At 51.0% G+C, this 141049-nt stretch overlaps 4 protein-coding genes across 6 annotated transcripts; 1 reads left to right on the plus strand and 3 right to left on the minus strand.

Annotated features, from left to right (window-relative positions):
* Positions 1-6252: 6252 nt before the first annotated feature.
* On the minus strand, positions 6253-17049 carry LOC121433447 (aminopeptidase RNPEPL1). Its single transcript, XM_041631870.1, has 11 exons — positions 16129-17049; positions 12633-12773; positions 11884-12035; positions 11392-11508; positions 10939-11174; positions 10618-10731; positions 10137-10249; positions 9775-9883; positions 8741-8971; positions 8519-8661; positions 6253-8025 (listed from the first exon to the last, which is right to left on the minus strand). The coding sequence occupies exons 1-11, from the start codon at positions 16639-16641 to the stop codon at positions 7732-7734; spliced, it is 2163 nt and encodes a 720-aa protein (XP_041487804.1). The 5' UTR covers positions 16642-17049; the 3' UTR covers positions 6253-7731.
* A 2191-nt stretch (positions 17050-19240) lies between these two features.
* Positions 19241-20954, minus strand: LOC121433459 (dual specificity phosphatase 28). Its single transcript, XM_041631885.1, has 2 exons — positions 20245-20954; positions 19241-20088 (listed from the first exon to the last, which is right to left on the minus strand). The coding sequence occupies exons 1-2, from the start codon at positions 20611-20613 to the stop codon at positions 19966-19968; spliced, it is 492 nt and encodes a 163-aa protein (XP_041487819.1). The 5' UTR covers positions 20614-20954; the 3' UTR covers positions 19241-19965.
* Positions 20955-26712: 5758 nt separating this feature from the next.
* On the plus strand, positions 26713-59410 carry LOC121433448 (ankyrin repeat and MYND domain-containing protein 1-like). The gene is made up of 17 exons (XM_041631871.1): positions 26713-26855; positions 29382-29571; positions 31981-32124; positions 40882-41354; positions 43143-43359; positions 43680-43838; positions 44630-45093; positions 46056-46227; positions 48102-48242; positions 48871-49011; positions 50018-50125; positions 50973-51104; positions 52251-52364; positions 52696-52861; positions 57300-57375; positions 58131-58291; positions 59364-59410. Exons 1-17 carry the CDS (start codon positions 26713-26715, stop codon positions 59408-59410), a joined length of 3048 nt encoding a protein of 1015 aa, XP_041487805.1.
* Positions 59411-72414: 13004 nt separating this feature from the next.
* LOC121433452 (glypican-1) lies at positions 72415-102502 on the minus strand. Of its 3 annotated transcripts, none has more exons than XM_041631874.1 (9): positions 101793-102502; positions 79447-79605; positions 77323-77714; positions 76527-76692; positions 75515-75645; positions 75300-75407; positions 75068-75201; positions 74574-74749; positions 72415-74290 (listed from the first exon to the last, which is right to left on the minus strand). In XM_041631874.1, the coding sequence occupies exons 1-9, from the start codon at positions 101956-101958 to the stop codon at positions 74058-74060; spliced, it is 1665 nt and encodes a 554-aa protein (XP_041487808.1). In that variant the 5' UTR covers positions 101959-102502; the 3' UTR covers positions 72415-74057. The 3 variants fall into 3 exon arrangements, with proteins under 3 accessions (XP_041487808.1, XP_041487809.1, XP_041487810.1); XM_041631875.1 differs by lacking the exon at positions 101793-102502 and adding an exon at positions 84127-84404; XM_041631876.1 differs by lacking the exon at positions 101793-102502 and adding an exon at positions 83343-83569.
* Between the last annotated feature and the right edge of the window lie 38547 nt (positions 102503-141049).

Below are 141049 nucleotides of genomic sequence, written 5' to 3' on the forward strand. Positions count from 1 at the left end.
TCCCAAGGGCTTCAAGGGTCAAACCAGGTTGACGTGTTGAGATTCTGATCCGTATGAGCCCCAGAGGTAGTTATTCTCCCATTTTATGAATGAAGAAGCTGCAGTTCAGACAGAGCAGTCAATGACTTGGGAGTATAGAGGGCAGGAAGGCCATGGCAGCTTTGGGAAAGGCAGAAAACCAGGCAAGCTATCTTAGTTAGACCTTTGTTGTTATGATAAACACCACGACCAAAAACAACTTGAGGAAGGGTTTTATTTCATCTTACACTTCCAGGTAACTGGTCAGAAGTAGCCACATATCTGCTGTGCACCTCAGGCAGGGGATATCACCTCTCTGAGCAAGTCTTCACATCCTTAAAATGAATATTCTGACTACCCTATTTCTTTCACTGAAGGAAGTTGGGGCAGGAACTCAGGCACGGCAGGGACTGATGCAGAAGCCACAAAAGGTTGCTTCTTGCTAGCTTGTTGTTTGCTAAATATACAACCAAAGCCCACATACCTAGTGAGCTAGACTCTTCAACATCGATTGATCAAGAAAATACCCCTCTGGACTCTCCTACAGGAAAATTTTATGAAGGTATTTTCTCAAGATTCCTCTTCTGCCGGGTGGTGGTGGCTCACGCCTTTAATCCCAGCACTTGGGAGGCAGAGGCAGGTGGATCTCGGTGAGTTTGAGGCCAGCCTGGTCTATAAGAGCTAGTTCCAGGACAGGCTCCAAAAGCTACAGAGAAACCCTGGCTTGAAAAAAAAAAAACTAAAAAAAAAAAAAAAAGATTCCTCTTCTCAGGTGACTAACTTGTATCAAGCTGAGGAAAAAACCAACCAGGACGATTGACCCTTGTCAACGTGGTACACAAACACATTAGTATTCAACTGTAACCTTTCCTTTTTTGTTCAGTCCCAAGATCAAGATCTTGTATTAATAACACCATATAAAACAAAAATAACTTTAAAAAAAAAGCAGGCTTTAAAACTTTCCATCACTTATAAACCTAATGTCTCTTTAAAATATTCATAGTTTCTCTAAAATACCCAAAGTCTCATAACTGGAGGCTCCCGTAAGAATCAAAAAACAAAATCTGTTTTGCTCCCACAGGGAAGAAGCAGGCACAGTTACAAATCATAGCAAAAGCAAAGGGTAAAGCTCAGTATCTGACTTCTGGGACTCAAGGGCTCCACCTCTCTGCCTCTGTGATCCGTAGCACACAGAACATGTCTCAGACTCAGGCCAGCTCCACTCTACAGCCCCTGCTGTCCCTGGGGCTCATCCCATGGTGTGGGGATCTAGGTATCTTCAATATGCGGGGGTTTCCACTGTAACTGGGCTGCACCTTCACCAATAACCTCTCCTGGGCTGTCTTCTAGGATTCTGACCCTGCTACACAGTGCCAAGCCTCAGCTGCCTTCCATGACCCCCTCATGCCTTCAAAACAAGCATCACTTGGCTGACTTGTACACATTACCGAGTTCAGCTGCCAGCATGAGACAATACCCTCAGGCCCCTCTGGACCACATCATCATCATCATCATCATCATCATCATCATCATCATCATCATCATTATTATTTGGTTTTTCGACATAGGGCTTCTCTGTGTAGCTTTGAAGCCTGTCCAGGAACTTGCTCTGTAGACCAGGCTGGCCTCATACTCACAGAAGTCCACCTGCCTCTGACTCCCATGTGCTGGGATTAAAGGCATACGCCACCACTGCCCGGGTGGAAAGGGTTAATTTCACCTTACACTCCCAGGTCTTAGGGTTTTTATTGTTGAACATACCCTATGGCCATAAGCAACTTGGAGAAGAAAGGATTTATTTTGCTTATACTTCCACATCATAGCTTATCATTGAAGGAAGTCAGGGCAGGAACCTAGAGACCTAAAGCAGAGGCAATGGAGGAGTACTGGTTACTGGCTTGCTCCCTGTGGCTTGCTCAGCCTGCTTTCTTATAGAACCTAGAACCACCTGCCCAGGGTGGCACTGCCCACAGTGCAATGGATCCTCCCACATGAATCTTTAATCAAGACATTACACCACATAGTTGCCTTCAGGTCCATCATATGGAGGGATTTTTCTTTTCTTTTTTAAAGATTGATTTATTATGTACACAGTGTTCTGCCTGGATGTATGCCTGCATGCCAGAAGAGGGCACCAGATCTCATTATAAATGGTTGGGAACCACCATGTGGTTGCTGGGAATTAGGCATAGGACTCCTGGAAGAGCAGCCAGTGCTCTTAACTTTTGAGCCATCTCTCCAGTCCCTCCAGAGGGATTTTTCTTAATTAAGATTCCCTCTTCCCAGATTTGTCTAGGTCTGTATCAAAGTTGACAAAACCCAGTCAGGATACTATCTATCACAGAGAATTCAGGACGGGAACTCAAACACAGGGAGGGAAACTAAAAACAAGAACCAAAGCAGACACCACTGAGGAATGCTAGTCTTGCTAGTCCAGCCCATGAGTTTCGTCACGTCACTGTGAGTATTCCAACAAATTTTCAGTTTAAAATTTTTAACATGGTTCTAGGCAGATTTATTGTAATTCCCATCAAAATTCCAAGTACATTCTTCACAAAATAGAGAAAATATATCTTAAAATTCACATGATAGCATAAAAGATCCTGAGCAGAAACAGCAAAGTTACCAGTGTCACTGATTTTAAATTTTACCGCAGAGCCATAGTGGTAATAGAGGCCAGTATGTTAGTGGCAAAAACAGACTCGTAGACAAGTAGAATACAATAGAGGGTCCAAAAATAAACCCCTTTAGCCATGTGATTAATCGATTAATCTCTCTCCCTCCCTCCCCGTGTGTGTGTGTGTGCTATGATATACAAATAGGAAGGCCAGAAGACAACTTTGTGAAGTTGGTTTTCTCCTTCTACCTGTAGAAGGGTTCTGGGGATTGAACCTAGGTCACCTAGTTTGTATGGCAAAGCACTTTTACCTGCTGAGTCATCTTGCCTGCTCGGACACCTGATTTTTGACAAAGGTGCTCAGAACACATACTAGAAAAGACAGCCTCTTCAACAAATGGTGCTGGGAAGGGGACATCCACATGTAAGAAAATGAAAGTAGATCACTCTCTTGTCTTCAACAAAAATCAGCACAAAACCGATCAAAGAGTTCAATATAAAACCTGGAAGTGTTATACTGCTAGAGAAAAACCCTTCAAGATCTAGGCACAGACAAAAACTTTCTGAAAGACTCCCATTGCCCGTGAAATGGCAAGAATGACAGATGAACTTGCACAAAAATCAAAAGCTCCTGCACAGCAATAAAACAAAGTGAAGAGACAGCCTAGAGTGGGAAAAACTTTACCAACCGTACATCTGAGAGGATGTCAGCATGGTACCTAGCATCTATAAAGAATCCAAATAAATAGATATCAGAAACCCCCACCCCACACAAGTAATTCAGTCATTAAATGAGCAAGTTGTCAGAAGAATAAATACAGGGGAGGCGAGATGGCTTGGCAGGTAAAGATGTTTTCATCAAGTCTGAAGACTGGAGTTCAATCTGTGGAGAGAGCCTACACCCACAGGCTATTCTGGCCTCCACATGCTCACCAACGCCACAAATGCATCCACAGACAAAACAAATAAATACATGTAATAAAAAATACAAATAATAAATACATGAAAAATCTCAACATCCCTAGCTATCAAGGAAATTTAAATTTAAAATTACATTGATGTCTGTAGCTATCTAAACACACACACACACACCATACATTGAGATTCTATCAGCCAGAATAGTTACTATAATCAACAACCAAACAAAAATTGCTGGAGGTAATGTAAACTAGTGCAGCTACAATTGAAACCAGTGTGGAAGTTCTTAAAAACTTAAAAATATAATGACCGATAAGATGATGAAACTAAGCCACCACTGGGTTTGTATCTGAAGGAATATCGTCAGCCTACAACAGAGAACCCTGTGCATCTGTGTTTACTGTAGCACTGTTCACTACAGTCAAGATATGGTATTAGTCTAGATGTCCATCAACAGATGAATGGATAAAGGAAACATGAATAAATATAGCTGCAGTACTATTCAGCCACAGAGAAGCATGAAACTATGTCCTTGGCAGGAGATTGGATAAAACTGGAGGTTATCCTCTTAACAGGAAAAGGCTGAGGGGTTGTTGGAGCGATGGATGGCCCATGTACATGTAGGCACTCACATATACAGAATATAAAGAAGGACTCAGAAACCTTTTTTCTCTAATATATAGAATAAAGAAGGGAGGGAAGAAGGGAATGAGTGAGGAAGGGGTTGGGAGGAAATTTGTTTAGTGGAGAAGAGGGGCATGAGAAGGTAATAAGAGGATAATATATACGCTATGGAAACACCATCATGAACCCCAGTGTTTCATAAATAAAATCTTTTAGAAATATCCGTGGTTTCTGGCGTTTTTGTCACCATTGTTACTGTTTCACAGGGCGTATTCCTTCCTATCTGTGTAGTCTGTTTTACACCCTCTCTTGTTTATGTGGGCCGCGTGCTCTAAAGTTCTCTGCCAGTGTTCCCCAGCTGTCTCGAGTGCAAGCTTGACTTGTTCCATGCTGTCCTTTGCATTGCTGGCACTAACCAGTGGGTGATCTCAGTCATGCTTTGTCCTTATGCCAGAACTTCTCCAGAAGACTTTCCAAGTCTCTGTGGAGGAGAGCGCTAATGGACATTCCAGACTGCACAGGATATGGCCCGATGAAAGGCCTCAGAAAACCTGATCTGGGCCCTAAGGACCTGGGCAAAGGGTCTAGGTACTCACTATCTCTTCATACCACTGCCTCAGGCAGGCTTCAGGTCTCTGTGGATTTCAGTCTCTTCCATCAGGAGCCTGGCCTCTAAAATGTTTTTAAATTTATTTTACGTGTATGAGTGTTTGGTTTACATAAACATCTGCACACCATGTGTGTGTCTGATATCTACAGAGGTCAGAAGAGGGTGTCAGATCTCCTGGGACTGGAGTTACAGTTGCAAGTAGCTATGCTGAGTGTAGGGATGGAACCTGGGTCCTCAGGAAAACCAAGTCTGTGCTCTAAACCACTAAGCCATCTCTCCAGGCCCTGGTCCATTTTTTTTTATCCTTACCCACAGCTTCATTATCCATGCTCCTACATGCCTCGCTCATCCCTACTCTTTTGAAATGTACATATCCCCCAACCTTTCAACCTCCACTCCTTAACTGGTATTATCTGCTAAATACTCCTAGGCAGTCAGGGTGGGCTATGGGGGTAGAAATGGCACATGACCCTCTATAGCTTTTATTCTCTGGCACATTGCTTGGAAATACTTGAAATCCCCTCCACCAGCACAGGTCCCTGGGTAGCCCCAGAGGGAGAAAAAGACAATATACCCCCACCATCCCTGTGTGGCTCTCACCATTGTCTGTGTTGGGTATAAGTTAGCCTCTAATGCAGAGACCTCCCAGAGGAGAGATGCTGACCAACAGGACACTGGGCATGTGGTACTGACTGAGGTACGCTGTGGATGGCAGCAAACACTGGGGTTTGAAATGTTGGTTTGCCATGGGAACTTGAGGACAAAACATCTGACGCCCACCTGTGATGGATGATGACTTGCAAGGCAGAGAGAGTATGGCAGAGTCGGGTAGGCACAGTAGAGGAAGCTGGAAACACTGGCTGTGAGTGACAGCTACAGGCTGCCCTAGCAAGATATTACAGGGAAGAGATCCAAGGCAGTCCAGCTTTGCCAGCTGGAGAAAGGGCACAGATGAAGACCGGAAATGCAAGGATGCGGTTGAAAGTGTGCTCCTCTGTACCTCTAACGGCATGCAGAGCCATGGCGGATCAACATTAAGGATGGCATTTTAGGTAGTCACCCCTCCATGGCTGTAACTTCTGGGAGTAATTTGACTTTGTACAGATCTAAGGAGCGTCTGGAGGACACTGTGGGTACAGTGGGGGTACCCAGAAACTGGAATCCATGCTCTGGGAGACCACACAGGTGTCAACTTGTATTGTCAATGAGAAGCCCAGATGAGTTTGTGGTGGCAGGCTTGAAAGCAGTTCTGCCATTGAAGAGGGCTGTGTGGACATCTTCAGGTTGGCCCTCTGGATGGTGGCACCTCAGCCAGAGGGCAAAGCTGAGTGGAATATCCAGGACTCTTGGTTATGCCACCTAGTGGTGCTTAAAATCAGATACCCCCCCCCCAAGCCTCCCATTATGTTTTACATCTAAGAGCGCCTCCTGCCCCCAACCCAGGCTCAGATCTGGAACACCAGACCATCCGTTTATGGCGCCACTTTGAAGGCTATGGAACCTTTAGGAGATGGGGCCTGGCTGGTGGAAATAGGTCCCTAGGGGCTGGTTTTTGAGTTATATTTGCCTGAACTGTGTCTCCGCTGTGTAGAACTGAGGAATCCCAACAAGCCCCCACTGCCAAGCTTCTCTCGCTGCCATTCCTTCCCTGCCACTAAGGCCTAAAAAACAGCCAAAGCAAATTATTGTTTCTGCCACTGTTCCAGCAGTGAAAACAGTAGCACCTTTCTTCTGTAAGGTGTCACTGCTGTTGTCCCCTCTGCCCTCTGCTGGTTGTGAGGGATGGGTCTCATTCTTGAATGGGATAGAGCCTTAGTCAGTAGCGACGGCTAACCCCATAGCTTGCCAGGCTAGAGTTCAGTCTCAGCATTCCCAACCAATCCCTGTCACTCACACCTCCCTTGCACTCTGGTTGTGGAGGTCTGGGTGCCCCAGTGCCAGAAGGCAGGGGTGTGGTCAGAGTCACAGAGGTGAAAGTCCAGAATGAAGGAGACAAACAGCCTCTTTAGGGTCTTGAAGAGGCCATGTTCAGTCAAGGTCTGATTGAGGAGCAGAGAACAAGGGGCCACCTACTGTTCCCCATTTCGGTCTCTAGGGTAGGTTCTCACCTCTCTCTCTCTCTCTCTACATCTGTCTATGGGGACAGGCTATGACCATGACTCCTGTGACCAGTTCTCATCTCTTTCGGCCCTACCATGGCAGCTGGGCAGGTACAAAAGACAGGGTAGTGACAAACAGGAAGGAAGGTCGGGTCTGCAAAGTGGAGATTCAATGGGACAGTCACCGTGGTTCCTGCTGCAGTGGTCCCAGGCTGAAGCCCACAGCCTAGTGCCTCTCCGAGCAGGCAAGCACAGAGAGCACCAATGGTACCCAGGTAGCCACATGGACAGGCCTGGACTCCAGGTGCAGAGACGGAGACCTGCTTGAGAGGTCCATCCTCTCCTTCTGTTCCCTGCCCCTGCACTGATGGAATGCCTGTGTCCTTGCTCCTCTGTCCACTGTCCCTCAAGCAAGTCGAGCCCTGGGGCCAGACACAGGGCTCTGCAGGAAAGCACGCTTCCAGGGCCATGCATCCTGGGTCTCTGGCATGTGTAAGGCACATTGTGGTTGTTGCTGTGGGACTGCTGGGGTCACTGTCCCCAGGGCAGTGTTCAGAAGATGCTGGCTCCAGGGTGAGGCATGGCTGTCAGTGTTGAGACAGGAGGCATGGTGGGTATGGGCCAGCCCTGGGCCCCGCGGTGCAAGAGAGTAGGGACAGGGTGGGCCCTGGTCCATAGGCCTCAATGGACACAAGATCCTTTTCCCAAGCCTCTGGCCTGGAGCCAGTAGGAGGGGATTATGGTCCTGGGCAGAGCTCGTGGCCAGAGCCAAGGCGCAGTCATGGCGCCCGGACCACAGAAGGCACAATCGTGGTGTCTGGGAGGTTGAGGATCAGTCACCAAGGTTAGGCAGACACATTGACGTCCCTGAGAGAGATGGTGCTACCGGGGGCCTCGTCCCCGAGTAGCAGGGCTGGCGAGTCTGGGTTCGTGTCTGCCTCAGCACTGCCCAACTCTGTGCTGGTCTCTGCACTGGGCTCAGCACTGGGGCCTAGTCCCTGGGACAGGATCTGCTGGATGGTTCTGCGTAAGTTGGGATGTAGCCGTCCCTGTGTCTGGTAGAAGACCTCCAGTGCGAAGGACTTGAGGGCACCGGTGCAGAGGTCCTCATATAGGGGGATGGTGTACATGCGCGACATCTGTGGAAAGCATCAGGTCACACTAGCAGGCTCCCTGTGCGCCTTCTGCCACCCAGATCCAGATGTGCCCCAGCTGCTCAACGCCCTCATCAGTCTCACCCTCGCCTCTCCCTCTGACTGTCAGAGAGTTTGGGGTGGAAGGACTGGGCAAGGAATAGGGATGCCTGAGAAGCTTGGCTGGCCCCTGTATCCAGACATGGAAAGTGATGCCTACAGGCCTTAAGTCCAACTAGCTCAAGGCTGATGCCAGTGGAGACCCAAATTTTCCCCGTGCTGGAGTTCAGGCCACTCTGAACTAGTTTTGCATTCTTCTCCCGTCTCACCTGGGCTGTGGCCTCTCTAACTTTTGGGTCTGTTGGCTTCCAGTCCCCTCTCCAGGACATGCCTGGTCTGCCTGAGTGGCCTGAACTCCTCTCTGATGGGGTGAGATGGGCCTCTGAGGAGAGGCTGTCCCCTCCCCCCTCCCCGTCATGTCCCGGGCATGTAGCTGCACCTGGTTCTCCAGAAAACGGCGGACCCTGTGGAGATCAGGATAGTAGTCATTGCGGACAACGATCTGCAACCACCGGATGCGGATCTCAGCATTCATGGAGTCCAGCAGGGATGAGTAGCATTTGGACAGGCTCATCACCACCTCTGTGGGGTGGTGGGCAGGTCAGGGCTGGGCCGGAGCCACATCCCTTCCCCAGGCTACCCTGTTGACTGGGGCACCCACCCTGGGGCAACGGGGATCCATCTAGCAGTCGGTCCAGGAAGAGCGCTGTCTGGAAGGTCCTCCACTTGGAGATGTCAATGGCACTGGCTGAAGCTGTTGCTTGCTCCAGAGGCTCCGCAGTCCACAGCTGGAAGAGGGCCTCTACAGGCCGGGTGAGGCTGGACCCCTGAGACAGGTCTGGCTCAGCCAGTGGTGGGCCTGTGGCATTGAGCCAGCGCTCGAACTCCAACCCTGCAGGAAGACCAGGCCTGCGGTCCCTGCCTGGGCTGGGGAAGGGGCCACTGGAGCAGCCTGCCAGGGAGACTCCAAGCCCAGAGGGTACCCCGGGCAGGTGGTCTCTTCTAGGACCCAGAGCCCTCAAAGAATATAAGAGTTTCCCAGAAGTTTGTGCTTTCCCCTTGGAGCCCGTAGGGGGCTCCTATGCAGGACACAGGGAAGTCAGGAAGCTCGGGCTGGTCACCAGAGGATTCTCTACCTGCTACAAGCCTGTCCTGAATCCAGCACTGAGGCCAAGGAGGCTCTGCTCTGCTCTGCACCATTCAGAAAAGCACACGGACTCGGAGGACCCCTACCAATCCCACTGTGCACGTATATACCTTCCAAACTTGGGGTCACCATTCCTAGACCTTGAAATCCTCTAGTAAACTTTGATTTCTCTCTGGATATCCAGTTCCTCCAGTGTCTCCTTTGGTCCCCAGGCCCCCGAGGAGACCCCTACTATGCATAGACAGGGTCCCAGAGCCAATCCCACCACCTTGCTGATCCTCCTCTAAGAAATTTGCATATTCTTTCCATAGCTCTTCCCTAGCATAGCTTGGCCTGCTTAGCCTAGGGGCCGCCTCTTCCAGGAAGCCCCTGTCACCCCATCTCCTTGCCATGGTCCTTTAGATCAGGAGGTACAGACTCCCCTTTACTCTCAGGGCATCCTGACCTAGAGCCTAACACAGTGCAGTTGGGGTTGACAAACTTTCCTCCAGTCACGGCTACCATCTTGTTCCCCGCCCTTGTGCCTGTAGCAGGGTAGGTGGCCTCACCTGCCCGGCAGTCCACGCTCTGCTCCTTCAGTTCAGGAAAGAAGCTCAAGAAGGAGTCCAGCAGGTCCTGGGCCACCACGCTGGTGAATTTGTATTTCTCCACATAGGCCTGTGAGATGAGGGGCAGGGCCTTAGCAGGTATGGAAGGCTGGGGTGTTTAGCTCTGGCAGAGCGGGGCTGGCACACTGGGACATCTTCTAAAGATGCGCATCACAGTCCAGGTGGCCCACAGGCCCTGCTGAAAGGGTAGGAGAAGGAGGGGACAGTGCCTCAGAAGGCCAAGTCCCTTCTTCCTAGAGAAGGGGCAAGTCTGCCAGCTGGAAGCTGTTTTGGACAGGAGGTGGTAGGGCCCATGCGCTTACTCGGAGAAAGTCATCAAAGCGCTGGGGATCTCCACAGAGCTGGGACAGGTAGTATACGAAACAGTAGCCCTTCTCATAGGTGAACAGGTTCATCAGGTGGCTGGGGTTCACTCCTGCAGGGAAACACCTTGTCTGGGATGCCACTTGACTATGTCCTTCATTTGGGGCTGGGGCGGTAGTGTGGAGCTGAGGAGTGGGCAAGGGGGAGGGCCACAGTCCCTTATATGAGTACCAGCATCCTGGGTATACAGTGGTTTGCGCTTGCTCTGCCCCATGGCAATCAGTGCTCAGACCCTGTGGGGTTATGGCAAGCCAAGGGCACCTGAGAGGTTTTCCCTGGGGCTAAGGACACCCAGCCTGACCTTGGAAGGAATTCAGGTATGGTGATGTAGAGGGACCCCAGCAGGGCAAGTGGACAGCAGGAAAGGAGGGCCTGTGGATGCCATGCATGGGTTCCCAGTGAGCCTGGAGTAGAGAGTACCTGGTTCTAGCTTGACCTGCAACTTGCTAACTGGACTATCCTCCCCAAGAAGCCGCATCTGCCTATGCAGGGCGTCCAGGCGGAAGGCTGTCTCTAGGCAGGTGAAAGCAGCCCCTGAGTGAAGTCAGAGTAGAGAGAAGATGGAGGTCAGGGAGGTGGGAGCATCTACAGCAGGGTTGTCACACTCTACCCACCATCCAGTCCCAGAGACCGTTAGACCCTGTCAAGCTGGAGGCTAGGCAGGGCTCTGTGCCCCTTACAATTGGTACCTAAGAGGGCCCAAGGCTACTCCACCCTTGCCATGGCTGCCCCAGATAATACCATAGGTCTCTGTGGTGATGCGGCGCTGTGCATAGGTGGCCAGGCCCTCACTCAGCCACATCTCCTCCCAAGTGGCATTGGTGACAGCATTGCCGAACCAGCTGTGGGCCACCTCATGGATGACATCAATCACCAGGAACTCATCACTCTCAAGGATGGAGGAGATGATAAAGGTGAGGCACGGATTCTCCATGGCAACGATGGGGAAGGAGGGTGGCAGGAAAACGATGTCATATCTGTGTCCATGGTTGCAGGGTGAGGAAAGGAAGGGCTCTGATCACAACTCACCAAGCCCACAACTATATTCTCCACCTGGGATGGCAGCCCAGCCCCGCAGTACCACTTCCTTCCCAGGAGACAGAGGACAGGGAACCCGGGGTTAGACAAGGAGTTTCCAGTCTTTCTCTGAGGGAAAGAGTAAAACCAGTGGCAAAGCCAGGGGACAGGACATACCTGCCCCACATGTACGGCCCGTACAGTCGCTCCGCGGCACTCAGCCACTGTTCCACAACACCGGATAGCTTGCTGGTGGCTGTGGGCAGGAGGCATGGCTCAGCCCACACACGGCTCCTGTCACAAGGCAGAGAAGGTAGGCTGAGGCAGACAAGCCTGGACCTTAGTTACCCCACTGGATCCTCCCTTTGCCTTGTCTGGATGTAACCCTTGCTACAATAGTAGGGGAACCTCATAATAAACCCAATATCTACTCAGATCCTTTTGTCAACGAACTGAAGGAACTAGTACGGACAGGAGGGTGCAGCTGGTTGTGTGGTAGCCCTGGGAGTGATGGCAGACCGCGAGGCAGGGCACTGGATGCATCATTTAATTGTATGTCTGAATGCAGTGTGTTCTCAAAGAGGTATGGTAGTCATGTGCGTGGGTTCTGGGCTCTTCCTGAGGTCCAGCTGCCCAGGACAGTGCAGCAGGATGCCGAGGGGGCTTTACCTGGGCCCAATGTCCGCTGGCTTGAGGTCTCCGGCCACAAGAGCCACGAGGTAGGCAGGTACAGGATGCTCCATGTGGAAGTGGTAGACGCCTTCCTCCTCCACGTACACGCTCCGCGTCGCACTCATCAGCACCTGCACCCCTAGTGGGGCCTGCAAGGGGCTAGGCTGAGGACTGGCAGCCTACAGGATGCAACCACCTCCCAGGAAAGGGAACCACACTTCGGAAGGATGACTCATCAGACAACTCAAGTCAGAGGACCCCGTGTCTGTGACAGGGAACCTTATGGTCCCATCAGGGAGCTCTCCATCATCCAGAAGGCACCACCACAATCCAGGTTGAGGAACCCCATATCCATAAGGAAGCCCTCACAACCTCACAGAAACTGTGTCCCCTTCAGAAGACCACACATTGGAACCCCAAATCTTCTCAGTTCAAAGTTGCCATGCTTTGGCTCTAACTCAAGAAACCCCATCAGGTTCCTGTGGATCCAGAGGTCCCGGAACCCAACTGTCAAGTATGTCCTCATTGGTGCTGTACCATGGTCCCTGCACCCGACCTCCATAAGGCCTGTCTCTGGCTTCTCTGCATGACTGTCCCGCTAAGACAATGGCCTTTAGCAGCTGGGGTCCTAGTCTAGGCAGAAGAATGCAAGGAGGTGGGCCAGAACTCATCTGCAGGCTTGCTGTAAGCGCCAGCCTCTTACAATGCCCACAGGAGGCAGAAACAACCCCAGCCGCGATTCTGACCTTGACAACGGCTGAGTAGGTGCACTTGACGGCGGGCGTATCGAAGCACGGGAAGAAGGAGCGGTTGCACACAGAGTGGCCCTGGGTGAAGACGAAAGGCTTGGCATTGCCATAGGTCAGCTCTGGGTCCAGCCACCAGATCTGCGGGCAAGGTGAAACATAAGCACACGCTGTCACCTGGTCCAGGGCTCTCGCTGTTTTCGCTACAGGTCCACAGCTGCTCCTGCAGGCTTCACCTGCCCGCCTGGCACACTCACTCCCCTCCCCTCGCAGGAACTGTCAACCCAGTTTGTGTGTGCCAGACACACCAAACAACCTTGTTCCAGACAGGAGGCCACATGTCTGGAGCTGGCCCACGGTATCTCCCAGCACTGCCTAAGAAAAGAGGAAAATGCCCACCATGGTATTAGCTGAACTTCCAAAGGGGAACTGAGGAACAGTCAGAGTGCCTGGGTTCAAATTCCCACAGGTTGGTAGCTAATCTGAACTTAGGAACAGGGAAACATGGGAAACAAGTGCTTCCTTACATGGGCATAGAGGGGTGTAGAGGGGCATAGAGGGGTCAGTCCCAGTGCTGGCCAGAGCGGAGGCTAGATATGGAGCTCTGATATGACAGGAGTGTTAAGGGGAAGGCATCCGAGATCAGTGCACAGGGAGAGGGCTGTGGCAAAGAGCAATCCCAGTAACTGCTGCCACCCGCTCTGCCTGCCCTCTAGGTCCCTGGCCTAGCCAACCTCCTTCCCAGCCATGGCTGTTGAGACATTCTGAATCTTCAGATGTCCAGACCAGGTCCCGCCCCACTGAGGAGTTCCAGCTACAAAGCAGTGTCTGCCCCACGCTACCCCTGCTAGGACAGCAGGAATGTTGAAACAAAGTGAATGCTTCGTTCTGGTGATCAAGGGCAAATGGGTCCTCTCAGGAATCACAGATAGGAAACACCCCCGACATTTCTTCACGAGTGGACAAGTGTTCTGCTAAGGCTGCCTGTCATTATGAGGAACAGAGCCAAGAGTAAGCGGGGCAGACCCCTGATGAGGGATGGTGGTGGGGCTGCTTGTTCCACAGACCTCGTGTGTGTGAGGAGTCATCCATCTCAGACCCAGAAAGAAATGCCTGCTTTCAGACCCCAGAGCTGTGTGGAATGCCTGTCCCCACAGACCCCAGGCCCCTTGACTCCCTACTCTAGAGCTGGGGACGAAGGTAAGTGCTTGCCCACAGACCCCAGACTGGGGGTGGTGGCAGTGGAAACTGCCACAGACCCTAGGATCTTGGGTACTGTCTTCATATTGACCCTAGATGTGTCTTTCCCAAAGACCCAAGAATTGGGGAGTAATGCCCTGCCCCGCAGACCCGGGAGTATGCCTAATTCACAGATCCTAGACCTGGGAGAGATCCCTGTCCCAACAGATCTAGAGACGGATGCTGCCCCACAGACTCAACACCCAGGAGGCTTCCTGTCAGAGTGGGTTGCTTGCCATGTAGTCAGGTCTCTGCCAGCATTTATGGACTTCTTCCAAAGTCTGTCTGCCCCATCACTGTCTTCTCCCCACAGCAAATTTCCAGATGTGTCTTCCTTTTCTGCTGGGGATCTAGTTCCAAAATGTAGCCTCCAGGGCCTAGGACCCAGGGACCTGAATGCAGGATTGTCCCTGCAGTGGATCCTGTTGAGAGCGGGTTCTTGATCCACTTTTGGAGAACATACTCCCAAATGATCTTCAGTCTCTACCTCCTCCCCTTATACCAGCTACACTTCAGGGGCAGTACAACCCGCTTCTCTTCCACTGAACCCCCAGGCTCTGCCTACCTCTCACCCTATGTAGTGGGCAGGCTGCCTTTCCCAGACATCAGAGGAATGGAATGGACTGAGCCCTGCCCCAAAGGTGGAAGGCTCCTGTCCCAGAGCACAGCAGCTGATTGATGGATAAGGAATGGGTCAACCAACTCAGATACTGAAGGGCAGGAAAAAAGCTGTTCTTGTAGGGGTGGGAAAGAAGGGCTGGGGTGCAGAGGAGCCCTAGAATCTGTAGCACCTCCAATCTGCCGCCCCTGGAGTAGGGTCTCCTGCTACATCCTCACTAAGCACGGGGCAGACACGGATGTAAGCCCTGAGCCGCTCAATGCTCAGGTGCAACAAACAGTAGGTGCCTGAGGTTAGGGGCCAATCTGCTTCCACGGGTGTGGGTGAGCTTTGTCCCTCTGGAGGCCCTGTCCATGAGGACCCTGCAGCGCGTCCCTGTCCGGAACAACCACAGCCCCACACATCAGGGCCACCCTTGCCCACTAGCCTTGTCTACTGCAGTCCAACGAGGGCTCTGCTCCCACCTCTTTGCTGTCAACGAGCAGAGCAAGCACATATGGTACATATTCGCAGGTAGAAGCCAGGAAGCAGCCTGCCCCTCAGTTTTCATCGGACATGCTAAGAAGCAGTCCCAGTACCTGCAGAGGCCCCACAGGACCACGGCAGACAGAGGGCGAAGCCCTGCAGACCAGGTGGCAGCACGTGGCAGGGACTCTGGGAAGAGGTGGCACGTGCCAATCAAAACTCCCGAGAAGTGTGCAGGAAGCCCGCAGATGTGAATCCCATCTGGTCTTTTGCTGCCCAGAGGTCACCTTGTTCCTTTGCAGCCACTGGCCTGTTTATTCGTGCTCCCCAGGTAGTGGCAGATGGACTTTCCAAGGGCCCTGCAGAGCTGCCTGTGTGCTATGTAGCCATGGCAGATGTCACATGAGCGCTCTACTGCCTGGGGAGCTGGAGGGAGGCATCGTGCCTCTGGAGTCAAAGGTCCTGCTCCAGTCTGCAAACCCACTGGTTGTGCTGCCACGGCCTTTGCCCGACACTTTGCTTTCCCATCAGGGCCTGCGGGATGGTGGGCACCCTGTACAGAAAGCCTCGGTAGAGCGCTGTGTGTCTTCTGGGAGGTGGGGCGCACCTGCCCCAGCATGTCACAACCCAGCTCGGGGAGCAAAAAGCCCAAGCATCACAGGCTACAATGGAAGGCCTCTGTGCCACCTACTGTCTCTCATTCCACCTGTAGAGAACAGAGCCGGGTGTCCTCAAGTCATCTGAATGGCCAGGTCATAGGCTGACCCTTCTGTAGCAGACACTCCCAGAAGATCCCTCAGTACTGGAATCTTACAGCTGGCTTAGCAAGGGGCCACCAGAAGCTGCTCTTGTACCCAGATAGGGGCGTAACCCCTGATGGGAAGTCCCCCCCCCCCCACACACACACAAGAAACATGCTATTGAGTAGCTCTACTGTCCACCGGGGCTGGCCCTGGGGCTCCACTCAAAGGTCCCAAGAACTTGCAGGCAACATCTGGGAATTACCGTGGGTACCTGGGGAGGACTCCAGGGCCAGGCTGCCCCTCGCTCCCCTGCAGGTGTTCCAGAGCAGGGAGCGGATTAACATCACCTGACCCGGCAGTAAAGCGAGGGGTGCCTGCAGAGCCCCGCCGACCACCCACCGGCCTGGACGCCCACCCGGGCGGGACTCACTGCGGGGGCGTCCGTGGAGGTGTAGCGCAGGATGACCTGGAAGGGCTGGTGTGCCTGCAATTCGGGTGGCAGTGTGACGGTCAGCGAGGAGCCATAATCGGTGAATGGGTCCAACCTGAAGGCCAGAGGGCAGCCGGCGGACTCCGCGTCAGACGAATTTGCGAAAGCGGGCAGCGGGGGCCCCAACCCGGGGACAGGAAAGGCGAAGGTGCAGGGCAACTCGGAGGCGGCAGGGGCGCGGCGGAACGAGACCGAATGCAGGCGCAGGGCCGGGTGCGCGTCGAGCACGAGCGCGCGGGGCGCGGGCCGCAGCGCGCACAGCTCCAGCACGAGGCAGCCGGCCAGCTCGCGCGCCTCGGGCCGCAGCTCCAGGCCGAGCTGCAGGTGGCGGAGGCGGAAGAGCTGCGCGCTGGAGGCCGAGGCCACGTCCAGGGCGGGCGGCGGCTCGGGCGGCGGGCGGGCGGGTGCCGCTTCGGCACCGGGCGCCTTGCGGCAGCAGCACTGTGCCGCCATGGCCACCGGCGCTAGGTGAAATCCATGGGCGGCGGCCGCTGCAGGCCGCGGGCAGTGGGCGAGGGACCCCGGGCGGCGGCGGCGGCCTTGGCGGTGGCGGCTGCGGCGGGGCGCGGGCACAACAGGAAGTCGCGCCGGGAGCCGCCCGGCCCGGCCCCGCGCCGTGCGCCGCCCCGCTCGGGCTGGGCTCGGCCGCCGCCGGGGGCGCTGTGTATGGCCCCGGGGCCTGTGCGCCGGAGCGGTGCGAGCCGTGCAGCGGAGAGCGAGGCTGGAACACCCGGGGCGGCTGCGCGTCCTCAGTTTGTGCTCTGCGCTCGCTCGTTATGCTCGGAGGACAGCCTTGGAGGCGGGACCGTCGCTTTCCCAGGGACGCCGGCGGCACCTTGGCAGTCGGTCCTCTTACTTCGGGAACGATTCTTGTGGTTCCGCTGACGCGATTCCTTCGTGAGTCCTCCGGTTGGTTTGTACCGTGGCCAGGTGGTGCCGAGCGGCTCGGGAAGACGCGAGGCTGTCAAGTACAGAGCCCATGCAGGTGTGGCTATTTAGATCCAAATTAAGCTTAAAGAGACGCTGCCAGTTGCAATGGCCATGTTTTAGGGTCGACTTTATTGCTGTAGAGGTGTCTGTGTGTGTGTGTGTAGTAGAGATAACACTGCTGAACGCAGTTCTGTCTCAGCTCCAATCTAAGGGGGCTGCAGGAACATGTTAGGCTAGCGCAGCAAGGCTACACAAAGGTTGAGCCGTCCAGTACAGGACCAAGGTGGACAGAGGTGTCCTGCCATCCACGGCAGGAGGCAGGCATAGATTCTGAGGGAGAGGGGCTTCCAGTCTCCCCAGACGTAAATCAAGCGGCCCTGCCCACCTTCCACGGGTGAGAGGCACAGGTCAGTGGCGAATAAGCCACAGGTGCAGCCTAAACACTGAAACGTGGCTTCCTTTAGCAGTAGCCCCTCACGTCTTCGTGTGCACTCTTAGCTGGCAATCCATGGGGCCCCCATTTCAGACTCTGGAAGAACTCCAAGGCTCATGCTGTGACCCAGAGGCAAGGATGAGAGGGAGAAAGACTGGACTTGGTGGAAAGCACTTGGCATTCCAACAATCGGGAGACAAAGGCATCGGATGTTCACAGTCATCCTTGGCTCTATGTGGAGTGTGTGAGGCCAGCATGGGGTACTGACATCCTGTCTAAAAGATAAAGAGTGAAGAGACCTGGCGTTAAGGTTACTGCCACTTTCTGGTGTCCAGTGGCCTGTCCACCAGACTATCCTAGAAGACATTCTCAAACCTGATGGCCTGGGTTCCTTTTGTCCTTGATGTAGACTGTAGGGTTCTCCCATCTTAGTCTCTCAAATTGGACCCCCAGGGTTTGGGGTTATATCTGTCTGGTTCTGGTGATACTCCATTCCACAAACAGAAGGGGTGATGTGGGGGCAGCCTTGACCCAGCTATTCCACTTCTAAGAGTGGGGCTGGATGTGCCTCCACCCCTTATTTACATAAGGAGCCAACACACTTCTTTCGAGACCAAGAGGACAATTTGCTTGGTGGAGTCAGGAGACTGACTGCAAACTCCAAGCCCTCAAATGGTGTTCAGTCAAAGGCCCTGTCCCCCTAACACTGATAAGCTACCTTGAGTGTCCCCTTGTGGTTTCAGTCAGTGTTATACCCCAAGCCCCAAAAGAAAAGTGTTTGGCAGGGGTGGGGGTGGGGTGGGTGTCCTGTCCTCCCTGGGGCAGAGGTTTGAAAGTGGGGTCATGCCAAAACTACAGTTGACTAGCTCCCAGAACCAGGCTGGTGGAATAAAAAGCACCCGGTATACTCCACAGATATCCTTCCAGCTGACCTGGGCAGTATGTCCCTTGCATGTTTGTCACCTTTAGGTGACCTGACTCTAGTCATCAGGTTAGGAAGTATGCCCTGTCCTGGTGGGAGGGCAGTGGCCTCTTGGAAGGTGTTGTGAACCAGGGGTTGTGGGCCTCTCGGAAGGTGCTATGCACACTGGGGGTGGGGGGACCTGGGCCTGGAGCCTTGTTCTCTGCAAGTCACTGTAGCCTCAATGGCTGAGTGTGTGTGTGGGTGGGGGGGAGTAGCAGTGGCTCCTTTAAGGGATGAACATATGGGACCTGGTGGAGGAAGCTTGGTGGTCAGATGAGCCAGCTTGTGCAGCAGTCTTGGCATGGACAATGCCAGCTGATCACACCTTTTGGGCTAGGTATTCCCTACAAAGTGTAGCGAACACTTTGAACCAGTGACTGCTGAAGGATTTGTTCATTACAGTCAGAAACCAGAAGTGCGGGGTCAGATGGGGAAGGCAGTGCTCACTAGCACCCCAGTGCCTTGATCATGAACTGTGTGCCTCACGTCCCCTCAACCTTGGGTTCAGCTAAGTGAGACGGTTTCATTCTTCATTCTAAGGGAGAACCCTCCATCTGGGGACCCAAGTATGTCTCACTGCATAGAGGCAGACATGACAAAACCTTTTTAGTCTCTTTAGGGGCAAAACCGGGAGACAGACCACGACCTTCAAGAAGCTGATGCAAATGGACTACTCCGGCCCCAGAGACCATAAGCAGGGAGAAGTAGAAAAGGGAAACCATAAATATAAACTCTGGGATTTTATTCACAGATTTATATTTGTTGGCAAATTTACCAGTGGCCACACATCTGTAATTCACACACCTAGCCCGGGTTTTTCTTTGCTCTTCCCTCACTACTTCTTTAAATGGTAACAAAGTTTCCAGGGCTCTTAAGGAAACAATGTCTAAGAGGCTGTGTCTGAACACAAGGTGACAACTGACGGGCCTGCCTGCCAGCTGGGGAGAATAGTACACAGTGTATAAGGGCAGCTTGACAATGCTAGGCATTGATACAGGTTAAGTAAGGCGGTGGGGAGGTGGACAGATGCTCTCCTCCCACCGCACAGCAGCTGTAAGATTAAAGATGGTGGGCTCCGGACCTCCTGCTGGGAGACTCTAAGCCCCTACCTAAGAAGGAACAAGAAAGAAGTCCAGGGGGCACGAAGTTCTGCTTGCAAGGCCAGGCAATCCCTGGGAGGAGGCAGCAAGCTAGGACTCTGGTCTGTCACTCCCTATCAACTCTCGTAGGCGCCCCAGACTCATCGATCCCTAACGCGAGTTCTCTACCTAAAACTTCGCTGGTTTGTATTTGACCCAAACCTGATGAATAAACGAAGCCCCCCTCTTCAGTAGACACTCCTGGACTGCCACCAAGAGGGGGCAAAACCCGATGCCATTGCCTATTGAAAAGAGGGAAGAAACGCCTTGCAGTGTAGACACCTGGCCACCCAGCCGCTGAAGGGGGCGGCTTACTCGGGATCAGCGGGTTCCCGGGGCAGGAGGGCCTGGACCTGGAGGTTCTGTTCAAACTTCTGCAGCTGAGCCCAGAAACCCATATTGGGCTCGGCTACCGGGCGAGCGCTCTTCACCATCTGCGATCAAGAAAGCTACGGTAAGCGAGAGGGAGAGTACCCGGAGCAGAGGCTCCGCCCCGAGGGAGGGTGAAGGGTGGGCTGGGCCCGCCCGCCCCGGAAGAACCTCTTTATGTGGGGGCCCGCCCCGGAAGACCCGCCCCTGGACGCTGGCACCTGGAAGGCGCGCTCCAGGCTGTGGCCGCGGTGGCGCATGAGATAGGCGGTGCAGACGGCGGCAGAGCGGCTGCGGCCGTTCTTGCAGTACACGAGGCAGGCGCCGCCGTCGCGCACCGCGGCCTCCATGGCGGCACAGGTGGGCTCCAGGTGCGTCAGCAGGTCTTCCGCCGGGTCGTCGAACACGGGCACGCGCAGCTCGGCCACTCCGGGCGCGCGCGGCCCGGGCTGCTGGCGGGAGACGTTGACGCACAGAGTGATGCCCGCGCGCACCAGCAGCTCCGTCGCGCCCGCGGCTCGCGCGTTCCCGATGAAGAGCGCCGGGGCGACGCGCGCGAACGGCGGCGGTGCGGTCTCGGAGGTGCCCATGACCCCGACGACACGAGGGTCAGCCGAGGGCTGCGCTTGCGGACTCCCTGCTGTGGCCGCTAGGAGGCGACCTCACCGCGTCGTGGGGCGGAGCCTCTCCTGGCCTCGGCTCGGCGTTGGCTAAAATGACAGCGGGCGGGGCCAGGAAGAGGTGGTGTGGATGTGTGTGTGTGTGTGGGGGGGGGGGAACAACAGGTGACATGCGTGTTTAGTAAGTGCTATAGGCTGGCCCAGCCCAGGACAGCAGGCTGCAAGTCAGTTGCAACATTATTTCCTTTCGTTAAGGAAATTGCTCCGTGACACACCCAACTTTTCCTTTGTAAAACATGGTTCATATGCAATAAAACTACCACAATGTATTCGTGTCTTCCTAGACCAGATTTTTTTTTTACTTAATCATATGGTAAAATCTTAAGTCGGTGCTGCGACTTCCCAAAGCTTATTTAGAGTTATTTAGTGAGGCCATGGAGATGGCACAGGGGGTGAAGGTACCTGTTGTCGAGCTTGATCTGAGTTCTATTCCCGGGACCCACACAGTTGGATGGAGAGAACTAACTCTTGCAAGTTTTTCTCTGCCCTGCACATGAGTGCTCATACAAGCAATCACAAAACCGTTTTTAAAATTAGAAATAGAGGTACTTAGTGTCTATGAGAGCCAATTATTTTCTGATGCTCAGAATTTTAGAGGAGTAATTTTCCTATGGCACCAAAGCCATGAACAGATAGATCATCTCAGCTTCAATTTTGTTATAGCAGTGAAAACATTTGGTTTTATTTCCGTGCACCCTGAAGTCAGTTTCCATTACCCCATACACCCCAGTAATAATATTTCTTCAAAAATCTTGGCAACAAGGAGAAAGATGGGCCTACTCTCTCCCCTCCTGCTACTAGATGTTGGTGACTCCCAGCTCATGACTGTAGCCTGGTCCTCCTCTTGTGCTAAATCCTCAAAATATCTGCAGCCAGATGAGCCTTGCTGCCAGCCCTTACAGAGGCAGGCCTTACCAGCAGCTGCCTCAGCTTTTTGACCCCCCAAGGAAGGCGCTGACTTGGCTTTATTGGGACAGGAAAACAATGTGTGACCAGAAAACAGTTCTAACCTCAAAGGAAATGAGTTAAATATGAAGGCCATGGCTGGCAACGAGGACGCAAGTTGCCTGAAATGGCTTGTTCCTGTGTAGAAAGTTTCACTAGCGTTTGTAGCTACAGAACAAAAGGAAAGCACTTCTCAGATACATTAGTGGAAATATCAGGTAAGTGGCGTAGAGAAAAATGGGGAGATCTGGTATAGGTTTCAGACACTTCTTACCTTTTGGGTTGGAGGCAGCTAGTGTATTAATACAGTCCAAACACTTACCTAATAGTCACAGACCATTAGTGTATAAATTGAGGGCGTGACGCTCTGAGGTATGGTTAAGCAGAAGGTTTTAATTTTTATTTGTTTTTGTTTTTTGAGGCAGGGTTTCCTTGTGTAACCTTGGCTGTCCTGGAATTTGCTCTGTAGACCAGATTGACTTTGAAATCACCTGTGCTGTGGGATAATGTTCTTGTACCCTGTAAAAATTTGTCACTTAATAATTGGTTTAATAAAATGCTGATTGGAGAGTAGCCAGGCAGGAAGTATAGGCAGGGTGACCAGACTAGGAGAACTCTGGGAAGAGGAAAGGCTCAGTCTGCAGTCACCACCCAGATGCAGAATAAGCAAGATGAGAAGGCTGCACTGAGAAAAGGTACAAAGTCACATGACTAAACATAGGCCAGAATTACGGGTTAATTTAAGTTGTAAGAGCTAGTTAATAAGTCTGAGCTAATAGGCCAAACAGTTTATAATTAATATAAGCCTCTGAATGTTTCTTTGGGACTGAACGGCTGCTGGACCAGGCGGGACAGAAACATCCGCCTACATGCCTGCCTGAGATTAAAGGCATGCACCACCACGGCCCAGCTGAAGGTTTTTGTTGTAGATGTGAGGGAGAGTACAGCCAGAGGCATCTGGAAGAATCCAAGACAGAGAGAGAAAGTAGTAGAAAGTAGTAGACAACATAGGGCCAGTAGGTTGGACTTGGCCACGAGAGGAGAGCAAGAGGAAAACAGAAGAAGACCAAGAAAGGGGTAAAAGACAGAGCATAGCTGAAATAGCAGGATTATAAGGACAATGAGAAGCTGGAGGGAGGGAACCCCTGAGCTGGAGAAATTTGGGGTAAATGTGAGAAGAGTCAGGATGCCAGCATGGACTCTGAAGTGTGTAACAGGGATTAGTGTACTGAGGGAGCCTGGAGGCCAGCATGTACGTTGGTATACTACCAGGAACCACAGATCGTTAATTTGTCCCTTCTGACTGAGAGTAAAATGGTTTCTTTGGTGGAGGGGAACCGGCCTCACGAGTTCCAGAGGAGTGCTGGCTTTTATGAGACCAAGATGTGGGCAATGAATGGCTGTTAGGAGAATTAAAGACAGTCCACAATCATTTAACTGGATTAAATGATCTTTCCAGTTCTTTCCGGTCTCAGTGTTCTAACTGTCCAGTCAGCCTTTAGCTAAGTGTCAGTCTTTTGTTTGTTTTTTTTTCTACTGACTCTACTTCCTCAGTTTATAGGAGCCACCCACTCAGGTGTACATTTCTCTATCCCCAGGTCTGGGAGCAAGCTCAGGACGCTCCCATGTGTCAGTGAAACCTCACACCCTGTGATGGTGTATCAGTTACTTTTCTATTGCTGTGCTCAGATACCATGACCAAGGCAACTTATAAAATAAACCATTTAATTTGGGGCTCAGGGTCACAGAGGATGGAGGAGTTCATGAGCATCACAGAGGAGAACACAGAGCAGGCAGGCAGACATAGCTCTGAAACAGTAGCTGAGAGCTTGCACTTTGAGAAAAAAATCACAGGCAGAGAGAGAGAGGAGTGGGGGGAGAAAACTAAGTGGATGTGAAGGGCTTTTGAAACAGCAGATCCCGTCCTCACTGACTCCTCCCCAACAAGGCCACACCTCTCCATTCTTCCCAAACAGTCCCGTCAACTGACTATCAAACATTCAACTTTCTTATTCAAACCAGCACTGTTCTAGAATAATCTTTTTGTGTGCTGTGAAGATGTGCCTCTGCCAAGGTGCGTTCTGTTTGGTTTAATAAAAGTCTAAATGGCCAATCACTAGGCAGGTAGAGGATAGGCAAGACTTGTGGACAAAATAGAGCACCAAAAAGAGAGCTCCAGGATGAAGAAGATGTCTTCCTGCCAGCCTGATGCAGAGGAAGCAGGAGATTCTCAAGCTGTGCTGAAGAAAGGCACTGCCATGTGGTAGAGCATAGATAAGAAATATGGGTTGATTTAAGTTGTAAGAGCAAGTTAGTAACAAGCTCTAGCTATTGGCCGAGCATTTATAATTCATAAGTCTGTGTGTGGTTATTTGGGGAACTGGCTGGTGGGACAGAACTGAGCGGCAGGACAGAGAAGGTCTGCCTACACACCAGAGATGGCCTTAGGAGTGGGACTGGACTAATGGGAATGATGCGGGGGAAGGGTTGGAAGGTTTTTCTGTCCTGTCCAGTGGTCAGCATCAAGACAACTTTGGGTAAAGGCAGGGCGGCTGGGAGAAACTGAGTCATTGGAGTTTGGAACCACTGAATCAAACCAAACTTGGAGTCCTACTCTGGGATTGCTTCATGTGCCTCCCTAGAGGGTATTGGAGGTGGGTGTGGCTCCAGAGCCTCTGAGCTGGTATCTCATGCTCAACTCTACTGAGCTCATGAGTTCCTTACCAAGTCTGTCTTCCTCTGGGCTGCTCTCTCCTCTGGGTAGCTGGAATATACTTTCTGAAGTTGGGCTTTCCTGGAGGTGAGCCCTGACTCTGGCACATTGTGCTGATTGACCATTAGTGTGAGTTAACAAATCAGTTCCCTAGGTCATGACCAGCATGGTTTTTCTTTTCATTAAAGATAGAGAGAAGAATGGACTACACGAACAACTTGGTGTATGCATGCAGTGGGTGAACTCTTTACGAATCTTTCTGAGCTTTGTTTTGCCATAGTATAAAAGGGCATAGTGTGTTGCTGTCTTAAACGTTCTTACTGTAGATTGAAGGCGAAAAGTTTAAGCCCCTGAGAGGACACACAAAACAGCATGCGTTTAGAACTGTTCCGCTGCTCTGCCTTGAGCCTGGATTTTGAGACCCCTCCTGCCCTTTATAGGTAACTCACTAGTACTGAGTATGGACCACATTCCAGCATCCGCTTCAGTGTAGGGGAACTAACTGCCTGGGTGCTGGTTCCCAGGCCTGCTGAAGATCTGTGGAATCAGAAACACTGGGGTGGACCCAGAAAGCCTGCTTTGGTATGATTTCATATGTGCTGACATTTTACCCATCATTTAGGGAATCTTAAGTTATTTAAAGTCACAGAGCTAAAGTAAGGGAACACGCACACACAGACACACACACAGACACACACACACACACCACCTTAATGGAATTTTTTACTTAGTACATGCCACATATATTCACGACAGTTTTGAGCTAGGGCTAGGTGATGGGTAAACATCTTTAGTGGGACCCAGTACTGTCTGCCTTCCAGTTTTGTGAGAACCTAAAACCGTGCTATAGACGATAAAAGGAGAGTCCTTTTGGAATTCCACTTTTCCCACCATTGCTTCCAAATATCAAACTTGGGTCTAATATGTGATTTGAAGTGGTTTCCTTTGCTAATTTTTCAGTCTTTCCTAGATTTAGTAGAAAAAGCCTCATTTCCAGCCAGTGATCCACGGAATTCTATAGCAACAGCAGTGGCTTGGTAGGCACCTCATGTTTGCAGATACCCATTTTGGCAACGCAAGCCGCTAATTTGCTGAAAGCAAGTTGGCCTGAGATCAGTCTCCAACTGTCGAATCTGCTAAATTTACCAATCCACCAACATTCAAAAAGCGAATGTAACTAGGTTTTCTAAATGAGTGTTAACATTTTATGAAAACATTACTTTTGAATAACTTGGGAAGCGTGGGGGGTTGAGTGGATGCGGGGTCTCACTCTGTGATCCCGGCTAACTTCTAACTTGCAGCGATTTTCCTGCCTCAGTCTTCGAAGTGCTGGGATGAGGGGTTTGTGCCACTGTGCCTGGTGAACATTTATATGACAAACTATAGAAATATAGCTTCTTGATCTTTGTATGCCAAGTGTCCATGCATTTATTTATAAATAAAAACAAAATTTCAGAACGTTATGTGTTTTGGTCTAGCCTCATCATCTGCAGCTCCTCCCACCATTCAAGACACATTGGCACCCGGTTTCTCAATGTGACTCCCGATGTGCTCTCCAGTGCTTCCTCTCTGCAACCCTGTTCTAGAAGCCCTCTTCTAGAGGTCTTTCTCTCTGCCAGGATCAGGCTGCCGCCTAGGGCTTTGCGAGCGACTACTGCATACAATTGAGTTTAGCAGTCAGATGGCCTTAATCAAGCCATGGCCCCAGGGTCTTTCGCCGAGCATCCTTGGGAATGCTGGCAGTTTCTGGTTTGAGGCTAACTGGCTGTGTGGGGTCGACACCCCGCGTTTACTGAAGGACTCGAGCATTGGCGGTAGCCGAACCAACGTGGCCTGTTCGGGGATTGGCGGTGGCTGGGAGGAGGCGTGGTAATCTCAGATCCGCTCGTGCATTGGCCGAGGTTTGTTCAGGGGCGGGTCTGGGGCGGAGGAGTTGGGGGAGGGTCAGTGCAACCTGGCTGGCTCCGATTGGCTGGGGCTGGGTGCACACCGTGGGCGTGACCGTCTCCAGGGCAACGTGACGCTCTAGTAGTGGGTCTACACGGCTTGCTGTGCTCTGAGGTGCTTGATCCCCTCTAAGCCAGCGTCTCCCGAGTGCGTCTGGAGGTCAGCAGGCGAGGCTAGATCCCATGTGGTCCTGACGTCCCTTTGCGGTGAAGGGAAGGCCAGGGAACCCCCCCCCCCCAGGAAAGCCAGTGAGCCTTCAGGAGCTAGGGGTGTCTACTTGGAGACTCCGAAGAGGGTCGCCCAAGTTAGGTGGGACTGCGGGCGGGTCCCCCAGCTGCCACTGTCCTCGGTCATGAGGGCGAATTGTGAACACAGATTTGCTTCTAGGTTTGAAGAGGACAGACATGGACGACGTTCGTTCCATTGCCACTCTGGACTCCCAAGTCTCGAAAACTTTCAGTTCCAGAGGTCTGGAGGGACGGAGTGGTCAGTCTCCTGACATCGAGAGTCAGGAGTCTGTGAAGAGCTACACCTTCTTCACCAGAAGGTGCAGGGGACCTGCTGGCAGGAAGGTGCAATCAGCACCAGAGGGCTATGCATCAGCTGGAATTCAGTATTGGGGCAGGCCTTAAAAATCGCTAAAGGAAGGCTCATGTGGTAGCGCCCTACTTTAATCCCAGCATTGGGGAGACAGTGACATGCAGATCTCTGCCAGTTAAAGGACAGCTTGGCCTACACAAGGCAATTCAGGCCAGCTAGTGCTACATAGTGAGACCCTGCCTCCAACATTACTACTACCCTCCTATTACACCCTTAAAGGTTCCTTTACCCTCCCCAGCCTAGTCTCTGGAGAGAGAAAACTCTCAATTATACCAAACCGAGAGGAAAAAGGATGGGCAAGTAGTAGCGGGAATCCCATGCCTGTTCTTGGGACTGTTGGCATAGTCTCATTCGCTTCTAGGCAGCTGAAGGAAGCCCTGCTCCATCCTGCTACCCGCATAGCTCCTTCACTACTCAGTGGATAATAGTAGGGGCTGCTTGGGCCAGGAGCCTCGGCAGAGCCTTGTCCATAATAAAACCCCCACCTGCTCTGCACTCATTGTACTTGCCCTGCTATGGGCTAGGGTTGGATGCTCGTGTACCTCAAAATCCATGTTGACACTCTAATCAAAGTGATGAGACTTGGAGGCTAGACTTGGGGAGGTCGTTAAATCCAGATGATGTCATGAAGGTGAAATCTCATGATAGGACTGGAGTTCTTACAATAAGAGAAAGAGGCGCCGGGCCAGAGCTCTGTTTTTCTCTCTTTCCGCTCTCTGCCAGTCTGAGCTCACATCCACAAGGTTCTAGGGAGTAAGTCCTTGTGAGCTCAAATATGCTGCCCTCTGCGCTGAGCTCATGGCAGTTGGCGGCCAACTCCATCTCGCAGGCAGCTGTCGGGAGACGGGTCTCTGCGTTGTGGCTGGTGTGAGACTGTGAGACAAGGAGACTAGGAAGCTGCATCTGGCTGTTTCTGCCTGGTTAGAACCTTATTAAGGTTATTATTATGTGGATCTTTATCAGACTGTGGGCACCATTTGTAGGCAGAAGTTTCTTGTCCCGACTGTTTCTTCCCAAATAACCGGCAGCCGCTTCCCAAATAACTGACTCAGACACTTGCTATAAATTATAAATGTTCGGTTGATAGCTCAGGCTTGTTACTACCTCTTACATATAAATTAACCCATTTTTTTTAATGCTCTGCCACACGGCTCATGGCTTGTTACCTCATTGTCTACACATTCTACTACCTCCTACTACCTCAGTGGCTGGCTGGCATCTCCTCTGACTCCATTCTTCTTCCCATCATCCTCCTAATTTGATTGTCCCACCTTTAGTTCTGCAGTTGGCTTTTATTAAACCTCAGTGATGAATCTTCACAGTGTACAAAAAGATTATTCCACAGCAATGTATAATAGTACAATATCGTACAATAGTACCATACATATACTATATACATATACTACTAAAGTGGCTTACAGCCTGTGGTCTGAGTATTCCAACAATTTCTGTCTCCTCAAAGAATGGCCAAGAATTAACGATGGTAGTTGTCAAGGCCACAAGGTTGGATGTTTCAGCTGGCCTTTGGTATTTGTTAGACCTCCTAGAAAGTAGGCTCTAATAATGGGAATGCCTCAGCAAGCAGGACAGATAGATGAACTTGCCAGCAAGACGAGGGAAAACAAAAGCAGAAGCAAAAGCTTCCTTCTTCCACGTCCTGGCTGCTACCAGACAGCGTGGCCCAGACTTAGCATGAATCCTCTCTCCTCAAATTATCCAGTGCAAAAAGTCCTTCACAGGTGTGCCCAGCTGCTTTCGGTTTTAGCTGTTTCCAGATGAAGTCAAGTGACAATCGAGGTCAATTATCACCGGGTCTGAGGGAATCCCATGTTGTGTGCTACCAACCTAGCCACCAACCAGACACTGGGATTGATCTCCAGAGAAGAAGCATCACCACAGAGCATCCCGAGAGAGCCAAGAGGAGGCTGAGGGGGGAGTGTCACGGGCTTAGGACTGAGATCCTTGTCTAAGTAACAACTCATCCCTTCAGAACACAAGGGCCAGAGGGAGGCAAACCTGCCTGGGACACACTTCTCCTCCCTAAACTGCAGTTTGTGCTCTGGCATCTGTCCATCTGTCTGTCAGTTTGCTGCCCCCTACAACTACTCTCAGACCTCTCCTGGGTTTATTTGTGTGTTTGAGCATCTGGTTTTTGCCCAGCCCGGGTCTGGTACTGCCAGCTCAAGAAGGAGGACTGTGGGCAATCTGTCTGGAAATGGCTAGAGGGACTGACTGGCCCTATCTCAGGGGTGGGCATATTTACTCTCGTCAGTTTGTACCCTTCCTGCACAGTTCATTTCCTGTGGAACCCCATATTCACTACATCACTACATCGTCTATGGCCCAGTTTCCCTTTAGGGAAATTCGGAGCCTTGGGCTCCTCTGGAGAGACAGGAGATGGAGGGGTGGAGCTCTGCACATGGTCACACTTGGGTGTCCCTGGTTGCTCTTCTGTAGCTCTCTGTCTTTCTAGGGACCCTTCGGTGGATCCCAGGGAGGATGAGGCAGAGTTTGAAGGCTCCCCGAGCGAGCAGGACCTGAAGGAGGCCTACATCCAGCTTGTCCAGGGGGTGCAGGAATGGCAGGATGGCAGTGTCTACAGAGGGGAGTTCGGACTCAACATGAAGCTCGGATATGGCGAGTTCTCTTGGCCCACAGGCGAGGTAGGTGGCTTCGACAAGGCCTTTCTCCCGAGGGCAGGCATTGTGAACCTTCGAAGCGGCCCATAGGATGGGGTTCAGGCTTTCTGCAGGAGAATTCCAGAGGCGTTCTCTGCACGTTTCTGTATCATGTCATGGTTTCCTGGGGGTCTTGCATGGGATTTGGGAAGCTGTGGCTGAAGAAGGTAAGTTCTTATTCTGAGTGGATGTTTTATTATCTAAAATGTTTTTATTTATCCATGTATAGATTTTATCTTGAGCATATTTGTCCTACTCTCCACTCCCTCCAACCCACCAACATGTCCCCTTCCCATCTTAGTGTCCTCTTTCTCTGTCTCTCTTTAAAATAGCTTACCGAGTCCAATCAGTGCTCCTCACATTTGCATGGGTGGGGGGCCCTCCCGTGGAGCATGGGCAGCCTACCAGCAGACACACCCCCAGAGAAATCCGGGTTTCTCATCCTCAGAAGTCATTAGCTGCCCTTAAATGGCTCCTCAGCTAGGGGCGGGGCTTCGTGAGCCCCTCCCTCATCCACTCTGGAGTCTTACGCAGGCCTTGTGCAGGTAGCCATGCTGCTGTGAGCTCATGAGTGTAGCCGCCATGTCATGTCCAGAAACCAGTACTGTACAGCTTTCCTCCCTGGCACATTCTCTTCCCCACTTCTACAACGTCGCCTGAGCCTTGCGGGAGGGAGATAGATGCAGACTTCCCGTCTAGGGCCAAGGACTTACCAATCACTTATTCTCAGCACCTTGGCCAGTTATAAAATATTTGCGTTGACTGATTCCCGCTGCAAAAAGAAGCTTCTCTGGCCAAAGTCGAGGGCAGCAGGAATCAATGGATATTCATATAAACATCGAGAAGGCAGCTTGGCAACATCAGTTTGGCAAAACAACAGGAGTAGAGTCCCCTCCCCCAAGGTGGGAAAATGTTTCAAAGCTTCAAATTATTGCAGAAACTCGCATATTTTACCTTGTTGAAACTATTTGTTGGCTAAGATTAAAACGATGGCAAAGGATAGTCTTAACTATGAACTGAAAATGAACATCAGCCCCCATGCTAGGTTATGCCCAGGACATAAGCGAAGACTTCATGAAGGCAGTGACCCAAAACCAAGCCCCATGACCAAATTTGTTTGTACTTCCTGTGTCACTGGTTGGGGACAATATCTCAGTGTGCAGCAAAGCAGGGGTGTAGTGTGTCTGGAGGCCTGGCCGGGTCACTAGGGATGCAGCGCTGTGAACACTTCTGATGGTTCTGTTTTCCTATCATGTATGTTCAGATAGAGGACTTGGAGAAAGAGCCTAGGGTTTTTATTGCTGTGAAGAGACACCATGACCATGACCACAGTGACTCTTTTTTTTTTAAGGTTTATTTATTTATTTATTTATTTATTATGTATACAACATTCTGTCTCCATGTATGCCTGCACACCAGAAGAGGGTGACAGATCTCATTACAGATGGCTGTGAGCCACCATATGGTTGCTGGGAATTGAACTCAGGACCTCTGGAAAAGCAGCCAGTGCTCTTATCCTTTGAGCCATCTCTCCACCCCCCCCCCCCCCACAGTGACTCTTATAAAAGCAAGCTTTTAATTAGGAGGCTCACTTACCGCTTCAGAGGTTCCGTCCATTATCATCATGGCCGGGAGCATGGCAGCGTGCAGGCAGATGTGGTGCAGGAGAAGTAGCTAAGAGCCCTACATCTTGCAGGCACAGCGAGAAATGGCCTGAGGGTGACACTGAGCACTGCTGGAGCAGCGGCACACACCACCGTGACACACTTCCTCCAACAAAGCCACACCTCCTAAGAGTGCCACTCCCTTTGAGGTTATAGACCACAGGTAGTCTAAGAGCCTTGGCACTGGAACCTTTTCAGTCTGGTGTTACTCATGACATCTAGGGAGCCATGGGCTCCTGTTCTGCTCCTTTGTCCCAAAGGTGGCTCTGCCTCTGGAGGGCTTTCTCTAACTTAGTACCCAAGGCGGGGGTTACCTGGTCCAGTCCTCCCTCCAGCATCCTCCATCCAGCCTGGCCTCCGTTACCTGATGGAGAGAGAGCTCATCAGAGTGGGGCCAGGACTCCTAAGGGGGGGGGGTCTCTGCCAAACCTTGGGTGGGTGCTGTCCTGGCAACAACTACAGGCAATTCTGACACCCTCCTGCAAGTTGGCACCAGAGCCGAGGGCAGGGAGGGTGGACTCATAGGGCTGGCTGCCCGGAGACCAATCATCCCATTGGCTACTTGGCCTGAACGAAGCCTTGTGTCCAAGAAGCCCATCCCAGCCTCATGGTCCTCATTCTCTGCCAACCAGATGTGATAGACTGGCTTAGCAGTTCCTGCCAGGGTTGGGGTTCCAGACAGAAGTGGCTTCTCGCAGAGAGGAGGTTCACTCACCTTTTCTCTCCATAGACCTACCATGGGCAGTTTTACCGGGACCATTGCCATGGCGTGGGCACCTACACATGGCCGGATGGCTCCAGCTTCACAGGCATGTTTTACCTCAGCCAACGAGAAGGCTACGGCACCATGTACACGAAAACAAAGTTATTCCAGGTGAGGAGATCCTGTGATCATGTGCTATGCGGGACCACTGTGTGTTCACGTGAGGGACAGGGTTACTATGTGTTTCTATGAGGAGATGCTACTACGTGTTCATGAGGGGAGAGGCTACCGTATGAACACACACATGTGAGGAGGAGTGGACCTCTGTGTGTTCACGTGAGAGATGACACTACCTGTGTTTATGTCGGGTGGGGCCTTTGTGTGTTTGGGTGAGGAGTGGGTACAGCTATTATCTAGGTTACTGGAGAAAAAGATTTTTTTTATAATTTTTGATAACTATTTTTTACAACAATCTTTTCTCATTTTACATACCATTCCCAGTTCCCACTCCCTCCCTTCCTCCCATCCTCTTCACCTTCCCCCCACCTCACCACCCATCCATTTCCTCAGAGAGGGTAAGGCTTTCTGTGGGGAGTCAACAAAGTCTAGCACATCACTTTGAGATAGGACCAAGGTCCTCTCCCCTTATCTAGGCTGAGCAAGTCATCCCTCCAAAGAGAATGGACTCCAAAAAGCCAGTTCAAGCACTAGGGACTTTTTCTTTTGGCCCAGTCAATTTGGTGTTCTATAAGCTTCTAGTACCTTCATAGGCATATGCTTCTTTAGGTTAGGAAACTTTTCTTCTATGATTTTATTGAATATATTTTCTGTGCCTTTGAGCTGGAGTTCTTCTTCTTCTATCCCTATTATTCTTAGGTTTGGTCTTTTCGTGGTATCCCAGATTTTCTGGATGTTTTGTGTTAAGAATTTGTTGGATTTAACTTTTCCTGGACTGATGAATCTGTTTTCTCTATCATATCTTCAACTATTGAGATTCTGCCTTCCATCTCTTGTATTCCGTAGGTGATGCTTGCATCTGTAGTTCCTGTTTGTTTACCCAGGTTTTCCATTTCCACAATTCCCTTGGTTTGTGTTTTCTTTATTGCCTCTATTTCAATTTTCAAGTCTTGGTCTGTTTGAGATGCTTGCTTCACCTGTTTTTCTTGGTTTTCTTTAAGAGAGTTATTGATGTCTTTCAATATTTTGTCTTTTCCTCCATTTCTTTTTTTTTCTCTTTTTTTTATTGCGAAAAGAAGAAAAAAAACATAAACAAAAAACAAGTTTCCACCTCCTCCCAGCCTCCCATTTCCCTTCCCCTCCTCCCACCCTTCTCCCCCTCCTCCCACCCTTCTCCCCCTCCTCCCACCCTTCTCCCCCTCCCCCCACTCCTCTCCCCCTCCCTCTCCAGTCCACAGAGCAGTCCGGGTTCCCTGCCCTGTGTTAAGTCCTAGGTCCTCTCCGTCCATATCTTTTTCCTCCATTTCTTTAAGGGAATTTTTCATTTCCTCTTTAAGGGTCTCTATCATCTTCATAAAGCTATATTTAAAGACCATTTTCTGCTTCTTCTGGGTTAGGAGGTTCACGTCTTCCTGTTGTAGGACCACTAGGTTCTGGTGGTGTCATATTGCTCTTTTGAATGTATTCTTATATCGGCACCTACACATCTCTTCTACCAATTGGTGCAGACAGTATCTTTGCCTCTTGGTGCAATCCTTGCAGTCACTGTCTGTGTCTCAAGAAGCTGCTAAGGTCTCTGGGGACGGGTGGGTTTGGGGGCAGAGTGGGACTAGTAGATTACAGGGTCCAATGGGGGGTGTTGGAGCAGCCTACCTGCAGGAGGCTTTCTTGCTAGCCAGCTAGTGCAGCTGAGGCGAGTGGGGAAGGGTTCTGGGGTTTTGCCTAGGGGCCTAGGGCCTAGAGACTAGCTGTCCAGCTGGGGGGCGGGGAGGGTTTGTCACTCACCTTATGGTCTGCTCTGTGCGGTTGTAGTCTGTGTCTCAGAACGCCGCAGAGAAAAAGATATTTAGGTTCTGGAAAAGCTTAAATAGAAGTAGCTTTCTTATTTTAGTAACTGTAATACTGTCAGTAATAAAGATATAAATAAAAAAATGCATCTATCTGTTCCCAGAAGGATGTTATCAAGTTATTTATCTTTTTTATTAAAAATACCATTGATTTTTATTTTTAATATATAAAATGTGTCTTCCTTATATGTACTATTTAAAACTTGCCTTCCCCCCTCCCCCAGGAAAAAAGTTCAAATGATTTTCCACCCCTTAATTTATTAAATATAGTTCACAATTATATGCACTCTATCAGTAGAAAGTTTTGAAAGTTTCAAGTGTAGATTTGTCTGCAATGGCTCCCTTACCTCACATCACTGCCCATGCCTCTATAGTACGTGTTCCTTCCAGTTCCAACCACGGCTTTACCTTCTGCCTGTAATTGTGCCTTTGCAAGAGAAGGCCACAAGGTGGAGCCCTGCCGAGCTGGGTCCAGCATCTTCCTCTCCGCAGCGCAGATCCAACCCCATGGCCCAGTGTTCCCCTTGTTTCTTTGGTTACTGAAGTCTCCATGGTATGAAGTAACCACAGCTTAACTGAAAGTCCTTTAGACTGTTTCCTGTTTGGGGCAACTGTGAATGAAGCTGCCGTACACACATGTTTAGTTTGTTTTTGTGTGTGCATGTAAACATTGCATGCAGGTTTTCATTTCCCTGGGGAAACTTCTAAGTATAGCCTGGAGTGTCTGAATGCTCCCTGTCTGTAATGTTTCGCCCCCCACCAATGACTGTGGAATGCCGGTCTGCATCTGTGTGAACACTTGATGTTGTTAGTGATCCTTGCTAATAGCAAGGAGCCTCAATGTGGGTGGGACTAGTTCTTTCCTAACAGAGAGCCAATACAATCCCCATCCTGTGCCAGGTGTTTATCAATTTTGTTGTTTCCCTCAGAGAATCAGCTTTGGTCAGCTTATTTGTCCATTTGGTTCTGTTTTACCACCAGTTTCTTTCTGCTCACCCTCCCTGCTCACCCCTGCCTCCGCCCTCCCCATGCACCCCTGCCTCTACCCTCCCCACTCACCCCTGCCTGCAGTGATTTTCTAGGCTCTTTTCCCTGACCTGCTTTTTGTCAGATATACACCCTGGCTCTATGTTCCACAGTTTTGATTCCCTCATATTGCCATCTCCATTCAATTCAAAGTGCATTTTAACTTCTGCTCTGATTGCTTTCTGACCCATGGGTCCTTGTCATGAGTATTGTTTTTCATGCTCCGACTTGGGCTTTTGCTGGCTTTTTGCTACTAGTTTCCTCTGTGCTTGCTTAATTTGTATGATTTCCGTTCTTTAAATTGGCTGTGACTTGTGTTATGAACTAGACTGGTCAGTCTTCTTTTTTATTTTGTTGTTGTTGTTCTTATTTTTATAGTGCTAAAGATCGAACCTAGGACCTTGTGTACGCAGGGCAAACACTCTAATACTGAGTCCCAGTCCCAGCCCTCTTTGTCCTTGTTTTGAGACTGGCCTTGAACTCACTCTGTACCCAGGCAGGTCCTGACTTGGCAGTCCTCCTGCTCAACTTCCTAAACAGCTGGGATGACAGGCCTTTATCACCATGTCTACCCTGCAGGGCTGACTTAGTAGTGTTTGTTTTTAAAATCTGTTTATTCACATGAAGGTCAGAGGATAACATTGTGGAGTTGGTTTCACACGTGCGTTCAGAGAATGGAATTCTGATCACTAGGTTTGCATAGCAAGTCTCTACCTGCTGAACCTCTCATCAGCCCAAGGCTAACTTTTGTTGTTGTTTTTTTTTTTCTTTTTTATACTTTATTTTATTTTTTTTAAAAGAAGACAAACTATCTTTTTTTTTTTTCATTTTGTATACCAATCCAGTTCCCACTCTTTCCCCTCCTCCCATTACTTTCCACCTACCCCCACCCCACCCCATCCACTCCTCAGAGAGGGCAAGGCACATTGCTGCTTTGGGGAAGGTCCAAGTCCCTCCCTACTATTTCTAGGCTGAGCAAGGTATCCATCCAAAGAGAATGGGTTCCAAAAAGTAGGGATAAATCCTGGTGCCGCTGCCAGTGACCCCTCAGTCTGGCCCAGCCATACAACTGTCACCCACATTCAGAGGGTCTACTTTGGTCCTCTGCTGGTTCCTTCCCTGTCTGGCTGGTCCAAGGCTAACTTCTAAAAGCATTTCAGCAGCTGTTGACCACAGTGTTTCTAGAGCCACGTGTTTTTGCTGTTTGTGTTATTTTAAGTTGAATATACATTTTTTGTTTTGTTTTGTTTTTGTCTGCTGACTCCGCCAGCGCTCAGACATGGTGAGTGAGGATGTCTCACCACAATTGAAAATTTTAAAATTATTCCCTACAGCGCCACATTCATCTTAATATACTTTGAGACTGTGATATTTATTTAATGAGTAAAATTGGAGATTTATTGCATGTCCCTGGTATTTGTCTTATGCCCTTTTATTATAATAAACGGATACACCATCTTTAGAAATAATCTCTTTAGGCCAGGCTTGGTCCTAGCACTTGGGAGGTAGAGGCAGGTGGATCTCTATGAATTGGAGGCTAGCCTGGTTTATATAATAAACACCAGACAGCCAGGGCGAGAGAGAGAGAGAGAGAGAGAGAGAGAGAGAGAGAGAGAGAGAGAGACCCTGTCTCAAAAGCAAATAAATGAAAAAGGGAGAAAACCAAAACCCAAACAAACAAAAATCCTCTTCAGTATTTCATGACCCAAATTTAGGAATTTAGTGTTAATAATTATATAGATTTTGGGGATGTTATTTTCACTGTGGTGTATCTGTCACCATAATTTTAAATAACTTTAGATATTTCTTCTCTTTAGTTTTGGTCACTGGACAGTTAGAACTGCTTTGTCCCCTACAGTGGCTGAAAGCCATTGCAATCGTGTGTACTGAATGGTTGAGATGCAGCTCTCCAAACTAAGGTGTTCTGTAAATGTGAAACACGCACCAGGTTCTTTATTTTGACAGTGCTGGGGCGGAGCCCAGGGCCTTACACATGCCTAGCTAATACCCTCAGCTCCCACAGACCAGATCACAAAAAGAAAAAAAAAAGCACCTGGTGTTCTGAAAAGCTTTGAACACCAGGTATATTTATAAGCGATATTTTTGGAAAGGTTGAACTAAATATAAACACTATAGTAAAATGAATTCCACCTCAGGACAGGAGATGCAGCCCATTTGGTATCATAGCTGTTGCAAAGCTCCAAGTACGATCAGCGGCACCACAGAGACCAGATGTCATAGTGTATGTGATCCAGGAGGCGGAATCAGGAGGATCAGAAGGTTAAGCTCGTCCCTGGCAACTTAGCTCAAGTCCAGCCTGGGGTACATCAGTCCCTGTCTTGAAAAGGAAATAGAATTTTGCCCAGATTTTGACTTTTTGTAGTGCTGCTACCGGGAAGTTTAACATCACATGTTTAGCTATTGGTTTCTCGCCTGCCTTTGACCGGGCAATTTGGCGTTAGTAGAAGCACATTTGGGGTTAAGTCTGTTGCCTGGTGTGTGCTGTGCTGACCCCGCCTCTGAATTTCATTTGGATTGAGAGGATATTTTTAAAACCAAAAACATCATCTTATTTTGAGACTATTGGTTTATAAGTTTTACACTTTTTATCCTTTTAGGACTCCCCCTACTCCCAACATGACAGGATAAGTTCTTGGTTGAAAAATGTAAGAATGAGTTTAGATTATTTCAACTTCATTTTCCTATTCTGATTTACATGCTAATTTTAGATATTAAAAGCACATATTTTCCAGGTTTTTTTTTTTTTGGACAACGTATCAGGAGATGCATTTTGTTGTTGTTGTTGTTTGTTTGTTTTTGATGTTTCACGACAGGGATTCTCCGTGTAGCTCTGGCTGTCCTGTAGCTCTCTTTGTAGATCAGACTGACCTTCAACTCAGAGAACCACCTCCCTCTGCTTCTCCAGTGCTGAGGTTAAAGGTGTGCATCACTACTGTCTGGCACACACACACACACACACTAGTTTTTTGTTGTTTTTTTAAACATCACTCTTTACATTTTTAATAAATAAAATCGTATTATATGTAGTACTTCCTGTCTGCTTTCTTTTGTTTAGGGCATGACTCTTTTGATATTCATGTGTTTCCGTGTTCACTTAGTTTTATTATAGATGAGTATTTCACTGTGTGGGAATCTCACGGTTTTGATGTTGCTATTGTTTGCTTGCTTACTTCTTTTTAATTCACCTATAGATACTCTCTTGAGTTCTTCAAATAAATTTTGGTAACGTTGAACTGAGAGGTAGTTGCCAAGAATGGCTGCCTCCCAGTCTTCACATAGACACATGCCTACGCTGATTCTCACCTGGACAATACCTGGGAGTGAGAATGCTGGTTTCGATGGTAAGCGTGTAGTCGTTTCTCTAAGAACTCCCCAAACTGCTATGCAAAGTGGTCACGCCATTTCAGCCCTCAGCAAACACTTCAGTGACTCCACATTCCTGTCCGCACTTGACAGTCCGTCTGTCTTTTAGACGTCAGTATTCTTGTGGGCACGAGGGGACATCTCCTGGTGGTGTGGGTTTGGAGCACCTCCATGGCAGGCGATGCTGATTCTGCCTCACTCCTGTTTGTTATCTATGTATATTTTGTGGTGAATTGTCTGTTTATATGTTTAGTTAGTGATATTAATTAGGTTATTTGTGTTACTAAGTCAGGGAGCTCTTTATGCCCTCTCTGCCATATCAGTGATGCGATTTAAAAATATCTCTCAGCACTGGGGTGTCTTTTGAGGAATCACTTTAATGCAATTATGATTCAGCCCTGGGACATGGGAACACTAAACTCTCTTGTGCCAGAGAGCTACATCCTAGCCCTCTTTTTGGCTTTTGTTTGGAGAGAGGGTCTTACCGAGGCACCAAGGCTGACCTTGAGCTCGCTCTGTCATCCAGCTTGGCCTTAGATGTGCAGTCCCCTCGCCTCACACTGGAGTAGCTGAGAACGGAGGTCTGTTCTGTTGTAAGGAGCCGGCTCGTGGGGTTCTGTTGATGCTTGGCCTATCTTTTTTGAGTGGTTTCCTATCAGTGGGGCTGCTGGGTCCTGATCAAGAGCTCCGTGGACTCCACGCATGCACGTGACAGCGTCTTTCCCCCTGGAGTGCCTCTGTCCCTCCGGCCCCTGTCTTGCTTGGCTCCCTAATGCCTCTTCAGCTTGCTCTTCCAGCTGCTACCCAAGCTGAACTTTCCAGATAAGGGTGCTGCCTCCCTGTTGGACCCATCAGGCCCGCAGACCACCTGGCTCCTCACTGGGTCACACCCCTCCACTGACTTCTGTCTGAGTCTCCCACCCCACCGCTTTGGCCCCTCCCAGGGCCTTCTGGAAATGTGTCTGTCACCCCATGGCACCCTGTAGAGTGAAGCCACCCTCAGACACCACACCCCTCTTTTTCATGATCTACTCTACAGACCTTTACATCGCTCACCTCAGACTGCAGCCAGGAAGCCGAGATGAGATTGATTGTTCTGTGGTAGATGAGGGCACAGGTACCATCATTTCTATATTTTAGGCCGTTGACTTTGGTTGACCTTTGACCTCCCAGTGACCTCCAGGCATTCTTGTGGCAAGCTAAGACTTGACCTTGGGCCCCTCGCCAGACCACTGTGCACTGTTTTCTTGTCTGAGATCCTTTCTTCTCTGCAAACCCAAGGCCGGTGGTGATGGAAGCATTTAGAACGGCCTAGAAACTGCACTTCTCCCTTGGGGTCGTAGAAAGCAAAGAGCAATTCCTCTCCTCTTCTACTTTCTGTTCTCTTCCTTCCTCGTCCTCTTCTCCCCTCTGGAGTGGATAGGAGTGACAGAAGGGGTGGGGCTGGTTCCTAACAAGCTTCCCTGAAGGACCTTATCTGAGATAAAGACATAATTAGGCTTTGACTTCCTTGAGCCGCCACAGCCCAGGCAGCAGGTTCCCCGTCCTCTAACGTGTAGAAGTTTGTAGGTAAAATGGCCTGTCTAGTAGCTAACTTCAGGCCCGCAGGAGTCTCTCGGGATTGAACACACGTGTAGCTATCCATCACAGCTTTGGCTTACAGCCTCCTGTCATGTCCTCATCAGAGAGAGGCCACTCCTAGCCTGGCCCTTTGTCTTCCAACTTGGCCACAGCACCTTCTCCATGTCCTGCATTCTGAGCACCACGGCCTTGCTCTGTCCTAGTGCCCAGCACATGTCATACCTCAGCGCGTGTGTGTTTGTGGTGTGTGTGTGTGTGTGTGTGGTGTGTGTGTGTGTGTGGTGTAGGGGGTGTGTGGTGTGTGGGGTGTGGTGTGTGTGTGTGTGGTGTGGTGTGTGTGTGGGGTGTGGTGTGTGTGTGGTGTGTGTTTGTGTGTATGTGTGTATGTGTGTGTGTGGTGTGGTGTGGTGTGTGTGTGTGGTGTGGTGTGTGTGTGTGGTGTGGGGGGGTGTGGTGTGTGTGTGGGGTGTGGTGTGTGTGTGTTGTGTGTTTGTGTGTGTGGTGTGGGGGGTGTGTGGTGTGTGTGTGGGGTGTGGTGTGTGTTGTGTGTTTGTGTGTGTATGTGTGTGTGTGGTGTGGTGAGGTGTGTGTGTGTGGTGTGGTGTGTGTGTGTGGTGTGGGGGGGTGTGGTGTGTGTGTGGGGTGTGGGGTGTGGTGTGTGTGTGTTGTGTGTTTGTGTGTGTGGTGTGGTGTGTGTGTGGTGTGGTGTGTGTGTGGTGGGGGGTGTGGTGTGGGGGGGTGTGGTGTGTGTGTGGGGTGTGGTGTGTGTGTGTTGTGTGTGTGTGGGTGTGGTGTGTGTGGGGGTGTGTGTGTGTGTGTGTGTGTGTGTGTGGTGAACGAGTACATTTTCTTTTGCTGATTTTTGGAAAACTCGATTGAGTGTCTCTACTGGCCCCCGGGACTTCCCTTGTAGGGACTGTATAAAGAGGACCAACGGTTCGGGCCCGGCATCGAGACCTACCCGGACGGCAGCCAGGATGTTGGACTGTGGTTCCGTGAGCACCTCCTCAAGCTGGGGATAGAGGTTCCCGGCAGCTTCTCCTTGCTGAACTACCCAGAATTCTTAGACTTCCTCACAAGCTCCAGGCAGAAAATCAGCCTTTCGGATGAGCAGAAGACGGAGCAGGGTCTTCCCGAGGAGCAGGACCCCTTCTTCTATGAATATAAACGGTTTCTCCTGAACGATGACCTAACGCTGCCTCCTGACATGCATGTCTATTCGACTGACAACAACCACCTGCCCATGACAGGTTCCCTGCGCAAGGAGCTGGATGATCGCATCTTCTTGAATGAGATCCCTCCGTTCATTGAGGATGAAGAACCCTGGCTTATAACAAATGAGACTCCTTTGTTGGTCAAAATCCAGAAGCAAACTTACAAGTTCAGGTGACCAGTCTGGTCTTTCTCTCCTTCTTGTCCCCTCATTGAACAGGGATCCCATTTTAGGAAGGGTTCTGATGTTCCACTTTGCTGGGGTACTGCTAAGGGCCCAAGTACCTCTCGGCATTGCTTGTTGGATGAGCATGAGCGCACAGCCTTTGCTTCAGTGACTCAAATGGTCCCTGCTGTGCTCTGAGACCAGATGGGCATCCTGAGGGTAGGGAGCCAGGCAGAGTGGTCAGGCATCTTTGTCTGTGTAGGGGAACAAGGTCTCTTGCCTTGTATTTGCACACTCTCTGAGAGAGGAATGGCCAGGAATGGCTCACACATGTGCAGCTGCTGTAGTTCCAGGCTGGGATCAGAACCCTGAAGGGGATATTATCTAGGATAAACTTTTGAGCAGAATCCTGAGGGTACGTGCGCCTTGGCTTTTGGACCTGCGTACATTCCCTTTTCTGTGAGCCAGAGCTTGGGCACTTGAAGGGCAGATTCCTGTTTGCCACTAGAGGTTCTGTGAGTCAAGACTCTCCACACCAACGTAACAGAAAAGATCGCTATTATTATCATTTGTTAACGATGGGTCTGGCAGAAAGCCAAGGGTGGGATGCGGGGAAGGAATGGGATCTGCAAACTGATTAGACCTCTGGCCTTTGTAAGGAAAGCCATGAAACCTGGCATTGCTCTGCTGTCTCTGAGACAGCACTCTGAGGCCCAAAACCCAGGGGAAGGTCAGCACCCACCCAGGGAAAGCTGTTTACCTTAAAAGTTAAAATACTCAAGTACCTTCTACTATCCTTATGTCCTTAAACAATGCCCTCAGACATCAGTGAATATTTTAGAAAGCATTTGATGGGCACACATGACTATTTTCCATCATCTACCCATACATCTATTCTTCCTTCTGTCCATCCACCTATACCCCCACTTCACGGACCCAGCAATAAATTAATGCATCCACCCACTCACTCATCCTTTTACCTGAGAAACCACCTTACATCTGTCTACCTGTCTACCCACCCTTCTATTAATTCAACCCTCCCATTTATTCCCCCATATCCATCTTCCTCCCCATTCCATCCTTGCATTCAGCATGCACCTTTCCATCTACCCACTTACTATGTCCATCCACACACACATATATATTTACTCCATTCACCTGTCTGTCCATCCATCCACCCACCCACCTGCCATCTATCTACCTACGCCACCCATCCATTGTGTAACCATCAACTGAACTCATAAACATCGACGACTATCGAGGGAATAAAATTCACGGGTTGTTGATTATGGATGGCATTCTGCGTACCCGGGAAGAGTCAGTGTGGTGTGATGACCTGGGCCATGGGACACTGATATTGTCAACTCCAACAGAAGGCAAATGAGCAGAAGGTGGGATGACTTGCCTCGACTCCAACGGTGGAGCCACGTGTATGCCACCTGCTGCCCACTCAGGGTCCTGCCGTTGAGAGCTCATTCCCCAGCAAAACAGTAGGCAGTCCAAGGAGCTAGTCCTTGCTGGGGCAGCACGTGGCCCGAGTACTTTACCTCTAGGTCACATGTCTCCCTCACTGGGTATCGTGATTATAACTGGCAGGCAGCCGTTAGGGCTCAGGGTGATAGAGGGGTGATGGATGCGGAGAGAATGGAGAGCCCAGGGAAGGAAGGGGAGTTCTGAGGGCTCGGAAGACTGAGGGGTGGAGGAAGGCAGCCCCCCCCCCTTGGGCTCTTTCTTGTGGACAGTATCGGGTGGTCCAGGTTCTGGCCGGAGACCAATGAAGCCGGTTGTGTTGCCAGGAACAAGAGTGCTCACGCTAGCTGGAACATAGGCGCCATCCTGGAGGGGAAGCGCAGTTCCTTTGGGCCCAGTGGCCCCAAGGAGCACATTTCCAGGGAGATGATCCTGAAGGCGCAGGAAGGGGACTACGACTGGATTTTCGGAATCCTGAGGGACAACCTCGCCTGCGCTGACGTGGCTGACTCCAAGGGCTACACCGTGCTTGCCGCTGCCGCGGTAAGTCCTTTCCCGACAGCAACCCGGGCCTGTGGGCTCCCTTGTGCGGCCCACTCTGATAGTGAGTGTCTGACAGGAGCTGGCCAGTCCTTGCTGCTAAATAAAACCCCACTCACTCAAGTGTGATATTCAAGGCCAAATGGAAGCAGGTCGGGTCTGATCCATTCGTTTCTCCATCCTACACTGGCCCCTTCACCAAGTGTTGCACGCCCTTCTATCGTGCTGCCTTCTGAGGGGCAGCATGGATTCCAGGTGGTCCTCCCCGTGTCCTGCTGGGGGCCAGTTCCCGGATGCACTAGTCTGACTTTGTCGCTCCCTAGGTGCATTCTCACCGCAACATTGTCAACCTCCTCCTGGATTGTGGGGCTGATGTAAACAAGCTCTCGGATGAGGGCCTCACCACCCTCAGCATGTGCTTCCTCCACTACTACCCCAGCAAATCCTTCCAGCCCAATGTTGCCGAGAGGACCCTGCCCCAGGTCAGCCCCCCATCAGCCACCACACCCTCATCATCTGTCGTGCGCGTCCCATTTACCTCCCCATGTGAGAACCAGGCCCGTATAGGGTGAATGGAAAGATAAGTCTAGCGGGGAAGAGGTCAGAGGAGAGAGCCTGGGAACTCCCAAAGGCATCCTGCGCCATGCCACGTGCACCAAGGGGTGTGTGCTCCCTCTGAGCCACATACACAGCAGCCTGGGGTCCCGAGAACTCCCCAGCCACATGCTGGGAAGGGGAAAGAGCCAGGGAATCTGCGTGTCTTACACATCCCTGGTGGTTGCGGAAGTCACCCAACTAGGGACTTCTCTTTGAGAATCCAGGCGCCTAAGGAGAGAGGTGGGGAGCAGCACCACGGGGCAGAAACACAGTTTAACCTGGAACACAAGGGTACAATGAGAACTTCTGAGTGGCGAGAGAGTAGTGAAGTGAACCGTCACTATGGAGTTGTACTTAGCATACAGTACGTAGTACCAGCCCAGCCCCGTGTGGACTCAGCGTGAGGGATGAGAATGAGTCATCTTCCCAGCCGTCATCCTTGGCTTGCACAGCAATGCTCATTCTAGGCAGATCATGTACAGGAGTCACAGGTGGTGGTGAAACCCCGAACAGCGGCTGCTCACTTCTAGTTCTGGGTTCTGCTCAGGGTGGTCCCTGCCCCCCCACCCCCCGCAGGGGTATGGAGACTGTGGAAGGAGCCCCGCGCCACACCATCCAGGTTCTCACTGGGGCCAGTTCCTTCCTCTAATGAGACCTTTTTTGGTGCTTGCCATAGGAACCTCCCAAATCCTTGGTCACCCCCAAAATCTCATCCTTGTTTGGAGAGCCAAGCGTGGATTATTTCTATGATATGGGCACGTCCACCCCAGGCGGAGAGGATCTTAAATCATCACCGCCCCTCTCAAGCACCTTGGATGATGCCCTGGTCCTGGGGACTGCACAATCCCGGGACTCCTTGAGCTGGAAGAGCAGTGTGGTTCACAAGCGAGACACCCCCTCAGTGAAGAGTGCCAGCAGTGACTTAGAGAAAGAGCCGGAGGACATAATAGATAATGTGGACGCCAGCACCCTTTACAGCATCGACACAAACTTCGAGTCTAACATGTGCCTTCGAAACTACTCTATCCATGTGTCGAAGGACATCCTGGAGAAGAGTGCCCAGGCCTACAGTTCCCTGCTGCACGTCCCCTCCCTCTCAGACAAAGGGACCGTGAGGAAGATGGCACAGACCATGGCTGAGTAAGTCACTTATGCTCTGGGGTGGGGGTGGAGGATCGCTGCCAGGGTAAGCCATGTATTCAGTGGATACCCATCACAGCCCTGTGCCAACCCCAGGAGCTGTTTCTAGAGACTGTGTCCTATTGTCTGGGACTCTGGGATGACTAATTTTATATCAACCCGACATGAAGCTAGAGTCATTTGGGAAGAGAAGACCTCAACTGAGAAAATGTCCCTTCAGATTGGATAGGGGACAAGCCCATGGTGCATTTTTTTTTGATTGATGGGCCCCGGCATTGTGGGCTGTGTTACCCCTGAGCTGGTGATCCTGAGTTGTATAAGAAAACAGTCTGAACAAGTTATGAGGATCAAGCCAGTCAACAGCACCCCTCCATGGCCTCTGTGTCAGCTCCTGCCTCCAGGTTCCTACCTTGCTCGAGTTCCTGCCCTTACTTCTCTCAGTGACGGACTGTTACCTGGAAGTGTAAGATAAAATAAACCCTTTGCTGTCCAAAATACTTTTTGGCATAGTGTTTTATCAGAAGAAACCCTCACTAAGACAGCATCCTTGCAAGGGCACTATGGTGGGGCTACATTTTCAACACGGGCAGTGTGTGATGTGTGTATATTTGTGTTCGCTTCACTGTCTGGCCCCCACCCCAGCAGAGTCCAGTCCCCTTCTCATGAAGTTAAGTGACCCGTGCTGGACCGAAGCCCTGTGTGACCACAGCTGAGGTCGACTCAGGTGACCCACACAGGGAGGTCTGATGTTAGGCCTCTGAATCTCCCAGGGTGGGGACCAGGATCTCGGAAGGGCCGACATTGGGTATTTTCAAGGAAGACTCGATACCAGGGTGCAGTATTTCCATGTGGTCAGCACCCTGCATCTCTTGTGTGGAAGAAGATCCTGTCCAGGTCATAGGTGTGGCGACTACCCTGCACATCCCCTCCATCCTGTGAGACTGTAACTCTGGTACCTACAGGCGTAAAAACCGCTGGCTGACCATCACCTTGCTGCTGCGTAGAGGAGCTGATCCCAACCTATGCCAGGTGCCCATGCAGGCCCTGTTTCTCGCCGTGAAGGCCGGGGATGTGGATGGGGTGAGGCTGTTGCTGGAGAGCGGGGCCCGGACTGATATCCAGTATCCTCCACAGGTAGGTGTCAGGGTTCAGAGGGGCCTCTGAGGCATGATGGATGTCCCCCCACCCCACAGACTCGCAAAAGCCCACAGCTCCTCGGGGCCAGCAGTCGGGCTGATCCACCCTGCCTGTAAACACTGGTGTGTGAGGCACCGGTCTTCTCGCGGTAGTTCCCTGAGCCATGGCTCCACCATTTGATTAAGGGCACCTCATCTTTGCACACATCAGCACAGAACTTCTGTCATCTTGTGAGAAGTGTGCCCCACTTATGCACTGCTGTGAGAGATTCTGGCTCCTTCTGTAGCTGGTCTTCCTGTTTGGGGGTGTTTGACGTTCCATGGCTTATCCACCCTCCTCGCTTTGCTATCTTGGGGCTCACCACAAGCTCTCCCCTGTTTGCTAACTGGGGAGCAAGGAGCAGCATGCTTTCTTTTTTTTCCTCTTTTTATCGATTTTCCCTCCCATTTATTCTCTCTGTGTGCCAGCCCTGCCTATTTTCTCTCCTACCTAGCGACTAGTCATTCAGCTCTTTATTAGACCAATCAGGTGTTTTAGGCATGTAAAGTAACACAGCTTCACAGAGTTAAACAAATGCGACCGAGAAGGATGTAACACATCCTTGCATCATTAAGCAAATCGTCCACAGCATAAATATCACATAGTATCACATCTTTATTTTTTGCAAGGTGGGAGTAGGGGGGGCGGTCACCACAGGGTTTCCCTATAACTTTGGAGCCTGTCCTGGAGCTCTGTAGACCAGGCTGGCCTTGAACTCACAGAGATCCGCCTGCCTCTGCCTCCCAAGCGCTGGGATTAAAGACGTGCACCACCACCGCCCGGCATAAAGGTATCACATCTTAAACTAATAGTCTACAACACCTGCCTGCTCATGGGTCTGGAGCCTTCATGCCTGAGTTAGCAGCTGCAGGAGTGAGTCATAGGTCATGTGCCCTATAGAGCTAATGCTTCCCAGCATTTGAATATTCCCCTGCCTCATCACATCCACCCACTGTGGACTCTCTCTGCTTTCTGGGCTAACCACACCCCGCCTTCAGGGTGTGGTTATTTATTTATTTATTTATTTATTATATATACAATGTTCTGTCTATGTGTATGCCTGCAGGCCAGACGAGGGCACCAGACCTCATTACAGATGGTTGTGAGCCACCACGTGGTTGCTGGGAATTGAACTCAGGACCTTTGGAAGACGAAGCAATGTTCTTAACCATTAACTGAGCCATCTCTCCAGCCCTCCAGGCACTTTTATTCAGGGACACCTTCCTATTTGAGTGAGATCACACTGAGGGGAACTAGACTGGGGACAAGCGGAACATGTCTTCCTGACTTCTCTGTCTGGGTCCTCTCAGTTGCTGGCATTCAATCTGAGAGCAGGGTCCCCACCCTCCATGGCCATTAGCCGTTGGAGGTCAGAGACCATCCACCAGGGACCAACTTCAGCCAGTAGAGAGAGGGACACCATGGGGAGAGTCAGAAGGCTGTCGGATGGTGTTGTCTGAACCAGATCCTGGCAGGGACACGGAGGTGGCACTCTTAGAAGATAGTGTCAGACAGATGGCCTAAAACCATCTGGGTTCAAGCCAGTTGATTTTCAAGCATTCAGAGCTGTAACCCTGGATGCTTGTGACTCACATGGCATGTGGAGAGCATCCAGCTTATCCACTGTCCGTGGGCATTTGTTGATATCCGCCCTCCTGGGCCTCCGTGTCCTGCGCCCAGGGGCCTGGTGAGGAGACGGTGTTGTGGAAACTTGAAACGGTTGCAGAAAGGTATGCATCCTCTCCTCTGCTCAGGCGGCAAGGACCCTGACAAACCCCAAACCAGGGCCTCACCTGCCTGGCTGCAGACTGGGTTTCACCCTTCCTCCGCAGCTGCAGTCTCTGACCCCGCTCCACATCGCAGCCTCGCTTCCTGGAGAGGAGGGCGTCAAGATCACGGAGCTGCTGCTTCACGCCGTCACTGACGTGGATGCCAAGGCGGCTGACCAGGACGACATCTACAAAGCTGGCAAGGTGTGGTTCTGTTTGGATCTGCAGCTTTGCCTGCTGACAAAGAGACCCGCATGCGTGCTCTGATGGCTGTGCTCCTGACCACAGCCCCTCCTACTGTGGGCAGGCCAAATGAGTCAGCACCCAACAGTGGACATGGGAGGAAGCAAGTTTGACAAGCTTGGGAGACTCCGGGCAAAAATAATTGACTAAAGGGCTGGCGATGTCGCCAGGCATGGTGGCACATGCCTCTAATTCCCAGTACTCAAAAGGCAGAGGTGGGCAGATCTTTGTGAGTTCCAGCACAGTCTAATCTACATAGTAAATTCATAGGGAGAGACCCTGTCTCAGCAAGTGGGGGCGGGGAGTCTGGGGCTGGAGCTCAATTGGTAGCCCAGTTTCCTCGGTATCACATAGCAACGAAACAAAGACACCATTACCACCACCACCACAACAAAAACAGGCTTGGTGGTGCATGCCTGTGAGTCCAACCCTCCAGAGGGTGTTCTGAGTGCTGTGGGAGTCACGTGGCTCTGGGAGGATTCGGAGGGGGTGTGCGGAGGGCTCTGTGGGAAGATACTCCACACCTGCAGTCTGCCAGCAGGCACTCCTGGACACATAGGATCTCTCTCAAGCCTTGTGTTTACCGCAGAATGACCTCCTGACCTCAAGCCTGAAGCTCAACAATGAGCCAGGCCCACCCAGTAGCTACTACACTGTGCACTCCTTAGTCCCGGAGGAGGGTGGGCGCACGGCTCTGCACGTGGCCTGTGAGCGGGAGGACAACAAGAAGGTGAGCAGCCATGGAGCCCTGCCGTGGGGTTGGCCGGCTTCTCAGAGTGTGGAGTGTGATGGTCGGGGCAAGGAAGGGACTGAGCCCTGAGCCCCAAGGGGTGCTGTGTGAGGGATGTTAGGCCAGGCAAGAGCTGTGTTCAAACGTGGCATGTATGTGTCTATAAGCTTTCACCTCTAAGTTGGTGTGTGTATGTTCATGTATCTACACATGTGGGTATTAGTGTGTGCACATTCTCTCTAGAACCCCAGAGGGCAGCTGTGAACTCTGGGAACAGGGGCAGGGAGATTCCAAGAAGGCAGGCTGACCCCGGCTCCGGCCAGTGTGAGGCATCGGCCTGAACAAACAGTTTTCCCCTCGTGTGTATTTCAGAATGAAAAGCCCTGGGAAAGTAGGAGGCACTAACGTGGCACTATCATTAGGTAGTGGAGACGTCAGTGGCGTGGGCGAGGAGTTCAGAGTCCATAGTTGAGGGATTCGAAGCTGCGGTAGTCAAGCTATTGCACCTCCCTTATCTGGTGAAGATGGAGAAGCTTTCCCAAGAGCCCCTCCACAGATTTCTGGCATGTCATTGGCCAGTCACTAAGGCGTCAGGGAAACAGGCTGGGGAAGGAGACTGGTCTCCAGCTCCTAGGGTTTGTCACATTATGAGGGTAGAGCGTCAGCAAAGTGTATAGAACAGCTAGAGAGAAGCCCCTGCGGTAGGGGAAATAGAGGGACCACTGTGTAACCGACAGTACTGGGGAGAGGCTCCCACGTGAGCCCAGTGCCCCTCCATCATCCCAGTGCCTTTCCTCTTTCCTTCCTGTAAATGAATGCTTGGAGTCTGTCTGAGCATCCTCCATCTCCCCTGCCCCATGTCCCTGTTCAGAGTTTTTGCTTAGGTGGTGCTGGTGCAAGGAGCCAGCAGTTGAGTGACCGGCTTGACTTTAAAGGTGGCGATAGTGTTATTGATGGTGTGTAGGGGAGTCTCTGATTTCAGGTGCTTCTGCCTTTCTTCCCACAGTGTGCCAGGGACATAGTCCGGCTCCTTCTCTCACACAGAGCGAATCCAAACCTGCTGTGGAGTGGCCACTCCCCGCTCTCCCTGTCCATTGCCAGCGGGAATGACCTGGTGAGCCTCTCGGCACCCACGGGCCTGACTCCTGCACACCTGTCCACCCAGTGCCTGTCTTGTGTATGTGGTGTTCATGTGCCCAGCTCCTGTGTACATGTGCACCAGGCAATTGTGCTTTTCCTGTCACCATTGACCCCTTTCCTCCAATCAGCCACTGGGTTTGCTGTGTCATTTTCCACTTTTCCGTCTACTGGTTGGTTCATCTACCCAATCTCCGACTTACTAACCCATCCAGCCACCTACCTGCCAATCTAACCACATAGCTACTCAGCCTTTCCCTTACCTACCCAGATGTCCCTCTACCTATCCACCTACTCGTTCATCCACCCTCCCCCCGCCTACACAACCTCTCGCCCATCCTTCCTTTCATTTAACTTTTGCTTACTGAGCACCTTCAATGGGAAGGAAGGAACCACTATGAGCAGTAGGTTTTGAATAGAGCCTCTGCTTTGAGGATTCCCTGACACACATCAGAGCTGGGGGAATCAGGCCCTACACCAGCATGCAGCACAGTTTTAGATGAGTATCGTGGAAGAAAAAGGAGAGATGGGGAGGAACAGGCAAAGGGCCCGGACAGGATGGCGCTCCTGGCCAGTGGTACGTACCTGCCCGAGAGCCACGCTCTTTCCTGGGCTAGAAAGTGAGACATGAGCAGGACCCATCAGAGCAGCTGCCTTGGAGCAGCACCAAGAGAGTGTCATTCATAACCAGGCCCTGGGTAGAACTGCAACTCCTCCCTAAGGAGCTTCACCATGATCCTTCCCACCCATTATGTTCCCTGTGGGTGGGACCTGTGGATCGTACCCAGGGTTATGGTTGCTGAGGAGTCTGTCTGTGTGTCCAGGTTGTGAAGGAGCTCCTGTCCCATGGAGCTGACCCCAACTTGCCTCTGACCAAAGGCTTGGGCACTGCCCTATGTGTTGTATGTGACCTGGCCTACGAGCAACAGAGGAGTACCGAGAGCAAGATTGCCCTGGTGAGGGGAAGCAGGGGAGGATGCAGGGGACGAGGTAGGGGGGATGGTGAGTACTGCCTGGGGTCAGGGTGGGATAGTCTGCGTCATCTTAAGATCACATCTTGGTTAAAATAGACTAAAGGACCCAGCATCCTGCAGCCAGCACCTGCCTCCAACGGTGCTTGGGAAATGAGATGGTGTTAATCTGTTGACAGTGTCTGGACCTGGCAGGTCCGCTTCTGCATTGTGGGCTTCTTGGAACCCAGGCTTTGTGACCTGTGTGAATGAAATATGCTAAGAAAGTGTAGACATTTGTATCTTTCCAGAATGCCTGAATGTATTTATTTAGGTGTTTTTTGGTGTGTGTGTGTGTGTGGGGGGGGGGTCCTTGTTCTGTAGCCTCTCCCAGTTTCAAATCTGTAATCTTTTGTCTCAGCCTCCTAAGGGCTGGAATTACAGCTGTCCACCACCACACCCAGCTGGGGTTTATTGAATAACAGCCACACCTAGTCCACACCTAATCCACATCCTCCTGATTCCACTGGTCAGCCAACTGCAGCCATCACCGTTTCTTTTATTGTATTCCAGTCTTGGTTGTGAACTCTGACAACTCTCAAGTCATGCATTGAACTGCACATAATAACATGCACAGGCTAAGGCGTGGTTCAGAAACAGGTGATGTGGAGGTGTTGTCCCCCCCTCCCGTGTGCTGACAGAGGGCGCTTCTGACTCATGTAAGCTGGACACAGCTTTTGAAGGCTGATTGATGCTCCACTGTATGTCCTTGCCACATTCTGTCTATCCATTCACGATGTCACTGTGACCATGGATGCAGTCAGGGAGGGCTCTCTTCCAGGGAGTGGCATCTTAGGATGAGGCTAGGTCAATCTTGTCTGTCGCATTTGTCTCCGACTTCCTCACACACGGGGCATGGCTACCCTGTAGAAAGCAGGGGACAACGATCCTTCTGGGCAGCTGTGCTCTCTGGCTGGGCGGTGCCCTTTGGCTGTCTTTCCGCTGTTCAGTGAGTAGTGTTCACAGGACCTGAGAGCCATGCCCATCATGACGTGGTCACGCGTGGAACTGCCCTGCACAGTCCAGTGTTGCACGTGGCTTCTGTCACCCTTCCAGTAGCCCTGTGTACTTAACAGATTCTGCGTTTTCCAGATTGACCGGCTGATTAGCTACGGGGCAGATATTCTGAAACCTGTGATACTTGTTCAAGGTGACAAGATGGCAGTGGGGACAGCTGTGGACTATGGCTACTTCAAATTCTACCAGGTGTGGCTTCGTTTCCTGAGCACGACCCCTCTGAGACTTGGCTTCTCTTGGGCAAATCTAGGAGTCCACAGCCAAGGCTGGTCTTCCGGGGAAGACGACCTCATGATGATAAACAGGTGCTTTGGGCACTTGTGGGCAAGTGGCCCTCTGTGTCGAGCAAGTGTCCTCTGTGTCCTCGGTCACATTAACCAGGGATGGAGAGGTGGCCTGCTCACTCAGTTACCCTGCAGTCTGGGCTGGAGGTGGCCTGCAGTTCTTGGTGAGCCTTGAGTGTTCTTGGCTGGCAAGTGACAGCCCCAAGGACCCATAGTGACCCTGTGCTCTGTCGTAGGACCGGAAGATCGCCCACTGTCCCTTCCATGCTCTGATGCCAGCAGAGCGGGAGATATTAATGGCCCGGAAAAGGCTGCTAGAATATATGGGCTTGCAGTTGCGGCGTGCCGTCCTTGGCAAAGAGAATCAGATGGACATGAAGGCGCTGTACCTGAGCAAACGGGGTAGGTGAGGCTCGTCAGGGTGCACGGCCTAGCTCTGCTCTTGCCCCCAGCGCCCTCATTCTTCAGGCCTCTATCCGCTCACCCACATCCTTTCCACACCTCCCCCGCTGACGATGTCCCTGATGGTTTCACTCTCAGTCACGTCAAACTGCAGCCTGCCCTGTTCCAACCTTCTCACGCATGGCTACACGTCCGCTACTCGTCCCCAACACCCGATTACCCACCGTGCACATAATCTTCATGCCCACAGATGCTTTCACTCACATTGTCCCCAAAGCACACCTATCCACCCACATGAAACTCCCACACACGGACCACTGCCTCCACCACACACCCTACATCCATACACACAAATACCTGCTTCAAAAACATGTCGGGTCCACTTATCTCTGCACATATACCAACCTGTACGCCCTCCTGATGGCTACAGCTTCGGCCACAGTTAAATATAATCCACTCTTTCCCCTACAGAGTAGCCCACCCCTACCCCACGACCATATCTGCCACACACATGCACACCTACCCACCTGCACACTCACACCCCAATATCCTGAACACCCCCTACACCCACTCATCCTCCCTATCTCCCATGCTCACATCCATCTATCCCTGTTCTCCACAAATAGGTCTCAGCTACACACCCACGCTTACACGCAGCCATCTACACACCCACGCTTACACACAACCATCTACACACCAAAACTTACACACTGAACTACCGCCCTCCCTTATATACACACAACTAGCTCCCCCCCCCCCCACACACACACAATACTTACAGTCCCACCCATAAACCTGCTAGCACATTTGTGGCCAGAACCTAATTATTGTCCACGTACACACACACATACACAGCCTCCAACTATTCCTGTACCCTTGTCCCTGCCCACGGTACTAACTTGTACTGACGCAAACAGCTGTCCCATGTGGACACAGATGAAGAATGAGGAGTTCGGGCTGGTGTGGAAGGTGATGCCTGTATTTGTATGCAGACTCTACTGTGGGGGCACAGGCTGTGCCTTTGCTATGTATCACTGAGAATTCTGGGCCTCTGATCTCTCACAACCACTCCTAGGTGGGGGACTGGCTGAGGGAAGCTGGCTGAGAAGACCTGACCAGACATCCTCTCCTTTCCCTCACTGAGTAGATCCCGAAGTAGGGATATCACCTACGGAGAGGTTTGCCATCCCCCACTGTTTCCAGAGCCTTGGCACCGTGCTGTAAAGCAGTAAGCTTTGACAGAGAAATGGACTCATTTTCAATAGCGCATGGACCAGTTCAGGCCGGATGGTGAGATGCACCTGTCAGGGAGTTGGTCCACTGGTACCACAGGCTGAATTGCAGGACGGCTTACCACTAGAAAGATCCAGGAGAAATGAGGGTAGAGGAGCAGTCCGGAGTTTAGAACAAGCTCAGGCACTGGCCTCGGAGACTTGCCCCTGAAATAGCCACAAAGTGACTCACTCACTCCAAGGGGTCACTTATGTTCCAGGAACACTTCTGAAACCAGTGGAGTAACCAGCCCAGCACTGGTGGAACTGATATCTAGGTGGGCATGGACAGAGACAGAGAGGGTGGCTGGGGCCATGCCCGAGGCTGCAGTTCATGCTGTGGGATGGGGACACTTCACAACCCAGATAACCACCAAACAAGTGAACAGCTGCAAGCCTGGGCTGGGTGTGGGATTAGGACCCAGCACAACACAACAAGATGCATGCAAAGAAAGAGTCTGACCCATGTGCTAGCATGAACCACAGACACTCCTGGCGAGGGCCCAGATGTCAGATTTAACAGCAAGCAACCAACACCGATCTGGGCCTGTCCTTGCAGCCAGCCCTGATTGGCTGTGTCGGTCTTTTGAGCAAGATCTGCCAGGAGGAAGCACTGTTGGAAGCCAGAGACAACCAATCAGCGATTCAAAGAATTCAACAGCCTGGTGTGGTCAGGGAAGAGCCCTGCTCAAGCCACCATCATCCTGTGGCGACTGTGGAATTCCCAAGGCTGCACCTTCCAAGGAGCAGCGTAGTACTGGGAGCAGGGGAGAAGAGATCCATCGGTTACTGTCCTCATTGCTGTGATGAAACCCTGAAGAGAGCTACTTCAAGGAGGAAGAAATTAATTTGACTCATAGTTTAAAAAGGGACTATAATCCATCATGGTGGGAAGGCATGGCGACAGGAGCTGGGAAGCAGCTATTCATGTGGCACCTGCAGTCAGGAAGTAGAGAGAGGTTAATGCTGCTGTTCCAAGTTGCTTTCTCCTCTTTACTCATTCACGGCCCACAGCATAGGGGCTGGACCCCGCCGGCATCAAGGGTGGCCTTCCTGTGTCAGCTAAACCTGACTGCTATCTCTGGAAATTCTAAATTCTGCTGCTTGCCTGTCAAGAGGAAGGATCGCTAGTCCAGTCATTGTCAACTTGGCTTCTAAACACATCACCCTTAGTTTTACTTTTATTTCCTTTAGGTTTTGTGTGTGTGTGTGTGTGTGTGTGTGTGTGGCTGGTGAATGTGTGCTTTGACACACACGTGGTGGCCAAGACAACATGTAAGCATCAAGAATCAGTCCTCTCCTTTTGTCACGTGGGTAGCAGAGATTGAACTCCGGTGGTCAGGTATGGTGGAAAGCGCTGTCCGCCTGTTGAGCCCTCTCTCCAGTCCACACACCACCTTGAAATAATAGTGTTCTACTGGCTTTCCTAGAGCCTCAATCTCATCTTGTAGTGCATGGGGTGAACCTCCCCATTCTAAAAGAGAGGACCAAAGAGTGTGGTGATGTGGAGGACAGTGGCCCCTGTAGGCTCATGAGTTTGAATGTTCGGCCCTCAGTTGGTGAAATCACTTGGGAAGGATTAGGGGGTGTGGCCTGGTTGGAGGAGATGTGGCACTGGGGCAGGCTTTGCCATTTTCAAAAGTCCCTGCCGTTCCCAGTTAGCTCCGTCTCAGGTTTGTGGACCGAGATGTAAGCTCTCAGCGACTGCTTCAGCAGCCGCGCCCGCCTGCCTGATGCTATGCTCTCTGCCATGATGGTCACAGGACTCTAGCTCTCTGAAACTGAGTCCCAAATAAATTCTTCTGTAGTTTCTCCTGGCCACAGTGTCCGATCACAGCAATATAAAAGTAACCAAGGCAGACAGCAAGAGAAGATTGGCGTAAAGCAAGACCAAATCTCAACAAGGCAAACACCAAAGCCTACAGCCCCATTTCTGCACATCTGGAGATTTTCTCGAACTATATGGACTCCCAAAAGCTTTGGCTAGCCCCACCTTAGGTTCTACTGCACCTTACATCATCTCTCTCATGCTAGCTCTGTTCTCCTCACTAAACTTGCTGCTCTCTCTCACTGCTGACCCAAATAAGAACAATGAACAGTGACCGCGCCACAGTCCGAGTCCCATGCTGTCATCTGCTAAAGAAATTTCTACATTAGGGATTCAGCCTCCCCCACACTCTGAAGACATGGGTCGAATGGAGGTGGATTCTTTGCCAGAGTATAACCTGAATAAACTTCAGTCCAAGTCTCAAGGGAGTCCCGATCTTCTCAGAAACTTCACGAGCTGAGCCCCCACTGCCTGTGGTTCTTCATTCCTTTAGCCATTCTTGTTTTCCAAACTCCCCCCAGAAAGACCCGCTGAGCTCCGTTTGCAGCAGTCTAGGGCTAGTCTATCCCTCCGCTCCAGACTCTTCCACATTCCTCCCACACATCAGTTCCTCCACAGGACCAGATCCATCACAACAACAGCCTCAGCCCCTGGCACTGTTTTCTGGATTAGTTACTTTCCTCGTTACCATGGCAAAGCACCCAACACATGCCACTTAAGGGAGAAAACATTCATTTTGGTTTCCAGTTCAAGAGGGAAGTTGTGCTGACAGAAGCAGGAAGTGGCTGGTCACCTTATGTCCTCAAGTCCAGCAGCGCAGAGAGATGAACGCTGGTCTCGGCTCATGTCTCCTTTTTGTTTAGTCTGGGCCCCCGTCCCATGGGATGGTACCCCTTATATTCAGGATTGGTCGAGCCATGTTGGTTGAGCCTGTCTGGAAATGCCCTCCCCGACCTGCTCAGAGGTTTGTCTCCTAGGTGATTTTAAATCACCAAACTGACAAGCTTGGCCACCACTGTGGACTCTACCCATTCAGGTTTCTGAGCAAGTGACAACTGGCCTCCGAGAACAAGCAGGGAAAAAAACCAGGACTTCAGAGACAGATGGGAGGTCATCAGGGTGACTCCTTCAGAGTCTGCGCACTGGGCAAGGCTGCCTGGTAGCCTTTAGTGGTGTAGCAAGGCAGATCTTGAATGGAAGTGGAAGCAACAGTAGGACCTAGGCAGGGGCTGCAGATAGGTAAGCCCTTTGAGGCACAGGTGATGGCCGCGGATGAGGACCCCTCCCCCAGCTGCCGCGCTCCCCTGCCCACGGGGTGCTAACTCAGCTCTCTCCACAGCGGAGCTATCCTCCAGCCACCGGATGAAGAAGAGAAGCTCCAGCATGCCTAAGTCCTCAGCCACAGAAAAGCAGCAGTGAGTGGGTCCCTGGGGGCCACCTTGTCTCTCTGTCCTGAGCAGCAGCACCTTGGCCAGGCAGCCCGGCATGGAGGCACAGGCTCCGGCTGGAATGAGGCTAACAGATGGGGTCTCAGGGCACACTTAGTGAATTGGGTTGTCTGGGGATGGGACACCCCCTCAGGGGGGTGGAGGGTGGCCACCTCCATTGGTAGAGCACAACCCAGCTCAACCACTGTTTTTCCGGGAAGTCCTATCATCCTCTTGCAGGGTGTTTCTGTGACAGACAGACTCTGGGCTGTGTGCCTTCTGGGGAGGGCCCATACATATTCGTGGGAACATCCGCACCATCAATCCGGAGGGACAGGGCAGGGATAGAGAGGGCGGTGGGGAGCATCTCCTCTGGAAACGGAGGTTAGAGTTGAGTCTTACCCCACACATGAGCTCTGAGGTCTGCCCTCGTGTAGCTGACTCATTGCAGCCATGCTACTCATGACCCGTTTCTCTGTGCTGGTAAGCTGCCATCCAGCCGTCATGTTGGATGTGCCGACTTCGCCTGAGCAGCCTTTATGGCAGAACCTGTGGTGGGCCCAAAGGCTCCGTGTGTATTTATTAACTGTTGAGAATAACCCTGTGGAGACCATTGTGGGTGGGGACATCAGGGCTTCTGTTCATATGTGGTAGCTGCTCTGCCCGGTGGGATGTGTGGCCATGACTGTAGACCTTAGGAGCTTAGGTGTGGACACAAACCTGACCTTGGGATTCTGTCACAGCCTTGCCTTTTACAAGTTTTGCTACCAGTGTGGTCGCTCCATTGGGGTCCGCCTCACACCCTGTCCCCGCTGCTATGGGATCCTGACCTGCAGCAAGTACTGCAAGACCAAGGCCTGGGCCGACTTCCATAAAAAGGACTGCAATGACATCATGATCTTGAGTAGGTTGGGTGCCATGTTGGGATGGGGTGGCGAGGGAGGGGCCTTCTACTGCCTCCCAGGACAAAGATGTAGGCCTGGGGAGTGGGTGGGGGAGAGAATCGCCATCTCCTTTGAAAGCTCTTTCTTGCTGTTTTCCTGGAATTTACAGCCCGGACTGAGTGTGTGTGTGTGTGTGTGTGTGTGTGTGTGTGTGTGTGTGTGTGTGTTGAGGGGTGGAAAGGGAGGATAGAGCAGGGAACCATCTTGGCTCTTCACCTGTGGTGATGTCTCTATGCATGGCCACTACCTGGAAAGTGGTCATGTAACTTCCTTGCAGAGCTGAGATATGGGTGCCAGGCGATTTGCTGTCACCGGGCATCCACTAGTCACATGCAGCACAAGATGGTGCTCACCATAGGGGCTGCTTTTAAAGTGTCCACTTAACAGGCCCCCTTAGAATTTCTAGTAATGTGGGTTCCAACAGGTGTCTGCTTCTATGAATGGCATCCTTGATCCTTTCCCCTGGCTCTGTCCTCCCCTCCATCCTCCCCCCCCCCCCGACTCTATGCCCTTCCTCTCCATCCTCTTCTCCCTGACTCTACTAAAGTGGTGAATGGGGGTCTGGCTATATTCTAATACTGGCATTTTAGGGGACATTATCCACTGTCCTGGACTTGGCACCTGCCAAGTGGCTGGGCTACTCCTCTATAAAACCCTAAGTGGGATTTACCTAGAATTTGGTAATAGCTTTTGCCTTGCAGATCTTGCAGGCAGTTGTCTTTGAAGGGTGACCATAGCCAGCCCTTCCTATTGTTGCAGGCAGCACTTACAAGCACTTACTGGACAAAGTATAGAGAAGTTGATTACAGGCCGTAACTGAGTGAGGTAGGGGGCTCACTCACGGGTAACCCATAGAGAGGGGGCGGCTCAGGGAGAGAAACATTTTGGTCTAGGAAGCAAGGCGTAGTGGTCATTGCTCCAGGGCCTGGCCTCCTTAGGGACACTCCAGATTCATCTACCCCTTGAGTCTCTTGCTCAGGCCCAACAGTTGGCTCTCCATACCCCTCCCTGTGCCTCCTCTTATCCATCCAGTGCCCCATTTGGACCACTCGATTTGGAGGGTGACAGAATCCCCATGAGGGGACAGCGCTTGGTGCTGAGCCTGGGGAGGAGCCCAGGGTTGTACCCTGTGGTGGCCTCATGCAAGAAGTGTGTGTGCTACCGGAGCTGCATGTCACAACAGTCTTTGTCCTCCGAACCCGGCAATAAAGTAACCTATGGTGTATTCTCAAGTCTGTGTCCTGGACCAAGTCTCAGAATCTCTGTCCATGCCGGTTATGACTACCCTGATAGTCTCTCATAAGGCCTGTGCTGTGCAGATCAGGGGTAAAGACTCTGCTGGAGAGCTGACTGCAAGACAGTGACAGCTCCTGGCTCATGCCGGCACTGGCTCTCCCAGTTGGAGGCATCCCCCGGTCCCAAAGAACCGTTCTCTGCTGTCTAGGTCCCTTCCAGGGACTCCAACTCCCTATGGGGTCCAGGGTACTCTCCTGGTGCGTTAGTTGCATGTCTGCCATTTGCTCAGCTTGTCCTGCAGCCACAGTGGAAGTCACAGGGACTGATGAGGGTAGAAGGACAGGACCAGAGCAAGGCAGTGTGGCCAAGGCTGGCAAGTCTGCCCCGGAGAATCAGTTCCACTTTTAGGGTGACAAAGAGGGCAGGCAGGCAGGACTGTAGCCACTTGCCTGAAGGTAGACAGGCCTAGGGGTGCTTGGGGGAGGAAGTGGGGCAGAGAGCACAGGACTGGAGAAGAGGTGGAAAGGGAGCTACAGAGCCTGAGAGGACTGGGGAAGACACCGGCTGGGCAGCCTGTCTCTGGTGCCTGGGTTTTGAATTCTACTCTAAGGGGGAGGTTCATAGGGGTGGCAGGTAAGGCTTACACATGTAGGTGGGGAGGACCCTAGCCAGAGGAACAAGCTGTTCCTTTGAGGAACTCAGCCACAAATAGCTTTCCAAGAGGGACTCCTGACAGGCAGGGACTGGAGCTTTGTCCCCTAGCACTGATAGGTTATTGCCATGGGTGACCCAGCTCCTTGTTCTAGAGTGGGCCTTCCCGGTTGGGGTGCTGGTGCCCATGTCAGCAGCGGGTGTGCATGAGCATCCCACTTCCAGTCCATTAGCAAGGAAGGAGCTTCCACGCTACTTATGGAAAGCAAGAGCAAGCAAATGCAAATGACAGTTACCCTGATACCAGCAAGGGTCTCCAGACATGCAGGGAATGCAGGGACTAGCCAGGGACACACACACACGCATACCTAAAAGTAAGGGCATTCCTCTGTTTCAAACAAGGCCATGCACACCTTTTATTTGTATTTTTTTCTACAACATTTTCTCCAAGTGAAAGCCCTACCATGTTTTACCTAAAATATGTGCTAATTGTTTTCGTTTTATCTTGAATGAATGCTTTGCCTGCATGAATTTATGTATATAAATGCCCGGCTGATGACTGCAGAGGCCAGAAGAGGGCATTGCAGATGGTTGTGGGCTACCCTGTGGCTGCTGGGTGTTGAACCTGGGTCCTCTGGAAGAGCAGAAAATCGGCTCTTAACTGCTGAGCCAATTTTCCAGCCACCCCTAATTGTTTTAAAGGAGATACTAGTGACAACCATATTAATCTTAGGGCCCATTCTGAACAATTTGGGGAATATATTTAATCTGTGGCTGCACACAGCCCTCCAAGATGCCATGCACACACACACACACCTCTCAAGTTCTGCCTTGAACAGTATGATGGTTACTGTGGCCTAAAGCTTACTTTCTAGTGCACTTGTTCCATAATTTCTCAATTAGTCGTGGAGGCTGGCTGGAGTAACAGATTATAACTCAGGCCATTTTGTCCTTCAGTCTACAGAGGGTCACACACCCACATGCACACACTCATTGGGGTTTTATCCCTTCCATTGGTTTCCAGGAAGCTTCCATGTGTTCTGAAGTGTGCTCTCGGAGGTTATGTCGGTCTAAGAGAGGTGGGTGCCTCAGACTGATCGTGTGTGACATCTGTTCGTGTTGGTGTGAAATTTATGTTCTTTCATCTTCCTCACACCTCTGGTGCGGAGAACTCGGTGGCATGGGGACTCCTTTTTCTGCCTCACCTGTAAAGTGGCTTCTTGCAGCCTGAGCTGTACCACATCAAAGTTCTCAGATCTCTCCGTCCCTGAGGCTGAGGGAGCTGTCGGTTGATGAGGCTGTAAACAGGGGTGACTTATTTCTGCTGTCCATAGCTATTTTAGTATGTCACCAGTCAACCTGTGGTTTCATTGTCTGCCTGGAACTGAAAGGTCCTGGGTCTTCCCTAAGATGGCCAGTGGTGACCGGCAGTCATGTCTCTCCCTGTGAACTGCAGGTGACTCCTAAGCCTGTGGCCTCAGCCTGCAGGGCTGTGACACCTTTTCTTGTCTGCTGGACAAACCAACCCACTCACATCTCCCTGAAGCCCTTTTAGATATGATTGCGGATTTGCTTGTCGAGCTCAGTTATCTTGCTGGAAGTTTGCAGTTGGCTGGTTTCGTGAGAGACAGTGGGGAACCTGGAAGTACTAAGACCTCGGGGTTCAATGTGAGGCTGCACTTCCGTCATTTTCTTCGCGTGGGATTCGATGATGGCTCCTCTCTGGCTTTCGTATCACATCTTACCTGTTGAAGTCAGCTTATCCTTGCCCTTAAAAGCAAAGCCCAGTGGAGCCCTGTCCCTCCCATCCTGATTATCCTGCACAATGTTCCTGGCTTCTCTGTCCCCTCCTGGCCTTACTGCTCTGGGGTCTCCCTGCCACTGCAGCAATGCCTATCTTTAGCCCCACCCCCAGACTTGCTGGCCCCTTGTGGCTCCCTGCTGTGTCCACCTCCCCTGGGTGGCTTTTGCTGGGTCCTTGTCTGCGTCTTTCCTGCTACTGCTAGCCACAGGCTCAGAGATGCATTGCCTCTTCTGGATCAACTCTGTTGTGAGCTGGCACCTTTTAGGTCACGGGACATGGTAGCTTGGTCCCTGTGCCTCAGTTTCCCACATTCCAGCTACATGTCTGTATATTGGTGGAAAGAAGGATCGAGTGAGAGGGGGTAGGTAGGGCAATGCATACATGGATGGGGTCGCTCATTAAAGCCAGGAGGAGTCTTGTCGCCCTGGGCATATGGTCTAGAAAAGCCCCTCTATTTTTTTTTTTCCGAGAGAGAGGTTACTCTGTGAAACAGTCCTGGCTGTCCTGTAACTCGAGAAAAGCCCCTCTTAGCAGGGAACTTTGTTTTGAAAAAGAAGGAGGAGGAGGAGGAGGAGGAGGAGGATGAGGAGGAGGAGGAGGAAGAGGAAGAGGAAGAGGAAGAAGAAGAAGAAGAAGAAGAAGAAGAAGAAGAAGAAGAAGAGATACCAGGGGAGGGCTGGGGCTGGAAATCCAGGAGGGAATTGTATCTAAGCTCTTCCCAGGAGCAGCCCCTCCCCGTCTTCTTAGAGCCTTGGCAATTCCTGAGGAGCAGTTATCTTTCTCACGGAGCCAGCTGGCTTGTACTCCAGAGCAGTCGGAGGCCTGAACTATCAGGCCAGGGAGCGGAGGAAAAGGGAAGAAATTCTAAAGTGGTCATGTCCCATGCCACTGATGCTTCTGCCTGCAGGGAAGAGAGGTGATACTCAAAGCTGGTATTCATAGCAGAATCTCTTTCCTCCTCACCCTCAGTAGGGCTGCTGGCCCTAGTGCTGTTTGTGGCTATCGTGGGTATTCTGGGGCAGGTGGTGTGGGGTAAGAGCTGCGGGGTCACTGGGAACACGGAGGGAAGAAGTAGGAGAGGTCCGCACATGGCCATATGGAGGGCGGGGCCTCCTCCACCATATACCTGCTGTCTACCAGAACCTCAACCAGCCCACTCTAGGGGAAAGCCCAAGCACTTGTCCCAGCATCTCAGAATTCATCTTGTGGCTCCTGCCACCAGAACCTTTTCTATCTCAGGGACCTCCTGCATAGTATCGAGACCACTGGGTAAGCCTTCTGTGCTGTCCTATGGCAGGGGTGGGACAGTAGGGGAAGGAGATGCCGCAAACCCCAACAGCTGCTTTGTTTTCTCTCTGACACTCTCTATCTACTTATGCCCTGGCTGCTCAGCTGCCAAGCCTCCACCTTGAATCTAACTTCCGTCCCTGTTGGGAGATGCACTCCTTCTCTTGTTCTGGCGTTGGCACCTCCCAAAAGTAACCCCCTCAGGCAGGCAGCCCTAGGGAAATCACAGCTGCCCTGGACCTGCACATCCTGGGGGACCCCAGTGGGCTTAGGATTCAGTTTAGAGTCCAGCCTGCATACAGAGGACACATGCCTCCATCTTGTGCCCCAAAGTCAGGGAAGCTGTCGAGGATTCTTCTAGCAGAGTGGAGCTGAATCTCTGCCTCCGAGCTGTCCCGATGGTTGCCAGGCACTGCTGGGCACTTGAATGTGGAAAGGACACAGCTCATGTCCGAGTGGTTGCCACTCTGCCGCAGCCCGTGTGCTCCTGTTCTCGAAGCATGTGGGATCAGCTGGCGGGATGAGGGGGACAAAGGGCAGAGACTGGTGAGAGTTGTCGAGGCCCAGGCACCTTGGGAGGGAAGAGAACCCCTTTTTCTGGAGGCCACCTCCCTCCCCAGGGGGGTTCTTAGGCCATCCTCGAGGTGACAATATCTGTGGGACACAGTATCTCCACCTCTGTTCCCCCCCTCCCAGAATCCCCTTCTCAGTGCTCACCTGGAATTTTGGGTTCTCCTTTTGAGCTAGACTCAGCTGCCCTGTCCTTTCTGTCTGGGCCCTCAAAGGCCCCCAGGGAACGGTGCCGAAGCAAGGAGTCAAGGCGGTGAGATGTGGGGTGAGGCAAGTGATCAGATTGTACCTTTAGAGCACAGACTCAGTGCAGGAAACAAGGACAGAGTTGTAGGGGAAAGAGTCAGGAAGTGATGGATGTGACAAACCTGGCTAGTAAGCAGGATAGGGACAAGAGGTACCCGGGGGTCTCTGAAGGAGGCAAGACCTGACAGGCTATGGACACAGATGGAGTTTGGCTCCATAGAGACTAAGAAGTCAATGGGGGGCAGCAAGAAAGGGAAGAGTCTGGGGCATGGAGTGAGAGTTTGGCTGTAGACCAGCAAGAATGGGCACCTCTTCTCAACTCCCTCTGACATCTGACCTTTTGGGAGAGTGGACTGCTGCCAGGGTCCAAGGCTAGGTGACCATCCAGGGCTTGGGAGGAAAGGCAAAAGAGCTGTGGATGGCCCTGAGAGGGTCTCAGATGGCAACAACGAAGAGTAGCTTGGGTCGTGATGGAGATGGAAGCCTAGAACATGGGCGCAAGGGTTCCGTGCAGAAGTTTGGGAACCTCTGTGTTCTCTGGAGAGGAAGAAACAGGTAGCTAGAAGAAGGGTCTGGGCTACAGGCAGTGTAACTGAGGCCAGGGCTGTGGCTTCTTCCCTTGATAGTTTGTTCCCTTGAAACCTGGGAAGGACATCCAGTTCCCTGTTTTACCCTGACTGAAGCCAGGAAGTCTCTTCAGACTACACTGCTTGGGAGGGTATCATTTCTCCACTGTGTTCTACTTCTACTGGTCTTGTTGAGTAGCTGTTTCACTAATTCCTGGACTTCCTGTATTCTTACCCATGTCCATTCTTACCTGGCTCCTGCTACTGTTTCCATTAGTTTTGTTGGCAGTTTTGAATAGAAAACGGGACACCTCCGCACCTTCATAGTCTTGGGTCTTCCTCAGACACAGCTTTGGTTCTCACAGTCTTTTGTGCTTACATATGAATTTTAGGATTGCCCTATGAAAGATATTATTGGGATTTTGGTCTGTAGATTCTTTTGGATGGTATCACGCATTCCAGCAGTATTATTTTTCCCAATCCAGATTATGGTATATTTTCTTATTTACTTATGACTTTTTAAACTGGTTTGTCAATATTTTCTGATTCCTAGCTTATAGTTTTTCACCTCCTTAGATATATTTATAAGTATTTTAATTTTCATGTTATTATAGATGAGATTGTGCCCTTAGCTCCTTTTCTTCTCTCGCGCCTTCCCTGTCCCATCCACCCTACTTTTCTTCTTGGCTCTGAGAAGCAAACACAGAGCTTTGCATACGTGAGACCAGCACTACTTCTGTGCAGTATCCCTAGACAGAGTCTGGCTATGTAGCCTAGTCTGACCTTGAACTCTATCCCCCTGCCTCAGCCTCCTGAGTGCTGGGATTGAAGATGTATGCACCACCTCCCCTGGCCCCTTAGTTTCTTTTCAGATGACTCATTGTTTTTACGCATGGACTTTATGTCAGTTCTGCATCTTGGTACTGGGCTGAGACTTCTTGTTAGCTATCAGAGTTCAGTGTAATTCTGCAGAGAAATACACGTTTTTGTCTGCCAGTGAAGATAATGTTATTTCAGAACTGCGGCCCTTTATTTTCTTTTTCTTGTCTTTTGCTGTCTAGGACTTCTAAGCAATTATATATATACATACACACGCATACACATTTGTTGACAGAGGCTACTTGTTCATTTCCTGGCCACCCAGACCTGAAATAATTACACAAAAACTATATTAATAGCAACATTGCTTGGCCTACTAGCTCAGGTTTTTTGTTAACTCTTACATCTTTTTTTAAAAATATTTATTTATTTATTATGTATACAATATTCTGTCTGTGTGTATGACCGCAGGCCAGAAGAGGGTACCAGACCTCATTCCAGATGGTTGTGAGCCACCATGTAGTTGCCGGGAATTGAACTCAGGACCTTTGGAAGAGCAGGCAGTGCTCTTAACCTCTGAGCCATCTCTCCAGCCCCCTAACTCTTACATCTTAAATTAACCCATTTCTATTATTTTATATTTTACCACGAGTCTCGTGGTTTACCAGTAAAGTTTTGGACTTACTCCTTTAGCAGCTACATGGTGTCTGACTCCACCTTCTTTTTCCTCTATCTCTGCTTGGAATTCCCACCTTGCTCTATTTTTGCCCTGCCATAGGCCCAAAGAAGCTTCTTTATTAATCAACGGTAATAAAACATATTTACAGCACACAGAGGGGAATCCCACATCACCTCCCTTTTCTGTCTAAATAAAAAGGAAGGTTTTAACTTTAACATAGCAAGATTACATACAACAGTTATCAAGCAAGAATTATAGTTGCAATATTTAGTCCATTTATATCTGGCAAATTAAGGAAAATACTCTATCATATACTAAAATACAGTCGTCATAATAGCCTAATTTTATTCTTTTTTTTTTTTTAACATTTATTTATTTAATATTCTGTCTGTGTGTATGTCTGCAGGCCAGAAGAGGGCACCAGACCTCATTACAGATGGTTGTGAGCCACCATGTGGTTGCCGGGAATTGAACTCAGGACCTTTGGAAGAGCAGGCAATGCTCTTAACCACTGAGCCATCTCTCCAGCCCCCCTAATTTTATTCTTTAACCATAAAAATATGTTAAGTTTTGTCAGAAGTTATTTTTTTAACTTATATTGTGATTACTGGGTGGCTTTTGTCCTTTATTCTGTGACTAATGCAGCACATTGATTTGCATATGCTTAAGCTCTCTGCAGCCCAGGGAGGTGGCCCTGGGTCACATGCATGATCCCTTCAATGTACTGGTGGCGCTGACTGTGACAAAGTTCACAGGGAAGGTGGTTTTTCTTATTGTCCCCTTTCTGAATTTGGTGTGAGGGAGATCACTGCCCTATAAAATGAGTCTATAAGACTTCCTATCACCTCCTGTTCTGTTTTCTGTGAAATTTAATCCTCCTTTAAATGCTTTGTAGAATTCACCCGCAAAGTCCCCTTGTCCTGGGCTTTCATATGGGGTTTGCCTGTTATTGCTGATTTAGTATCTTCATGTTTGTTATGTTTGTTCAAACTCTGTTTCTTCATAATTTAGCCTACATAAGTTGTATATTTCTAGGACATTCTCCATTTCTTCCAGGTTTTCTAATGTGTGGGTATAAAATTATTACAGTGATCTTTTATGATCCTTTCTATTCCCATAGCATGTTGTAATGACTCCTCTTCATGAATAATTTTGAGATTTTTTTTTCAGTTTAGCTAAAGATTTGACAGTTTTATCACTTCAGATAACGAGGTGTCATTAATCTTTTGGTTTTTTTTATAGTTTCTATTTCATTTGATTTCTGCTTGGATCGTGACTATTTTATTTGTTTTATGTATAGCTTGTCCCTTTTTGTCCCTCGAGTGAAGTTAGGTTGGCTGGGTTCTATTTTATGGATGCTTGCCACTGCAGACTCTTCTCAAAGAACTGCTTTGGTGCACTCCGTGAGTGCTTCCACCTTTTCATTTGCCTCAAGATAGCTTTTAACTTCCTTTTGAATTTCCTTTTTGACTTTCTGGTTATGGAGGAGTATGTTACTTATTCCCACAGACCTGTGGGACTTGGTCTAAGTTCCTCAGATTGTTGATACCTAGTTTCATAACACTGTGGTTAGGAAAGATATTGGTAAGATTTTGATCATGTGATCTGCCCTGGAGATGTCCATGTTCCTGAGACACACAGGCACTCTGCGGTGGATGAAATTATCTGTGTATATGCTAGCACACTCTATCTTTAGTATTTTTCAAGTTTGTTGCTCCCTTGTTATTTTCTGTCTGGATTATACACTCATCACCAAATATTATGGGATGCTGAAGTTACTGTTTACATTCCCTTCAGATGTGTCAGCGTTTGCTTTGTATGTTCAGTGCACTGGTGTTAGGCACACATTTATTTATAATTGCTTTATCTGATCAATGAACTGCCTTCTTTATGATCACATGGTGACCTTGTGATTTGGACTGGCAATCTGTTTTGTCTGGTTGATAGAGACACTTCCGTGGCCTTTTAGTTACTGTTCACATAGGATATATTTTTAAATCCCTTCTCATTCAGCCCAGTGGCTGACTTAGTAACCTTTCTGTTGTTATGAAAAAACACCGTGATCAAAGGAACTTGTAGAAAAAAATATTTATGGCGACTCATAGTTTCAGAGTGAGAGTCCATGACCATCATGGCAGGGATCATGGTGGCAGGCAGGCATGGTGCTGGAGCAGTAACTGAGAGCTTACATATGATCCACAAGCGCTAAGCAGAGGAAAGAGTCAAACCTCAGAGGGCCCCAGTGACACACCTCTGCTAACAAGGTTACACCTCCTAATCCTTCCCAAACAGCCCCACCAGCTAGGGACCAGACATTCAACATATGAGCCTGTAGGTGTGATGTCGTTCAAGACATCACAATATATGAATGAATTTCATATATAATGTATAGCTGGATCCTTCTGGCCCAACCTCAGAGGTCTTGCTGTGGTCCCTATGCTGGCTTCAGAATTCCTGGTCCTCTGACCTTTGCCTCCAAAGTCCCAAGTAAAGTTAAAAATTTTGTGTAATTATTTTGTGGCTCATACCTGAACACCGCATTTGCATCATTTCTATCCTAGCCTCTCCCTCTTCTAACTCCTTTCATGTCCTTCCACTCCATCTCAATTTCATGATGTCTTTATTATTGTTCCACAGACAGACATATACACATGTACGTGTATAACATACAACCTTAGTTCATTTAGTGTTGTGCATACATACACGCATTTTGGACTGACCACGTGGGGTTGGATAACCTATTCCCTTTCTCGGGGCTATTAATTGCCTCTAGTTCTTAATCTAGGGGTGGGACCTTGTGAGATTTCCACCATCCATGTTGGCATGCCAACTGGTATTGTCATTGTGCAGGTCTTGTTTCAGTGACCGTATTTTTGGGATGTCATGGTGCAGCTTCCCTGGCATGTCTAGAAGGCACTGTGGTACAGCACATGTCCAGGTCCCCTGGCCCTGAAAATCTTTCTCCTCTCTGTTCTACAATGTTCCCTGAGCCTCATATTCCATTTTAAGTTGATAGTAATTTCTTAGTTGCAAAAATTATATTGTTATTCCCCACCCCAATTTATGCTAGTCTTTTTATATTGCATATCCATTAACAAACCATTGCAGCTACATTTTTAAAAATGCATTTTGTCTGTTTTTACTCCAGGTGAAACACTAGCATTATCAATGGTTTGAGCTCAGCAGTGGACTTTCTTCACTAGAGCAGCATAGCTTCATGCTTGCACAGTGTTGGTTGCTATCAGGTCAATATGAAGGGTTCCCATTGGCATTTCTCATTAGGCAAGCATAAACATGACACCTGGGAATTTCTCAGTTAGTTTATGTCTGAGAATATCTTTATTTTGCATTCGTTTCTAGGTGGTAGCTTTTCTAGGTACAGTGTTCTTGGTTGGAAGTTAGTTTTTCTTTCAAAACTTTGGTTTCATCATTTCATTCCCTTCTGGCCTGCAGAGTTTCTGCTGAAAGTTCTGACACACACACACACGCGCGCTCCCTTGTATGTGGCAGATTTCCTACCGCCTTTAGAAGTCCCTATCTCTGACTTTTAATTTGCTTATGTCTCAGGCATCCATCTTCAGGTTCATCTTGCTTGGAGTCCTTTCAGCTTCACAACTCTGGATAACCTACCAAGATTTGGATAACTCTGAGCTATTATGTCTTTAAGTAAGCTTTCTTCTTCTTCTGGCGTTTCTCTAATTCATGTTTTGTGAACACCCACAAAAGGCTTGTCCTAACCCGATAGCCTCTGTTCCCCCCTTTCTCTATGAGCACTTACAATTTTAGTTTGCTCGTGGTATGGTTCTCAGGGTAAACTGGTTTTTGCCAGGTTGTGGTTTTACAAATCTCAGCTTGCCGCACTAGTGTTTCTTGACTTCTCTTTCTTTGTGAGGATCTTGCTGCTTCTCTGTGCGTGACCCCTCCAGGGCTTTTGCATTTGCTCATTATATACTATCACCAGCCACTGACTCTTTGTGGGGGGGGGGGGGCCCTGGGGAGCAGCATATGCTTTCTTGCTCTCCAGAGAAGCAGGACCTTGTGGCACCGTGCTGTTCTGTCACTTGGGGGCCCAGTCCTAGCTTCCACCACAGGTACAGGTCTGCATCGGACACACCGCTCTGTTTACTGTCAGTGCTCCCCCATCCCCCGCCACAGGGTTTAGTTCATCTGAAATCTTGGATAGGTTGCCGGTTGTGAAACATTCACACCTCCCCCTTGTTTTGATGTTTTTGAGGGAAGGGGTTCATCCTACAGTCTAGTTCATCCTACAGTCTACCGTGTCCCCGTAACCCATTCAAATCCACACTTCAGAATACTCATCACGACGGGGCGGTTGGGCTGATGGCTTAGATCAGCTCTTCACATTCCGAGGGCTGCCGTTTTGGCTGGCTCGCTCCAGTGCTACTTCAGACTGCACTTAGAGGTGGGTCTGTGCTGGAAATGAGTCTCCCACTCATCCTTTCGGGATGGCTAAAAGGGAAGTGTTTAGTTACTAAGGTCTTACTTTCAGGGCAATCAATCTACTTGTCCCCGAGTTGTGTGATCATGGGGTCGTTTTCATCTAGGAGGACTTTCTTGCAGAGGGAAAGCCTATTGGGCAACGACTGCCCCTGTTCCTCACCAGGCGGTCATGGTTTTCAGCAAAGCAGCTGGCCAACTACAGCTGTACCCTAGGAGACCTGGTCCCTCACCCACCCAGGGTCACCACGTTGGCTTTCTAACCTCTGCCTTCTAATGGCTCGGGATGTATGGGCATGTGCATGGACGAGTACGGGTGAGGGCATGTGTGAGCTAAAAGCATCGTGCTGGTTTGCAGGATCGCCTGCAGGCCTGTGGGAGAACTGGCCGCTGCCACTAGGCCAGTCAGGATGCTGGTGCCTTCCTGAGTTCTCCCAAGGAAGGCTCTGAGAACTCATGATGGCAGAGAAGGGACTACCCTCTAGCTAGCCTCTTTGGCAGCACTGTGGCAGGACTTAGATGCAAGGTGCTGACCTGGCATTTGTCTGGTGCTAGACCTGGCCCAGGCCTAGATGCTGACTCCTGTGTTGGGTACCCATCTCAGACATGTCCTCCTTTTCTTGACAGACAGGAGGGGCTTCCTGCCCTCACTGAATGAAAGGCAGACATATGTGCCCACCTGTGTCCAGCTCAAAAAGAAAAAGGAGTCCAAGTATGTCTGGTTCGAGGATTCAAAGCAGAACGACGTGTCCACAAAGCGGAGAACCTGCTGGAGTATTTGACACAGTGCTCCATCGGCAGGCACCGATGAGAACCCGCTTACTCAGCTCTCCCTACAGGGCTCTACTGAGCCTCGCTTTCAATCCATGGCTGTCTATCCTGACCACTTGAGGAGAGAGGACTGTACTCCTTCCCACTCCCAGGGAAGAATCTGGGCCACTTGGAATCAGGGCTTCCCAGGACTTGCAAAGAGGCAGAAAGTGAAGACGCAGCTGCCACCCTGGGCCCGGACACTGAGGGGAACCCTTGGGTAGGGTTGAATACGCAGCAGGAGCTTGACCAAGGACCCTTCCTTTTGGGAGATCTCCTTGGGATGTGTGGTCGACCAGCATTTGTGGGTTAGGGCTCTGCTCTGTTCCTTCGTGTCCCCATTGAATGGTGGGTGACACTGTAAATGTACTAGTACAGCAGCGTGGGCCACAGCTCCCCAAGTACACATGCCACACCTGGCTGAGCGGGGCTTCTGAGTCTCACTACTGAGTGAGCTTCCTAGCTATGGAGGCTGGCACTGCGTGCTCACACAGGGTCCTTGAAGTGAGGGTGAACAGGCCTGGATGCCTTAGGCTATTCAGGGTCTGTCTGCAGATGCAGGACAGCTTGGAACAGACTGGAGTGGGAGGACATTTCTGGTTCCTACACTGTTCTCCTGGGTAACTCAGAGGCACCCTGGCAGGAATGAGAACCTTTCTATGGGTAAGGCACACATGCATTGAGGGGCGTTGGTAATGTGGAAGGTAGGTGGGGCCAGCACAGGCTGGTATCCTAGCCCCTTCCTCCCATGAACTTTGGCATGTTCAGTTGGCACAGGTGGGCATCCTCCCAGGCAGGACTTGGAGAGGTTCAATGGTCAACGATCACACAGAAACCCTAGGACCTTGCTACAGGTGCAACCCATGCTCAACCCCCTTCCAACAAGCCCTGCTGTGTGCACGCCATGTTCACATGAACACAAATGTGGTCTCACCAGGTACATAAAGTCATGTCCACTGTAGGTCTCCAGCCTTTAATTCATACAAGGACTCAAAGAACACATATTACCCACTGGCACTGAGTGACACGAAGCCTCATGGAGGAAGGACACAGTAGCTTGGCCACCATCCTGGCTGTCCTGTCCATTCTGGGTGCTGCTGTCCTGACACGTAGGCACTCACATCCTGGAGCCCAGCTCTGGCTCCTGCCACCCCTGCCTGAGTGGCAGTAGCAGAGCTGTGTGGCAGGATGGGTACACTCAGGGCAAGGCCCCACAAATCCATGGACCAACTGCAGAGAATACCCATCCTGTCATCCTGGGCCGGGGACCTGACTACTGGGCAGACCTTGGTGCTGGCAGTAGCCTCCCTAACCCAGTAACAAAAAGCAAAAAAAAAAAAAAAAAAAAAAAAAAAAAAAAAAAAGTGGTAAGCAAGCAGCCTTTTCCAGGCCTTCTGCATATCAGGACCAAGGTCTTCCAGGCTATAGCAGCTCAGCACCCCTAAGGCCCTGGAAGGGAAGAAGGAGCTGTGACAGCCTCAGTAAGCTAGGGGCTCCCCAGGTCTCAAGGCCACAGGAGGATACCAGGATGCAAATGGTGCCCTGAGCCTCTCCAGTGCCGTCAAGGAAGACAGAGATGTAGCGCTCAGTGGACAAGGACACCGAGGGTCTGAATGTGCATGTCTGTAAAAGCCCTTGACTGTCAATGCTCCCCCAGCTTCTGCAGGGCTGCCTTGGTCAGGAAGGGGCCCAGGCATCCTCCCGACCTGCAGTACCAGGTCCCATTGACCCTGAGCTGAAGTTTCACCAGTCACCCAGCACCCCTGTGGCCAGGGGACCTTTATAAGTGGGTTGGGAGGCTAGACGTGGCTGGCTATTCCCCTGAAGTGAGGTTCCTCACGGACCCCCCGCCGCCCAAGGCCAGACTTTGTGAGCCCATGTGAGGGATCAGAACACACCCTCAAGCAGCGTGGCAGAGTTGAGTCTAATGTGGCCATGCCAGCTGCCACCTCACCTATGCCACACTCAAGGACACCCACAGTGGGTCTTCTCTGAGGACCACATTCACTGGGCTCCACAGTGGCACAGGGTCCAGGCCTGGTGTGTATGAGAATCCTGGCTGCAGAGTTTCTTCTGAGCAGAGGGTATCATGCATAAACTTGAAGGCCCTGCAGGAGCCTGGACAGCAACGTACTGGCAGCCCTTGCAGGCTTCCTGGGGAGCTGCGGGATGGGCCTCAGTTTCTGACATCTGTGGCCCGTGGGGTCTGGTGGGGCGTCCCCAGTGGGAAGAGGCAGGAAAGGAAGGCACAGGCTCACTTGAGGTCTCCAATGGGTTGCAGCTAACAGCCACCCTTCTGGTTGGCCTCATGAGCTTCCGGGGTGGTGCAGGAGGGTAAGGGAGGAGTGTGCAGCCAGAGGTGCCCCTGAGGTCCCTGAAATACATGGCTTTTGGGGACAATGGCTCGCAGCTGACCTGATACGAAATTAAAAGCTAGGGTGACAGGCGCAGTCAGACCCAGCAGGCCGGCACCCCATGCACCCCGCCCCAGTACTCAGAGCTACTGTCTCCTCATCCTGCCCTGAGCCTCGACGGCCAAGGGAATTAAATATTGTCTGTTGCATGTTTTGGCCAAGACAGTCCTTGGGGCTAGGGGATAGTTACCGCCACCTGGGTCCGGCTGCTGCAAGGACCAAGGTGACAAGGAAGAGCAGGAAGAAGCTGTGGGGCTCTGGGCAGCAGGCGGCTGAGGTCTTCTGTCCTTCCTGTTCTGACAGGCCGGGGAGAGCATGGGTCAAGGGGGTCCGGGAGCTGGAGCTCTTTTTGCTGACCCTCCGGCCACAGGTGTCATCTGGGCAGCCGCCACCACTGCCTGAGCCGCTACCATCATCACCTGGGGAGGACAGGAGGCTGCAGCAGGCTCTTCCTACCCTGCTGCACTTGAAGACTCAGTCCCTAGGTCTGCCCCCTGCTGTTCCCACCTGTTCCGTGACAGCCAGATGGACATCCTGGCTGGACTTCAGCTGTGCTACAGGGATGTGGGACCCTTACAGCATTCATGAGGATGAGAGGTTGTGAGGGTCCCTGGCAGAGGAGTCTGGAGAGCTCATGTACCCTTCCTTTTATGAGCAGGACAGATTCCCGCCCCAACCCACCCTACCCCTGGCGGGCCTTACTAGCATCCTGGAAGTCCACGTCATTGCCACTGTAGGCGCCACGTAGACGGTTGGTCATGATCTTGAGTTGCATGATCTGCTGCCGGATGGTCATGTCAGGCTTGGTGATGTCCACTTCCACTTCAGGGTTGTTGATCTGATTGGCCAGTCCATCACCCATCACCTCAGGTAGGTACCTAGAACAGGGCAGTCAGGGCCACAAGCTCATGACATTAGCTTTTGCCAAGTAGCTGAACCATGGCGTATCGTGTATCACACCCTTAGAGCCAGTGAACCTCCAACACAGTGGGAACCCATGCAGGCCCTACGGTAGCAGGTATGTGCTCATGCTGGGAGCTGGTGAAGGTGTGTAATCCTCTAGCCCAGCTTCCCACGCTCTGGGCGTTTGTGAGGACGTGTGATGTGGGAGTGATTTCGGGTAAAGCTAGCTGGGTGGCGGGACACAGCCCGCCGATCCGTACTTCAACAGACGTGGCCAAATGGTGGCTACTTACCGGCCCTTGGATATTCCGTTCCAGCAGCGGTCATCACTGGCAGGACTCATGGCCATCTTCTCACTGCACAGAGTCCCTGGGAGGCTGATCCAGAAGTCCTGAATGTCTCGGAGCTGGGCCTTGGCCTCAGAGACCTGTTGGACGGCAGGTAGACCAGTGAAAAGCCAGGGGGCAGATTGCCCGTGTCCCCTCCCACATACAGGGCTCTAGCCACTGAAACGGTGGAACTTACCAGCTTTTCCAGAGTACCTGTGGGGGTCTTCTCTTGCAGTGCTAGTTTGCCACGGCGACGCTTCTCCTCAGACCCAGTGACCTTGGGGTTTCCACAGCCCTGGATGACCTGGGGAGATACCAAAAGAGGTCTGAAGGGACAGTAGGGTTTCTCAGGCCCAGATCTGGACAGACCCTCCAATGCTCACAGTGCCCACCCCTGCAGCCCTCACACACCTTGGCTGTGAGTGTGTCCTTGTTGTCCTGGAGAGCGTTGATGGCGTCCGCCAGCCACATGTGCACACTGCCAATGACATTCTCCGCACCCGCTGGGCCCCAGAACTTGTCAGTGATGAGCACCATGGAGTCTGGCAGGGGTGTGAATACACATGCACACACATCACCTATGCACGTTAATAACACACCGTCTTGACAGCACCAGTCAGAGGTACTGATCAGCAGATTCACAGGTGCTCACACTCAGACTGGGAACAGCTCACCTTCGTGAAGCTCAGAGTATTCACATACCCACATACAGTGCATAGGTTTCCACGAACACACAGGACATCTGGCAATCTTGTATGGCCTAGTTCATGTCCATATATGTCCATGTTAGCTCATGCAGGTATTGAACATGCTCGAATAGCTTCTGGCCTACTGTGTGCCCACATAAGCTGATGTGTAATGCATGGAGATGTGCCTCATAACCAGCTCCCGTACACATGAACTGTGGATCTGCATGTGCATGCTTTCATACAGCACAGATGGAACATGTCAGATGGACGATGACCGGCATACTAACCAGCTCATGCCAGCTATGTACCAGTGCCAACACGTATGCATGCTACTGCGCCTCACAGCAACAGTGATTCATATGTATCGGCATGTGTGTATGTCAACTCGCCAGTACATGTAGGCACACCTGTGACCGGCAGGGAGACCCTGTGCACACCACACAAACGCCTATTGTGTGAAGCACACACGCACGCCAGCATGCACATGTCAGTGTATGTACATGCACGTATCGGCTTGACACGTTTCACCTATGTGTTGGTGTATGTGTATGTTGAGGCAGTCATTCAGCCACACCCCTTGGGACAATAAAAGGATCTGTCCCTTGACCCCCACAGACCCAATCATATTAGACCCTTAAGCCTTTCATTTGGCCCAAACCCGGGGCTACTGTATCCCAGGGACCCCCTGTATAGTGCCCTAAGGACAGGCCAGGCAGCCTGGGGGTAGGGCTCACCCAGGAGGTTCCTCCATTCAGCATCCAGGTCGGCCTGGTTGGCAAGGCAGCCTTTGAGTACATTTCGGCAATAGTCGGGGCAGGGCCGGGCACCAGGGACTCCCCGGCAGTGAGCACAGTACACCAGCTTCATGACGGCCCGAGAACATTCTGGGGCCAGAGGTACCTGGAGAACAAAGGCACCCTGAGCCTCCCTGTAGTCCTTGAGCACCTGGTCTCCAGCTACCCCTAAAGAAGCACCAATATGGAGGGCTTAGGTACAAGTTAGAACCTCTGGGGTCTGCACTAACAGGCTATGGGACTTGGCCTAGGCCATCTCAGGCCCACAGTCCAATGGACACGATGGCACACTGCTGTCACCAGGCTTCACGGCAGACAAGGAAACCAAGGCCCAGAGGTTGGGAGGTGACTTGTCGGGCCAAGCAGAGCTAGGGGGCAGTGCAGCTTAAAGCTGTGCCTTCCCCATACAGGTCTGCTGTGCGCTGCCCCATTCTGTGAGATACCGTGCTGGCCTGCAGGGCTTCCGCTTGCTCAAGGCTCAACTACATCATTTTCTCATTTCCTGTTTCCTGAGCCCAGCAGCCCAACGTCATCATTTGGCTAAGGACACAGGACTGGCCGGCAGATGGACAGTGGACTCACATCTGAAGACCTGCCGTGTGAGCAACTGAGAATGGGTTGCAGCCGTGAGGCTGAGGGCCCGAAGGCTCGGAGGAACAGCGCTGAGGGTGTAGGACGCCAAGCGCCTGGGTGCAGCACGAGGGGCCCCCAAGGGTCCCTTGGGCAGTGTGTGTACCTGGGCCACCTTCCGGACTACATCACTGGCCACACCCAGGCCCTGCACGAAGGAGCGTGCCGCCACAAAAGCACGGGTGGCCCGCAGGCGCAATTCCCGCGGGGCATCCCCAAAAGGCCGTAGGGCCTCTGCCAGCTTGCCCAGGCAGTCCAGGTAGTCATCGGGCAGCAGCAGCTGCGGGTGCAGCTGCCTGAAGAGACGCTCCAGCAGCCGGGCCCAGAACTCGGCCAGGGTCTCCTCCAGGTGCAGGTTGGCGCCACGGTAGTAGAGGCGCAGCTCGGCATACAGGTCCCGGAAGGCCCGAGTGTTCTGTGTGTACAGGTCCCCAAAGGCCCCTGGGAAGGCATCCTGCAGCGTGCGCTCCGAGTCATTCAGCAGGCGCTGGAAGTGGTCTGTGCACAGAGGAAAGGCATGACCCCTTGAGTCAAGCTGTGCTTCTCTGCCAATCTGCTAGCGCGCTTGGCAGAACACCCCCTGCTTTTCAGAACCTGCTTATAAAAGCTGGGCACCGTATTGCAGAGGGTTCTGCAGCTTCTTGGAAACCTCTCTCCTCACTAGCGGTGCAGAAGTCAGGGCTGTGCTCTCTAGGGACACAGGCCTCTAGCTGGGGCTCCAGAGGTCATTTTTGAGTTGGGTCTTAGGAACCAACAGGTGCTGAGATTCAGTGATTCTGGGAGGGGCTATAGTAGGGGTGTGTCGGGGAACCAGAGTGACCCTAGCTTACCTGCCAGCTGCCCTGTCTCTTCTGCCCTCCCCCAAGGCTTCCAGTTGTCCTACCAGCCCTCCTCCTTCTTGGGCTCTCCAGCAAGCCCTGCCCCCTCAGCTTCTCAGGTTTCAGGAGCCTCAGTCCTCAGACCCTCCTGTAAGCCAGCATCTCAGACAGATGCTTTCTGGGGAGGTGTGAACATGCGCACTAGATTCTAAGGTTCAGAGAAACGTCCGCGGTGGCACCCTTGCATCCACTTGGCAGTGGCATCTCCTCTGGAAGTGAGACTTAAGGTCTGTGACTGCTAAGCCCCTCCCTTCCATACCAACCAACAAGGGAAGGCTCAGCAACAAGTGTCAGAGTATGGTTAGGGGCTCTCTGATATTTTCTGGGATATTTGCTGGAATTTCCAACCCCTCAAAGCTATGCCCCAGCTGTGATTTAGACTCAGTGTCCCTGCTTTCTCTCTACAGCTTCATAATTCCTGCTTCCCAGCTCCACCCTGTAAAACTATACCAGTTCTGAGTTCTAATCGCTATGCGCTACGGGAACTGGGCTGAAAATTTAAAAACACACAGACAGACAGACGGGGCCGCGGGGACATCCTTGATACAAGAGTGCCAAGAATGTCCACTTTATTGTGCTCAGGGGAGGCTTATAGAGGGCTCTGGCCACGCCCCAGCTCTCGGGCTCTTTCAGCTTCAGGCTCATCAGGACCTACTTCCCTGCCATCAGGGTCTGCAGGCTGCTCAGGGCAGAGGAAAACAAGTTGTTTACTGGAAATCCAGGGTCTGGAGGTCGGCAATCCACAGCATTGTACAGGCCCTGTATCCCATCTGAAGACAGCAAACCTCATTGCTTACAGGTTAACATTTTAGGGGACTCCTCTGACCCCAGGGCACCATACGGTTCCTGTTTAACATGCCACCACTGTTTAGATACTGTTCTCTGCCCATATACAGTGAGGCCACATGAGGGGTTCACCATAAATGATGCTAAACAGTAGCTGACTTGGCCTCTTGAAGCACGTAGGAGCCTTTTGACCCTGGCTAAGAGGCAGTCACCTCAGGGCAGGCTCTGCACCCTTTACACCCCCAGTCTGAGCTCCCTGCCTAGGGGATGGTAGCTGGGATAGTGGCCTATCAAGGAACCCCGAAAAGTGCAGGTGAGATGTAGACCAGCCCTCTGTAGGTCCTCAAGGGAACTCCGCTTGAGGCAAATTGACACCCCCAAGAGCAGCAGTTCCTCTCAGAAGGGCAGGCCCATTCTCCCCAGGGCTCTGCCAACAACCTGGGTTCACTGTTCCATTCAAGCCCTGCAGGAAGAGAGATGTCCTTTTGCTGATATGAGCTATCCAAATCCTGGCCTTGGAGTCCTGCCCCGCACCCACAAGTCCCTACCCTCCAGCCCCTACTCACCGTCGATGCCATGCAGCTGGGTGGCCAGGGTGGCCTGCAGGGCGCGGCTGCTGTCATGGAGGGCAGTCTCTAGCTCCATTCGGCTATGGTTGGCTAGGTTCTCCTCCATCTCACTGGTGCAGCACGTGTAGCCCTGGGGGCAGATCCGCAGGTGTTCGCCTGTGGGATGGGAAAGGATGGTGTGACCAGGAGAAGCGGCCCAGGGTGTGATGCCCAAGGCAGAGACAGGGACAGGGTAGGATCCTGTGGCCCTGACCTCCCAGGACCCCGATAAGGCTCGGGGGTGGGGTACCACAGGTTTTCTAGAGTCATCAGAGGGTGGTACTGTGTGGCATATCCCAGCAAGTCAGGTGCAAAAGGACAGCCATTTTAGGGCTCCCAAACAAAGAGCCAGCTTGGACCTTGCGCAGAGAGGGAGAGGCTGCCTGCCGTCAGTTGGAAATCGGGCAGAGGCTTTCAAGCCTGGCAGAAGCCTCGGCCCAGGAGGGGGGCAGAGGGGAGGAAGCCAGCTTTTTTCTTGTCCCTCCCCAGTCTCAGAGGCCACCTAGTTCCACATGTGATGGACAGACAGTGGAGTGTCTGGTGAAGACGGTTCTACAGGGCCAGACCCTGGCTACGAATCTGGGCTGAAGAAAAGCATGTTCTCTCTGTGTGCAGGCCCTGGGTCCCAGAGGCCGCCCAGTCCTGGCCTAAGGCTCCACTCATCTGGATACACTCCCAGTTCCCAGAGCTCTGGCTGGAGCTCCTTGACTCCACTAGCTATCCCGGGCTGCTGTGCTGAGGTGCCAGCTCATGCCAGGCTGCTGCGCTGAGGTGCCAGCTCATGCCAAGCTGCTGCGCTGAGGTGCCAGCTCCTGGTGGCCCTGCAGTGGCACCATTCAAAACAATATTGATCCCCACTTGCAGACAGAGGGTTGCTTTGGGCCCACAATCAGCTGTGAAGTGTCCATCACGGAGCCCTTACAGCATGTGCTGGGCAGCTTCATACCCAAGAGAGTCTCCTGGCATCAGAAGAAATTCTCAGCGAGATGTGTGAACCCCTCTGTTAATGTTACAGTGACACCTTTCACAGGGAATCCCAGGCTTGGAGATTAGGTTTTGTCCCAGTGTGTGTGTGTGTGTGGGCGGGGTCTCTGAGTTGTTCAAGACCCATTAGGCCTGATGGACCCCAGTCTGTCCCACTCCCTCCTCACAGGTCTCTGAGCTAGAGAAAGCCCACCCCCCCACCCAGACTGGCTGAGTCAGACAGAGGAGGGGTGGAGGTAGTAGCCCTGGCTGAAGTGGAGGATCTGGGAAGAGGGAGGGGCCAGCAGGGATTGTAGAAGCTTCCCTCAGCTGTAGGGCTGAAACCAGAAAGCTGGTAGGATGCAGAGCCTCCGGAGCCTGGAGAAGGTGCCAGGGCCGGCCCCTGGGTGCCAAAGCCTGCCTTGCCTTTTCCTTGCTGATGGATTGGTGGGAAAGTGGGAGAGGAGTGGGGAAGGTGAGGTGTTGAGGACTCCAAGAGGTAAGGTTGCTCAATGCTGTGGGGGCGGGGTGGAGGACTCCGAGGAGAGCCGGAGGGAAGTGGACAGCAAGAGTGTGTGTGGGCAGGAACCTGCTACCGTAGGAGGAGATCATTGTATGCTGGGGGGTGTCTATGACCCCTCACCCACCTGAAGCCAGCTGGGAGTGGAGACCCCAGGAATGATTTGGAGGTTGAAGTCACTCTAACGAGTACGTCATGATCTCACCTTTGTCTACAGTACTCAATAAGTACAAGCAGTTGTGGGTGCTGAACGAGGGGTGGGGTGGGGTGGTGGTGGCGGTGCTGCAGGGTGGATCTGTGTGGCCTCTGTGACTTTAATCTGACATAGAAGAGACCTACCCCCAGATTCCGAGGCTACCTTGAAGTGAGGGACTAGGAGGAGGTGTAGGGTGCCGGAGGGGGGATACTAGAGGGCCAGAAGAAGAGCCAGGATGGGTGGGGGCTCTCCATCCCTTTTCTACCCCTCAACCCGGGCAGTCTATCTAGCTCTGCTCTCTCAGCTTTAGGTTGAGGTCTTAGCGTAGAGGCCCCGCCTCCTGCTCACTGAGACATGGGAGCTGGGCCTCATCCCAGAACCCTCTGGGAACTTCTACCTCACGAGCTGAGGAGTCCCATCTGGTCTCAGAGTCCCCAAAGGCCCACAGAGCAGGGCAGTGGCTGACAGCTGGTAAAAGAATAGACAGAATTGTATTCTGAATCAAGAGTTCTTGGGGGAGTCAAGAAAGAAGGGAGCCAGGGATGGGAGGCACGCTCCTCTGGCCCTCTCATCACTCCCCTACCTCTGCCCTCACCTTCGGATTACTCTGCTTCCTCCTCCTGCCCATTACAAGGGCTGAAGGTCCTGGAAGCAACATGTTACCAAGCACCAACCTCAAGAGAGGGCTGGTGTGGGGCCCATAGAACTGGGAGCTACAAGCCCACGGGTCCCTGCTCTTCTAGAGTAGGGAGGGCTTGGCAGAAGGTTATCAATCAGTGAGCATTGCCTATAAGGGGCAGGACTGGAGAGCAGGACCTTCCACTTGCTCTCCTCCAGGCCATGGCCTGCTTGGCTGAGGTGGGATAGCCCACATCTCTCTTTCTCTCCCTGAGTAGGGCTTTAAGGCTACATGCTGTGGTCACTTCTACCTGAGGATCCACCCATGACTCCAGTAATGAGATGGGAAACATTCTCTGGGGATGGAGGTTGCAGGTGCAGTATGGGGTGCAGGGGACATCCTGGGTCAGTTGTGACAGGGGCATTCAGGGCAAAGGCATGTTGCAGGCCCAAGATTTCAGGTGGAAAATTCAAGGCTGCACAGGAGAGCAGCAGCAGGACAGAGGTGAGCCCCTCCCACTGTTCCCTCTCTCCTGACATCCTCCACCATCTTGGTGGACCCAGCTGCCACCCCTCACCATGTATACGGGAGAATTAGGCTGGGACGGGAGAAGAGAAATAAAGGCACACACTCAAGAAACAGGCACTGGTCCCAATCCATTGCAGGCTCTGGGTGAGTGGGATGCATGAGATTCTTGGCAACCACTATGAACATTCCCCATTCAATCGCCTCCCCTTGCAGCCCCCTGGCTCTGCCTGGCCACCTCGCCCAGCCAGCCCGGTGACCAGCGCTGTTCCAGTTGCCCCAGCACCGCCCCCGTCCCTCCCTCCCTCCTTGGACAAACACGGGAGTGAAGACACGGAGCCAGAGCCCGGGCACCGGCCTGAGGGCCCCGGGCAGGCTGGGCTAGGCTGCCCAGAAGCCCGTGCAAGGCAGAGCTGCTTGCTGGGGTGGTAAAAGACAGGAGGCTCTCTGGCTGCCTGCTGAACCCTAGCCCCTGAGACTGGGGCCACAGGTGACAGACACTCAGTATTGGAACAGCAAGGGCAGGGTCTGCAAAGCTGTTCACACCTCCAGAAAAGCACTGGCGTACATCCTGGGTACTTGATCTTCTCTCAGTTCAATCCCCGGGGAAAGGTATTTTTCTATCTTAAGGGATAAGCCCACCAGCAGCTCCCTCCTTCCCAGTCCCGAAAGTGGGTGGGGACAGCAATATCACCCCTCCATCTCTATCAATCAGAATCTTCCAGATTTTTCCCTCCTTGGATTTTGGAACGTTCCCCTCCTCTGGTGCCCCCAGGTTTTATTTGGGGGAGGGGGTTGTTTGTTCATAGCAGGTTTTCCTCACCCTAATCTCCTTTCTAAACCCTGCCCCCCCAACCCGAAGCCCCCCTCCCCCATTCCAGGGCCTCTGGCTTCTAGTGACACCCAGCATGGCACCCCATTGCCTCAAACCCATAGGCAACCTCTTTTCTTCCTTCTCCCTGATTCTGGCTGCTTGTGTATCCCCCACCCCCACTCTTCTCCAGAGCAGACAACAGCCAGTGGCTTCCTACCTTTCGGGGGTCACACCCTCCTGCCACCTGCTGACAGCTGCAGCTCCTGCTCCTCCCCAACAGACACAGCACCCTTCTTGGTCATCAGCAGTCACCCTAGGGCTTTAGCATCCTGAGGGCATTTCAGATGCTGTCCATAGACCTCTCTGACCTGACCTCTCCTGACATCTGGGGGACCCAATGCCCTGAAACCCTCCACCCTTCTCAAGAGACTGGAGTCAGACCACCTCCTCAAGCCCATCCCTCCAGAAGCTTCCCTTGTTCACAGGACGCTGGAAAAATGGAAAACCTGTTTCCCTTACCCGGGGCAGTGTAGGAACATACAAGAGGACAGATTAGCTCTCAACACCACAGCTGCCACAGCCAAGGGAGACAGACGCACAGGCTACCCTGCCCTACCCAGTGCTGGCTCCTAGAACAAGCTTTTCTGTTGACTGATAGGGCAGGAAAAGTAAACCAGACCCCTGTGCTCCTGGGTTCTTTCTAGCTCCGGAGGCTGAGGGTCTCTCTCTGGTGGCAGAAAAGCAACCAGTCCCTCAGAAATGGCTCAGCTTTCTGAGGGACTACCCACCTCCCAGGCAGGATCCAGGGGGCCTTCACTATCGCTTGCTTCTGTTCCCCAACAAACCTGGACCTGGCTAGTCCCTGAGGAGGGCATTTCAACCCCATCTCTGAAGTTGGAAAAGCAAGTACAACCCTTTGCCTTCACTTCCAATACTCCCACCCTCCTGGATGCCACTAGGACCCCCACACCCCTGCCTCAATTTCACCCAAACGACATCACCAAGAAGATCCTCCATCACGCAGGGGGACCCCCTAACTGGGGGGCATCGGCTGCTGGTACTTCTATAAGCTCGGTGGGAGAGGTCATCTCCGGGCAGGCAAGGGCTCCTGCCAGCTAGCTGCCTCTCCAGCATCAGGCGATGCCCAGGCGAACAAAGCCTGGGCAGGCGACACCTGCAGCTCCCACCTCTGCTTCCTCCATAACAGAGATGGTTCTGCGCAGCTGGAGCTGGCAAGCAGGTTCTGCAGATGCCGGCGCTGGTGCTGGCGGCGCAGTGAGGAGGGGGCGCTGCTGCAGTGGGTGCGGCTAGTGTGCTGTAGTGCTGAGCGCTGCGGCAGGCAGAGGGGGCACTTGGAGGGGGGCTGCGGCAAGCAGGAGATGGAGGGAGGGGAGAGAGGGCGATGTGATTGGCGGGGAAGGGGTTTGCCGCAGTGGGCGAGGCAGATATGGGAGGAGGAAGAAGGGGTGTGCTAAGGCTGCAGGGAGGATGGGTTCAGCAGAGGAAGGGGGGCTTGCTGCAGGAAGGGGGCTGCGGCAGCCCGTGGGGGTGCAGAGGGAGGGGTATCCAGGATGGTGCAGGACAACTTCAGGGAGATGGGGATGGGACGAAGGTGAGGAGTTGGAGAGACATGAATGGAAATTGGGGCTGGTGACAGAGGAAGATGAGACATAGATAGGCGGTAGTGGAGCTGAAGATGAGAGGTGAAAGCGTGGGGGAGGAGGAGGCAAATGGGAATGGTGATGGAGATGGCGGCTAGCAGACTCAGCCTGGCACCAATTTAGCAGGTACCCTCCTGGCCTTAAGACCCCCTTCCTGGTTGGCCGCTCCAGCGGTGTCCCCAGCTATGGACGCACTCCGGATGGCAAGAGCGATTCCGAGTGCCAGTGCAGGGGCCGGCAAATGCAGAGCAGCAGGATTCAGCAGGAAAAGCCAGGATGAGGCTAGGGGCGCCTGCCTGCGCCGTGGACTCTGCAGCCCAGGGCACCAGGGCAGTGGCAGTCTTCACTGGCGCACACAGCTGAAGGCGGCTCCCTGGGACGCGCCTCCTCCCGCAGCCTTCACTGGCAAGTCAGCGCCGCCCCTGTCTCCCTGGAAACAGTAGGCGTTTGCGCCCCCCCCCCCCCCCCCCCCCCCCCCCCGCCTGCGGTGATGCCCCGCATTTCCGAGGACTCAAGGATTAGGCCTCTTCCGCTAGCCCCTGGCCAGGGGTGAGGGTGGGATGCAGCAGCGGGTGCTCTGACTCATTGGCCTCAGCAGGGCAGATACTCATGGAAAACTAGGGCTAGTTAGCAAGGGAGGTCCAGGGATGGTCAGATTTCTCCCCTGGAATGTGATAGCTGGCTGCATTGAAGAGGTCCCTCTCTAGCAGAACGCCAGATCTCCTCTGCTCTCTAAACTCAAAGGTCAAATCTCCCAGTCCTTCCTCATCTCCCCATTAGGCCCTGTCCCCAGTTCCTGGAGGCTTCTCTCACTCTAACCAGCCAACTTAGCCCCAAATTCCTCCCAGGCCACTCTGTCTATGGCCCTGGCCCTCCTGGGACAAGGGCAGCTCTCTCACTCTGCTGATCATCTCCCCTTTCCAGCTTTTGATTCCAGTTGGGGAAAGCCACCTACTCACACTTCCACCCTGAAATGTATAGATCCCTCCAACCTTCTTAGTCTCACGGCTGGGGGTGCAGGAATCTGCTGGGTGAGTAGCTGTTTGATCAAGGGGATAGAAAGGGGTTCTATCCCGAAACCCTAATGGCTGCCCCCTAAGCTACCTACTCCCTGCTAGGGCCACCCAACCAGGTAGGAGATGTCTCAGCAGGGCCAAAGGTCCCAGAGGGGCCAAAGATTTTGCCCCAGTATTCATGGCTCACGTTATGCTCTTGGAACACACTGGAGATGAAGAAGACTCTGTGTTTATGTCTACCAAGACCACGATCTTGTGACCTGGCTGTAGGGCGGAGCCCACTCAGAGCTCGAAATGCTGCTTCACCAAGTCAGCAAACCTCAGTCCCGCCTTCTGGCTCACAGTTAATCCCCACGTGGTGCAGAGTGGGGAATTCAGGCAGGATACATGTGAAAGGGACTGATCATGCCCATGGTCCTGGGCTCTACACTGTTTTCTCATCGAGCTGACCCGCCAGTCCACTTCCGGGCCACAGGACAACTGAGGAGGCCTACAAGACAGATTGGCCCTGCTTCAGATGCGTCTACATGGAATAAAGGGACAGAAAGCAGGCTCCTCCTCAGGGCTGTAAATACCAGACTGGTAGAGGTGACAGACATGCCACAATCCAGCCATGATGGCGCCCAGGGTAAGAGCACGGGACCACTGGCAGCCACCCTAGCTGTTCCTATGGCCTGGTAGCCACCTTCCTAAGCTGATCCCCTGCTTTCCTGCAAAGGTTGCTCCCATCCTCTTCCCCAGGAAATTTCACTTCCTTTTTTTCCACCTCTACCGAGCAGGCATTATCAGCTCTCATGCTAAAACATATAAATACAACGGGTAGGGACACCTTTGCCCAGCGTGGGCATTTCTGGAACGAGGCTACCACTATAACCAACTCAGAACTTCTTCCAAGAAGGTACAAGAGGCACGTCAGCCAGCAGCTTGTGCTGTAAGGGCAATGTCTTAGTTAGGGCTTCTATTGCTGTGAGGAGACACCATGACTGCAGCAACTCTTCTAAAGGAAAACACTTCATTGGGGGTGGCTCGCTTATGGTCTTAGAAATCCAGTCCATTCTCATCATGGTGGGACATGGTAGTATGAGGGCAGACATGGTGCTAGACAAGGAGCCGAGAGTTCTACATCTTGCAGGTAACCGGAGGTGGTCTGAGAAACTAGGCGTGACTGGAGCATATGAGACCTCAAAGCGTGTCTCCACAGTGATACACTTCCTCCAACAAAGTCACACCTCCTAATAGTGCCCCTCCCTTTGGGGGCTATTTTCTTTCAAACCCCCACAGGGAGGGGTTCCCATCCATAAAGGCTCTTATTCCTAGCACCTAATCAGTGTCACACAAACAAGGGGTCAGGGCTAGAATCACTTCTATCTACACAACTTGTCTACCCCTGGTGTGGTGGCATACAGACAGCCGAATCAACACACCCAAGGTCAATGGCTGGGAATGGCTACGTGAGCGGTGTTGAGTGCAGTGTTGGCCTCCCTGGATTCCCACCCCAGGGGAATTCCTGGGTGGAAGGCAAAGCCTGCAGCAGGAGTCAATGTGCTCTGCGAAGAGGCAGCTTCCCTAGGCTGTGCTGCCGACACGGCACCTATGTTTGTTCAACAAGGGCATGAATGTGGCTTCCAGTTGGGGTCCCACCCTGCCCTGCAAGCACAATCAGAGTAGGGTAAAGGGAACTAGGATGTCAGTTACATTTTATTTTATTTTTTAAAGATTTATTTATTTTGTTTACAGTGTTCTGTCTGCATGTATACCTGCAAGCCAGAAGAAGGCACCAGATCTCATTACAGATGGTTCTGAGCCACCATGTGGTTGCTGGGAATTGAACTCAGGACCTTTGGAAGAACAATCACTGCTCTTAACCTCTGAGCTATCTCTCCAGCCCTACATTTTATTTTTTTACATGCATTTATAAGTGTGTGTGTGTGTGTGTGTGTGTGTGTGTGAACAGGTACCATGTGTGGTCAGAGGACAACTTGTAGGAGTTGGTTCCCTCCTTCCACTATGTGGGTTCTGTGGATCAAGCTCAAGTCTTCAGGTTTGGCAGCAAGCACCCTTTACCTTTGAGCCATCTCATCCACCCACCAGTTATACAGGAATCTCAATACATAATGCATTCATTTTTCATTTAAAAACTGACTCAAAAGAATTCAGGTTTTTTTTTGTGTGTGTGTGTGTCTGTGTCAAACAGACACAGCAGTCACAGAGGCAAAAGGTAAAAAGTATGTCTGAATGGATAAACCAACTATAAAATGGAATACTGTTCTGTTTCAAGAAGGGAACTCTGACATATAAGATGGATATCATGCTCAATGAAAGCGCCGAGTGAGGTTCCCCAGTGTTGTTCCTTTGCGGTGCACACCTTTTACCTGCCCGTTACCCCTCCCCCATTAAAGTGCACCCACGTGGGAAAGGCAGGGAGAGAGAAGAGAGGGAGCTCGTGGCGGCCCCCGCTTTTTAACGGGGAATGCAAAGGCTTCTGGGAATATGTCCGTATCCAGGAGAACGCTGGGAACCGTAGTTCCGCAAAGGAACAACACCCAGGGCTGTCAAAATCACAAGAGACAGAGTGAAACGGCATGTCAGAAGCAGGGGAGAGGAGTGGAGAGTGTGTGACTTTCAACTTAACACAATCTAGAATCATCTGGGAAGAGGGCCTTAGTGAGGTATTATTTAGATCATGGTCTCCTGTGGGCATGTCTATGGGATCCAGTCCACTGTGGGCAGCATCATCCCCTAGGCTGGGCCCTGACCTGAGTAAGAGTGCAGTAAGCTAACTGACAGCAAACAAGCTGTCAGCATAGATGCATTTGCTTCTCTCTGCTCTTTACTGTGGATGTGATGTGTCCAGATGTGTGATTTCTTCATAATCATGGATTATATCCTGCAAATGTTAAGTCAGACAAACCCTCTCCTTCCCCAAGTTGCTTTTGCCAAGGTGTTTTTTTTTTCATAGCGATGAAATAAAACTAGAACAGGGGATTAGTGTTTAATGGGGACAGAGGTTCAGTTGGTCAGTAATGATGGGAAGCCAGGCACTATCCACCCAGTGGAGTGGTCTGCCTTTTCATTGCTGTGTCTTGCAGTCCTTTGCAGGGTGTATTGGTTAGTTTTTTGTCAACTTGACACAAGCTAGAGTCATCAGAGAAGAGGATGCCTCAAATGAGAAGAAGATCCAGCTGTAAAACATTTTCTTAATCAGTGATCAATGGGGGAGAGCCCATTGTGGGTAGAGCCACCCCCAAGCTTCTAATCCTGGGTACTATAAGAAAGTAGGCTGGGCAAGCCACTGGGGAGCAAGCCAGGAAGCAGCATCCCTTCATGACCTCCACATCAGCTCCTGCCTCTAGGTTCCTGCCCTGTTTTGAGTTCCTGTCCTGACTTCAGATGATGAAGAGGGATAAAAAAGTGCCAGCAGAATAAACCCTTTCCTCTCCAAGTTGCTTTTTGGTCATGGTGTTTCACTGCAGCGAAAGAAACCCTAAGACACGAGGTGTGGCCTAACTGAAGTCCACTGTCCCTGGTGGACATCCAACCAGAGGGGATGACTGAGGTCCCCAGCAGTGAAATGACTTACCCATAACAGACCCCAGAGCCTAATGCTGTGCTTTCCCCTGGCCCAGGCTTGGCTGGTATGAGAGATCTCTGGGGCCTCATGCAGCCTAGTGCAGTTCTAGGGATACAGATGAACCCTTACCTGCAAAACTAGTGCAAAATGGGCCTTGCCTGGAGCCAGATGTGGCCAGTGCACTGGTCGGCACAGCTCCTGTCTGGTTCTGACCTATCTTTCTGAGGCCTCAGGATGTTAGCAAGTGCCTGTAAGGCCCTGTTGGGAGGGCCACCTATCCTGCTACTGGTGACAGTCTCACAAGTCACTCCGGAAAGGTCCCTCCAAGACCCACAACAATCTCTTCTGGGATTCCTATGCAGCAAAGTCTTGTCTTTGTCATTTGCATAGTCCCTACTCTTCAAAAGCCAGACTTACTCTGGGCTCTAGGATCATGAGATGGATCACTCTGCCTCCTCAACTCACTTCTCAGGGATGTTCACACAGCTATCATTTGAGCTGGTATCTTGGCCCCACCTTGTCTATGCCCTTGTCTATGCCAGTGATTGCTGGCAGGCAAAGGGACACAGGGATCCAGTGACACTGTTCTGTAGGGGTGGAGCTCAGGACAGGCAGCTTGGCTCCCTGGACGTAGATAGATGAAGGGAGGAGTCAGCGCTTCCCCAAGGGAGCATCAGGGCTGTGTCAGGGCCATGGGTTCGGCTATAGAGAGGCCCTCTCTGCTGGCTGCTTGCTACCTGCACAGGCCTGACAAGAAGCTGCTGGTCCCTTGACACTTTCCTGTTCCCTCCTGCCTTTCCTGGGAACGATGTTCCCAGGGGCCCCTCCTTGGCTTCCTTCCTAAAAGTCAGCTTATGCTGGCCTGCCATCCACGCAGCCCTGTCCCCTCTGCTGCTGTGTTCTAGGGACACTGCTCTCTTTGTAATCCCTGGATTCCATGACAGGACCGGTGAGAAGCAGCTGAGTGGCTGACATGGTTTCAGGAAGGAGCACTGTGGGATGCTGGCTAGGATTATCTCCCCTGCATCCAGGACCTCCCTGTCCCATGGCTTCTTAGCCTCCCTAGATGCTGGCCCCCCTCTCTCTATTGAGGTTCCCTCACTCATAGCCTGTCTGGAGAAAACAGTACTTGGGAGCAATGGGTCTCCCTGTTCTCCAGGAGGGGCACAGAACACACATAGAGGTAAAACAGTCAGCCCAAAGTCACACAGCCAAGTGAGCACAGAGACAGCTCTTGAGCAGAGTAGACTAGCTAGATCCAACGGACCAGGACTGGATTCTGTGTGGGTGTGTCAGTGCGTTGATAACAGCCACTGAACAGGTCACTGTCCTTAAGAGGTGGTTCTCGGCCGAGGGTATGGTTTTCTCCAACAGGCCAGCCAAACATTCTTTCAGAGCCCAGTGTCACTGTGCCATTGCACAAGACCTTCCACCCACATGCTTTCCTCTCTCCATTCTGCATGGCTCAGATGCCACTACACTGACCCCAGACTGTCCACTCTGCCAAACAGAAGCTCTGGAGGTCCGGGTACAGAACTTGGCTGCATCCTGACAGCCAGAATGGATGGTGTCTTCCGGGGCAGCTCAGGAAGTTCTATTCCAGGGAGGAGGTACAGGCTAAGGCACCCTACACTGGGTTCACAGAGCTGACTTCCAGTCTTGTCCTGCTTTAGAGACAGGCACTACACTCTCAGCCACTGCTACAACCACCACCCTGTGTTGGTTAGTATATCAATTTGACAGGACTTAGAATTATCTAGAAGATAAACTTCTGGGCATGTCTAGATTGTGTTGAAGTGGAAGAAGACCCACACGATATATGGACAGTACCATCTCTTGGGCTGTGGTCTTAGACTGAATAAAAAGGGGAAAGAGGATTGAGAATATGATTCAGTGTAGAACCCTTAGCTAGCGTACATGAGCTTTGGGCCCAATCCCATCCTGGATAGCTTTATGCCAATTTGGCACAAGATAAGAGTCATTTGGGAAAAGGGGACCTCAGTTGAGGTTCACTCATTCTTATTCAATTAGTGATTGATGAGGAGGGTCTAGATCATTGGAGGTGGTGCCATCCCTGAGCTATAAGAAAGCAGGCTGAGTAAGCCTGAGGAGCAAGCCAGTAAGCAGCACCCTTCCATGACCTCAGCATCAGCTTCTGCCTCCAGGTTCCTGCCCTGTTTGAGTTCTAGTCCTGGACTTGTCTCTGCAAGAGTATGATCGGTGGGTTGTAAGCCAGAACAAACTTTCTTCTTCCTAACTTGTTTATGTATGGTTACAGTGTTTAATCATAGCAACAAGACAGATTACCGGTGTTACAAGAAAACAAAACAACAACAACAAAGGGAGAAAACAAGCCGAGTACCAGCATTTGCGATCTGCTTCTTGACTGTGGATATACTGTGAGCAGCTGCCTCAAGCTCCCTCCACTGTCATCGTCCCAGTCCTGATGGGATGCACCCCTGAACTGTAAGCCAAAATACATTCTTTCTTTCCTTAAGTTGGCTTGTCAGGCATTTTGCTGCAGCATTAACAAAGTAGCTAATATACCCCTCTCACCTTATCCAGTCCTACTCCTGTGACTAGACCTTTCTCTGTGGCTCCACGTCCAGGAAAACCCAGAGAGGTCACCAGTGGCAGGCTCTTGCCAAGAGTTTCAGTCACACTGTAACAATGAATGATCCCCACCCTCACCTCTCACCCTGCTGAAGGCCTGGGTACTTAGCTTCTTCCAGTCCCTTCTACATGGCTTCTCTCTGGTTCTCCCAATAGCAGGCTAGACTTTGCTATTCCGATGATCTTGGCTATAAATCCTGGTAACTTTTGTAGCAAACAGAGGCTGGCTCTTCAGACAAATGCCAAGCTCTAAGTGCCCAGCTAAAGGCAAGAGTTCCACAGACTGACACAAAAGGCTGGGACCGCCATATGCTGACTGGACAAGTGGCCAGAGCATCTTAAGCTATTTTGACGATATGTCAGGAGAAACCCAGAGCTGCACAGAGGACAGTGGTCTGGGAGCCCCGGGCCTGTCCTGTGCAGCCTAGGGTCGGGTCACTTATGCAGGTGTGTGGCTGTCAGCCTTGGCAATGACATTCTGATGCCCTAATTTCCCAGCACCCCCTCCACCCTGGTACAGGCAACAGAACTCAGGGCCTTGCATGTGCTAGACCAGAGAGCTCCATCACTGAGCCACATCTGTAGTCCTCCCTGTACTTATTATTGTTGTGTGTGTATCATTTGCCCATGTAACGTGTATGTGTGGGGCGTGTGTCATGGTGCTCCATGTGAAGGTCAGAGGATGACTCTGTGCAGCCAGTCTCTCCTTTCACTTTTACATGGGGTCAGCCAGGTCTTTAGGCTTGTGCAGCAAACTGCTGTAGCCTGCTTAGCCATCACGGTGGTCTCCCTGCACCCCAGAGCCAGGCACTTTCATGCTTTTAAATGATCTGAGTAACAGTTGGTCATGGCTCAAGCATGGCCATGCTTAGAGGGGGGAAACGGACACCTGCTTGCCTTTGCTGACCCTATCAGCTGCACAGCCTGAGGATGCTTTGTCTGCCGCCATGATTCAGTACCAAGAAGAGCAGCCAGCACACAGTATGTGCTCCAGCAGCAACCTGAGATTTCAGAAGGCCTTGCGAACCCCCCAAACCTCATCACTGTCCAGACTGGTCATCGTACTCATTTCCCAGCCCAGCTCTCACAGTGGCAGGCTCTTTTGGTCACGGATTAGCCCTGCCTCTGCCACCCAGCTGGACTTGGGCTCCGTTCTGGACCCGGTGCCACCTGGTGGAGGCTGTCAACTCTTCAGGATTGAGTTCAGTTTTGAAGCATAAAATGAGAGGGCTTTGGAGGCCATTTGGGGCTTTCCTCTGACCCAAGGAGTCAGCCTCTATGTCTTACAAAGCTCAGTAAGCATTTATCAGAACATTACAGAACGTAGTGGTACACTGTTCCCCATGAACACACTGTGTTGTGAGACCTGGCGGCTGGTCTAACGCAACCTGGAATTTCCACTTATGGCGGTGCCACATTCCCAGCTATCTGCTAGGAAAGTATATGAACATGAGAATACTGGTAGTTTCTATACTGGCCAGGCCCCAGGTCCTACTGTTCCTAAGAAGGACATGCTGCAGCCTGGTTGGGGGGCAGATTCCTTACCCACATTCCTGAGCTCTGAGTTCCATTCGTGCTCCTCTAAGGACCCCTGGCTCGCACTACTCTGCCCTGCCTATTTGTCACCCTTCCGGATTCAACTCCATTTCCTCTCCCCCTCCAAAGTTCCCCTGATTGTGGCGGGCCTACAGCACCCACGCAAGTGCTTCTCCCGGGGCTGCTGATGTTTATGGAAGACGCGAACTCCTGGGGGAACCCGCTAAAAACGGCACCCACTAACTGCTAGGTACGGTGTACTGCCGAAGTTCCATGCAGTGGATCTGGTTAGGAATATCACCTCACTCATGGAGTAGTGGGCCCAGAGGATCTAACTTAATGGCCACTGGCCCGGAGCCCTATGTGCATACATACTGGATGAGTCCTAAGATACCAAGATGTGCAAAGAGTCCTGGGTGCTGATCCAATGAGAGTAGGGGGGAGGCAGAGGTTAGAAATGGCACACTACTAGGAATTTTGGTACCTTAGTGAGATTTACAGTGAATTACTAAGAGCTTCATCCTTTTAGATGTCTGTGTGGTCCAGTGTGTCCCGAGCTCCATGACAACTGCAGACGTGTAAACGCCTGAGCCAACCCTGGCAGCAAGTGGCATCAGCTTTTTCCCCAGAGACTGGCAGATGGTCACAGCTGGGTGGGATGTATTCCCTGAAGCCCCCAGAGCCTCTGGTGGGCACTTGTGGCCAACATACTTGAGGAAACACTCCGATGTCACAACAGTTCACTGTGTAGATGGTCTCAGAGGACCACAGAGAGCCACAGACAATGAAGACGCCCCAGACACCAGGAAGGACGGCCACTCACAAACCATAGCCTGGGATTTGATCCACAGCTGTCCTTGGTGGTTATAGAGATACTTCTGAAGGTGCTTCCGAGACTATCGTGAGCCAGGGCAGCTTATGGGGAGGTGGGCCAGCTAATCAAGGCCTAATCAGCACCCTCCGGTCTCACATCTGTTGGTGTTGCTGTTGGTGCTGCGACTCAAAAGCACCGTCCTCACTAGACGCCAGTGGGTGTGGCTGAGGCTCAGGTCCACAATGCTGTAGTCTGGTCATCACTGGATTTGACAGGCCCTGAAAGCCCCAGCTAAATTTCTCACCAGAACTTAAACATGTTGAGTCAGGGACTGAAGGGAAAATAACCTCGTGTCTTCCAGCCTGGCCAGCTTTCCACTGTCCCTCCGAAGGAGGCAGGCCGGCTTGGCTCAGGTATCTGAGACCAGTGAAGGGCCAGCTCTGACCTTAAGAGATCTACTTGGGTGTGGCCAGCTGAGGATGGGCCGAGCTTGTGCGTCTGTCCTCTCAGGCAGCTAGCCAAGACGATGTGTCCTCACACGGCTCCTGAGGACCCACACACAACCTTGGAACCTGATCCTCCCCGTGCTGGCTTAGGATGCTGTAGTCCTCTTGTACCTGAGGGAGTCTTAGGCTTGAGAACCAGATCCCCGCCATATGATCTCACCCTTGCAGCTTGGACACTACCTTAGCACCTCTGAGATGGGCCAGCTTGAAGGTCTCCCGTTCCCAGTTAAGTGCCTAGGTTAGCACCATCAGCTTGTGTATATATACACACACACACACGCGCACACACACACACACACACACACACACACACACACACACGCAGGCATTTGCTAAGTCTGGGCTGGGACAGTGACAGAATGGTTGGTTATGCAGAAATTTCCAGTGAGGTTCTGCCCTGTGCTTCATCTCTGGGACTCAGTTTCCCATGTGCATGCTCATCAGGCTCAGTCCACCAGGAGCTTGGGAGCATTTATCCCCTAGGCATCTTGCAGGGGCTCCTTTCTGAGCCACCTAAACACAGGCCCTTGCATTGGCCAGGAGCCAACTGAGTTTGCTTCATCCACTTGGAGTGCCGGCAAGAAGACACAACAGGCTGACCTTCTGGCATTGGCCGCTAGGTCCATTCCACTGAGGGCTTGCGCTCTGTCTCTTCCTCTCTGCCATGGCCCTGGCTTCCCCCCGGGGGTGGGGTTGGGCAGATGGCCAGGGAGCAAGATTGACGGAGCCCCCAGGGGCTGCCCTGTCACCTGGCCAAGTCCTCAGAATCTAGGGAGCCTTCTGCACAAATGAGCAGCAGCCTGTTTGGCTGGCCCTCGCCCCAGGGGAGGTGGCCCGCTTGGCATGCTGTGGGGCTCTCCACCAAAGCCAGCCTGTCCTGCCCCGTGCTCCTCTGCTGTCCTCAGAGAAGATGCTCAAGGGTTGCGTCTCCCACTTGAGTCTTCTGCTCACAGGTGGCCTGTCTGAGGTACACGGACTGCCAGCCAGCTAGGGTCTTCAGGCCACAACTTCATTACCCATACACCCAGGGTCTGTGACATTCCACAGAGATGCGTCACTGGGTTAGCAGTTACAGCTCTGGCCACTGAGAGAGCATCGCCAGACCTAGAATATCAGAGAACCCCGGCCTGCCACCTGACATGGAAGGCAGGCCCTTTAGGAAGGCAGGGGCAGCCGTGGTGAGAGGATGCTCTGGTGAGAAGGCTCCAGGTAGGCAGGACGAGGAGCTGAGGAGAGGCATGGCGCTGAGACAGGGAGTCCAGGATTTCTGCAGCCAGACAGGAATGCCCAAGCGCTGAGAATGAGATACCGCTATCATGGTGTCATTCCTTGCTGAACTGGGTCCCCCAAACTTGTATGTGGGAAGTATAATTCCCCCACCCAAACTCAAGAAGGAAATTTTATTTGGGTATGAGGTCACTGTAGATATTAACAACTAAGAGCATATGAGTGTTCTGTGCCCTAACTCAAGACGACTGGCGTTCTAATAGGAAGGAGTTTAGAGATAGACATATGGGAGAAGCTATGTGAAGATGAAGGTATGGTTTGTAAGCCAGGGGCACCAGCATATGCCAGGATGCTGGGAGAGGTTGGGCTCCTATTTTCCCACAGATGCAGAAAGGTAAGACCCTGCCCGGTGCCTGGGGCTCAGGCTCCCAGTATCCCCAACCATGAGGCAGCAAACTAAGTGTCTACAGGTACATCTGTTTGTTGTGCTTTGGGACTGAGGCTCTGGGAAATGGAAATGCTGACATTTTCCAGGGCTGGTCCTCGGCTCGGCACTTAGGGAGAACGTAGAGGTATCTACCACACTAATGGGCCTACGACCTGCTCGGGCGAGATTTCAAGCAGGAACGTACGTCTCTGCAGAAAACAGTGGCAGAAGTGCCCCTAGGTGGGCACAGGAGGGACTTGCCTAGGGGGTAGCGGTCATGTGCCAGGGGAATGAGCAGGCAGTGGGTGATAATGCTGAAGGCATAGGCAGAGGAGGTGGTAAGACTGGTTGGTGTCTAAGGGGGTCATCAATGGGGTGGCATTAGGTTCCTTTCACACTGCAGAGTTTCCCTGACGTAGGTGATGATGGAGAAGAACTTAGAGGTCCAGGCACCCTCAGCTCACGCCTGGTCGCTCTGCGCTCTCACCTGTCCAACAGCAGCCTCGTCGTGGGGTAAGGGCATAGGTAGAGTTAAGCCCAAGGGAGGGAGACCATATCAACCCAACCCCGGTGACAGTGCCTCAACACTCCCACACAAGAGACTTCAAGTAGCACAGATGCCTGCCCAGGCCTTCTCTCAAATGCCACCAGGAAAGGCTGCCGGCAGGACGTCAGCGAGGCACTTGGGCTTGGGGTAGAGGCATCAACTATGGGTCACTAAAGGTGAAGAGCATCCTGTACCAGATGACTGGGCCCATAGCCAGGTTAGGTCAGGACTGGAGAGAGACTCTAAATCGTGTGTGTCTGGGGGGGGGGCTCAGTCTAGCTTTTGACATAGGAAAGACCCCCAAACCACTTTGGATCCAGCCTGAAGAGGATAGTCTGGCTGAAGGAAGAGTCCACCTTTCCCTATCTCTTACTCCCCAGACGACAACTATGTTACCAGAACCATGGTGTAAGAGAAGCTGTGTTCATACGGTGACTAAAACTACTTGCTTCTAAAGCTCAGCCCCGTCGCTTGGCATGCATGCCAGTATATCCTTAATGCTTTAAGGGTGGGCTGGGGGCTTCCAGGGTCAGGGCACACTAGAGGCTTGCACTAGCAGTAGCCTAGGGCCACTATCATTGGTAGACTCACTTGCTATATTCCTTGGCTTGCCCTGTGTCCAGAGCATCTGTCTTTCTGCTATTATTTTGGGACTTGGTCCCATTGCCCCAACTGGGAGACTTCCCTCTCTTAGTTGTTGACAATCGGGGGAGGGGTCTGTCCTTGGCTGACAAGAAGCACAGCCAGGGTACCTCCGTGCATACTCTGGGGTTACCTGTGTCACATGCCTGGGAAGCTGCTCTGGTCATTTAAAAGAATTCCTAGACCCTAAGGAGCTAAAGGCAGGGAATCCGAGTACAGAAAGCAGCTGTGAGGTCCATCAGGCTTGCATTGCAAAATTCTACTCCAGGTCTCTCAGCTGAGAGAGCATGGGACTCCCAGAACACAAGAGCCCAGGCAAAGGAGGTCTGCTCTGGCTTTACTGAGGTATAGTTGCCAGCAGACTTTGGGATCAGCCAGGCAGCGCCCTAAGAAAGGAATGTGGCCTCTCTGGCCTGGATGCCCCGTTCTTTCCAGTGGTTCACATGGGCCCACTCATGAAGTGTTCATGAAATGGCCGTGAAAATACGTCTGTGGAGCCCAGCTCACAATGAGCACTCTCAGCTGATGGACGCCATCACCTGTGCAGTGTGTGCTGACTCTACAGAGAGACCCTGGGGACCGGGAGATGTGTTTCCATGGAGAAGCAGGACGGCCTGTCCAGCGTGGGAGCCTCGGCACTACAACAAGGACCCAGGCCATTGCATCACGCACACGGCCCTGCTGAATCATGGCTCCCCTGGGCACACAGAAGCCCGGCCGCAGTGCTGGGGATGATGAAAGCCAAGCTCCTAGCAGCATATCAGGGGATGTGGACCACCTTGGGGTTTGTGCTGAGCCACAAAGGGGAGTGTCCCTCCCTGGGCAGAATAGGGCACACAGAAACTTCTGGTCCAGAGTGGGGAGTGTATCGGTGACTTCTTAGAGTCACAGACCTCAAGTGAGGGAGAGATTCTGTTGGGTTCCAGAGAAAGCCAGACAACTCCTTCTAAGAGGTGGAAAGGGTCATCAGATACAAGGACCTTGGATTCTCAGCTGCTGCTGTACAGAGCCCACGCAGAGAACTAAGTGTTGTTGGGTGTTTAGAGGATACCTGGTCTGTATCGGGTGTGAGGTGCCCACTCCTGCTGGCAGGCAGGCAAACAGGCACACTGTGACTTTGGGGCACAGGAGAAGCTTGGCAGTTCTGCTGATGCCCAGCTCCAACTTCTGCCCAGGCTGGAGACCTTAAGGAGGGCCGTGCGTGCTCTGCTGAGGCCTTCTCTGTATGCCCGTGCTGCAGTTCAGCATGGAGAAGCATTTGTCCGTCTGCGGTTGTTCACCGAGAACCTACTTGGGGCCAGTGATGGGCTTTGTGGTGACCATCAGTGACAACAGAGACCAGGTAGGCGTGGTCCCTGACCCTAGAGGCCAAAGTGGATGCCCTGGTATAATACTAACCCTACAGGGCACACTTGGTAATACTCATGCCCCAGAACGGTCCTGCCAGCCAAGAGAGGCTCGCTTGACCACGCTGTGACTCGGCAATGGGCTCCTGGCAACTTCACTCAGACCTCGCTCCCCTGCAGGGCCCTGGCATAGAGGCAGGACACCACCATAGTAGCTGTCTCCCCTGGCTGCATCTCATCTATGGAATGGGACAGCTGTCATCGCTGCTCCCTAGCCAGGCCACCCAGAAAACTAAACAGTTCCTTAAGTGGGGACCATTCCCTCTGATAGGGTGCTGTTTGATAAGAGTGAAATCTCCTGTTATCCACTGCTATTTCTGGTCCCGAAAACAGGGGCAGGAAAAGACATCCACGTGCCCAGGGACTACTCTTCCTCTCCTCTCCCAACTACCCACTGACCCCAGTAGAACCTCAGCAGGTATTAATCTCCTGGGGGATTACCATGCTCCTTAGAGAAGCATGCTCTTTGGAAGTCTAGACTGGGGACTGCAGGAAAGGGCTCACATAGGATTTAGGGCTCTGGGGAGGACTGTGCCACCAGGGGCCACCAGAGGGCGCCTGGTCCCTGGCGTCCAGGTCTGGTAGTACAGAACCAGACAGGACCCTGAGCTTGGCTGCCCCTTGGGCTCCCGCTATCCTGAAGGCGACCCCGCTTCTCTCAGTCCATGTGCTAATACTCACTCCAGGGCCCTGAGGCTTGTGGGTACTCCCTCTCCCATTCTGCGGGCTGTGAGGTACGGCCCATGGGGTTCCAGGGAAGTGTGGCACCAGTTTGAAGGAGCACCATTAGGGATGATGGAAGAACACAGTCCCCAGCTTTCCATGTCAATAAGTGGGGTGACCCTCAACAAACACTGGGCCCCAACTGGTATGACTGCTGTAATTCTGCAGGGTAACTGTACACGCTAGTTGGATGGCCAGTACCCACAGCAGAGACAGACATCAGCACATTTTGCTTGTTTTGAGTTCCTCATCCCCACATTCCCCAACCTAGGGTTGTAAGACCCAGACTCTCCGGAAGGGCCATACCTCTGCCTCTTTATTTTGCCCTCTCAGTGCCCTTGTCACTGCCCACACTGCCAGTCCCTGTCTACAAGGGCACAGTAGCTGGGGTTGGGTACATGCTCTAGAAGGTCCCCAAGAAGGCATTAAGATGGGTGGGCCTGGCCACACCACGGGGAGCTGTAGGCTGGAAGGTGTCAGACTGCTGTGTGTGAGGAGTTGGAGGCTGATAAAGATCAGAGATAGGCAGGGATGCCCTGGTAAAAGTTCCTATTTATGTGTGTTTGGAGGAGGGGAGAAAGTGAGCTGGGCGTCTACGAAATTATACTAGCACCTTTTGCTGCCAGGAACCCAGGTGGACAGTGCCCAGAGAAGTGCAGGAGGTGTGGCCTTGACATGGTAGGGCTGTCTGCAGAGAGAGGCACAGAAAGGCCTGCACTGTGGGTGTTTGAGGGCGAGTTAGCCAAGAGACTCAGGCCAAGCAAGGTATCGGTGGGTTCTGTCTCTCCCCAGGGCCTAGCTGTAAGTTATTACCACTCCCAAGCAAGGTAAGGCCACAGGCTACCCTCTCTGATTGACACTCCGATTTTCCTCGTTCAGAATGCCTATGGTACCACTTGAGTTTAACCGCTAGCCTTTAAGCCCCTTCAGTTTCAGAAGAACCCTAGCGCAGGATTTCCCTGCTCATCAAAGTCCCGATGTTGCACCCATCCCGGGAAGCTCCACACACATTTAAGGGTGAAGCCTGGGGCTGGGGAGGTCCTTAGGACACTGCATCGGGCGCTCCAAGCTCATAAAGATTCGGTTCCCAGAGCTCCTGAGGCAGCAGGGAAGAGAAGGGATGGGAAGGGAGGGGAAGAGCAGCTCTCAGCAGCTGCAGGGCCGAGGCCGCCGCCAGGAGGGCCGCTCTTCTTACAAAGAGATGACAAGGCCCCTGGGCGGGATCCAAGACGCCGACCACCTGCAGCTGGGCTCCCAGCTCCAGGCGGCCCCAAGTACCCGGCCCGACCACGAGTGCGCTAGGACCGGGACGCTGGCGGGCACAAGTTCCTGGGTAGGAATCCCCGCGAGCCCTGGGGTCGCCTGAAGCCCACAGTGGGCTCACATTTCCTTGGAATTCAGGCTTGAAAGATAGGATCTCTTCCCAGAAATTCCACTTAGGCTGCTCCTGCCGTGGACCCGCGGGAATTCCTAAGTAGAATCTGGACGCCTCTGGGAGAGGTCCGCATAGAGAAGTTCCTAGCCGGCTACCACCGGGAGCTGTGCCCCGACAGACCGCCCCACAGCTACCGCTTGCTCCGCCACAAGGGCGGCAGGCACGCTGCCCCCGGAGCTGGGATTGTCGCCCCACCGGCACACTGGGCCAAGCCAGAGGCTGAAGACGCCCAGCTCCAACCCTGACCCGAAGAGAGTGCACCGCGCTGGGGTCCACTCGTCCCTAGTCGGGCCAGAACAGCGCTACGGGGAAGGGACTCCAGCGCGTAGCGACTGGGAACTGGGAAGCAACAGAGCGGATCGGAGCTCAAGAGGCGAGGGCCGCGGGGTTCAGAGCAGCAGAGGCGCAAGAGGCCACTCCAAGTCTGGGTGGCGGGTTCTGGCGCCCGGGGCTAGCTGCAGCGCACGGGTCCAGGGGCCCAGAGTAGATCTCCTCCTGAGTGTTGGGGTCCGGAGCCCCAAGACGCCGCCGCGCCCTACTCACCCGAGATCTCTGCCTGGGGCACGTCGCTCAAGCTAAAGCCCTTGGCCCCGTAGATCTGGCGGACTTCACTGCAGCTCCGGCTCTTGCTGGCTGGGTCCCCGCGGGCGCAGGCGACCAGCGCGGCGGTCGCGCACAGCAGCCACCAGCCTCGGGCCCGGAGCTCCATGGCGGGGGGCCCCGGGACTCCCTGGCCGTCCGCGCGCGCCTCCCTTGCTCCCGGCCGGCTCTGCTCAGCCCAGTCTGCGAAGGGCAGAGCCAAGGTCCCGGCGCGCGCGGCGGCTCGTGGTCCAGAGGCGGCTGCCGAGGAGGCGGAGACAACAAAAGCCGGCTGCGACTGCGGCGCGGGGCGCGAGGCGCGAGGTCCAGCGGCTCAGTCGGGCCGCCCAGAGCGCGGCGAGCGAACGCGCAGCCCCGGCTCGGCGCCTCCCCCGCCGCCCGCCCGGCCCCACGGCGGCCGCGGAGAGGGGCAGGGAGGGGCGGGGAGCGCGGGCGGGAAGAGGGGAGCGCCCGGGCGGGGCGGGGCGGGGCGGGGCGGGGCGCGGCTGGGGGCACGATCGGGGCGCACCGGGCGCTCCTTCGCTCTAGGGAGGGGGAGGCATGCAGGCCTTTCCAGTCCATGCGATGCGCTCGGGAACGGGGGAGAGGGGGCTGCCGGTAACGCAAAACTGAGTCCGGGGTCCCCAAAGGTGCCCCCCCCAAGCCCAACGCTAAGGGCGGAGGCACCACCTGTGGGGGCGGGGGCGGCGCGGGGGGGGGGGGACCGCTGAGGCAGGGCTTCCCTCGCCGGACGTGACATCACGTCCTCCCACGGCCAATCAGGGGCTTCCCCGCCCCTTGCCGAATTCAGCACCCCTTTGCTCCTCTCCATCCTTCACTGTCCGTGGCTTTCTCTCTCATCGCTTCCACCTCTCTGTCCTGGTCCCTTGCTTCCTTGCTTACCTGCACCCCCACAACAGCTCCTACCTCCCTACGCCCTTTCTGGCCGCTCCGGCACGGCTCCAGTTCTCATCTGACGTGTTTTGGAGGAGGATGAGGGGGCTGAACGCGGGAAACTGGCCAAAAAAAAACTAGCCTTCACCAGCTCAGATGACTTAATTGTTGCAGATTGTCAGCGGGTGTTTCGGTCTGCTCTTCGTGACTCCTTGGGTGCTCAGGCGACAAAAGCAACGGGGCAGAGGCAGGTCTGTGGGCTTGGATGCACGGTGGCAGGTGACCTCTGGAATGAGGAGTGGAGTGAGGAGACTATGTAGGGCAACGTAACCCCAGACATATTGTGGTGGACTGTCAGCTGCTTCAGGGATGATGGGGGAGGATGGGAGGGTCCCTGGCATCCCACCTGGGGGCTGCTGGTTCTGGGTTCAGAGTTTCTTGCTGGGCTGCTGCTGGTGGCACTGTTCCTCCCTCTCTCCCCTCTACCCTGTGGGTAAAGGGCCCAGAGGACGTCATAACTGAGGTCAGACTATGAACCCAGAGACCTAATCTGAAAATGGGAAGAAAGCAAACGAAGTGGCTCACTTGGTTAAGAGTTGTAACATAACCCCTATGTGACAAAAGAGTGCGGGGCGCTTGGATTCACCCAGTACCTATGGGTTTTGTGACAACACCCCTAATCACCCATGCCTCAAAATGCCCCTTCCATCAGGGTTCCTAGACTGTTGGTCTGTTGATTTCAGGATACTGGGTTTCCCGCCCTAACTCCTAGTGAAGTTACCCCATCATCTATGCATATAGTCATTGCTTGAGAGCAGCCATGGAGACCTAGTCCAAGAGAGCAGATCTCCTCCCACCCCTGTACTGGAACACCTCTCCTGTCTCACCGACCCCTGCACACCACATGCCGAGGCCTGCTTGTGTCCCCTACCACCTTTAATAGGGCATATGTATCTGACCCAGGCTCCTGCTTGCTTTATGGGGTCTCCTTGTGGTCTGGCCTTCTACCACATGCCTGCGGATGAAGGGGTAGCTTCCTTGGTGACCTGGGAATTGGCTCAGGATTAAACCTGTGTGACCTGTTGCCAGTCACCATTGCATGTGATCCCAACTCAGCTGGTGTCCTGTATAGGGTGACCCCCTCTTCTAGGAACATCCTTATCATTCTACCTGCAAAAGTGAAACATAGCACCTTCCCTCAGCTTGCAGTACTGGCAGCCAAGACCTTTGTCCAGAGGGATGCTCCTCCCTGAGGAAGCCAGAGGGCAGCATGTAAGGGCTGGCATGTCCCCAGCAACCTCCCTCCCTTGCAGGGTTGGGTACCTGGAATGGCAGTGGCCTTGTTGCTCCCAGGGAGGGGCCCTTGGATGTGTATGCCACACCAAAGTTAAGCTTCTATTCTTACTTTTGCTGATCAGGACACTTGACTAAAACGTGGCAGGAAGCTACCTACTTAGGTGGTGTCTAAGATAACTCACTTGTCTCAGCCTTGGATAAAAGGAAACAGACCTGGTACCCAATGGGACTTACCACTTACCAGCTGCTTTAGTAGACCCAACCCACAGCATAGCATCCTTCTCCTCTTGGGGTGGCAGAAGTTCTTGCCATGACATTTGGGGTATATAGAAGGTGCAGGAAGCAAGCTGCCCCATTGGGTGCTGTCTTCAGTGTTCATAGAAGTCCTCTATACTTTCTGGAAGATTCTGGGAGGGTCTGTTAGCTTCTCAGCCCATTTACAGGACAGAGTTTAAGCCAAGGGGCAGGGAGGGACATAGGCAATCTAGCCCTCTTAGCTTTAGGTAGTCAGGACCTGTCAGAACCTTGGTGATAAAAAAAAAAGGAGGCTGAGCAGGGAGTGGTTGTCCAGGCACCAGGAGCTGACAGGACTTCATGGCAGAGGGGGATCTGCTGAAGCTGCCCAGCTGCCATCAAGGTGACAAGGCCTTGGGAGGAACACAGAGAAGATGCTGCCTGCTCCTGCCCTGCCCTGACCAGTGCCTCCTCTGTTCAGCTGTCCTCACCCATGCAGCCTCCTTCCTTGATGCCCCGCAACCTTCCGAGGAGGAGTGGTTACAATTTAGAGTAACGGTTGCTGGGAAAGCTCTTGCATCCTAAAGCAGTGGCCGCTGGAACCTCATTATTTCTAAAATGAGAGCTGCACACACCAGACCCTGCCTTACTTGCCCCTGGGCTCCTGGCTGCAGAGATGCAGTTACATATACCACAACACAGGCAACGACTTAGCTGTCCCTTAGCTAGGCCATGGCATAGCTTGGCACAAGTACCCTTAGGGCATTGGATGCCAAATACAGGTTTTCTCTTGGTGGGAGCTACCTCTTGGGAATGGGGTTACAGTGAGATTTTGGACGGTTGGGTGCTGAGGCCACTATATACCTTGGGTCCTTGCCTGCCTAAAGTATGGTATGGATGTGAGACAGAAAGCAGAAACGGAAGGGTGGAAAGCAAATTAAAAGGGGGAAACTGCATTCCTCCAAGCCAGATGAAGCCAGGACCTGTATTTCTATTGTCACAGAGCGTGGAGCTGAGGAGAGAGGGGCAACAGAGTCCTTGTTCCCAAGCTTCTGGCTTCCATGAGAGTCCTGAAGGGATCTTGGCGCAGGAGCATTGAGCTCTGACTTCTCAGAGGGACATCGGGACTAATTGGCGGTCTGCTGGTTCCTAGCAGGCCTACTGACCTCCACATTTTCCCTGTGATTTGGCACTGCCTCCCGCAGCTGGTTGAACCAACATGTTTCATCTTCTCTTTGGCTTCGTGTTCTTCTTTCAGTGGCTCCAAAAGCAACTTCCAAAGAGACAGCAGTCAAAGCCGCCATCGGTTAACAGGTGCAAAGTGGAGCCAGCAGGCAGCAGGGGTCAGAAGCATGAACTGGGAGCAAGTGACAGGTGATGGCACTTTGACCTCTTAGGAGATGGCACGGTACCTGGGGAATATGGAAAACCTAGGGGACCCACATCTCTGTAGGGACCCCACCCTGGGCAGCAGGGTGAGGAAAGAAACAGATGCGGTCAGGGGTCTGGTGAGAGAATTGTGGCCTCCAGGAGCGACTGGCAGCATGGAGCAGCTCAGGAGATCCAGACAGCCACCTCCCTAGACATATTTCGGCCATTGGCATCAGAGTCCTTGCCGGAAGAAAACAGGACCCTGAGTGGATCTGCAGAGCTAGGAGAGATGCCCCCCCCACCACCACCTTTTGCTGCCCAGAGCACTGCAATGCTCCTGTTTCTTCTCTCCATGTCTGGGGGAAGTTACTGCACTAGGTCGGGATGACATCTGGGGTTTCACACAGGGCTCAGACCAAGAGAGATCACCCCTGTGTGGGTTCTAGGAATTAGGGTGCTGTTTTCCCTTTATGCAGACACTAAATAAGTCCCTACAAAGTCCTCCCAGTCCTGGATCACGTGGCTGGTACAAAGGTACTAAACCTCAAGTCTGAGTTCCAGAGCTGTTCTTGTTTCTAGGGCTTGGGGGCTGCAGGAGTGGGCATAGGGTGCTGGCTGGAGACAGCACTGGCACAGTCTGCTCAAGGGTGGTCCTACCTGTGCTCACCCCCTGCCTGCCCCAAACCCTTGCCTGCGGGCACTCCACATCAAGGCAGCACGTTGGCAGCCGTTCGGCTCTGCTGAATCCCAGCTCCCTTTGATCAGCCGGAAGTCTGGGCATGTCTCCGTATTTAGGCCAGCTGAAAGGAGGCCTGCTCAGACGAGGTTGGGCCACCCATACGGGCCCCTGCAGAAGCCCACTTTTGTCTCTGTTTGAGTGCCCCAGCAGGAGATGGGCCCAGATACTCAGCTCTGGGCTCCACTGTCCTTGGAGCTGTTTTCCTGCCTTGCTGCCCTGACTCTGGGTCAGGACACCGAGGAGAGAGGAAACTTGGGTATGAGTACCCAGCCAGGTCTGATGTGCTTAGACTAAGCTCTCCATGTGACTGATAGGTGCAGAGAGACTGGCGTGCTGATAATCTCAAGGCCCTGGACAACAGGAACTGGGCTGTCCTCCAGATCTCACCTGCTACCCTTTGGCTTTTGTGTGACATCTGCCTGCCTGCCCTGAAACTCTTCTACTTAGACAGCTTCCAGCTTCTGGTCTGTTCTGCATTCCATGCAGCCTGGTTGTTCTTTTTGTAAAGCCAGCTTCAATCAGAAGCCTGCAGAGACTCTGCCTGCAGAGCTCGGAGCCCCGAGTGCATGTGACAGCAGCCACATGGGCCTTGCTCACGTCTCTGGAAGGGCATTCTTAACTGAGCCGAATATTCCACCTGTCACTCTCAGATCCCAGCTTCTTCCCCAAGACAGGCTTCTTAGGTGTTTCCAGCTCCAGAGGTTTGGAACTGCAGGGTTTTGTAGCCATGCAGATACAGCTCCTGAAACCTCAAGAGGCATGGAGGCCTTCTTGCCTCTAGACTCCATTGCTCTTGTGTGATGAGCATGGCTCTTAAGCCGACCTAGATGCAGGGCTTATTCTGTCCTCCAAACAGCCGCTTACAGAGTAAGGCCAATTTTTATTTTGCTTTGAGGCAGGGTTTCTCTGTGTAGTCCTGGGACTATCTCTGTAGACCAGACTGGCCTAGAACTCAGAGATCCACCTGCCTCTGCATCCCTAGTGCTGGGATTAAAGGTGTGCCCCACCACCGCCCAGTGGGTAAGGGCAATTGAACATACCTGGTTAGTAGCCGTGGCGATGAGTGCTGCCTAGTGGGCAAGGCCTGGCACGACCACCCACACCCTCCACAGTGAACTTCCATCTATTTTAGGAAGAAGCCCACTATCGTGTAGAACACCTACTTCTGAACTATTTGGGAGCTGTTGTTTGAAGTGCAGCTTAGCAAGTCTGGATGTATTCGTTCAGGTCAGGGCCAGTTTTTCAAAGGTCCCGGTGGCATTCACATACATTCCCAGCCTACTCTGGGCGAGGCCATTTACCGACATGGGTCTAATAGAAACTCCCCTGTAGCATCATTTGGACAAGTCGCTATCTGGCTTTGGTGTACATCACAGATATGACCCGACTCAGAGGCAGGACGCTAAGGGAGTGGTTATGTAGCAGCTCTGCAGAGATACAACCACTCTGAGCAGTAGGAGGAGGACCCTGCCTTCTTCATGGTTGTTCCGGACATTGCTTCCGGTGAGGCTGCTAGAAGGCTCCCAGCTGTTGTTCTCAGGATTATCGCGAGGGCGAGATTCTCAGAGCTGAGCTGGACAAGGGGCAGGTGACTTGGCAGGGTACCATCCACCTCCATCTGGGTCTAAGAGGTCACTGGTGTGGCCTTGATGGCAGCAGCAGGCGAGAGAGGCAGCTGGACACTTGGCTGAGGAGGACGGTAGTTTTTATGTTAACTCTTAGGGCTCTTTGGGGGCCCACCACACAATTCCCAAATAAATACCTGGAGACTTATTCTTACTTATGAATGTCCTGTCTTAGGTTGGCTTGTTTCTTGCCAGCTTTTCTTAACTTAAATTATCCCATCTACTTTTGCCTTGGGGCTTTTATATTTCTCTATTTCTTACTCCCTGACTGGCTAGGTGGCTGGCCCCTGAAATCCTCTTTTGTTTTTCCTCCTAATCCTCTCTTCCTGGATTTCTCCTTCTATTTATTCTCTCTGCCTGCCAGCCCTGCCTATCCTTTCTCCTGCCTTGCTATTGGCCGTTCAGCTGTTTACTGGACCAATCAGGTGTTTTAGACAGGCAAAGCCACACAAGTTCACAGAGTTAAACAAATGCAAGCTAAGAGGAAGAGAAATCTTTGCATCATTATACAAATGTTCCACAGCATAAACAAATGTAACACGTCTTCAACTAATATTCCTCAACAAAGGACCCAGGTTTGTATTGTGTAAGGCTGAGGTCTACACGATAGGCACGAGAGGGGCTCCTGAGGAAGAGTCTCGTTAAAGGGGAGGCATTGCAAGAGCTTGGAGAGCAGGTCGCACAAGCTCAGTGGGCAAACTGCAACCCCATATGCCATATGCGTTCCACTCTATAAAGGTAATTTTGCCAGATGGTCTCTAGAGGGCAAGAGCCAAGGGCTCTGCACGGGTTGGGTGTACAGTTTCATGATCCTGAGAGGGGAAACAGCAGGATCTGCACTGCTCTGGGAGTCCCCGCACCTTCCTGCAAGAGCAGGGATGTGTGCTTAGCTGAGGGTAGCCAGGCTGAGGGGCTCAGTGAGAGGAAGGGATACAGGTCTACTCCAGGTTCCCAAATGGGTCAGAGAGACAGTCCAGGCGCAACTGGAGGTAGAAGAGGATTCCAGCCCTGGTGCTGGGTGCAGCCCCTGGTCAATTCAGGAGAAGAGAGGGGAATAATACTGAAAGAAACCCCAACCAACGATTACAGTTCAAGAAGCTGGTATCCACAACCTCTGGCCGTGACCTGATGAAGAGCCAGCTAGCCACATCCATGCCCTAGCCTTGAGTCAAACCACCCTTGTTGAGGAGAGGGTGGGCCAGGAAGTGGGGTGCCCTTCTTAGAGGTGGCTGGTGGCATTGCTAGCTGACCTAACCCTTGACCCTTGCCCTTTAGTGATTGTCTGCCAAAGTGTCTCTGTAGAAGCAGGTGTGACAGCCTCACTCTTCCCAAGGGCCTCATACCTAAACGCTTTCCTCCTTAAGATGGACTGGAGGCCAGAGAGGGTGGTGGAAATGCTGGCCTGTTATGTCATCAGGCTAGGCGTGGAGCCCCTAGAGGAGGCGTAGGCTGTTCTCTGAATTGGATTAAAGCCGAAGACTCACGTTAAAAACTCACAGCCAAGCTATGGTAATCAAAACAGACATACAAAGCAATGGGACTGAGGGCTCAGATGAAAAGCCTGCCCTTCTGTGGACAGTTGCCATAGACAAGAATACCAAGACTGTTAAGGGGAGGAAGACAAGTGTCTTTAGCAAGTGAGTCCAGACACCTGGAGTTAGACTCTTTCCCTCCCACCCCAGACAAAGATGAACTCGAAATGGATCAAAAGCCTCAATAAGCTAAAATTATAAAACTCTTAGAAGAAAATCCTAGATGAAAAACCTTTGTGGTTTTGGATTTAGAAGAGGATTCCTGGCTGTGATGTTTGGCAAGCAACAAGATTTAAAAAGCAGATAAATTTGACTTCATCAAAATAAAAAACTGTGCACCATGGAAGTGTTATCAGGAAAACAAAAGGTACAGCCGAGAGACTTGGAAAAGTCCTGTAAGTCACCCCTGCAAGGGATGTAGCTTTTAGAAAACATAAAGAGTCTTTATAACCAAAGGTAAAAGGTCAACTGTAGAAAGGACAGAGGAACTGGAAAGGTATTTTTTTCCACAGTGATGTAAATGGCTCTATGGTGGTTTTGTTATGTGACTCTGAGTTCAGTAAAGCCCAAGAGAACAGGGTGTTCCTGAGGGGTAAGTTGGTGGAGTATAGCCTTGGGCAGCCTGGTGTGGAGCCAGCTCCGGGCAGGGCTGACACTGTCATCTTTCTAAAGTGATTCCAGCCTGGGATGCCAGATTTGGAATGTGCTGGGGGTTGGAGGACCAGAGCTATGCCTTGGCGACTTTGACTTCCTTGTTACTAGAAACTGAGGTGAGCTGTTTTTCAGGATGAAAGTGGAGAGCTTGAAGACCTGATCTCAAATGTCCCCCCAAAAGCCCTTCAGTGCCACAAGTCTCCCATGGGCAGAAGCAGAGGGGCAGAACAGGCCTTTGGAACCTCAATTAAAACAAAGGGTGTTTTTGATAGCTGCAGGATAGACTGGAGTCAACCACAAATGCCCTGTCTCTGGTTTGTTCACCAAGACCTGGTTACAACCAACTAGCCTCTTCACTATGGAAAGGAAGAGGGGGACAGGTAGCTGGCCTCCTGAATCTTGTCAATCAATCAAACAAAACTCCTTTGGCTGAAGGCTGAATTCAGGGCTTTATATATGTTAGGGTTTATCAAGAGCTCCATCAGTGAGCTAGGTATTCACAGCCTCTTCACCTTTTTGGTTTTGAGGCAGCCTTGAACTTGAAACCCTTCTGCCCCCTTCTCCAGAGTGCTGGGCTTGTCTGCACTGTCAGAGAGCAATCCTCTTCCTTTTTGTGAATTCTGGGACAGAGTATCAGTCATCACCATGCTGGGAAAACAGCTCTCTCCGTGACAGGGAAGGCGCCATTGGCAGCTAGCATCCTCAGTCTAACCTGGGTCTGCATCGGCTTTATTGATGCCAGTGCTTGTCCAGGGCCAACCTCCTTCCTCAACCCTCAGAAGCTTTGGGTTTCACACTGTGTGTGAGGAACTGAGGGTCCTTTTAAGCGGTTCACTGGGAGGGAGAGGGACAGAGAGCCACTGAGCTCAGGTGAAACTTGCCAAGCTTCTGGAGGAGGACAGGCATTGGCTCAATTTCCAATCTGCATCCCACTGCTGACCTTCCATACACCCAAAGCACTGCCATTTTGCCATAGAGACCTTGTTGTGGTTTAAAATCCTCTCCAAAACTCATGTGGAAACTCAGGGTGGCAGTGGTGGCTTTAGTGCCATTATGTAAATGTCTTGTGGGAGTGGGGCTGCTGTCTTTCTCAGCCATGTGAGGATACAGTAGGTGTCTCACTAGATGACACAGTATTCAAGGTGCTGTCGTGGAAGGCTGGGGCCTCTTAATCTTGGGCTTCCTGGATTGAGAAATGCTTCTGTACTTTATAAATTACCCGGTGTGTGGCATTGTGTTAGGCCTGCACTAGTGACTAAGATACATTGTGGCCATATCAGGTCACAACATACACTGGACAGAAGCCTGGAGGGAATCATTCTGCAGCCAGGCCTCCAAGAGTCCAACCTTGATTGACTTGCAAATACAAGCTAAATACAACTTCAGCTGGTTCAAAGAAGGGCTGGAGAGATGGCTCAGTGGTTAAGAGCTCTGGCTGCTATTGTTAGCAGACTCAGGTTTGCTGGGTGGTGGAGCATGCCTTGAATCCCAGCACTCAAGAGGCAGAGTCAGGCAGAGGCTCTTTGTGAGTTTGAGGTCAGCCTGGTCTACAAGAGCTAGTTCCATACCCCGTGGGCATTGCAATGGGCATTGCAAGCATGTGGTGCACAGATATACGTCCAGGCAAAACAGCCAAGCACATACAACAAATAAAACAGAATAATAGAATTTGGGCTTGCTCAGAAGTAGTCATGAAACTTAGGTGTTATGTAAGATGTTTTGTCCTCTGTGGTAAAGTATCTGTCCAAATGTTCTGTGCTTTTCAATTTCAACTTCTCAGCTTCTTGCTAAATAGAAACTAGTGATATTTGGGCTCCACACTGTCTTAGCATCTCTTCCTATTGCTGTGGTAATACACTCTGACTAAAGCAACTTACGTTAGAAAAGGTTTATTTTGGTTTCCCGTTCAAGTTTCAAGTCCATTGTGGTGGGGAAGTCGAGGAAGGTGGAGCCGGAAGCAGTAGCCTGATCATATCCACCATTGTGGGGGTAGAGAGAGGTGGGGGGGAGGGGGGAGAGAGAGAGAGAAAGAGAGAGAGAGACTCACACACTCTCGCTCTGCGCCCTTTCTCCACTTACACAACCTACAATCTCAGCTGTGGAATCCCACCCACAGTGAGCCCATCTCCCCACCTCAGTTAACACAGTTAAGATGCCCCCCAAAGGTATGCCCAGAGGCCAATCTGCTTCTCAATTTTCACTGTTAAGGCCACTGTTGGTTTAAAATTCTGATTAATATATGGAGGTAGAACTACCAAAATAACAGGGACGAGAAGGATGGTCACAGTTGTCCCCTCATCACCTGGGGAAATGCTCGAAGGGCTCCTGGTGCCAGCCTCCACAGCAGCCACAGTCCTTTGTGTGTGCTGGCTTCCCCAGACTGACAAACCTGAGATTGGTTTACAAATCAGGCACGGCAAGAGATTAACCATCACTAGCAGCAAAGTGGAAAGGTGTAAGAATACACCGTAGTGAAAATTTTGTGGGCGTGGTCTCTCTCCATGCTGCCACAGTAGAACAACAGCAGAGAAGGTCGCTGTGTGACTGGCAGGTGAGTGTTATGGACAGTGTGGAAACACAGGACCAGGAAAGATTTCCATTCTGGTGGACACAAGGAGATGGCCTCCGATTTCTTCCTGTTATTCAAAACATTATGCAATTTAAAACTATGATTGCTTATATAAATTTGTTGTTGGATAGTTTAATATTCTTTTGGTCGTGGTTGTCTCTCAGTAGTTGAGAAAAGGGAAAGCAAAACCATGGATGGAGGTGGTATGACTGCATGTTTAATATAAAATACGTTTCATATAAAAGAAAGGACGGGATTTTAATAAGGAAAAGGCTATAAGACCCGTTTTAATAGAAAAAAGAAAGTACTTTTGTCTTAAATCAATTTATTATAAAATACAAAGGAAAAAAGACAAGAAAATCAAACCTGATTGATTAAAATTGGGAATGGTGGTGACACAGAGTTGTAATCCCAGTGTTTATGGGCTGAGGCAGGAGGATAGCTTGGACTACAGTGAGATTGATTCAAAACTAAGCAGGCGAGCAAACACCCTGAGCAGAGAAAATTGAAGGTATATGGAGGAGGAATTGTATTTGTGGTCACTATACTGAGATGGACAGCATTTATTTGTGATTAAAAAATGTAATTCAGTGATAGGCTGATCGGAGGTTGGAGTGGAGCTTTCATTGCCATGAGGACAAAGGTTTTTGGAGTTTTAGTTCATTTGTTCGTTAATCTTGAATAGGAGGGTGTTTGTGTTTTGTTTGTTTTATTTTATCTTTTAAGCAATTGGCCTAGGAAACGAAAATTATATATTTTTTTTATCAGTTTTCATGTTTTTGCTGTCCTTGGCTCTCATGTTCTATTTGTCCTTGGCTTAGTTAAGGAAAGTATAAAAGCTGTAAGCTCTTTGTAGCTGTCTCCAGAAGCACCGTGGAACTTTGCATGCTGCCATGCTGGTTTGCCTGGCGGTGGCCCGGGGCCTTCGCGAAGTGTTTTCAACACTGGCACATTTTTTGATAGCTTCCCTAGACCAAATTCTAAATTAAGTCCTTTTAGCCCTGCACTCACTCTGGGTTCCTGGAACATCTCCAAAGAGTATACTTTCTGACCATAAAAATAGAGATGTTGGGCTAGCAAGATAGCTCAACTTCGTCTGATGACCAGGGTTTAATCTCTAACAAAGCAAGGTGGAAGGAAATAACTGGCTCCCCAAATTGTCCTCTAACCTCCACAAACCCACCATGGATGGCACTGAGTGTATGCACACACACACACACACACACACACACACACACACGACATTAATAATAATAATAGCAATTTAAAAGATGTTAAATTATATGAACTTATTGGATGTGGTAAAATGCATAGACCACATGATAATCTGAGAAACCTGGTGTATCTTTTTATGATACTATCAGTCATAAATAGAATTATTGTTAACATATGGTATGCCACAAACAACTCAAATTCTTCTCCCCTTCGAAAGATTTGGAAAGCCGCCCTAAAACAAAATAACAAGATATTTATTAAGAAAAAGACTCTGGCCAAGTTCAGATTCCTAGTAACTTCAAAATCACACTGTTTGACTAAAAATCTCCAAAAACAATGGGGAAATGGCTGGCATTCAAGAGCTGTGTGGTGGAGATGGTGAACTCGGGAGCTGTGGTGTGGTGGAGATGGTGAACTCGGGAGCTGTGGTGTGGTGGAGATGGTGAACTCGGGAGCTGTGGTGTGGTCGAGATGGTGAACTTGGGAGCTGTAGTGTGGTGGAGATGGTGAACTCGGGAGCTGTGGTGCTCCAGCTTGATTGTCAGTTGGCTGGGTGGGGAGTTAGCAGAGTTCACCTAGGATGTCTGTGAGGGCGTCCTCCGATCAGACCATGAGCATTTGCCCTAATGGACAGTCTCGTCCCTCGCTGACTGCACTCGTGTGAAAGGCTGGCAGGTGTTTCGTTCACCATTCGCACACTGCGACCCTGTGTTCCATGACTTCAAGATGCCCCATTTGTGTCTTGTGCGTGAATAGGGGCCAAGGCTACACTTTTTTTTATTACCGTGTTTTACAGGATATGTATTTCATACCTCGCAAATGCCTTGGCTTTTCTTTCAAATGTTTTCCACATGAAGCTTGAACTCAGCCTGTTGATTTCATAAACACAGACGGAAATCTCCCTGAATTTATAGATGGTTGCTGGGAGAACTGAAATAGAGTCTGCATCCCAGAATTTACTGTGTATGTCAACTGTTTCCTTTTGGTTTATTTATTGGATTGCTTTTTTTTTTTAAAACAAGGCTTCACGGTTTTAATTATATAGATCTGCTAACATTTTTCTTGGTTGTCACTTTTAAGAAGTTAACTGTCATAAACAATCGTGAACTTGTGAACGGAATGGCATCCTGCGCCCCATCTTCTTAGAGCGGCGTTGCTGTGTGTGGCAGTTGCTGACCACTGGATGGGCCTTGTGCCTCACAGCCTCACTAAACTGGCCAATCATTTTTTTTTTCAGTTGCACTTTCCTGTTGCTACCTTGAACTTCAAGAATAATTTTTATTTTTAAATAATTTTTAATTATTATTTGAAATTTCATACATGCATATACTCAGATGCAGAAACGCATTTTGATCAAATCCACCCCCTACTTTTTGGTTACTCTCACCAATCCTCCTTGCCACTTTCCACCGCAACTTCAAGTAATCTTTTTTTCTCTAAAACCCACTGAGTCCTTCTATTGCTGTCTGAGTGTGCATGGGTGTCTGACCATCTGCTGGACCCAGGCAGCCTTCCTAAATAAAACTAACTCCCCGTCCCCAGCAGCCATCCAGGGCCAAGAGCTCCTCAGACAGGGGTAAGACTTCATGGGTCCAGCCCCTGTCCACACTTGGATTTTAACTGTCTTGATCGTGTGTATTTGTCCTAGCTACTGTAGTGTGTTTTTAATTTAAAAATACTCACACTTTTCATTTTTATGAAATTATACTATTTCAGGCTGGGAAGGTGGACCAATCGGGAAAGTGCTTGCTTTGCAACCTCCAGAACTCGCGATAAAAAAGTAGGGCATGGTGGGACATGTTTGTAATATAGGGAAGCAGAGACAGGCAGATCTTTGGTGCACACTGACCAACTGGTCTAATGAGTGAGTTCTAAACCAATGAGGAGTGTCTCAGAATAGGTGGACGGCATTCCTGAGGAATGACACCCGGAGGCGTCCTCTGGTTTCCACAAACACACGCACACAGACATGTATACCTCACACAAGAACACACGCACACACACACACACACACACACATGCACACGTGTACACATGCACACATATACACACAGAGTGATTGCCTTGATTGTACTCGTTACTACTCTTGTGGTTTGGATATGAAGTGTTTCCTGAATGGCTCACGTGTTGAAACCCGGTTCACAGGGTAGCAGCGCTCAGAACTAAGCTTTGGGAAGTGGCTGGACCATGAGGGCTCTGACCTCACCAATGGATATGTTCCCAGTGATGACCTTATAGGGAGATGTGGGAAACTGAGACCATCCCCCACTGCAGGACTTAGTTGGAGAATTAGGTCACCAGGAGCTTGCCCTGGGAAGATGCACCTCAAACTCCCCTTGTCTATCCTTCTCTGCTTCCTGCCCACCATGGTGTGAGAAGCTCTGCTTCTCCATGCCCCCGTGCCCTGTTGCTCTGTCTCACCCTGCCCAGAAACAGCAGAGCCAAGCAATCAGCGACTTGAAGCCCAAACATGTGAGCCCAAATACATTGTTCTTCCTTTAAGTTGTTCCAGGCATCTTTCACAGTGGCAAGACAGAAAACAAATAAGAACCAAGTCAAGAAATATAGGAATAGTAGTTTTGAAAAAGGCTGGCTAACCAGCAAGCCCCAAGGATCCTGCTTCACTCCTCTCCAGTGCTTACAGATCCATGCCTTTGTGCCCCCCCCTTTTTTCTTGGGTGCTGGGTGTTGAACTCAGGCAAACACTTTCCCGAGTTGTCCCCTTACCCCTCACCATATCTTTTTAAACCTTGGCACGCTGTAATCAGAGATGTAGGCATGAGGGCTGCCTGAGGGCTGGGAACAGAGACCCGAGTGAAGGTTGGGATCAGGCTTGAATCCCCCATGGCCTGGTTTGCTTCTGTACACTGGCTCTGAGCTCTGAGTGCCCCTGGGCACGGCTTCTCAGTCGCTCTGGGAAACTGACTGTGTACTGGGAGCGGACTTTCAGAAAGAGCAAAACCTCTGCTCAGAATTGTTGATGCTTGGCTCTGAGCCCTAGGGACAAGCCAGCCGGCCTTGTCATTACACATGGGCCTGTGGCTCAGGGACAGCCACAGGGCGTGGTGCCCATGTGCAGATGGCCCAGGGCCTTGACCATCCCCCAATGCAGTCACACCAGGGCATGCCCAGCTCCAGGTGGGTTGGGGAGCAGGAAGTGACCCCAGAACTCTGATTGTCCCCAAAGCCTAGCCAGGTCTCTGCCCTCCTGGATTCCTGCTGTCAAGATGTGCTCAAGACTCTGGCTTGGGGGTCATCATCTCAGCGGAGAAGCTACTCTTCATCTTCCCACCCTCCTGGTTTCCTGACTGCCTTTCCCTGACACAGCCAGTCTCAGACCATGCATTCTCCATGCCCCAAGCCCTGTTCCCAGCCCCTTCCTGTGTGCTAAGGATGCTAAGACTTTGGGGCCCCAGGGCGGCATCTGCTTGTCTGTCCCTCCCCAGGGGGATGCTGAGGGGTCCAGGAGAAGGTGTACTAATGACTGAACAAGATAGAGAATAGGTCTCAGAGCTTGGGCCTCCTTTCAAGAACTGCTATGGCTGCTTCTCCTACCCCTGTTCCCAATGGTCCCCACATGTTGACTTCGTGGCATGACAGTCAGGAAGCCTTCAGGCCTCACCTGGCCACAGTGGCCTGGGCTGGGAGAGCTCGAACCACTTCATTGACGGGTATAAACTAAACAACTAAACTAAACTAACACATCATAACTAAACTAAGCTACCTAACCTAACCTAGACTGTAACTACACAGAGTTGGGGAGAGGCCTCTCTGCTTGGATAAGTCTGAGGGCCGTGGCAGTAGCAACAGCAGACCGCGGCTCCCTCGGAATGCACAGTGGTTTCGTCTCTTGTGCTTTTTCCTCCTTTAAATTATAGGAGGGCGGAGGGCTTGGCAAAGTACAACTCAAGACTTGCCAAGCCCAAACTATTTGAAAAAAAAAAAAGTCCTAAGATTTTTTTTTGCCTAAACTCTAAAGGGATTTTTGATTCTGCCCGAAATCTGAGGTGGGTGCTGACAGCCCTGAAGACAGGCTTAGCTTTCGGAGGGGAAGTCCAGGCCTGGCCCCTGGCGTTAGCACACTGTGGCCCTGGGCAGAACACCAGGACTCCCTTGCTACCCTCCTCTCTGCAGCATTTCTTGCCTGAGGACATTTAGAGTTTCATAAAACCTTCTCCATGAATACAGCTGTGTTGAGATCAAGGCAGGGCCTTCAGCGCTTAAATGTCTGGGGTTCTCTAAGATGCTGGGACACAAGGAGGGTCAGACTCCTTGTGGTGGATCTGAGGCCGTGGTAGGGTCTCAAGGACACAGGCATGGCCTGGGAGAGGTTCATGGGGACCAGTGTTTCTTTTCCACCCTGACCATGCTGAAGGCCTTGCTATTCCTCACCCTATGCTACTTCCTTCAGATCTGAAGGCTCGGGCAGGCATAGTCAGTGTCTCTGAGGCGTGGGCCTCTAGGGTGTGGGACAAGTTCTTCTGAAGTTGCTTGTAAAACTGCCCAGCCCTGCACTGGCCTGGATTCCTGAGCCCCGTGGAGTCGACTGTACTGTTTAGACACGGAGAGCAGCTGCAGAGCCCATGAAGAGCCCCTGCCTAGTCCTTTTCCACCTGCTTCTTGTCCACGCCCTAGCCTGAGACCTAGCAGGAGGGGATGACCGTGTGTGCACCAGAGCAGGCGGCTGTCCTGCCTCTGCCTGGTGTCCAGAGCCATAATCCGAGCAGGATAAGGATGAGAAGGGCAGGGATCCCCTTAAAGTGCTAATATATATATATTTTATGAGGGTCTGTCCAGAATAATTCTGGGGGTGCTGTCTGGGGGTAAAGCCTCACACACTGTTCCTCCTGGTTGCCTGAGACTGGGGCAGGACTAAGCAGCCTCTGCATACATGATTTCCCACTCAGAACCACCTTGACAGTGGTCCTAGGAAAGACAAGGGTTAGTGTAGCAATTGAGCAAGGTGCTGAGCAAGGGCTGAGCAGGACCCACCAAGCCCCGTGAGCTTCCCCAGGGCCTGCTATGGACGTGCTGTGGAGACCCTAGGGAGGCATGGACCTCAAAATGGAGTAGCCAGCTTGGAGGTGTATCAGACATATGACGATAGTGTTGGTTGTGGGTCTGCAGACAGGACAGAGATGTCACGACATTTGAGGCCTGTCTCAGGGTTTCTGTTGCTGTGAAAAGACACTGAGACCATGGTAACTCTTATAGGAAAACATTTTATTGGAGCTGGCTTACAGATCAGAGGTTTAGTCCATTATTGTCATGGTGGGAAGCATGGTTGCGTGGAGTTGCCCTTCATGGTGTTGGAGAGGTAGCTGATAGTTCTACATCTGGATTGGCAGACAGCAGGAAGAGAGAGACAATGGGCCTGGCTTGATCGTTTGAAACCAACCTCAAATCCCACCCCCAGTGACACACTTCCTCCAACAAGGCCACACCTCCTAATAGTACCACTCCCTATGAGCCTATGGGGTCATTTTCATTCAAACCACCACAAGGGCAGATTTCTCATGCTGATGGTTAGGGCTGTCCTAGGGCTAGGTCTTCATGAGCCCAGAAGTCAAAGACATGAGACTGCATCTCACGGTGTCCAGGGCCCAGCATTATGTGGCAAAGACTCTAGCAGCAGCCTTGGTACAGTCTCAGGTCACTACTATCTTCTCTCAGGCATGGACCTCCATGGAGAAGGGATCTAACACTCACGTGTCCTGAGTAAGGCTGCCCTTAGGCTTGTGATCACGGGGGCTGTGACCATGGGGTTTGTGACTATGGGGGTTTATGACCATGGGTGGGCTTTGACCATGGGTAGGCTGACATCCCTGCTATCTGTTCCAATTCATCCCAGTCCTTACGAGCTTGGTAAACTAGAAGCATTCCATGTTCTTGCCTTGCAGCTTTGCCAAAGGGAATCCCGTGAGTCTTCTGTCTTCCCTGTCACTTTGAAGTTCTGACTAAGCTAAATCACCCCGAAGCCCTAGGTGCGCTATCAGTTCTAAAAGCTTGTCCTCCCTGTTGGGGGTTATTTTCTCCTATGCCTTCTTTCACCCCAACAGTGGCAAAGGTCCCACTGAGCTGGAGATTTGGGCCACATAGCTATGGTTCCAGGTGTGATCCCATATGGAATTGTCTCACTCCAGGATCCAGGCATACAAACATGCTGGTAGTTCTTGGACTATGTTTAGATTTTGTTGACACTCAGTTGTCGTGGATGCTTTTGTCCCACTCAGATAGAAACCATGATAAGGGGAGGAGAGGCTGTCCCAGGGCTGGCAGTCCTACACCTTGTGACCAGGTCTTAATTTAGGTGCTGGAATAGCAAACCTGGAGACTTAGAACTCCAAACCTTGAGTGGTAGGGCTCTATTGCTCCAGGCTTTAGAAACCAGAGACAGAGGGCTCCAGGCAACAGGCTGGAGGCTTGTTGCTGAGGGATAGCCATCAGCTATCATAATCTTGAGTGTCTGTCAGCAGGGAGTGGAATTCCACAGAGTGGCAGCAGGCAGAGCCTGCAAGTGTTGGCCAGGCCTGTAGTGACAAGCGGTCTACCCTCCTTTCTGTTGCCACAATAAACACCCTGACAGAGATCAACTTAGGGGAGAAAGGGTTTATCTGGGCTCCGTTCCAGGTTGAGGTCCATTGTTGTGGGGAAGTCGAAGCAACAGGAGCTTGAAGCGCAAGTCCTTTACACAGTCAAAATCAGAGAGCAATGCTTGCACTCCAGCTGTGGTGGTTTGAAAGAAAAGGGCCCCCAAAGGGAGTGGCACTATTAGGCGGTGTGCCTTGTTGGAGTAGGTGTGCCTCTTGGAAGAAGTGTGTCACTATGGAGACAGGTTTTGGGGTCTCCTATGCTCAAGACACTGCTTAGTGACTCAGTGTGCTTTCTGTTGCCTGCATATCAAGACGTAGCCAGTACCATGTCTACCTACAGGCTGCCATGCTCCCTGCCATGATGATAATGGACTCAACATCTGAAACTGGAAGCCACCACCTAGGTTAAATGTTTTCTTTTATAAGCGTTTCCAAGGTAACGGTGTCTCTTCACAGCAATAGAAACCCTAAGACACCTGCATGTCCTCAGCTAACTACTTCTGCTCATACAGTTCAGGGTCCAAAACCCAGGAATGGTTCTGCCCACTTTTGGGCTTGGTTTTCCCACATCACTTAAGGCCATCAAGACAATCCCCCACAGACATGCCCACAGGTCAACCTGATCTAGACAGTACCTCGGGGAGATTCTCTTTCCAGGTTTTTCTCTGTTGTATCAAGCTGACAATGGAGACTAAGCACCACACAGTGGCATAACTTTTAGGAGTCGGTTATCCTAGACCCTTGGCTCTTCGATCAAACAAGTTCCCTAGGACAAACACAGCCACCACGGTCCACAGTCTCTCCTCCGCAGCCACCACTGGCTCCATTGCTCCGACTTCCTGTGTTTCTGACTGTGCCACTCCTCTGAGGCTTGTGGCGACTGCTGCTGTCTCCACTGTGACCGTTCTGATGTAGCTCCTCTTCCTGTTACTAGCCCTGTCCACTCTACTATTGGTGAAGACTGAAAATGAGGAATAACAGACCGCTTGAGAGGTCTAGAATGCGGGAGCCAGGGTGTGTCTCTTGGCTATTTCTCAAGGTGAGGCGCAGCCTGTGTGTGTAGTCAGAATAGGGCTATGGTAATGGTGTTTGCGGAGATCTCTGCAGAACTTCGTGCAAACAAGAGTCTGTGTTAGCAAAAGTCACAGATCTTTCGCTGGGCCTCTGGGAGAAATGCTACCTTCTTCCCTGGGTAAAGCTAGCTACAGAGTCATGTAGATTTCACCAGGGTAAGTTGTTTGAAGTATCACTTTGGCAGCAAGCAGCTGTAGTCTCTGTGTAGCTTCCTCAAGAAGATCATGGGGTTTTCAGTGCAGCTAGGCTGGTGTGAGGGCAGTCTTGGCTGATAATTGGGGAAGGGTCTAATAGCTGTCAACTAGGGACTAATCTCCCACTCCCCACCCCCTTCAAGAAGGACTCATGTAGCTCAGGCTGGCTTTGTAAAGGCTTTGTAGCCAGGGATAACCTTGAATTCAAGATCCTGCCTCGAGCTCCCAAGTGCTGAGACTACAGACATATACAGTCAAGCCTAGCTTGCCTTTTCAATTAGTTAAAAAAAATCTGTCTTGCAGAAGTATTTTACAATTCCCTTCATGCTGTGATTTTACATTTCTTGTTCACTTTTATTCCTTGGGACTTTACAGTTTTACTGCTATTTCAAATAGAGATGTGGCTTCCATCTTATCTCCTGCAACTCGCTCCCACCTGTACTTAAGAAAGGTGCAGATTTTTGTTATGCTCTTTCTGTAGCCGGTCACCATACACATTCTTTTCTGGCCCAGGGGCATTCCCCAGCTGCAGTCCTGTGGTCTGAAAATGGTGTTGATACTGTTTCTTCATTTTCAGTTTTAATGTCTCTTTTTCCTTCTTCACTACACCTGCCAACTCCTTAGTAGATAATAGAGCCTCCCCCCCACCGCCAGCCTTTGAGACAAGGTTTCTCTGTGTAACAGCCCTAGCTGTACCGGAACTCTCTCTGCAGCCCAGGTTGACCTTGAACTCACAGAGATCCATCTGCCTCTGCCTCCAGAGTGCTGGGAATAATGGTGTGCACCAGCATATCTGACTTCTCTTATTTTCTGAAGAGATGACAGCTCACTGTGTGTTGTCACACCGTGTGTGGCACCAAGTGGCTAAACTTGAGCAGAGCCCCAGCCTCAACCTTTCAAGTACGCGGGCCTTATTTTTATAGTTTGTCTTTTTGCTTTCTCTTGCGTTTCTAGCCAGGTTTAACTTTTGTTTTGAGGGACTTGAGGTTAGGATTTCCCATGAAGCATAGTGCTGCAATTGGGTTGGTCTGTGGCATCTTTATTCCATAAGTAAGGTTTCCATAACCTTCTACCATTCAGTGAGAAGGAATGCCTCATTCCACCAAGCCTTTCTTGACAGGTGCCCATCACGTCAGAATCTACCCCAACTATCTACAGATTTGCTACTGGTAGCAATGGTGAAAATAGACCATTTTACCTTTTTTTCTTCCTCCTTCCTTTCTCTTCTACTATGCAGCTATAATTGTCACCACAGTTCTATTTCAATTTTGGATGTATGGGTGTTCTGCTTGCTTATTTTTATTCAGCATGTGCATGTCCCATTCCCTGGTGCCTACTGAGGCCAGAGTGGGAATTGGATCCCTGGGGTTAGAGTTACAGATGGTTGTGAGTTGCCAAGTGGGTGCTGGGATTCAAACCTGGGTCCTCTAGGGAGATCAGTCAGTTCTCTTAACCACTGAACCATCTCTAAGATCTTATAGGGTTTTTTTGTTTTTCTTTCTTTCCTTTTTTCTTTCTTTCTTTTTTTGAGACAGGACCTCAGATATCCCTAGCTGGCTTTGATCTTACTATATATGTGAGAATGGTTTGGAATTTCCGGTCCTTCTGCCTCTACCCTTTGAGTGTGGAATTACAGGCCTGTGCCATCACACCCAGGGTAGAAGCGCTGGGACTAGAAGCCAGGACTTCTTCCACTCTCAGCAAGCCCTTGGCTAACTTAGCTACATCCCCCGCCCAGTATTAGAATTTTTACTGAGCTTTTTGTGGCTACTAAATATTACCTCTTCTTTACTCAACTTGGGGATGTTGAAATAATATCCTCACTACAGAGAAGATGAAATCAGCATATCTAGCCATTCTTGCCTTTCCCCAACTCTTATTACTCACACGGCTTCTAGACTTTGGCCTATCTGACATCCTGTGTACCACAATGCTGGCCGCATCTCTATCAGTTTCACTCCTGGGTTGAATGTGCCTCGTCACTCTTGCTGTGGCTGTGGTGGTTTTTCTTCTTATGTCTTGCTTTCACTGAAGTTTATCTCCTAGCAGTTTTATCAGTATGAATGTTTGGAAACTGTGTTTAAGGTCTTGAATGGTTAAGCATGTGTAGTGCTTAGGATTTGAATTTTGTTTGTCCTCCTCTAACATAGAATATATTAAGAAGAAGTTTGAGGCTGGGCTAGGGGATGTAGTTCAGTGAGACTGCTTGCCTAGCATGCATGAGGACCCAGGGATGATTTCTAATGTCAAAAGAAAAGGTATTTAAGGATGATAAGATTTCCTTTACCGGGAACATGATTTTTGGGGAACGGGGTGATGAGGACAGGCTAGGTCGCCACTAGCTTCTACCCGTCTGTGAATTGCAGTCATTGGTGAGGATACATACCCGTGTTGACTGTACACTAGTCTCCAGGATCCAATACACACTTCCTGTAAGTCAAGTTCCCTTTTTTTGGTACTTTCCTCCATCTTGCTGTACTTGGTCCTGAGCATCCCCCTCTCTCCCCTCTTCCCTGGATTCTATTGTTGTAGGCACCATCTTCCCATGTCTAAGAGCAACCTTTGATGCTCTCTGCCGCCTTGGCACACAGTCAGGCACTGATTAGCCTGCTTGCGGAGTGGCCCCAGGTAAGTTCTTTATTTGCTTTCCTGTTTCCCACAGCTGAGTGTGTGTAGGTGGACGAGGAGTGCTGGGCTACTGCCTTGTGCAAGGGCTGGGAGGGTTTAGGGTTACCTGAGGTTTGATTTGCCTCAGTACCACAAGTCTTCTTAGTCCTTAGATTTCTGCTGGTGATTTCCCCGTGGCTGTCTCTGACTTTACACCAGCTCCTGTAGGCACTTCCTCTTGCAGGGACTTCAGGGGCCAGTGAGATAACCCTGACTCCACATCTGCTTCAAGGCAGATACCTGTGACGTCCAGAAATACTGCTTGGGGCATGTGGACTCGTGTTTCTGGGCCGGGAAATGCCCTGATAGATCTTCTCAAAGCCAAGCACAGCAAACGGAGCCCCAGCACTCCTGCAGGGACGTGCCTCAGAGCTACAGAAGCTCCTAGCTGCTCAAAGCCCTGTCTACATACGCAACATTGTTTACAAAAGCCAACATAAAAGCAACTCAGTGTCCATCACCTGCTGGTCCCTGAACAATCAGAATCCATCCATGCGTTGCAGTGTGAACTGGCAATACCCTGGAATGAGGTACCATGCCGATACTTGGGGCATTGTGATGGTTCTAACCAAACCAGCCACCCAACAGAGACCATGTTGTACAGGTCTTGACTTGTGTGGAATGCCTGGAACATACCTAGAGGCAAGTTGATCAAGGGACATCTAGGATCAGGTGGGAAGGAGGTGACTGCCAACGGAAGAAGGATTTCCTTTGATGATGAAGGTGTTTTAAGGTCAAGCTTAGGGTTGTGGTTGTGCAGCCTGGTAAATATGTTAAAATCATTAGGCGGGATGCGGTAAGCGTGAGAACTCCCTGGTATGAAAATGATATTTCCACAAAGCCATTCGAAACTGGGCAAAAGTAAACACAGCTCAGCACATACCGCTGGTCTTCTTGACACGCAAGACATAAACCCGCCGGCTGGCGAGCCTGAGTCATCTGGGGAGTGACTTTGAGACAGATCAGAGCAGCCGCACTCTTCCTAAGGGCGTTTGATGAGGGTTAAGTGCTGGCAAGTGGTGCTGAGAATGTTAGATTGGGGTTAAGCTTTTGTTACACCCCCATCGCAAACACCCTCCTGCGTTGTGAATGAGAGTACCACGCAGCGGTGGGGTTCTGATCCCTTGAATGACAGACCTTCCCATAGGCCAATTTCCTCGAATTTGGCTGGACTATCGTCATGGCAGCCCACGTTGGGCATTTTGAGAACCCACCTGGAATTACAGCAATGGCAGATGATTCTGGCGGCTCTGCCACCACGGCACATATTCAGAAGGCCTTGTTCTAGTCACCGTGACTCTGGACAACCTCACCTGTCTCTGAAGACATCACTCCAATACAAGCCTTGGGGAACTCTAGATGACCCTGCGACAATCTGACTCAAGCCAAGGGTGGGGAACACTTACCCTATGAGGTTCAGTAGAAAGCTTGTGTGTAGTGTATGGGGGGGGGGGGGTCTATGATTGGTCCTTACATGAAGCTTGTGGTTTGTAGAATTGGATGCTGTACCATGACTGATGGCACATTTTGGTGCCTCATTGGCATTTCATACCCATGCCACGTCCCCCTTTGGCTTTAGAAGCAGGCTGTCTGGCTTACTTTTCAAGTATGTTTGGAGATACCCTCCACTACTGTACCCAGATGTTGTAACATTGAGCCCAATGAAAGACTGCAGGCAAGTGGCTTTTCTTGCCCAAAGGTCACTTTTGTCATGGGGAGAGCATGTTAGGACAATGGCCACTGTTGCACACAGTGGCTGTATTATTGGTAGTGATGCCGTAACCGTGGTTGCAAAAAGTAGCTTCAGAAATTCCTGAGGCAGCAAAGAGGAGATGAGGAAAGACAGTGCAAGAAGGAGCGAGAAGGCTGTAAAGAATCAAGTTGAGAGACTGTTGTCTCTGGTCACCAGAAGAGAGACAGGGGACCGCTACCTCCTAAGGGGCGGGGAGTCTGGCACCGAATACCCGAATACTACTGTACCAGATGCTGTCAAGAGCTGGGTGTCTCAGGGCTTGGTATCACTGGCTGTCACCATCACCTGCTGCTACAGACACTGCTCTAAGTCACAGACTACTGACCCTTCTTATTCTTGCCCCTCAAGGACCCAGAACCTTCTATACTGATGAAGCTGTCCTTTGTTTATTTGTGAGTTTTTCCAGCTAGAGAACCCTGGCCAGCTTCCTGTTAACACCCTGGGTCCAGGAACAACTTTATGGGATCCTTTAGTATGAGGTGGGAGACCTCAAATCTTTTATTACATTTCCCCCCCCCTAATAATTTACTAAACATTAAAACAATAGAGAATATCTCATTGATTCTTGCAGTTTAAATGCTAACAAGTAGGGTTAGCATCCAGCTGACTATGGTGGGCATTTCGGGGTTTCTCAGTCTCCCGCTGTTGAACAGCAGGCCTGTCCTTCACTCTTCTTGGGAGCGTGAGATGTAGTGGGCTATGGAGGTGTAGCTACCTGCTCCGATCATGCTGGCTTCCCTTGTGAGAACTGGCCATGCTTCTTGACCTTGGTGAGATCTTAGGTAGTTCTCACTCCAGGATGTTTTAAGTTTATAGTGTTGCTGTAATAGGCACCCCCAAATCAGTGGCCTAAGTTGACACAAGTCCGTTCTCCCACAGTTCTTAGGGGTGGAGCCTTTGTGTGTGGAGGGGACCTTGCCTGGCCTCTCTGGAGGCTCTTGGAGACTTCATTTGCTGTCTTTTCCTGCTTTTAAAGCTACCACTGTGTCTCTACCATTCTGTTGTAGGTCTGTCTGTCCCTGTCTTATGACTCTGATCTTCCCATTCGTGGGTGTTACAGGTTGTGTTTTGTCTGTTCAGCAGTTGCTAGCAGGAAGGTAACTGACAGATGGCTTCTTGCTTCTGGGTGGAGCACTGGGATCACCGGCAGAGACTCTAACTCTCTGGGCAGACCCCTGTTAACTGACAGGCCTGCTGCCTGCTGGAGCTTAGGAGGTGACCGTGAAGGCTCAGAGGAGGTGCTGGCTACTCTGTCCACTATCCAAGGTTTCCTCTCACTGGTCTCTCTACAGTCCTCCCGAGGGAGGCAAAGGAAGCCCATGAGGCCTGCCTGCCTGCCTGCCAGCGAGTCAGGTGCTAGACTCACAGGGCCAGGCTCCGCACTTGGTCATAAAGCCAAGGACTTATTCAACCTCAGACCCTCATCTACAGCCTAGGAGTAGTGGATGGGGTCTCGTAGGTCTGAGGGCATTGCCAACTAAGCACAGATTGGTAGATCTATAGCTATGGCATGTAGATTAGGGTTGGCACTGGGAAGTATGGTCTGCGCACATGAGACCCCCTGAGACTGAGTTCAGCTACAGTGAGATGAAGCACAGGTCATACCAGTGGCCTCTCTCTGGCTACTGCCCACAGATAGGTGCTGCCACACCCAGAGTGGCAGCGGGTGCATCCTTGCCTCTAGGAGAGAACCCCAAGGTCCTCTTGGGGTAGTCTTTGAACCTTCCCTGGGCCCAGATGGATCTTGACTAGGGCCCTGCTTGGGTGACTGCTTTCTGTCTGTGGTCTCCCTCCCCCTCTGGACTCGCACCTTATTGCTTCATAAGAAGACATTAGAGAGAAGCTGGCCAAGCCCCAGCCTGTCCCCTTTGATGTCTTTGTCCTCTAACCTCCCAGGCTGGGCTTTGTCTGGGCAGGTAGCATGCCCCCACCTTCTCAGCTGTGGGTCCCTGAGGGCAGTGACAAGGGCACCTGACTGTCCTGAGGGCAGTTGCGGGGTCCAGCCCAACTTACCTGCTTGTCCTGAAGGCCAGGTTCCTTTTCCCATTCAGAATCTTCTTTGCTCTCTGCCGCTTCCAGTCCCCAGATAGGGAAACTGAGGTGGGAGAAGGGAAGCCATATGTGGACAGCAGGGGTAGGAGTCCTTGATTCCTGGCCTGAGGGCTCCTGCTCTGCAGATCCATCGAGCAGTTTGCGGGAAAGTACAGCTGTTGGGGGCAGCACAGCTGGATGTTTGTGCAGGAGACGATTGCATCTCAGCATTGTGGCCCTCACATAAGTGGTTTTGCTGAGAGGTCTGAATCTCAGGGTAAGACAGATGCCCTAGAGGTCAGAGGCCCCTGGGCCTAGGCTAGTACAATTCTAGTGTAGATACGCCCCCGACACACACACAGACACACACGCACACGGTTCATACCTCTACATTGTTTTCATTGCAGGAGGAAAGCATCTTGGAAAGGCTGGAAGTTGGCCGGGCAGTGGTGGCACACACCTTTAATCCCAGCACTTGGCGGGCGGTGGTGGCGCATGCCTTTAATTCCAGCACTTGGGAGGCAGAGGCAGGAGGATCTCTGTGAGTTCGAGGCTGGCCTGGTTTACAAAAGATAGTTCCAGGACAGGCTCCAAAGCTACGGAGAAACCCTGTCTTGAAACAAACAAACGAACAAACAAAAGCGCGAAGTCTTTGGAAAGGGCCTGTCTTCTACCTTAATGAGGCAATTCTATGTTGATTTCACAGTCCCCTTCCAGGTACCTTGGGGACAGAGCCCAGCCTCTTTCTGCCCCTCATTCTGAGATGTTGGACTTTAGGGTGTGTTTTCATGAGTGAAAGACTTACCCAAGTGGCTCTAATGTAAGGAAAACTATGAGAGTCATTTCCTGTGTTCACTGTAAGGCACAGGAAGTCAACTGTGGGGTGAGGGAGGGGCCTCTAAGCCTGCATGAAGCCACCAGACCCAGCATAGGGTTCTTCATCTCTCTTAGGACCTGGATCTTGGTAGTGTCCATCTGGTCTCACTCCCCATAGTGGAGAATGTCTGGTCTTGTAGGTGTGGTTCAGGCTTCTTACAAGCTTACCTCTTGCTGGAATCTCTCCTGACTTGGGCAGGACAACTGGTCTACCCAGGAATAGTCAACGTTTTATGTCTGATAGGATTCAGAGATGATGGCCTCCTGCTCTGTAGCTCTCAGACACTCAGATCTGTTGCCATCCAAGACCAAATACCAGGTTCAATTGTGTTGTGTATAAGACACCAGCTTCCCTTTGATACCTAAAGCTGGAAGGTCATGTGATCGAACGTTGTACTCTTTCTATTCCATACACATCAGTTTCTCATTTCCTAGACACTGTCCTGGAGGTATCTGACTGACTCGCCATGGCTTCTGGTCATATGAGGGCTGTGAGCAAAGGTCTGGATACTACATAGGTTTCTTGGGATTGCTGCAATCAGATGAAGCTTCTGGAAGTCACCTCAGAGTCCAGGATTGTCCTGGACACGGGAGGAGGATGGTTTCATCTTCCTGGTAGAGTTTCTTTGGCATGCTATGACCCCAGCTTGTGGGCTCTTTCTTTACTATGAAACTGGACCAGGTTTGGATGCACTTGGGAAGCCTCTCTGGGGCTGACCAGAGCTTCTCCCAGAAAACAAGTCTTGGCTTGTCCTCTTGTGTAACTCAACTTGATACCGCAGATAAGGGCATCAGAGATGAAAGCAGGACCTGCCACTCCTCACCGTCCCCTGTGATCACTTTCCTTTCAATGTGGGATGCACAGGTTCAGCTGTTCACTTCTGATCTGTCTCCCATCTACGATCTAGGGTACCTGATCTACCAGCCCTTGAGGGAGGCATCAAACTGGGCTGAGGGACTTTGATAAGTCTGGTTAGGGAGCTTGGAACTCCCAGAGGCCTGAGAAACCCCATTCCTGACCAACCCATGCAGTACTATGAGGCTTTTGCTGCTCTATTGTCCACGGCTTGCAGGTGGCCCAGTCTGGCCCCAAGTAGCATTAACTATTAAAGGATCTCCTTTCTATCTGTGCCTTGCCCCTCTCATTGGCCCCAGGGCCACAGGATCAGCCTGGTACTAAGGACTCCTCTGCCAGTTCCATGCACTTGTGGTTTCTGGAGTCTCCCTCCAAAAGCCCCTCAGGGCCACCTGAAGAATCATCCCAAGCCTCCTATCCCTGGGCCATCTCTATATGTCCCACCAGCAGCTGCCAGGGCCTGAAAGCAGAACAGGAGTCATAGTTGTATTGCCCTCCCCTTATCCAGCTCCAGTCTATTCTCCAGTGGCCCAGTCTGACCTCCTGCTTGGCCCATACCCCAGCTCTGATCACCAGTGTGTGCCCCAAAGTGGTCCTAGCCTGTTTGCAGCCTTGAAATTTTAGTGACCAGAGTCAGGGAGGCCTGGTCTCTGAAGTTCTTTCCCAAACCTGAGGCTTGGTGGTCACTTGGTTACCATGGTCCTGCCTTATGTACTTGACTCTCTTTCTACTTCCCATGGTATGGGGGGTACCCCAGTGTCCTTTTCTAAGGCTCCATGGCAGGCCCTGTGAACACTTTGCTCTGAACTGGGTCAGCCAATGGTAATTGTTGACTCCATAACTGATATTCCTGTCAGATCATCTGATGGTAGGTGCCTCTGTGAGCCTCAGCCTCCCATACTGCTGAGGAGGCAGAAAGCCTCAACTTGTTAAGTGTTGTCCCGGATCGGCCTTGTTGGTCCTGGCTAGGGTGTGGTGTTTGGAGAGGGTCTACAGGTATGGCTGCCTTTGCACATGTCTCCTCGTGGCTGAGGAGAACTCTGGGGAGTTCCTGCCTGTGTGCTGGGGTAGGGGTCTTCAAAGAGAGGTCAGATGACTGTGGCTTTCAAGGAGGGGTCCAGGAAACCCTAGTAGGGTATATGCCAGTTGGCTACTGCTGGGTGAGTACTGTGATATTCCTCAGCTGCCCTGGGATCTCTGGCTAAGTCTTTCCCAATATCCCATCCTTTTCTGGCCTGATAGAATCTCTGCTTGTGCAATTACAGTGAGCACAATGCCCCAGGCCCTGAAGGCTGGAGAGGAGCCAGGATGTCCCCAAGTCTTTCCAGACCCACAGTGTTCCTGAAGGCCATAGTCTCAGCAATAGGGCCACTCCAAGCTGAAGACTCGTGGATGGCTCTCTCCAGTGGCTATGGCTTCTGGAACTTCCAGCTCTGAGGTTTTGGGGTTGGGGACATCATGACTAGGCAGTACGTGAGTCATTTTCAGATCTACTGTGCAGCCACGGGAGCTTTCATGACTCAGCTACTGTAAGGAGAATGAGTCAGCGCTGTCCTGATGCAGGGTTAGTAACTCAGGGGCTATTAGTCATTCCTGAAACCCAAGTAGTCTCCTTAAATCCAGGCACAGCATCTACCTGTCTATTGTGACTATACAAGATTTGACAGTTCTGAGCATGGTAAAGCTTAGAAACCTTCTGTGTCGTTCTTGGAAGTGAGGTTCACAGGCTCGTTGGGATTGAAGTTTATTGTTCTCTACTGCTGTGTTCAGTTGTGTGACAGTATGTTGTTAACAAGCTTTCCTCTGGCTGGACCCAGGCTGACAGATGCTTGCTCATGACATGGGCTCACGTGTGGGGCTTCCTCGCTGGGAACGTTCCACTTCAGAAGGCATAGCCAGCTACTCAGAAACCGTACGGACTTTACACTCCCTCAGAATGTGCGTCTCCCTCGATCTGCTTCAGCCCTTGAGCCCTAGAACCATCAGAGCTTTTGATTTTTCTGGTGGTGTGGCTGAATTCCCATTTCTGGAATGACCAACACTTTCGTGTTCATGCACCACTTTGTGAGTGGTTTCTCAAGCTCTTTGCTCACTAAAGGAAATCAGTTCTCGGGTCTGGGAAGATGGCCCAGTGGGCAACGTGCTTGTTGTGCAAGCACGAAACCCTCAGTCTGGATCCCCTGTGGCTGCATGGGAACTGGGTGCAGTGGATCCCTGGAGTTTGCTAATCAGCCAGCGTAGACAATAAGTGAGCTCCAGGTTCAGAGAAAGACTGACTCAAAGAATAAGGAAGGCGGAGAGTGACAGGGGAGGACGTGTGACTCAGGCCTGTGGCCTTGACATTCATATGCACAGATGTATCCTTGTACCCCTTCCCCAATGGACACACATGCACACACACACACACACAAACACACACACACAGACACACAAACACACACACACACACACCGGGTGGTGTACTGTTCTTTTTTGACTTTGAAAGTTCTGTGTAGATATTTCATGAGATGTGTCTTGCTATGTTGTCCAGCCTGGCCTAGAACACTTGGGCTCCAGTGATCCTCCTGCCTCAGGCTCCTGAGGGTGCTGGGACTACTGGCAGGTGCTTTTTCCTTGGCTGTGGCAGTTCTTTATACATACCAGAGACTAATATGCTTTATTGTTTATATATATAGATATATGAGCATATATAACATATTTTCTCATTACCGGAATGACTGTTTTCGTTTACTACTTTGTGAATGCTTTTCCAGGTCCTTTGCTCATTACAGAAAATCAATTTTCAGTTGGGAAGATGGCTCAGTGCGTAGGGAGCATGTTGTACAAGTATTAGGCCCTTAGTCTGGATGCCTAGACTATGTATATGTATAACATGTATTATATTATGCATATATATCTTGAAATTTATGCCCTGGCAATGCTGAAGCATGAGTGGGCAGCCCATATATGGTGGTTCTGTTGAACTTGTCCATATTGGGTTTCATGGTCTAAGCTGATGAGAATGACTGACCAGGTCTCTATACATGTATCAGTCAGGGATGTTACGAGAAATAGAACTAATTTGACACAGAAATCCTCTAGAGTGTCCACAGGGAGCTGGTGTCAAGAGACCTTTCCCATGGATTCCAAGGTCCTCTGATGCTGAAGTTCCATAAGCCTCTGGTGTATTTGGGCAGAACCTGGGCCGTCTTTCCATAGACTTTGCGTCCTTGCTGGGTGACGCTCAACACTCGACAGGGTAAAGGCATGGAAACGACCATTCTCTTCTACTGTTTAGGGAATTAAAAAGTCAGTAAGAGCAGCCCTCCCCACTTCGCCCCCACTGCCCTCTTTTGGCGCGTGGCATCGCCCAGCGCAGCCTATCTGGGCGCTGGGTCCAAGTACCCGGGGCTCCCGGGCGGGCAGCAGTTCCTTTGTTTCTGTGGCCTGCCTGCACCAAGCGGGGTAGGCGCTTTGTCTGCGAGCTGCCCAACCAGCATGGAGGCCTGATCTTTCGGCGCCAGGAGACCCAGCATTGGGAGAGCCAACATTGGGGAGAGACAGCGTTTGGAAGGCAAGGAGACCTAATCCAGTAAAAGAAGATCCATAGGGAGCATTTGAAAGAAGAGATGGGCCGACGTCAAGGCAAGAATTCGCCCAACAAGCTGAAAAGCAACATGAAGCTACCAGAAACAAGCGACCTCTCAACAGGAGGACAAGAACCCCTTAATCAAGAGGAAGGAGAAAAGATTGACTTCATGAAAGTGATTGACACCCTTAAACAGCATGTAAAAAACGCCCTTATAGAAATGGATGAGAAATATAACAGAAAGTTTGAAGAATTGAATAAATCAGTGAATGATACCCTAGAAAACCAAGGAAAAACAATCAAACAGATAATGGAAACAGTTCAAGACCTGAAAACAGAAATGGAGGCAAAGAAGAAAACACAAACAGAGGGCCGTCTGGACATGGAAAATCTAGGTAAACGAATAGAGACTACAGAAACAAGCATAACCAGCAGAATACAAGAGATAGAAGAAAGACTCTCGGATTCTGAAGATACCATAGAGAAAATAAACACACTGATCAAAGAAAACAGCAAGTCCAACAAACTCTCATCACAAAACATTCAGGAAATATGGGACACAATAAAAAGACCAAACCTAAGAATAATAGGAGTAGAAGAAGGAGAAGAAGGGCAGCTCAATGGTCCAGAAAATCTATTTAATAAAATTATAGAAGAAAACTTTCCCAACCTAAGGAAAGATTTTCCTATGAAGGTGCAAGAAGCATACAGAACACCGAATAGGCTGGATCAAAAAAAAAACATCCCCTCGCCATATAATTATCAAAACACAAAGCATACAGAATAAGGAAAGAATATTAAGAGCAGCAAAGGAAAAAGGCCAAATTACTTATAAAGGTAAACCTATCAGACTTACACCTGACTTCTCCATGGAAACCATGAAAGCCAGAAGGTCCTGGATAGATGTACTGCAGAAACTGAGAGACCATGGGTGCAAGCCCAGATTACTATACCCAGCCAAGCTTTCATTCACTATAAATGGAGAAAATAAAATTTTCCAGGATAAAAACAAATTTAAACAATACGCAGCCACAAATCCAGCCTTACAGAAAGTAATTGAAGGAAAATCACTAACCAAGGAGTCCAACAATGACCACAATAACTCAGACATCTAGAGACCCTTCACCAACACAAAACAAAGAAGGGAAACACACAAACTCTACGACTAAAAAAAAAATGACCGGAGTTAACAACCACTGGTCATTAATATCACTTAATGTCAATGGACTCAACTCACCTATAAAAAGGCACAGGCTAAGAGATTGGATAAGAAAACAGGATCCAACATTCTGCTGTTTACAAGAAACACACCTCAACCACAAAGACAGGCACCTACTCAGAGTAAAGGGCTGGGAAAAGGCCTATCAAGCAAATGGACCTAAGAAACAGGCAGGTGTGGCCATACTAATCTCTAACAAAGTTGACTTTAAACTTAAATCAATCAGAAGAGATGGAGAGGGGCATTTTATACTCATAACAGGAACAGTTCATCAGGATGAAGTCTCAATCCTGAACATCTATGCCCCTAATATAAAAGCACCCACGTACATAAAAGAAACATTGCTAAAATTCAAGGCAGCCATCAAACCGCACACACTAATAGTAGGAGACTTCAACACTCCTCTCTCACCAATGGACAGGTCAATCAGACAGGAACCTAACAGAGAAATAAGAGAATTAGTGGAGGTAATGAATCAAATGGACTTAACAGACATCTATAGAACATTCCATCCAAATAGGAAAGAATATACCTTCTTCTCTGCAGCTCATGGAACCTTCTCGAAAATCGACCACATAGTCGGTAACAAAGCAAACATCCACAGTTACAAAAAAATATTAGTATCCACCTGTGTCTTATCAGATCACCATGGATTAAAGTTAGAATTCAACAATAATGCTACCCCCAGAAAGCATACAAAGTCATGGAAACTGAACAGTCAACTATTGAACCATAGCTGGATTAAGGAAGAAATAAAGAAAGAAATTAAAGTCTTCCTGGAATTCAATGAAAATAAAGAAACAACATACTCAAACTTATGGGACACTATGAAAGCAGTCCTAAGAGGAAAGTTCATAGCACTAACTGCCCACTTAAAGAAAACAGAGAAAGCTCACATTGGAGACTTAACAGCCCACCTGAAAGCTCTAGAAAAAAAAGAAGCAGACTCACCTAGGAGGAGTAGAAGACTGGAAATAATCAAAATGAGGGCTGAAATCAACAAAATAGAAACACAGAAAACAATACAAAAAATCAATGAAACAAAAAGCTGGTTCCTGGAGAAAATCAACAAGATTGACAAACCACTATCCAAGCTAATCAAACGGCAGAGAGAGAATTTGCAAATTAATAAGATCAGAAATGAAAAGGGGGACATAACCACAGACACAGAGGAAATTCAGAGAATCATTAGATCTTACTACAAAAGCCTATATGCCACAAAATTGGAAAATGTAAAGGAAATGGATACTTTTTTAGATAAATATCATATACCAAAGTTAAATCAGGACCTGGTGAACAATCTAAATAGACCTGTTAGTCGCGAAGAATTAGAAGAGGTTATCAAAAACCTCCCTACCAAAAAAAGCCCAGGACCAGATGGTTTCAATGCGGAATTCTACCAGATCTTCCAAGAAGATCTAATACCTATACTCCTTAATGTATTCCACAAGATAGAAACAGAAGGGTCATTACCAAACTCCTTTTATGAAGCCACAATTACTCTGATACCAAAACCACTCAAAGACTCAACCAGGAAAGAGAACTACAGGCCAATCTCACTCATGAATATCGACGCAAAAATCCTCAACAAAATACTGGCAAATCGAATCCAAGAACACATCCGAAAAATTATCCATTATGATCAAGTAGGCTTCATTCCTGAGATGCAGGGCTGGTTCAACATACGAAAATCTATCAATGTAATCCAGCATATAAATAAACTGAAAGAAAAAAACCATATGATCATTTCATTAGATGCTGAAAAAGCATTTGACAAAATTCAACATCCATTTATGTTAAAAGTCTTGGAGAGATTAGGGATACAAGGGTCATACCTAAATATAATAAAAGCTATATACAGCAAGCCGACAGCTAACATCAAATTAAACGGAGAGAAACTCAAAGCCATCCCACTTAACTCAGGAACACGACAAGGCTGTCCACTCTCCCCATACCTCTTCAATATAGTGCTTGAAGTTCTAGCAATAGCAATAAGACAACATAATGGAATCAAGGGGATTCGAATTGGAAAGGAAGAAGTTAAACTTTCGTTATTTGCAGATGATATGATAGTGTACATAAGCGACCCCAAAAACTCCACCAAAGAACTCCTACAGCTGATAAACAGCTTTAGTAATGTGGCAGGATACAAGATCAACTCCAAAAAATCAGTCGCCCTCTTATACACAAAGGATATGGAAGCAGAGAGGGAAATCAGAGAAGCTTCACCATTCACAATAGCCAAAAACAGCATAAAATATCTTGGGGTACATCTAACCAAGGAAGTGAAAGATCTATTTGACAAGAACTTTAAGGCATTGAAGAAAGAAATTGAAGAGGATACCAAAAAATGGATGGACCTCCCTTGCTCTTGGATTGGGAGGATCAACATAGTAAAAATGGCAATTCTACCAAAGGCTATTTATAGATTCAATGCAATCCCCATCAAGATCCCATCAAAATTCTTCACAGGTCTGGAGAGGACAATAATCAACTTTATATGGAAAAACAAAAAACCCAGGATAGCCAAAACAATCCTATACAATAAAGGATCTTCTGGAGGCATTACCATCCCTGACTTCAAACTCTATTACAGAGCTACAGTAATGAAAACAGTGTGGTACTGGCATAAAAACAGAGAAGTCGACCAATGGAATCGTATAGAAGACCCGGATTTTATCCCACAAACCTATGAACACCTGATTTTCGATAAAGGAGCTAAAAGTATAAAATGGAAGAAAGAAAGCATCTTCAACAAATGGTGCTGGCACAACTGGATGTCATCTTGTAGAAGAATGAAAATAGACCCTTATCTATCACCGTGCACAAAACTCAAGTCCAAATGGATTAAAGACCTCAATATCAGCCCGAACACACTGAACCTGATAGAAGAGAAAGTGGGAAGTACCCTACAGGAGCTGGGCACAGGAGATCGCTTCCTATGTATAACCCCAGAAGCACAGACATTAAGGGCAACATTGAATAAATGGGACCTACTTAAACTGAGAAGCTTCTGTAAAGCAAAGGACATAGTCAATAAGACACAAAGGCAACCTACTGATTGGGAGAAGATCTTCACCAACCCCACAACAGACAAAGGTCTGATCTCCAAAATATATAAAGAACTCAAGAAACTAGACTTTAAAATGCTAATTAACCCAATTAAAAAATGGGGCACTGAACTGAACAGAGAATTCTCAGCAGAGGAAGTTCAAATGGCCAAAAGACACTTAAAGTTGTGCTCAACTTCCTTAGCAATCAGGGAAATGCAAATCAAAACAACTTTGAGATATCATCTTACACCTGTCAGAATGGCTAAAGTCAAAAACACCAAGGATAACCTTTGCTGGAGAGGCTGTGGAGGAACGGGTATCCTCATCCATTGCTGGTGGGAATGCCATCTTGTGCAACCACTGTGGAAGTCAGTGTTTCGGTTTCTCAGGAAATTCGGGATCAACTTACCCCTGGACCCAGCAATACCACTCCTGGGAATATACCCAAGAGATGCTCTATCATATGACAAAAGCATTTGTTCAACTATGTTCATAGCAGTATTATTTGTAATAGCCAGAACCTGGAAACAACCTAGATGCCCTTCAATGGAAGAATGGATGAAGAAAGTATGGAATATATACACGCTAGAGTACTACGCTGCGGTAAAAAACAATGACTTCTCGAATTTTGCATGCAAATGGATGGAAATAGAAAACACTATCCTGAGTGAGGTGTCCCAGACCCAAAAAGATGAACATGGGATGTACTCGCTCATAATTGGTTTCTAGCCATAAATTAGGGCCACGGAGTCTACAATAGGTGAACCTAAAGAAGCTAAGTAAGAAGGTGAACCCAAGGAAAAACATATAGTTATCCTCTTGGCTAAGGGAAGTAGACCCAATTGCCGGGGAGAAAATTAGGATCTTGGGGGTGGGGTGGGATGGGGGTAAGGGGAGATGGGGAGAGAAAAGGTAGAAGGGAAGGAGGGGGGATTTGGGGAATCAGGAGAATTGGGATAAAGGAAAGGTGGATAGGGGAGCACGGAACCACAATTCTTAGTTAAGGGAACCACTTTAGGGTGAGCAAGAGATTTGACCCTAGAGGGGCTCCCAAGTGCCCAACATGAGGTTCCCAGTTAGTTCCTTGGGTAGCTGAGGATTGGGAACCTGAAATGACCCTATCCGAGAGCAATACTGACGAATATCTTGCATATCATCATAGAACCTTCATCTGGTGATGGATGGAGACAGAGACAGAGACCCACACTGGAGCACTGGACTGAGCTCCCAAGGTCCCAATGAGGAGCAGAAGGAGGGAGAACATGAGCAAAGAAGTCGGGACCACGAGGCGTGCACCCACCCACTGAGACAGTGGAGCTGATCTACTGGGAGCTCACCAAGGCCAGCTGGACTGTGACCGAAAAAGCATGGGATAAAACCGGACTCTCTGAACATGGCGAACAATGAGGGCTGATGAGACGCCAAGGACAATGGCACGGGGTTTTGATCCTACTTAATGTGCTGGCTTTGTGGAAGCCTAGCCAGTTTGGATGTTCACCTTCCTAGATATGGACGGAGGGGGGAGGACCTAGGACTTACCACAGGGCAGGGAACCTGGACTGCTCTGTGGACTGGAGAGGGAGGGGGAGAGGAGTGGGGGGAGGGGTAGAAGGGTGGGAGGAGGGGGAGAAGGGTGGGAGGAGGGGGAGGGAAATGGGAGGCTGGGAGGAGGTGGAAACTTGTTTTTTGTTTATGTTTTTTTTCTTCTTTTCTTAATAAAAAAAATTATAAAAAAAAAAAGTCAGTAAGAGTCCAGTACAAACGACATTTTGCTTCACATTTTGTTGTCTCCACGGAAGTGGATCCCACACACACGGAGGGCATACTCTCAGGAATATGCAACTTCTATTGACCCTGTTTCTATGGAGACCACCAATCAACTCAGGGTGAATTCAATAAAACATATGTGTAAAATAAGGACTTGGCTTGTGAACTTATGGGTGCCGAGAGGTCCCATGGTCTGCTCTATGGCACCTGAGACCCAGAGCAGCCTGTGGTGTAACTCAGTCCATAGAACGGCAGCAGAAACAAAGAGCCATCAGTGTGGACTCTGGCCAGGGGGACACTGGCAGTCAGCGTCAGCAGGCAGGGAGCAAAGGGGAACTCTCCTACCTCATTTCCCTCTCTACTCCATCTGGGTCAGCTGGGCAGTGGCTAGTGTCACCCCAGGGCAGCAGCAGTCTTGTGTGAGCACAGGGCTCAGAGCGTGAACTGAGTCTTGAAGATGGTGACACACTCAGAACTGCACACAGATCGGAGGGAGAACAATCGCTATGAAGCTGGATGTGAATTGGCAAAGAAATGTAGTCACATGCTGTCATCAGGTCCTGCGGCTTGAGCATAGGGAAGGACAGAGACTCCATTCTCTGGGTATGGGTGTCAGGTGGGCTCCTAGCATAGATATCTTCCAGAATAGCTAATAAAAATTGCTTGGAGGTGTGTGCTGTGGGGTCCGGACCTGGACTGGAAAATGACAGCAGGGTCAGGTCAGGTCTACAGGTCAAGGGTGACTTGGAATGGGATTGGAGCATGGATGGAGCCTGGGTACAGAGGGTAAGCACCAGGGACTAGCAGAAAATCACAGAGAGGCAGGGGGAATATAGCGGATGTGGCTTCCTGAGAGCCACGTGAAGGAAGCATTTTGAGCATGCAACAATCAGTGTGGCTGAGGGCTAAAGCATCAGCTAGACTTAGCAGGCTGATCCTGCTGTGATGGTCCCTCCTAAAGTCCCCTGGCCTTTGCCTTCTCTGATTTCTGCCGCGTTTGTCACCTGGATTCTGTGATCTCCTCTGGCCTTGTCTCTCATCACCCGTCCTTCCATGCTTAGTGATGGTCATATGAGGTCATCTCTCAGCATGACCCCATTCCCTTGCGTCTGGTACCCATACTCCACTGGCTCAGCCCTGGGCTCATAGAGTCCCTTCTGACTATGTTCCTTCTTCTGGAGCAGTATCTACCTGCTCTTAGCTCTGGCCTGCTATCTCCCTGGACTTCCCGGATATGGCCACACTATCCCTGATCCCATCTAAATATCTACAGTGTTCCTGCTGTCACAGTGATGACACCTCTGAGGATGACATTCTTCCTGGTCATCCCCTTGTACAACTCCTGTTATTAACCCATGTAGCCTTGCTGGGAATGGAGAGAGAGAGAGAGCCAGCAGGCTGAGGAGAGAATGCAAGAAGAGATGAGACTCGAACCAACCTC

Source organism: Microtus oregoni, unplaced genomic scaffold, assembly GCF_018167655.1.
Source record: "Microtus oregoni isolate MIOR12 unplaced genomic scaffold, Mior012 000038F_ref0000394, whole genome shotgun sequence".
NCBI classification, from domain to species: domain Eukaryota; kingdom Metazoa; phylum Chordata; class Mammalia; order Rodentia; family Cricetidae; genus Microtus; species Microtus oregoni.

Coding starts and splice junctions, on each gene's coding strand:
- LOC121433447 (XM_041631870.1), bottom strand. CDS start 16,641: ATGGCGGCACAGTGCTGCTGCCGCAAGGCGCCCGGTGCCGAAGCGGCA. Junction 12,036..12,632: donor CCTACTCAGCCGTTGTCAAG/GTCAGAATCGCG, acceptor AGCCCCTTGCAG/GCCCCACTAGGGGTGCAGGT. Junction 8,662..8,740: donor TGGATCCCCGTTGCCCCAGG/GTGGGTGCCCCA, acceptor ACCACCCCACAG/AGGTGGTGATGAGCCTGTCC.
- LOC121433459 (XM_041631885.1), bottom strand. CDS start 20,613: ATGGGCACCTCCGAGACCGCACCGCCGCCGTTCGCGCGCGTCGCCCCG. Junction 20,089..20,244: donor GCCTGGAGCGCGCCTTCCAG/GTGCCAGCGTCC, acceptor TCTTGATCGCAG/ATGGTGAAGAGCGCTCGCCC.
- LOC121433448 (XM_041631871.1), top strand. CDS start 26,713: ATGGACGACGTTCGTTCCATTGCCACTCTGGACTCCCAAGTCTCGAAA. Junction 29,572..31,980: donor TCTCTTGGCCCACAGGCGAG/GTAGGTGGCTTC, acceptor TTCTCTCCATAG/ACCTACCATGGGCAGTTTTA. Junction 43,360..43,679: donor CCGTGCTTGCCGCTGCCGCG/GTAAGTCCTTTC, acceptor GTCGCTCCCTAG/GTGCATTCTCACCGCAACAT.
- LOC121433452 (XM_041631874.1), bottom strand. CDS start 101,958: ATGGAGCTCCGGGCCCGAGGCTGGTGGCTGCTGTGCGCGACCGCCGCG. Junction 75,408..75,514: donor AGGACACACTCACAGCCAAG/GTGTGTGAGGGC, acceptor GTATCTCCCCAG/GTCATCCAGGGCTGTGGAAA. Junction 74,291..74,573: donor CGTGGACTTCCAGGATGCTA/GTAAGGCCCGCC, acceptor TGTCCTCCCCAG/GTGATGATGGTAGCGGCTCA.